Genomic DNA, 137,931 nt, shown 5'->3' on the forward strand with positions numbered 1-137,931 from the left:
ACAATAACTCCAGAACATCGTTAAGTTGTAACTAAAACAGAAAAATACTTTCTCATTCATCTTCCACAAATCCCCAAATAAAAAGTGGAGGAAGTAAGCGCCGTAATCCTTCCTGTTCTCTGATTGGTTCATCGTTGGCAGCGATAGGGACACCTGAAGTTAGTTTGAGGTTGGAACAACCTTTGATTATAATTGGACTCTGATATAGATTTGAAAATTGGGTTACGCTAAAAACCTAACGGTAGCTTGACATTTAATTACAGTAAGGTAACATTGACTAGATGTTGGACGAATTAGTTATCTACCGTTGTCTGACGTTGCAACCCGTAACCAACCAAGGACCGACTTTAATGTGTCAGCTGAGCGGTCCGACCATCACTCAAGCAGAGCAGCTTTGTTTCTTACCAAAGTGTAAAACTAAAACTGCACTATTTTGACCGCAGTGTACCACATAAAATTGGTTCGAGGTCAGAAAGCACAACAAAATTCGTACACAAGACAAGGATTGAAGGGCGCACTGCTGATTTTTGAGAAAATGTAAGGATTTTAAGTGCACCTTATAGTGCGGAAAATACGGTAAATAGAAAACATCTATTGTAAGTAGCCAAAGGCTATTAGAAAGTAGAAAGTGTAAGATAAAAAGGCATGGGAGGATTCCATGGAGACATTGGATTGTTATGTTAGTCGCTTAGTAACACCTGAGGTCAGGATGCAGAAATGCTCCTTCCCAGTGACATGTCCAAGTTAAACACATCTGTTGTTAACAAGCAATGCAGTCCCTCTTCATTTGAGTCTTGCTGCTCCATCTCGCCTCCATCTCGCTGTGTGAAAGCCAGGTAAAGAGATGTGGAAGTCTAGCAAATGCCCCCACAGCTGTGTTTTGGTGCAACAAATCGCGTTGACAGTCTTCAGCTTTGTCTTCATCAGAACTTAGCTTCTTCAAATTTATGTGCCTGTCATTTCACATTGTCTGTGACAATTGGGAGAAGACATAGTTTGAATTTCCTCCTCCGCTGGTCTCTATTTCACTTATGCCCTACTTCCTCGACATCTCCTCTTCAACTCATCTGGATTTGGAGACTTAATCTGGGCATGACTTAGGCTTCGGAAAGCTCAATCAGCTGCTACCCTATGTAAGTAAAGAAAAAAATCATGGTAGTTCATCATAACAGATGTGGGCGTAGATTTTTTTTTTTTCGAAATCATGTCTTAGAAAATAGTTCATCTCAAGAAGAGAGGGAACGCCTGCGTTTCCACCAATGCATGTTGAAGAAAAGCCAGCAGCTGTGATGTTATGGAGTTGCATTAATGCACATTTCATGGGCAATTGGCACATCCGCATTAGTGTTGAACTGCAGGTTTCAGAGCCAAATGTGCTGCCATCTAGACAGCGTGTCTTTCAGAAGAGCTTATTCGAGGACTAACCCAAGAAACCCAAACTAACCTGTTTGAAAAGTTTGATTTCTTAATGAAAAATATAACAAAAATGTTTTTTGTTTTTTTTATTTGATCTATTAGGAAGGTGGTGTCCCATACAAGCAAGACTCACATAACATTCGATTAGCAGTTAGTCAATATGTGAATTTGTGATTCCATCTTGCTGTTAAAAATCAAACAGTATAAATAAACCTTACCTCACTTTGTCCCAGATCAATCTCCAGGTTTTTTTTTTCATGTTGGTGCACTAAAGCAGACATATGATGTCAATCCCACTATTTATAATGCTTATTTTTCCTCTCTCTCTCTCTTCATAACAAGCTGAAAATGTCAGGCTTAGGTTTTGCAATGTGTCTCTTGGCTGGACATTAAAAGGCATGACAGCAAGGAGTCTATTTTTCTTGAGTGTGTGACTGTGTTTGCATGTGTTACTGACAGATTTTTCTTTACATTTCATGCTGACATTGACATTAGCCATTTAGATCTGTGTGTATTTGTGTTCCACCAAAATCACAAACCATGCTCACTTTGCTGCAGCTGATGAGTATTTGTTTGTGTATATATATATATATATATATATATATATACATTCAAAACTGTGTGTGTGTGTGTGTGTGTGTGTGTGTGTGTGTGTGTGTGTCTGCTGCAATATTTCCAAATCTCTAATGAGAAATTATTGAGGTGCAGCACCGTATTAATCAACTACAGTCAATTTATTTTTCCGAGCATTATGTACATATTATAAAAAAAAGCTATTGCTCGACAAATGAAATGAAATGAAATTTCATAGGAAATGAAAACTTGGCCTTCACTCCCATCATCCCTTCACTCATCCGCTGTTTAGACTTGTGTTTACAAGGTTTATTTTAAAATGGTTATGACCTGCGGGTGTTTATAAGGCAAGTTAAGCTCGTCACCATCTCAGAAGTCACTGAAACAAACCGCTTAGCAGGGAAGAAATGAGTTCCAGAGAGAAGAGAGGAGGATATGGAGGAAGGGAAATAACAGGGGATTGGGAGAGATGGGCGATGGAGAGATGAGGCGGGACAAAATGCTATTATGTTTGATTAACCTCCCATCCTATGAAAATACACGCACACGTACACACATAAAACGAGACAAAAATAAACAAAAATTTGTTTAGTATATCGTTTGGATGTCTGTTGTTGTGTTTTCAATCACACACTAAATGTGGTGACAAACAAAGAGAGGAAAAAAATGAGAAGTTGTTTCAGTGGGACATAAATACTCTTTACACACACTGGGAATATTTCATGTTTCAAGTGTTTCTTAAGGATGCACTTACCATTTGACATCAACCCAGAAAAACGCTAAAAAGAAGGATGAGAGATCATTTCAAATGAGTAAACGATAACTGCAATGAGCAATGTTTCTGTGTCTGATTTCAGCTGTTTGATATCTAATCTGCCTCTACAAGATGTAAGGTTGTCTGTATATGTTTCAGGCCAGGCTGTTTGGTCAGGATTAAGGCATCGCTGAGAAAAGATTGGATGGATTTGAAGTAGTTCATTTGAGCCAGGGTCACGTAAACACCGGCTGATAGAATGGATTTGATTACAATCAAACTCACCAGGGACAGATGCTGTTAACTTCAGCTGCAAACACAGCCAGCCGTGCACTTTAACTCACAAAATGCACCTGTAAAAGCCAAGTGTTAAAGAATAATGACTGTATTTTACGCAGAGAGCTGGGAAAAGAAAGAAAAAAGAACTGTAGACGCACACACACACACACACATACACACACACACACACACACACACACACACACACACACACACACACACGACTGTACAGTCATTGGTGAGACAGTTTTGTTCAACAGCTGCACTTCATCATGGCTCCAACTCAGCACATTTCCATCAACCACCAATGCCAGACCACAACACACTCCAACAACAAGCATGCTTCAACACACACACTCACAGCTGAGTGCATTAGCTGTGTAGATTAATGAAAATGTCTCTCTGTACAAGGAAGGGAATACCTTGCACTGTGGAATTACTTGCAGACTGGTGTGCGTCTGTGTGTGTGCATGTGCGTGTGCGTGTGCATGTGTGTGTGTGTGTGTGTGTGTGTGTGTGTGTGTGTGTGTGTGTGTGTGTGTGTGTGTGTGTGTGTGTGTGTGTGTGTGTGTGTGTGTGTGTGTGTGTGTGTGTGTGTGTGTGTGTGTGCATGTGTGTGTGCGTGTGTGTCACAGGCGAGAACAGCATGTTTCATCTCAAGCCTTGTTTCTCACTGTGCTACCACTACCACTCTTTTTCTCTTTCCTTGCCCCCTTGCACCCCTCCTCCCTTTCATGCTCCCTTGCCGGCCATTCATTTACACTTGTCAAGAGGTAGCCATTAAGCCCAAAAGCCCGTGCTGGAATTTTATTGCAAAACCATTTGTATCCCTGAAAGAAAAATAAATCCAGCATTCCCTCAGACTGCATTAGGGCCGTGGTTTGCTGATTTGTTTGGGCTGATAACACTCGTAGCACACGGGCCGCTCAAATGTTGATGTGACTGGAAAAATAACTTGGCCTTCTTTCTGTCTTCCTTGCTTGCTTTCTTTCTTAGGGGCCATAGCGGGCCCCTTATCCGAGCAGGCTGTAACATAAAGTCACGCTTTATTTGACTTCTATTAGGAGAACAAAATATCTATAATGAAGAGGGCTGTTTATAGTAAGTCTGAGGAATACGAATGGTCTCAATAAAGCAGTTGGATTTGTTCAGAGCCCTTGTAAAATTGAACGGACGCAATTAAAATAACCAGAAGACAAGAGGGTAATACAGCAGATCTTGCCTCAAAAGCTTTATACTGGCTATTTTTGTTCTGCATGAGGTTTTTCATGTTCACATATGTGCAAACGTCTCCGTCGTTCCAAGAAGAGAAGCTATCTGTACCGTTTCTCTATTTAACGTTTTGACCCAGATTTACACTTCTTTTTCATTTCTTTTTACATCCCCTGTTCAAATATGTGAGCTTGATTTCCAGACTATTTGTCTGGCTGTTTCATGGTCGCAGTGATTTCATGACAGTATCCATACGCAGACACAGGCAGTTTGGGGTTTTATCTTTCTAACATAGTAGCAATTGCACAATGTGATGGCCTTGGAAAAGTAATGGTTGTTCACATTAAGCTGCCAAAATGAAACTTAACTCTAGATGACTGGAAGAAGTTTCCCACATCTCTTGTTAAATTGTCTCTGCCTGGTCATTCATTTATACAGTTGTTCTTTTTTTCTCTCCTTCACTCCTTCCTTCTTTAACTCTTGTCTATTTCTCTTCTGGGCTTTGTTTGAAGTCTGCTTTGGGCTAGTAAAGGGACTCCCCCATCCTTCCCATGGCAATATAAATGACAGCTAGTGAAACGTGATACACTGACCCCACATTTAAAAAAAAAAAAAGCCCCCGATAGCCAAGCAGCTCGCTCTGTTAATCAAATTCTCCGTAATTGTCATCTGCAGATTTTCAGGGATTCAGAGGGGGAAACTGTAGGACCAACCTCTGAACTTGTAGCCCCACGGTCAGTTTTTGAGCGTGTCTTCAGGGACTGTCTGAGAGTTTGTATATGGTCATGCTCAGTTAAGGAGCTGTGTCTGAGATCTGAATGGAGTCTCCTCAGGGAGCCTATCGTCCACCCACTCTTTGTCTCTCTGTCTGGCGGTCTGTTTCTACATCTCCCCCTGTGAAATCCTCCCACCTATTGTGTCTGCTCCTACTGCTTTACTTTCTCATCCTCTCACTGGCCTCACTTTCAACTGCCACACTGAAGCACGTTTAAGATCTGTCCTTTGTTTACAATAAAATAAGGTGCAAGTGAAAATGAATTGGTAGAAATGTAGAGAATTAAACAATGTTGGATATTTTATTTAGAGGGTGTAATTTTAATCAGTTTCCCAGCATTACATTTCTGCCCCATCAATTTCTCTGTCTTATGAAGAAAGACAAAGTTTTTAAAAGAAATTATTAATTTTTTTTGTGATCAAATGTTTTTATATATTTTTCATGATTTTCTTATCAAAGAAGCATTAACACATTCTCAGCCCCTTCCAAACTCACCCCTTGGACCTAAAAATAAAAAATAAATAAATAAATTGGTAATGCAGAAAAACAGATACTACAAAGATAATAGAACAAAGAGCAAAATAAAACAAAGGCAAAACATAATAAAATCAAAAACTGGACAGATTTATCCGAAATAAATGCCATTCAATTTTCATCCAATTTGCTCCTGTTATGAGAGAGTAACAAGAAATTATTAATTTAATAATTTTTAATAATTATCAATTAATAATTAATAATTTTTTCATTGTCTACACTGAATTTTTTTAGTTTCTTAAAGTATTTTAGACAGTGATTTTAATGTATTTAGGCATTTCTAAGTGAGATCAAAATATAGTAAAATCAACAACAAAAAAGAAGTAGATATTGGTTTTAACTTTTCAGATGATTTTCAAAACAATGTTGTAACAAAACATTTACATTTTTGTGTCACCAGAATTTGATCTTAATAAATACATTGGTACAGCTTTATTTTTATTTTAAATATAAAACCTAAACAATTATGAGAATATTCAAAAATGAAAGATCACAGAAGAGTGATAATTCAACGTAGGTGGTTTTCTTTGGCAGCAGTAACAGCAATAGTGGCTGATCTGTTTTAGAGACATAATCCTCTATTGCTTCGTACTGCCCACAGCTGCTGTTGTGTCTTTGTAACATTGTACATAAGTATTCATCAAATCTCCCATGTTTATATCTGGACTTTTGGCAAGCCAAAGAAGTTCATTCTTGTTTGGTGCAAGATATTCCAGATTGCTTCAAGCTGTGTGTGGTGTTGTAAAGGGACACCTCGACACAAGTTGGAGAAACGGATAAGCAACTGGCTCAGGTGTTTCTTTGCAGAATAAATAATAACGAATATATAAATACTGCTTTGTTTAGGGTCACATGATAGTGGTGATAGAAACCCGTGTTTAATACCCTAATCTAGCGTGTCGCCTGTACTTTTCACATCAACTATCACGAGGTCACGTGTTGAGCTGGCCCTGCCTATAACTCGTCTCCAAGGGTACACTTGATCGCGGGTCAGGCCAAATGTAAACAGAATGACGTGGGGTAGCGCGTCCTGGGTGGGATTTGTTGATGATGTAAGCTGAGTGCAACCCAGATGGGACAGGAAACAGCTGATCACGGTAACAACAGGCAGTGGAGGCCAAAAGAGAGCTAATGTTGGTGTTGGGGAATATGTTTCATGGCATGCAAATGGACCTGCAGTCTCAATCTGCTCTCTTGTGGAACTTGATTAGATATACACATGCTCCAGCAGCAGAGCACTTCACACCACGGTCTACCTGTGGCACGGGAGTATTGTCCACCACCGCCATTCCCCAGCTTCCCCAGATGGAAATTTCACCTGTCTACACCTGTCGATGTAGAGATAACATGTCATTCTACACGCCACGTGTATTACGTTATGTTATGCAGATAACACCTCCTGACTCCTCTCTCCTCCCCTCGACCCTCCCTGGACAATCCCAGCGTGCGTTAAAGACGTATTCTGTGTCCTGGGAAAATAACGGGGTCTAATCTAAAAACACTAATGGAGAAGACCTACCACATGCTGGAAAGGGCTGGACTGAAGGACAGCGGAGAGGCATTAATCATAACAGCACAAGGACAGGCCTTGAGCACAAAGGCAATAGAAGCCAGGGACTGTAACACCAGACAAGACCCCAGCTGCTGACTGTGTAAAGATTCCCCAGAGATAGTCCAGCTCATAATGACGGGAGGCGAGATGCTGGAAGGTACAGCATCTCCAACAGCTCCCGGGAGCAACATCAGGGATCTCTGTCAAGAGGAGTGCAGTCCTAGGAACAGCAAGAAAAACAACTGTGCAGAACCCTCCAGCTCCCAGGCCTCTGGTAGAGAAGCCGAGCTTGAAGAGCTTGTGTTTCTTGTGCTCAGGCCAGCCCCAGCAGGTCAAATGTTTAGTTCTACTGTGGATCTATCAAATCTTGTTATCATGACTAGTTCAGTCCAGAATCTTACTATACATGTGGACCAGTAGGTAGTGACTTTCTGTGAGTACAGATTAGCTGTGTCAAGGAGAGGTGTGGACATTTCTGGATTCTAAGATGCATCACATTGAGAACATAATCAATTCAGCATTAATGTAATTACAGGGCATAATCAAAAATTGGCAGTGTATTACAATATTGTATTTGATTGTACCTGTAGCAGTGGAACAGGAACAATAACATCAAAGAATGATACTAAAGAATTAGGTCTGCAGTGGTGGATATCTTCTGCACACTTGTTCATAGTGGTCAAAGGCTTGTCAAGTTACACGAGAAGCACAATCAACTTTAAAAAATTTTGGAGGAATTGTATTTAATTACAGTTCTTTGACAATGCGCAATTGAAACATCATTCAATTGTTAACAACCGTTAGGATTATATATTTCAGTGACTTTCTTTTAAAAAAGAAAGAAAGAAAAAAGAAAGAAAAAAAAAGAAAACACATTCCTGATTTGATTCAGTCTACTGAGGCTGTGGTGATACATGTAAGTTTACAGAGGATGACTGAATGAATGATGTTTTGAAACATTTCCAGTATTTCAATCCTGCTTGTTTGATTCATTCAGACTGTGCAAAAGAAAATAAAATGCATCTGTGGTGTCTAGTCATGACCATGTGTAAGTTTTGTGGCACGCATACACACAGACATGTGCATACACACATCTTTGTTTGTTGTTTTCATGCAACACAGTGAAGAGTTTCTGGAACAGGGGTAGAGATAAAGATTACAATCAATATGTATTATTGCCAATTAGGGTCAAAGTGAAGACCTATTAGATATACACATGCTCAACGCATGCTAAACATGGGGTCCTTCTGTTTTTCCCAAACCTAAAAAACTCATAAATGAAGCTGAAATAGTAGACTCTCATTGAACAACCCACATGACTTCACATGAATCAGCGAGCGTTTCACAGTAACAGCACTTTATTAAGTACTTTATTGCCTATTCGGGTCTTTAATTTTTCTTTCTGCCGGATTGGCATAAATTGGCTTCGGTTGTTATCTTTGATTTCTGACTGCCTTTCTTTGTGTCCACATCAGTTAACACCCATGCACTAGTGGCCGCACGTTTAACAAGACGTGCCATTGATCCTGCAGGCAATCCTGCATGCAAGTGTTTACCCTGAGTCTTGACCTTCTTGCACTGACACTTTCACTGCTGATATAAATACCACTCAAGACTCACACAGAACAGCAAACATGCAGGTAACTTAATCCTCATTGTCCCCAATTCTCTCAATTGGCTGACACTTGTCACATGTCCTTGTTTTCAACCAATCAGCTTCCCCACCCTTTCTGATTCAAGGGATATTTTTATACCGCTTTTTTGTAGAGAGGCCCCATGTAAAAATGATTTGAGGGTGGGAAAGGGATCATATTGGTTTGCAATGCACGCATGTGTGCATTTGCATGAGTGCATGCATGTGTGTTTGTGGTTAGAAACCAGATAGGTCAGAGACGCCTGTGCTAATATGTCCAAAGGAATGCATGTGACGAGGTGCTAACTCTCAGTGACTGCAACCACTGGAAGCAGAGCAAGAGAGAGGGAACACTGCAGCTTTATTTGGGTGACTACGGAAAGGTCCCGTGGTGCTTCATGTTGACAGAGCATTTGTCAAACAGGAATGATGAAACAGCATAAGTCTCTGAAGTCACATGGCACAACTTCAGTCACCTGATACATGTCTTGCTATAAAAAATAAAAAAAAATGTGTTGACCATTTGGACAACATGAGTCACTTATGATTCAGGAAAAATACTTCAGGAACCTGTCACGAAAGAATCTCTTGAAGCTATACATTTTCTAAATGGTGTCTTTTTGCTTCAAAAATGAAATCAAGATTCTGTCCACAGTCTTAAATGCTTTCCTCATTTTCCCCCTTGTCTTCAGAAAATAGAGGATTTTGTGTCATATGTTAAAAAAAAGAGAGAAGCAGAATGCAAAATAAAGTCCTAAGTATATGTATTTAAGGTCGTATGAAAACAATGCTGCCAGGTGACTCACCGTAGTCTGTATCCATGATATTTGACAATTATATCAGGAATGATTATGAGTGTTTTAGCCCTCTTTGACAGAATCGGGGGTTCAGGGGTTAATAAAATATGCTAGACTGTCAAGAGAGCACTGGTGAGCACTGGTACGTATTCAAGTATTCAAGGATTCTTTGTCATACCAGCACACATTTACATAACATAACATATATGTGATATGTGTATCTATATGTGTGTGTCTTTAAGGTTTTGCAAAGTCTAGTATTAACCATGAATATACAGTATATGCAGAAAGTTGTAAAAAAAAAAAGAAAGAAAAAAGAGCAGTAATGAGTGGAGACTTTGGGATGAAAGAGCAACAGAGTACATCCAAACTAAATATCAACTAAAATATCATTTCCCATGACGAAGCACTAAGCGGCTCTGAAGCAGATGACAAAACTTCAGAGAACATGGTTGATAGCAATTTACCAAATAAGTAAGATACCAGTGAGAAGCGAAAGGATACTATGTGGAAGCTCATTCAGCTTTTCAGGTATGAAAGCGCTGTGATGCTCACGTCACAGACCAGTGTGATCTGGAAATATGTCCATTCTCACTAACCTCACCTGCAGGTTAATACCCTGTGAAAGGCTCGGAAACTTTGTAAAGCAACTTCCCTTAGCTGTGTTAACCGCAAGGATACATGTTTACAGTTTACAGTATGTCTATTTGGATTTGCGTCCATGTCTGTGTGTGTCCACAGACAGCTGACGTGAACACAGACCTGCTAATTAAAGCTGGAATTTATGCAAAAGCCGTCAGAGTCAGCTTTCATTTCTTCTCAATGTTCAACCTCACTGTTTCCGAGCACCAACTTCCAAACTACGGAGAGAAAAATGAAAGGAAAAAGAAGCAGAGGACTCCAAGAAAAACTAAAATATGGAATTTTTTCATGCAGTGGAAAATGCAAACATGGATCATAACCACACCTTTGGTCAGCTTATTCTCTTTCTTCTTAAAAGTTTTGAGATTATTGTTGGCTGTTCTTTTCATAGATATTAAACCCTACCATGCTTGCTTCATTAACCAATGGCAAACCAGCTGTATGCTTAGGCATGTCTCATTGGTAGATTTGACATATTTAGACTATGAAAACAAATTCACAATATTAATTGAAGTCTTACTGTTCAAGAAATAAGAGTGTTGCTGTGTTCACGTCAATGTTTATAGCCAGAGTTAATGACATTAAGTCAAAGTGCATGCATGTTTGCTAGTTTTACTTTTTAAAGCGTGTCCTTCTCATGTGTCTGCTGCTTACTTGTGTGCGTGCGCGCATTTGCATGTGTGTATGTAGGCAATCATGCGTGTGTCCTTGTTTATCGATATAGCTAATGGATTTTCTGCTGGGCCAAAGTTTGTTTGCTCAGTAACCCAATATGGCAGTCGGTTTATAAGGCAAGCCTTTAGAATAGAAGCATGACTCATGACTCTGTCTGACACAACCGTCGATGATCTGACACCCATATCAAGTAGCAGCCATCGCTGGGGCGGGGGGATGGGGGGATGGGGGCGCTGCAGGAGTGAGGCAGGAAGAGGAGGAATTAGACCATCAAGGCTGGATAACATTATAGCCATAGATTTTTTTCTTTTTTTTTTGGTGGGAGGGTAAAAGATGTACTCTCCTTCATGCTTAAGCTTGGATAAAAGCTTAAGCATGAAAAAAAAAATCTAATATTCTTCATCGAAGGATTGGTGAGTCTGTGGAGGTGACACTGAAAAAAAGACAGACTTCAAAATTCTCATTAAGTTTAGAGAAAGTATGGGAAAGAGTGAGCAGGATCACTTGACATAAAAAAAAGTAAAAAGAAAAAGCAGGGAAGCTGCAGACAGGCCATTTATAACACAAGGCAGAGGAAAGACGGACTGGCTCACAGACAGAGCTTACAGACAGCAGATGATTTCCACAGAGGGACAACATCTCTTTCTCTGTTCAGGTTGAGTCACACCATCAATTCTACCTCAAGGCCCTTCTCATCCCACTGAAGCTCTGCCCCTGCCACATGAAAGGAGGCTGGAAAGCATTTCTAACTCATGAAAGGTATTTGAATTGAGCCCTCTATAAAATGCTGCATGCGTGATGGTGACTGGGAGATTGAAAAGAGATCTTGTGACACCACAAAAAGTGACTGAGATGAAATCACGGCTGTAATAAAGCATCTGGATATGTGAGCTAAATTTGAGAAATAGCTTTGACATGAGATCTAAAAATGTACATCTAGCTTTTCGAGCATTTTCTGTTTATCTAAACCATGAAATAAAGAACACTTGGGAGGAAATAGAGAAATGTATAAAAATCATATAAATCATTAACCTCAAGTGCAAAACACATAAAAGTCTGTGGCCCCAAAAAAGGAGATACAGCTCATCGTTCATCTTTATTATGGTTAGCTGTGGTTGCTTTTTATTCCAGCATGGCTAATATGTAGTTTCAACACTTTCTCACTCCCAACTCGTCACATTCTGACACTCGGTCAGGAGCCTTTGGTGTCACTTTTCAACGCACATGGTGCCCCTTTAGTGTCATTTTTCAATGCACAGGAAACTGATCTACAGCTGCTTCTTGCAAGGTGTCCTTTTGCATTGGTAACTAACGCGCCGCCTGCACCAATAATAAACACCCACAGCAAATGCTGCAAATGTCATTCCACAGCATTCACTTATTAACAAGCGGCAAGCTCATCACGAGGAGGTCAGAGGGGTTGGAAGAGTCCTAGGCTCCACAACATTGGGACTTGAAGTCTAAGACCAAACTAAGGACAGCTATTTTTGACTTCCGTCTCTTTATTTATTTTCTCTTTACTTTTGCATTTAATTGCTGTTCAACTTATAAAATGCATAAAAAGCAATTTGATAAGTTCAAGCAGCAAAACCATGACAATGCATCCTTCAACGATGAGGACTACAGCAGCAATATATGCTACATGTTGAAAAAAGAAAAACAACTCTAAGGCTTAAGCATTGAAAAATGATGCCAGGGCTTCTGACCAGGCATCATGATTTTCACACATGCTCCACAGTCCTGAAATGTTCCACAGATGTTCTGTACGGGTGACACAACTTCTAGTAAAGATTTTCCAGCCAGCTCTCTAAAGTCTCTTGAAGGTTCTTTGGATGAGATAATGTGTCAGTGTAGCAGCTAATCTTCTTGAGCATTCATTGCAAGTGTGCGACTGATCGAGTGTTGGTAAAAGTCGCTGCTTCAAACTGCTTTCTGCTGACCTACATGCTACAGTATGCTGCTTTTGCAATGATAGGTCCGTAATGTGGACACATTCAAATAAATATGGCATCGATAGTAGTGCAAAAATAGTAATCAAGTGGCCTCATCACGTCCTCCCTGCTGGGTGCTGGAACTACATTTCTCCCAAGCCTCCTCCCTTGCATTTTTAGTTGTGAGAGCAAAGTTTACTTCTGAAGTAGAAATGTGTAACAACAACTCCAGAAAAAATCTAAACCAAGCTGCTCGTGCTCCTGAAAATATCATTGTGTGTGTTCATTTGTGGGAGCTGAAACTCTCCCATACGTTCTTGAGTGCAGCCACGATGTTCACTGATGTTCACTGATGTTCACATGATGGTCCCGGTGGCGCTGTGAGCTGAACTCATACGAAATACACAAAAAAACATTGTTTTTCTGTAGGACACTGTATTGTATAAAAACGTCAATTCAATCCATGTCCAACTATCAATGTCTTTAATGTTGGAGCTGATCTTTGTGTACTTATAACAGATTCATGAATTATATGAACAGGATGTGGTTAATTAGCAGGGAAATAAAAACAAAGTAAGTTAAGCAATAAAATCTTGAAATAAAGGAAGGTAATGAGGAATGAACTTCTGAGCTTAACAAGTAAATAAATCACATTTAAGAGAAACAAACATTTAAGAGTAACTAAATTTGAACAATGTACACAAAAACCTTCTGTGTCTTAGATCAAAACCTTATTTTCTGCAGCTGAGGTAGTTTAGAACATGCTTTTACATATCACACAATGCTCAACTTCATCTCCTCCTTCCAGTTTCTTTCCCTTTGCATTTCCACATCTCACTGTGTCCTCATCTGTTCTCTTGTCCTATGCCAGCTTAACATCCCCAGCATTGTTCAGAGAAAAACAGAGGATGGATCGTCTTACCTTTTCAGGAAGACGGAGAAAAACAGGCAGAACCTAAAACTCCCTGAAAACACAGGGGAAAATGGAAGGAAGTGATGGTGGTGGAGATGAGTATGTGGAAAAAGATATGGGAAGTTTCAAGGAGAGGAGAAGAAACATGTCATTTGAGATTGTAACAGATTTTGGATAAACAAACCACTGTAGCCACTTAGTTCATGTGAATATGTAGACAGTGGTGACAGAAGAATCAAGCATGTTTGCACCGTCCCGGAGGAGACAGTTCTTAAACAGCTACAAAGTTACTGGAAAAGATACTAGGATTAGTTCAGTTCGACACAAGTCGTCTTCAAAGTCCTGATCATATCGAGACAACAAAGATATGCATATTCATGTTTTCATATTCATAGACGTTTCATATTTCTAAAGAAAGGAACCCAAATGCGCTGACAAAAAAGAAAAAGAAATAATAATAATATAATAATAATAAGTGACTTAATATAACTTTTTCTTTTTTGAAACAAGTATGATAATGGTATCTTTGCAGGAAGGAGGAACCCCATGGAGATAATGTGACAAAATGAAAACAAAAAAAGATATATTTGCCATGTGCTGCAATATTATAGTTTCTGCAGAAACTATAATATTGCAGCGCAAATCTTCAGAATTTAGTCTCCCACCCAACACTTACCAAATCTCTTGGTTTCACATCTTTACACCAATCACATGTTCTGCTGAAGAGCAGTTGTTTTAAAAATTGGTGGCTCAAATTATGGACATTGAAGCGATTACAAAAAGTGTCCAATTTATTGCTGAGGTCATGGTTGAACTCACCATTAAGAGAAATTGGACCCGTCTTGGATCCCGGTCCCCCCATGGATTTGAGATTACAAGCTTCTTCCTTCTTTTTTCTTTCTTGACTTGTTTCTGTAGAAACAAATGTGCAGACTAGAACAAGACAAAATATGTCAAACCTTGTTCTTTGTTCAATTAAATGTTTAATACACTTCAATTCAGTACCAAAAGTAAATACATTTCTAGAGTAAAGCACACACAGACCTCCATTGTAGCATGCTGTGTCATGCGAAACTCATCTTGTCACATCATGACAGCAGCATGAATCATGACATCCACAGTTCACCTGATACTCGCCACTCTTAATGACTCCTTTGATTATATTTTCCTGTCACACTGGAATAACTCTGTCTACACCTTTCTGCAACACACTCTTTAATAGTTTCCACTAAGCTCTATTTGGTGTTTCACTGGCCTTAAGCTTCACATTATGTCAGCAGTTTGAAAGCCTTGGCTGAATGTCACCTCACTTGCTCTAGTGTTTCAGGTATGATAAATCCCAGATACATGTTCTTCTGATCAATGATTAGTGAGACTACACACATCGTGTGGTTTCAAACAAATGTTCAATGTTACAGAATCTTTTATTAGATTCATATCCCCAACATTTCTACTGATTGAAGCCACATACAGTAAGAAATATAACTTTTATAACTGTCATGTGATCCTAAATACAGTATATTACAAATCCAAGTCTTGCTGTGTAGGTGCACATTTCCCCTTTGCTATCCCACACCCATCCTTAAATTACTTGCTTTGATGTACAGTACACCCCCAGGACTTTATTACAAACATTATTTCATCAGATTTTTATCATCATCATTTTTCAAAAATAATGCTGTGTGTGCATGTGCATGACATCTTGATTTAAATCTTTATATTATTTATAGTCCATCATAATTCTTCAACATTTTGGGGTTAAGAAATGCCAAAATTAGACTTTTAATCCCTGTCTCACCCTGCCTGAGAGCCACAAAGCGTATCAGGGGACTTTACAGAAAGCTGAGACTTCTCCCAGACACACAGGGTGGGTGTTATCGTCATGATCAGGTATGTATGAGAAAACCGACACATACAGACTCACTTGCCCTCTAGATAAGGAGGTACAAGTTTCTAGCTTTCTACTGCTGCTATATCCTGTTACTAATACTTTGCTCTGGGCAGGCACACCTACGAATACATGTGCATGCACACACACACACACTCATGCAAACGTGCCGCCCTCGGGCACAGGAACATCAACTTCCACTGAGAGCCTCAGTTTCTCACCCTTTTTGCAGAGTTTCACCTCTCTGTCACCCGTTAGCTTACACTATGCCCTTTTCACACCAGCATAACTCAAAAGTCAAAAACACCAATAGCCTATAGGTGTGAGAATTGATTGCTCGTAAAACTTACGGATACATAAATACTTAGGATCAAATTACAAATAATAATGCTTTTATTTAATGACTTAATGGCTAAACAGTCTGAATTAAACCATTTAGAAAAATGACTGACTAAAAGCAAACATATCAAAGCACAACAGGAGCAGAGCCCTCACATTCTGATGCTAGATAGTGGACGCACCCAGGTGGCTTATATATGATATATATGATATATGAGCATAAATGTTATAAAATTAGTCCAATTAGGACAATGTATTGCATGAAGAAACTGCCATATAAATAGCAACCTGAACATGAATAAGGCCAGATTAGGAGAAATGCAGACTACCAGACAGCAATTGGTGAAACCAAACGTGTTAAGGACAATAAAAAGCTGTACTTGAAGGTTCTGTAAAATCTGAAACAAAACCCAACAATATATGGTGTCATAATGCCAACTGACTCATGTTCGGTATTGTTACATTAAATTCTGGAGAGAAAACCAAGCAGCAACCATCTAACGTCCAGGCTGAGGCTCATGCGGAACTAAGTTTCATTGCAGTTCCTCAACTGACTGCAGAATCGAGTCAATCTCCATTGACTCCAATGTTAAAACGTCCAACTTTAGAGCAGAAATAAACATATTTGCAGCCTGGTTCAAAAAGCCATATGGTCTCAATCATTTGATTTCGCACCCATGACAACTCTGAGGTGTATTCTTTTTTGTACCACACCAGGAGATTTTACATAAAGCAAGTACAGTAATTCTAATATGAGTGATTGATTGCCGGCTTAGCCAATGACTAGCCGTTATCACTTCCTGATCCATAATCGTCATGCTACCGCCCTTAGCGAAGCAAGAACCTGTTTAAATTAACCCGGCATCAGCTATACGCAACACTCATTTTTTATATTCGCTCTAAAAGTCTGACAGCAGCTCTGCAGATATTTTGGAGGGTTCGGCTGAAGGAGCTGGGAACAAAGTTAACTTTGATTGACATGCTGTGGGCGTGTTTCCACCAGCTTCCAGAGCGATGTGGCTGTGCTCCATTGAAAAATGAAAAATGGGATTAAAAACCGATCTTCAGAAGCCAATGGGTCACATCACTTAATGCCTCCATTGTCTAATGGCACTTTTCCACTAGTACCTACTCAGCTCTACTCATCTCAACTTGGCTCAACTCAATTGGGCTTAGTTTCTTTTCCATCACAATCCAGTACCCGGAGCAGAAGTAGGCGGAGTTGGAGCGAGGCTGCTGTGACATACTTGATTGTATGATACAAACGAAGAAGAAAACAACACTAAAGATGTAAAACATGGAGGAGATGGTATATGTGCTGGTCTGTGGCTTGTGCTCAATATCAAGTTAAATTGAAAGTGAAGGCTTTAAGCAGCAAGGTTTTTTAAATTTTTTTAGCTTGTCTCGGCGCTGCTGAAAAGTCCGTTGGTAGCCATGAGCAGCTATGGACTGAGAAAGCTCCTGGTAGATCTTTTCGTTCCTTATCGCCCATCTAGATCCCTTTGAATTCACTTCTCAGCCACCAGGTTTATGAACATCTGCACCTCAGATTTGGACCACAGAACAGACTTCTCTGCTGCCATTGGTGGTCGCATAAAATGAACAAGAAGCCGCCGTCGGAGTCACTCTTCAAACGATGTCCACATCCTGACTCAGACGTCTGAATGGCCAACCCCCCGACCAATTGGTGGCCTGTAGTGTGACAATGTCAGATACACACTTATCCCGCCTCATCCCGCCTCATCCCGCTTAGAACCGAGTAGTTACAGAAAACTCGGCACGGTGAGACCCCTAGTGGAAAAGTGCCAAAACAAAGTCGAGGCGAGCCAAGTCGAGCCGAATAGAAACTAGTGGAACTAGTAGAACTAGTGGAAAAGGGCCTATGTCTATGGAGAAAACCAGATGCAAGTCATAGGGATGTAACAGCCATGCCATTAATTAAATTGTGCGTTTTGAGATATTAAAGAAAGCTCATGTAAACACTTACAATCACTTACATAATTGTGATACTGTCTTGTTAAAAATAAGAAAGGTCCTGGTTCTCCCAGGAGGAATCTTTCTGTGTGGAGTTTGCATGTTGCATCAAAAGCGTTACCGTGGCGACGATAGACGCCAAAAAGCATGCCCCCCCCTTAATCTGAGGGGGGGGGCATGCATGGTCCATATTTGATAGTTACTACTTTCTGCCATAACTTTTGAATGGTTTTACATAAAGACTCGTGGGTGGTGTCATCGGACACGGTTTTGAGTCCTTGACCATAATTGGTGCAAATTAGCCCCGCCCCTTCTTGTGATTGGTCGATATTTGATAGATCCTATTTTCTGCCATAACTTTTGAATGGTATGACATACAGAGTCGTGGGTTGTGTCATCGGACTCGGTGTTGACTCCTTCACCTTAATTGGTGCAAAATAGCCACGCCCCTTCTTCTGATTGGTCGATAGTTGATAGTTCCTATTTTCTGCTATAACTTTAGAACAGATTGTGATACAGACATGTGGGTGGTGTCATTGGATTTGGTTTAAAGTCCTTAACCTTCATTGGTGTAAATTAGCTCTCCCCCTTCTTCTGATTGGTCGATATTTGATAGTTCCTATTTTCTGGCATAACTTTTGAATGGTTTGACATAGTCGTGGGTGGTGTCATCAGACTCGGTTTTGGGTCCTTGACCTTTATTGGTGAAAATTGCATGCGCGAGGGCCCGTTCATTGCTGCTTGCATCTTTAATCAATGATTGTAACTTGCCCATAGGAGTGATTGCGAGCATGTATGGTTGTTTGTCTTTATGTGGCCCTGTGATGAACTAGTAACCTTTCACTGCCTTTCACCGGTAGTGCCATTGGATACGCTCCAGAAGACCCCTGTGACTCTGCATTGGATTAAGCAGGTATAGAAAATGGATGGATGGCACTATACTATTATTCTACATGTAAGTCTTCTTCTAAAGTTCTGGTAAACATAATTTATAAAATATACATTTTACAAATGTTTAATTTTGATAAGCAGGTGGTTTGTTAAAAGAGCAATTCAGAGTTAAAACAACCCTAAAGGGGCGAATATACTTGCTGTTCAGAACACGTACGCGACCGCATCATGTCCTGCGTTCGTTTCACGCATCCACATGCATGTTCTCCAAAAACACTGAACGCGTACGCAACCTGTAGTTTTCACTTTGCCCGCGAGTGGCACTGCTGAGCGCCAGCGGACCACAAGTGACTTGACGTGGAGGTCGGAAACTTGCGGACTGTTTTGAAGAGAGGCTGCTGAGCAGGAGCTGTTATCCTCACATTTATGACCCACATCGCCACCACACAGTGAAAAACATGCATTTAAAAACAGCGGGCAGCAAATCAACACAGTCCTGGGTGCAGATATGGAGACATGCAGGGAAAACACAGCGGTGATGATGCTGGTGGGCTGTTTTGCCCACCGATCAAACGTGTGAGCTGGATAAAGAAGTTCTTCAGTCATCGGCCGACACGACTTTGCTCCAGATATTTCGGTAAATTAATCTCCTGACGACATGCGTGTGCATGCTGCAAGCTTGTAACTGGCTGCCACGTAGCGCAGGATGACAACCAGTTCTCTGCTGCGGTCTCGGACTCGCCATGTGTGGTTTTGAGCTGAATAAGCGGGACAATCCCATGTAACCAGTTGTCAAACGAAACGGAGGAAATGCAGAAATATCGCCGCTGTTTCTCCTCATCAATTACCTGCATCGGCAAGGTTGAACAGCCTGACAAACCATCTCCGATAGCACCGTTTTCTTTACCGAGATCACAAGCAAAGCAATGCAGTGATCTCCTCTTCATCCCGTGTTGCTGTCTTGTTTATTTATCCGTTGTTCTACCAGCTGGTTTATTATACTACTACCAAATATTTTATTACTTATAACTCTGTCTCTGCATATTGCCCCCAACCGGTTACCACGCACTCTCCTCGTGTGGTATTTGAGCGAGGTATGTTCACAACGCAGCCTCAAACAGCAAGTATATTCGCCCCCTAAGTCTATTATTAGATGGGAAGGCTTATAAACTTTTGTACGGGGCCAAAACAACATGAAATGAAGTATTTATTTAGAACAGAAAATGCATTGAGGACAAAATGGAAATGAATGTTAGTTCCTGGGAGTAAATGACCTACGTCAACATAAATGGCTCTTATAAGCCTCTGACAATACTCGTTCCACATTAGTGATTGTGTGAATAGGATCCCTCCAGACACACCGCAGTAATGTTATGTACAGTATACCAAAGTGTATAAAAAGTAGGGGTGTAACGATACACTAATGTCATGATACGGTACGATACACGATATTGAGGTCACGATAACGATACGATATTATAGCAGTATTTTTTAACAACCTTGCTAGAGGAATATATGACTGGAAAACATTTTCTTTTATTTGAAAGACACAAAATACAAAACAATGCTGTGCGTTTGCCCTATTGTTACAGTTTTCTAATGCTTTATAACTGTTTAGGTTTTAAAGAGAAAGCTAGGCCAACCATTTTCCACAAACTGAACTAAAAGTAAATGTCACGTTTGCATTATGCATCTTCAGTTTCATACAAGTACAAATATTTTGCCACAAACTGAATAGTTTCTCTCATGTATGATTTGACTTTTTTCTTTTCCAGAAATTTAACAACTGAAATTGAATAAATAAATACAAGTAAATAAATACATACAATTTTACATCATAAAAAAGATTGATTCATGCTCACCTTATAAGTGTAAGAGGAGATTTATTTTTGTTAAGAAGGTTATTTTGGTAATTCAGGGTTCATTATTTTATAAATATATTCTTTATATTCTGTAAATCAGGGACTATAATGACACTAGTCAGTATAGTATGTTTTAGATTGGGCGGAGTGATACAGCACTAGGTGTTGTGTTGATGTTCTGAAATCCTACGCTGTTCAGCGGACATTGAAGTACACGCAAACTCACGCAGAAGTTTTCCCGTGTTTATCCTACTCACGACCCCAAAAAGGTTTAATTTAATAAGGTAAGGCTTAACTCTACACCAGACTTAAATAAGTAAGGGTTCAGACTGAGCTCAAAACAGGACCGCAAAACGGGACTACTTTCTTCTGAGCGGAGTAAGATTTCGGTCCGCGCGGCCGCGGTCGCGGTCGGATGCGCGTTTCTAGTCGACAACACAATAGATTAATATTAATAACCAAATATCGCAATACAGGTTGTCACCTCCACGACACGTATCGTGACGTTTTTGTATCGCGAAATTTCGTGGCACGATATATTGTAAAAAGTACTGCTTAAACAGATATCTTTGTTCGGTCCGTGCCATTTTGTTACATACACACTTGCCTATTTTGTCATAAATATCCAAGTTCTCCTCCAGGTCTACAGAAACAGATACCATTAAATCTCCTTTTGTGTCAACAGACAGTCGGTTCCGCAACATCGGTAATCAAAATGCATGGACAAGATGGCAGCAAGCAGATGAGGGCTTTACTTAGATGTGGGCTTTTGACCTCAGCACCAACATTAATTGCCATTTTGCTGCAAAAACATAACCTGTTCCAACTCAGAACTGCTTCGACCGTTTAGGTCCCTCCTTACCATCTCAGGAAAGATCCAGGGCTGTTTTCACTACTCCATGTGGCCCATGATGGTGAATCAGACAGAGAAAACAGGCTATACCTTGAGTACAAATGAGACCACATGATTCTTTTAAACATTATTAGGTTTTATGTTTTATCATAGTTTCTGAGCCACATGAACAGACAAAGCTCTGTTTAATGTACTCTGCAACATATAACTACTTGTATAACATAATATGCTGAAAATGACAACAACTGACAGTAATGATGGTTCAGGTGACCACACATTGGATTACAAACTCCCGCTTGCTTCCTCTCTGAAACAGGTGCGGCTCACTTCCTTAAGGCCGCGTTCAAAGGTCTTGAACTAAAATGCAGTGTCATGGAACATGTGAATTTGACTTTGAAACCCTATATTTCCTTCATTTTAACCCAAATTCTGGTTATCTTCACTCTTTATTGTTGGTTCCATGTCAACCAAATACCAGCTGTTTCCCAGTCTGTCTGCTTGATTTATACCAGATAAGTCAATACACAAATATGAATGAATTTGTATTCTCACTGCAAAACTACTTCCCGTTTATATGTAATAGTTTAGCACTGCACTTTATCCTTGAATTCAGCTCAGATAAACAAAATTACCATTTGATAGGCTTCAGACCTTTGCCGTTGGTTTACCAACAGAAAAACTGACAAAACTTTTCTAAGCAGGTCACCTTTGAGTAAACGCTGAACCAAGAAGCAATTTCAGTGTTACAGTACTGCAACGATTGCATTGCAGCATAAACAGTTTCTCTTTCCTTTACATTTCCAAGTAAGAGCTTGTGGTTACCGATTTGCATCAACATTTCTGAAAAGCAGTCAGACCAGTGTTTTTTAGCCACAGTATAAAATTTCTACCTGTCAGTTTAGACACGTCGCTGTGTGTATTTAGAATGAAGCAGGTGAGAATTTGTATCATCACCAAAATGGAACATAAGAAAACGAAGACACTGATCAATCGGTAGATCAGAACACATAAAAAAAGGTACAAAACTGGCTTGCTTCCTTTAAAATTCCTATTTTCTTCTGTATTTAAAGCTACTATATGGGTCATTATTAGTAACGTCAACAGCGATCTTAGCAGAGGCACCTGGATAACATGACAACCTGTCACTCTGTGTCCAAACCTCCTTACCCTGAAACACACACACAAACACACAAGTGAGGAAGTTCTTGACAAGATCACTCAAAGCCTTAAGAGTCAGATTAGATGGTCTATTGACAGTTAACACACACACACACACACACACACACACACACACACACGGTCAACGTGAGTGGCTGGATGGACAGCTCCCACAGCACTAAATGGTAAACAGCAGGTTTTAGGTGACATGTCTGGAATGTAGAAAATGCCCTTTCATAATAAGCTGCTCTCCTACACTGCAGGGCATTTCATTCTCCCCGTTTCTGTGGAAGTGAGGGTCCACTGGTGCTGACCAAGCTCTCAGGGTGAGTGAACCCATCACAGCCAACCGTATCTTTGTTTAAGAGAACTTCATATAGTACGCATTTATTATCAAGAGCGTAAGTCTGCAATCCTCATGGGCTTCATTACAATATTTTCCAAATATTTTCAAAACGGTCTGGCCTAGCACAGGTTTGAAAATATGAAACAAATAAAAAAAGAAGAAAGAAGAATATAAACTCCATCACAGGAAGGAAAAACAGAATAACATCAAGGGCTGTTTTGTTTTTCAATATTGGTGACCAATCTATTCCTCATATATCATGCTGGAATGGGATTGTAAATATACTTGAACAAATCAACCAGTCTGAATATGATAGGGCTTACATGAAGTTACCGGACTGCAAAATCCGATACCTCAGTGGACGTCTCACAGACCCAATTGAACAACATGCTGATGATCTTTATATTACCAAATTTCTTCTTAACTGTCTTCTTCACAATTTATGGAAAGCACAAGCGCCTAAAATCCCATTTTAATTTAACACTAACCACATTAACTCTGCCAATTGATGAAAAGGCATGTAGTACATGAAGATTGGCAGGTGTATAAACAACAATAGTAAGTCAGAGTTTATAAGGATGTTTTTGCTCTTCACACACTGATGAACGTATTCACAAACTGACATTAACTCTTCCCGGCCATGATGGAACATATACATACTTTTATTGTTCAGTACGAGCATCTTATTATTTTACAGACACACATTTATTTATTTTTTAAACTGAGAAACATACAGACAAAAATCTGTAAAAGATGGGTTTTTTTGTGCTTTCTTTAAAGCCTGAGGACAAGAGTTTTAATGGATAGCTTTAAGTCTGCCAAGAAAATAACAAGGTCTCCTACTGTAAATGTAGCTAGTCTGAATGGGTTAACACGCCCAGCCTTCCTTTGTCACTTTACCTGAGAAAATCTTTATAAAAGAAAGGTGCAAAGCATGAATGTTAATTGGGGAAAAAAAACTGGTAAGACGGCATCTGTCATATTTCGATGGCTTACGACGCTTGGCTGGTTTCAGCTACAAACGCCCCAATGAGACTGACAACTTGTATGTTCACATGCAGACAATGAGGCTCTGTACTATCAAACTCCCCGCACACACACACACACGTGTATTTTACTGATCTACTTCCTGGCTGTTACCTGTTCTCAGCCAGGTTGTAATTGTGTGAATGTGGCTGCTACTCGAGTAGGTACATACTTAGCAGAGTCATGCAGAGTTCATCGGGAAATGGGAGGATCTGCCAGGACTGTCATGTCCCGACAACCAACAGTAATCTTCACACACACACACACACACACACACACACACACACACACACACACACACACACACACACACACTGAAACAATACCCTTTGTGTTCTACACTTTATTTAAAATGTGAGTAATTCTAAACGTTCAAACGATGAAAGAATATTTGTCACAGGAATAAAATCACACCTGTGACTGTAGTCAAATATGCATAAAGACCACATCTTACAATCCTGCTTTTAATACATACTTTTTTTCTGCGAATATTTCCTTGATTTGTGGTAAAAATGTGTATAAACTGGATTAAGTATTATTCAAAGGAAAGCGGGCAAATGATCACACATTTGGACAGCATATAAACCGATTTCCCACATGATCCTTGCGTCCTTGGAGTTTTCTGGAAGTTCCCCTGTGAAAGCTGAGAAGAGTTGGGTCTCTAACTCTGGTCAGGGCTTCATTCCCTTGGCCCATCCCCATCAAAGGCCTTCTGTTTGGGGGTAAAAGAGTCCAATTTCTGGGCCTCCCACAGCCAAACTCTGTAGAGGCCTGGAGAGAAGAGCCTGGATCAGGGAGGCGCTAAGTGAGCGGGGGCAAAGTGAGAGAGCCTCGGGGAGCAAGTAGAAAGATCTGCCCGACTAATGATTCCCTCGCTGGGGAGAACAGGAATGCCTTGCGAGGGAGCGGAGAGGAAAGAGAGCGCAGATGAGAAGGATATTTGTGCCTGAGTGTGTATTATTTGTTGGGAGAGATGAGTGTGTATGTGTGGACTTTATTTCCCCACAGTGCCTCCATTAGAAAAACCCTGGAGAGATGTGCATTCAGCACTTCATTCATTATACTCAGTCAGCTGTCGCCTGTGCACTCACATGTGTACACAAGTGCCCCAAGCACACAGTATAAAGTCACCCGTGTATGATCACAACTGTGTATATATAACAGATACACATTAATGCGATCCTTCACACTTTAAAACCTGAAGCATGTCACTGATACAGGCAGCGTGGGCTGCTGCTCCACTTTTCACTGGGACCACCTAAGCTTCAGCCGCTTTTACTCAAACAATAGCTGCTTCCCACTTAACCCAACAAGAATCCGTTCAAAAAAGGAAACAGGGTTGGTAAGAAGAAGAAGCAATGGTAAGGATCAATATCTATAAACACAGTAACATGTATTAAAAAAGGATTTTTCAGCTTTTTCTAAAAGAAAAGGGTCTTGATCTTTAATATTAAGCAACCCCAGTCCATAAATTCTATATTGTTGTGTCTGTGTCTGAATTTAAGGAGTTAAAAGATTAATTTTGATACAAATTTCTGACCAAGCCTTGAACGAAAAACAAACAAAAAAACAACTTCATGTAGCTGACCTGTTTGTTCTTCTTCATTAACCGTCATAATATCCCCTGACCCTCTAGAGAGATTTTACGACCTTTTGGTCGCTCCTAATCCCAAGTTGGAAAACATTCCCCTGAAGCAAGGCACTTCTCACAATGGAGCTACTCACCGGTCTGAGGAAGACAGTGAAATTCATTGTGTGGCCACTGTGGTGGGCAGCTACCAGGTGTATGAGCGTACGGATGACAGTAACGTACCACAAAAACACAGAGTAAAAGATAGACGTACATCAGAAGAGTGTTCACTTTTCTGTTCTTCCCGGTAGCTCAGTGTTACATACTTTGTGACGCGTTTCCCTGTTTGTCCCTAAATTTATACACGTAGTGAAATCTAGTCGTAAAATACACAAAGAGACACGAAATTCAGTTCCACTTGTCAGAAGAAGTATTTTACGTACATTTCATTGAACTGAAATTATGCTTATTTTTATTAAGAAAATACGGGAAGCACATTGAAAACAGCAGAAGTAGACGCATTCAGACTGCACTAGTGAAAGCAGCAGTATCACAATTTAAGACATTTTGAAAGAATACTCCTGTTTTTAAATTAAATGTTATTACACTTAAGTGCTGAAGGTAAAAGTACTGATGTGCATCAAACTACTGCTGCCAAAAGAAGAAAGAAAGAAAAATGTGCCAAGTAGCGGCAATCTAATTTTATTGTCTGATCATAGCATGTTTGGCCTCTTCCATGAAAGCAGTGTTTTGGTAATTTGTTGATGTAGAATATTAAATATCAAGGAAGAAATACATCAATCAGCCAGAATGTCATGCAATGACAGAAAAAGTGAGTAACTCTGCTCATCTTGCTACAATGCAATGTTCTGCCTTCAAAACTTGATTCTTAGCATTCAGATGGACTTTAACTTACAAGTTGCTAAATTCCTAAACGTTTTTACAGACCAGTCGCCCCACATATGGCTACAGTCTTCCTCTAGAAGCCTCTCTCCAAAGTTTTTGCATGGACATTACTGAACTCTGCAAAATATGCTTTCCCATGGAGGGTTCAAAGCCGCATGAAAAGAAGTCTGATGTTTTTCCGCAGGCTGCAAACTCCCCAGATATCAATCTGATGAGATCTAATGAAACCCGTAGGAGGCAACGGAGATAACACTCCACAACCCAAACGGAGCCCAAAGGTTGTAATGATGACGACACTCCGGGTCGGCTGCAAGTGTTTAACAGCATGAGGAGGAACTGTTGTTTCCCATCATTCTACAAAAATGCAAATGTTCAAGAAAAGTGTTTATCTTGCAAAATGTGGATGTCAAAGCAGCTTTATCCAAAGTTCAGTATAAGGTACCCCCAGTCCTGCTTCTCTTAAAAAAAAATAAGCAAGACTAGAGGTAATCCAAAAGCACACAATGTTCAGCACAAGCTAAAGTCAGTATTTAGTGTGAGCTCCCACAGAACCCTGCACAGATTTAACTATTTTAAAGGAGGCCATGCCATACAGATGTTTGCAATGATATTAATTAGAATTCCAGTCTATAAGAGAGCCGGGTTCCTGATATTCTGTTTGTGTCTTAAAGACACTGGTAAATACATATGCATTCCATTATAAATTGTATAAAACAACAACAGTGTAAGGGGTGCCTTACACTTTTGCACATTACATCTGAGGTTACAGCATGTCAAATATTAAAGTTTATGGCAATACAATTAGAAAAAGACTGCTGATTTAGCTTGTTTGGAAAAGTTAAAGCAAATGTTTCCTCCCTCTTAAGAAAAAAAAGCAGCTACATGAATGAAATGATTACATTGAACTGTAGCCACTAAAAGCTATTCTATTGGCTACAAAATAATGTGATGTATATATTGTTTTGCATTCACAGAAGCTTAGCTTTTATTTATTTAACTACATCCTGATATAACCTTATAAGTGAAATAGGGCATACTTTCTTTTTAACCATGGCTGTATTTCTAGAAGGACTGGAGTCTCTTTCTTAATGTGATGCAAAGACAGCCAAGAAAGATCTGGGGAAAGGAAATGGAAAAGGAAAAGAAAGATTAAATCGTTAATCATCTTTACGTTGCAGCTGGTAAATGGAGTGAATTTCAGATACTGCTGAGACACTTTGAATTTCCCCTGGGGATCAAATATCAGTCTTAATATCTTATATGACTTCTCCCCTGAACACAGTTTATTTGTTAACAATACTGTTAATAGGCTACTTATCCAACTCTGCAACGTGGCTCGTAATGCAAGTTTTCAGTTAAATTTAATAAGGGAAGAATACAATCATTTTCTATAAAATGAATGCTGAATTAAAGCAGAAAGTAGCAATGGAAATGAAATGCAAATGCACACATAATCAGCACCGGGCCAAGTAATTTGATCAGAAACAACCCTGGCATAACCTCCAACATGAACTGAAATGACTTAGTCAGCACAGTACTGGGAATCCCCTCATAAAACTACACACTAACACACATCCATGCGTCCAAGTACACCAGAATCTCCTTATTAATGCATGACCTTTCAGAACATGATAAAATGTGCACCAGTGGAACTCCACATGGCCTCGGCCAAATGTTATATATCACATGGACAACTCACATGAGTTTTTATACAAACTCTTGCCACAGAGATTTAAAAAAGAAAATAAAAGTGTGTGTGCTAGAACACCTAGTAAGATTTTACTGAAAGTACACAGTGAATGACCATACAGACGCCTAAGTAGAAAAGTGAAATAATAACTCTAGACATGACAGGGGCTCTAATATCAGATATCACGAAGCTATATTCACAAAAACATTACTCTGTTTCTCTTTCTATTTCCTTTTTGCTCTCGTCTAGTCAGTCTCACCTGAGTGAAAGAGCCTGGGAACTATATGCTCACTCGTGCTGTGAGTGACAGCTCCTGGCCTCCAGGCAGCCAGCTCCGCCTCCAGGTGAGGTCTGACTAGCTCAAATTTCTCACTCATTCATCTCCTGCCTTTGCCTCCTCACCCTCATTTATTTGTAAAGCACTTTAACACTTTCTCTGCCACGTGTCTTCACAGACAGATGACAGCATTTGCGAAGAATGGCAAAGAGTTTACCAATTAAAACTAAAGAAAAAAAAAAGTTGCACATAAATACAGAGATTCAGGCAATTATTCGAGTGTATATAATAAACACACATTTTCATACAAATAACTGTAATTCAAAATATGTTCTAAAATGAAACAACACTCACAATATTACATGTATATTCCATGTATAAGAGGGGTTGAGTATCTCTACGAGCATCTGCATGTGTGTATGAACAGAGCCTAAGGTAGTGGGGTTTAAATTACAGAGACGCTTCCTTTCCCAGGTGAAAAAGCCAAGCAGCGAAAAGCGGTATAAAATCTCTCAGCCTCCGGAGGCTGCAGCTCTGTGGTACAAATTTCCACATGCTCATGTGCAACTGCCATTAAATTTACACTCCCTCTTATAATTTGGAAGTGCTGCAGTTAACTCAACTATCATTTAGGGACCTTACCTCGGTTATCCTGCTCGTTTTAAAGTTGAAATGATATAACGAGAGACACGTCAGGTACTTTGACATACAGAGTGACAGAAACCTTGCCATTTCTTTCAAGAGTGGTCAGTATCTGTGTCAATATATTATATCAGCTCTGATCAAATAAAAAACCTGATTGACTGTCTGATTGGAAACTCTATGACTTAACTTACACCCCAAAGTGTAAGATAAGTACCTACAAAATAATGTTTTTTTTTGGCAAGGCATTGGTGTCGCTGTCATGTAATGTAAGACAGATTATGTGAAAAATACCAAAACATCAAAATTTGATTTCACAGGGACTTTAAAAAGGATGACGAATGCAACCTGCCGAGGCTCAAATAGCAGTGTGGGATTAGTTTTAAGAGCCATGTTCAGAACATAATTAATTCTTATCCTGATTTCTTCTTGCTTTCCTCACATCAAAGTAAACGAGAGGCCCAGAAGTAAAGCACCGTCTTTGAACATCAAGGGTTGGTTATCCCCAAATGGCATGCCACTGTAGGAAGATTACATATTTGCTGTGAATGCATATATACGCAAGAGACGGAAAAACAGTGCTTGTTAACCACAGTAATCCTAAACATCGATGGAGACATTGCAAAGCCTCCTATCTGCAAAATGCACTCTCCTGAGAGAACAAAATAACAATTTGCTTTCTCGCATAACTATATTTTTATGGATACCCCATAATACTCACCAGAGCCGCCGCAAGGGGTGTGCGAACCGTGCGACCGCACGGGGCCTCGCGCCCCAAGGGGCCTCGCGCTATGGGCCGTTTTTTTTTTTTTTTTTTTTTTTCAAATTTCTTTTTTTTTTTTAATTTTTTTTTTTTCGTTTTTTCCCTTATAAATATCAACAGTCACGTTCCATTACAGACCTAAATGTGTACTAGTCTGTGCATATCAATAAATATATGTGCAATGATGCGCGTGTCTGTTGTTCAATACAACTGATCAGACCAAGCGCAGACACAACTCTGATCCAGACGGGTGGAGTTGGAACAAACTGACACACAATGTCGAGAGAACGAGACAGAATCAGGAAATTTCCATCAGGGGATGAAAAAAGAAGAAAAACTAAAGAAAATGGAAGAGTTTAATGCCTTTCTGAAAGGCTTGTTTGATAAATTTGTTACAAAAATCACCGATCCGACCGGGTCTCAAGCAGCCGTGGGGGCCCGCGTCGAGGCAAAAACAGATGATGATGAGGCAGGAGAAGGTATCCAGTATTTTGCTAATTGGAGAGTTAAAATTGCGCATAAGACACCCGATCCGACCCGAAAACCCAAAAAATTTCGCGGGCCCCCCCCGGCCATTTCGCACAGGGCCTCGCAAATCTCCCAGGCGGCTCTGATACTCACTATACTATGTTTTAAGAATATGAGCAGGTATTAATACACATATTGTTACACATAATCTCGGAAGTGTAACATTGGAGATTAGAAGATTATCCCCACTTTTTGATCAGTCCAGCCATCGATACGTGTTGGTGAAGGAGCATCTCTGCAACCCGGATGTTGAATTGTTATGTAGTGAATTTCCATCACTGCTTTTTATCAGGAGTTACCTGAGATATGTGACATCATCAACTCAATTGCTGCCACATCGCAAAAAAACACTCAAATGTCTCTCTCTTCTACAATCTTTCATTTAGTTTTTGTCAACATTATTCCTTTTTTTCTATAATTCAGTAATTTCTCTTGCAAATGTATAATTACCATTTGGGGATTTAAGGTATGTACAAATGGGTGAGGAGGGATGTGTTTGTAGCGTTAGTGACTGCGTGTGTGTCACTCTGTCTAAAGCAGTCGTCTCTGGTGCAACTCTGGTGAAAGGGCATTCAGTGAAAGAGCAAAAGAGCCAAAGATAGACAGGAATGCTCTCACGCATTTAAATTAAAGTGCCAAAAAATTAGTTTGGAAAAATATGTAAACTGAAACGACCAACTTCAAACCATTTATTTCAAGCGGTATCTGGATAAACATTCTCAACCCTGGTCCAGACTACTGAGCATATCCATCATAACTAGCAGGGGCCAAGTTTGAGCTCACAGTTACTTCACTACCAACATAATGAGCTGGAGTATTATATTCTGTACTGGACAAGTGTCTGTGTTTATTTATATGATAATGTTGTGCTATTGCCAACTTCCAGCACAAAGGAACAGACCGCTTCATTCCCGGATACTGAGTTCGAACAACCTGCAACAGTGCTGCAGTCAGCCACGTTCACAAACACACAAACAAGCATACAGCTGCGTGTACTTTTACTGAGTGAATGTTGAGTGAAGCTTTCAGACTGACTGAAGCAATCATTTGTCGACCTACTTTATTTGCTTGACTTCACACCGGTGATTAATTCACAGGATAAAATTACACTCTTTCCTGATTCACCAATGCTTACTTAAATACAAACGTTTTCATGACAATTTTGTAACGGAGCAAAAAAAGATGTTTTGATGCTGACTCTCAGGAAATAAGTAATACTTATTACTTAAGTATTACAACCAACTAAAATAAACCATAACTCCATCAATGAAAACGGGGTTTACTAATTTATGGTTCCAGGGCATGACTTACACTGATAATAAAAACAGTTACTCACCAGGCCACTTGGGATATGAGCGCTTTGCAAAATTGCTTTAAGGTAAGTTAGTAAATAATGCAGCTGAACATCAATCTGGCTCTTTGTACTCATGGAGACTGAATGTACCAACATTTAGAGAATTAATCAAATTTCAGCAAGAGTTAAACAGTTTTCTGCACAATGAGGAGTTTTCATTAACACCAAAATGCACTCACACTGCTGTCGACGTGAATGTGAGAAAACCTTTAGTTGTTTATAGTATCTCTGGTTATCCCATCAGTTTTTGCAGCTAAAGTAAAGTTGCTGTATTAAATTCAACTCTGTTAAATTCAATAATACTTTATTAATCTCGAAAGGAAAATTACAATGTTTCCCTGGAAAGCCTGTGAGTCAGTCAGTCAGTCAGTCAGTCCGGATTATAAAGTCACCATAAAGAGTCACTGTAAAAGATTATAGCTGTTGGCAAGAATGAATATCCTGTTGTGGTCTACATTGCAGTCAACTTAAAGACGCCTCTGAATGAAGACACGCCATTGTTTATAGATCTGTTGAGTAGAGATTTGTTTTTTATTTTTATTTTTAAACCTCAGAACTCTTAGTATGTGCAATCTTGTTATAAGACCAAACAGAAAATTGTGAAATCTCCCCCTGCAGGGCCGAACACAGGGGAGATGAGGAGGGGTAATTGGATGAATTTCTCTCCTCGTTCTAAAGCCTCCAGCACAACCTGCCAGCTGGCCAGACAGAAACAACTTGTAGGGCAGATTTATGTAGTAGTGGGTCTAAACTGGTCCCACACAGGGATGGACTCTTACGAAAGTATTAATGATGATGCTAATGGGGTGCGTCTGGAGCATTCTGGCAGCCTTTTACACGTCTGGCTTTCCCCTTGTAGTTTGTTCTCCACAAGCAGCAACAAAAGCTCTTGCAAAGAGAAGCATGCTTTCAATACACAAGCAATTTGAAATAAAAGCGAAAAATGCTTACTTCCTCCATAGCCTCCCCAACTTTAGTGCAACTGCGTGCTGCATCTGACATCTTTGTTATTGTTCTTTTGCACATGCGGGTCAGATATAGGCATCGATGAACTGACCGCAACATGTAAAGAGGCTTATTAGGAAGACCATGTTAACAAAACTGTTTCTCTTTCATCACTCTCTTTCATCCCAATAGCTTATCTCATCACCAACCATCATAAATATGACCAGTAAGAAAATCCATTACCCCATGTCCTTCTAGAATGCTGCCACTGGCATCTGGAGGTAAGACTTTTGAAAGGGTTATCAATTTATTAATACGATTTAAAAAGATTAAGATTAAGATGATATTTTTATTAGTAGTTTTAGTATTATTAATATATATTTTTATCATGTAAAGTGGCATTAATTAAAGCTTCATTTGACTGCACATGCAGTTATGGAGAATATTTTACAGGGCATCAAATGGTCTGTGGCATATACAGATCATATGATGGTGTCTTTTAAGACATCGTTTTCTTGTGAAAAGGGACTGTTGTGTTGGGTTTGTTTGTTTGTTTGTTTATTGGTTTAAAATATACAATGCACATTAATAAACCTTTCTGTAAATATGCCAGTTTAGCCAAATTGGCTAATTTTCAACCGTAGTCCCTGGAGCAGGTAACATGAGCACAACAGTTAAAAAGCATTAAAAACAGTACTATACTTATTTATAAAATACATTGCATACAATAAATTATATAACACATACAATAAAATAAGAATACATGACATTGTGAGAGCAGATGGTCACACACTTGACTCTCTCTCAACCATCATTTCTTTTAAAAGGATAGGTGTCATGCTCCCCGAGCTGCACTGGGAGGATGTTCGAGCTGTGAGTTACTGTTACCAAAAAGGCTGCCTTACCAAAAGCAATCTTTCTGCTTACACAGTCCCCTATACTCATAGACCTAGTATGCCTGTCTTCTGTATGTATTCTGGTTTACAAAAACACCTAGGGGAGGGGGAGCCAAGCCATGCAAGATCTTATAAATCCGACAGGCATCTTTGAATTTAACAAACTTGTCCCATCTCAGTAGTTTCTGAATTGTAATGCTGTGACAATGATGATGCCTGTTTGTCTTCCTGTCCAGTACTTTAACAGCTTGATGGCTTGGAAAGGGAACACTTCAACAAAATAAAATAAAAAATCTAGTACTAGCATGGCAGACCAGCACTGATCCAGCTGGACCTGAACTATGTGATTTCTTGTTTGTGTTGTTCTCTCTGATGTAAGTCGCTTTGGATAAAAGCTTCTGCTAAGGGAGAAATTATGGACATAAGTCAAGGGAATGAACTAGAGAAAAGAACAAACCCCACTTCCACAAAAAGTTAGTCAATAGTCACAACTTCAACTAAAATGAACATAAGAAGGATAACATTTTATGTAAGTTTGGAAAGCGTTGCATTACACGCTTTTACTTACAAACTTTACTCATTTTTAAGAAGATTATCTGTTGTAGTTTTGTATTCTGAGTCCATTCTTGCTAAATACAGCACTTCAGACACTCAACTTCTGTTTGTTGTTGTCGGATTCTCCTCTTCATAATGTCACATGCATCTTCGAAAGGAGATAGATGTGGATTGCAGGCAGATCAGTCCAGCTTACACACATTCTGTGCCTATGAAGTCACAGTTTTGTAACTTATGTGGGATGAGGTCTGATATTGTCCTTAAAAAAACACATACTTCCTAGGAGAAGATCTTGCCTTGATGGTTGTATATGTATATGCAAAATTACAGTATAAGCTGTGGTATATTATACACTGGTATATTATAACATGTGCGAGTAAACCCTGTCTTGGGCACTGATCCATCCCTATATCATTACATTTGCTGATTTTGTTCTCCTTTTTTTATAATTTCTGGGACGTTTCTGTTGTTCGGCATGTAGAATTAAATGTTTGTTTATCCCAGGATAAAAGTTGAACTCATCAGTCACCAGAACATGAGTGCACGGTTCTTCTATACATCAGAGATATGCCCGTGCAGAGATTATATATCATTATACAATCCATCTTCAGACTGCAGTTCTGGATCCAGTGGTGGAGTTTTCTGAGGGACAATGGTTTTCCAAAGTACTCTTGAGTCCATACTGGTCACAAGTGTATCAATTTTTCATCCACTGCTGCATAAATGAGCATTCATGCTTTTTCCATAGACTCCCTAGATCTTTTTACAATACTCCAAACTGTAGATCTTAAAAGACCCATCTTCTCTGACGGTTCACATTTAGAAATATGTATATTTGTAACTGAGTAATGATTCCCTACAAGAGTTTGGCACAAAGCTCTGGGCCATGGCCCATCCTTGCTTGGAACGACTAAGCCCTTTAAATCCTGTCACAGAATGGTGTTCTTGAATATTCAATAAACTTTCCATTCTTTCTTTGCTTCAAACTACTTTTTCATTTGAGTATGCAAATATTACATTTTAGATGTATTTGAATGTATTAAATACAATAAAGAAAGAATTAAAGAAACATTTAATTTCTACTTGTTTCTGATAAACAACGTAAAATAACAGATAACAGATGTAGGCTTTTGTTAAATTTGAGGAGGGAGTTTGGTAACTTGTATTTAAAAAAAAAAAAATCTTCATAAATGTGTTGAAACGTCATGGAGGCCAATAGAAGTTGACTGAAAGGTCCTTTCCATAAAAGCGATCTTGGCGTTTGGGGTGGTGTCAGTCAAAACGTTTACATTAATCTCATTTTTGCAGTATCCACAGAATAAAAATCCTGACCCATTAAATCTTTTTTTTTTAAAGTACAATGGAGTGCCTGTTGTCAATCTTGCATTTAAAGTGAGTTATACGAATGACTATCTACATGTTTGGATTGGATCCCACTATCATCGCTGGATGATATAAACGTAAGGCGTGTTATTTGAAGCCGAGTTGAGGGGAGAGAAGTCGATTCGGGAGGCGACAAATTAAACCAAAAGTTTGTACACACTTCTCCATTTGTTTGAATGAGAAGGTGTGTCCAAACTTTTGGTCTGTACTGTACGGCGGTTTCTGGCGTCCTCAGCTCCGATGCTGAGTAGCTTGCAGATCTCCGTGTCCTTGTTACTCATCTTGCAGATAAAGGCCCTACCTGTGACGTTCTGCTGCTGCTGTTACTCTCATCAGCTCTTTAGGCATTTTATGAAATAATAATACAAATTTTATAAGAAAACCTCCCCTGGTGGATCGTACTCAGGTTACGTGATCAACAACTCCCTCCCGCCACCTCGCGTTAGACCGCATTCACACTGCAAATCTTAATCCTCAATATTTTCCTCAGATCTGTTTTTTTTGTTTGGCTGTTTACGTTTTCATTCTCACCTTTCAAAATATGGCCTATATCTGACCCGCATGCGCAAAAGAACAATAAAGTTGTCAGATGCAGCACACCGTTGCACTAAAGTTGAGGCGGTTATGGAGGAAGTAAGCATTTTCGCTTTTATTTCAAAATATTTGTGTAATGGCAGCCGAAACATTAATTTGCTTCTTTAAATTTAGCTTTAAGGCTCTTCACCTTCCTTTGCCACTGCAGCCACGTTCTCTTGTGTCCTCGTTCTTCCATTCCGTTGCTATATTTTTAAAAAACTGAGCGGTTACGGTACGATCCTTCTAGCCTTGCCTGAAATGAAGTATTTCCCCATATACTGATGAGCTCTAACACCTCACTCTCCATGCACAGACTTGCTCCATCACTGTTCTCCATTTCTTAGGCCTTGTCAAGTTTTTAAATTGTACTGTCTGTGCCTACTCGCCGGCGCATAATTGTGACAAATGTCGTTGTGGATTGACGTAAAAGTCACATCAAATCCGCCTTGGCTGCGGCCACATTGAAAAAAAAAGAAATAGAAATCAGACCTGGGTCTGATTCAGGATCACATATGGAAGTGGTCTAAATCTGATTTTAAAAAATCGGATCTGAGCCAGATTTGAGCATTCACACTATTGAAGAAATCTGACCTGGTCAGTACTGGTAATCCCTTCATAAAACTACACACTAGCACACATTGATGCGTCCAAGTACACCACAATCTCCATATTAATGCATGACCTTTCAGAACATGATAAAATGTGCACCAGTGGAACTGTACATGGCCAAAAATCAGATTTGGGCCACTTTGCAGTCTGAACAGGGTCTTAGTTCTGTTTACATCAGACCCGACCTGCGGTTAACACTGCCCTCTGAGGAGAGTTATTCAACACGCCACCCCACATCGGTCAATATAAAAAGGACAGGCCACACGCTAGATCTGCGCGTTAAACGCAGGGTATCCGCCAATGTAAAAGCAGCTAATGACAGATAATCTATGATAGCATTCATCACTCTTACCTCTTCTGTACCTAGACACCCTATTTTACCCAATTTATCATCCTCTTTGGCCCGAGCTCACTCTTATGTGTCCAATCAACTCCTCCCTACCACATTTGGTCTGCTATGTCCTGCTCCAACCCAACAGTTGAAAAGTTTTCAAGGTCTTGATTAAGGAGGTGCAAATCTGGAACCAACAATGTGCACAAGGGACAAGAAGAAAATTATAGTTGGCAGTAGTTCTCAGTGGACAGCCAACATGTTTATCAGTTATGGTCGAAATGCTAAAGTATAGCACTTTTACATACAAGCATATATACGTAGGGACAGTGATAACTGTTTAATGTTATTTCTGTTGACAACTGTATGCAAAATTAGAAGCCTCCTCGCTGGTGAAGTCAAATAATTAGGTTTCACATTACTGGAATATAACTACAAGCTGCAATCACAGATGTCCTTTTTAGTAATGCAGGCATATCTAACGTATGGTGCACCTTCAGAATACAGACACAAATGCAATGTGATCTAGTCTGTGTGAAAAAAAACATACACATATACATGCACAGCGCGCATACTGTGAATTGTCAGAGTATTAAAGCACAGTGAACACTCACTCCCACTTACACTCACACACAGAAACTCTAGTGGTTTCCACTGAAGCAGAAATACCATTATACAGTTAACTGTACGTTACAAATGGGCTGCCAACTGTCTCTGAAATATCACATGACCACCAATGGTTCCTACAATTGGCTGGCTGACTGAACGCATGAGTATCAGGTTAGCGATTGATTGGGTGATGTTGGTGGAACAGATGGAACGGAGAGGAAGTGTATTCCCAGGAAACCACACCAAACCATTGGGTTTTTCCACAGGCAGCAGAGGTGAACACACAGACACACAAATACACACAGAGTAACAAGCCAATTCCTAAATCTACCCCTCTCTGTCACTGACTGGATCAGGGTTTTCCTGACTCTCTTTCCAGCCCTCACAAGCCATTTAGTTCTACATAGATCTTCATTATGTTTAATTACCATCTCAGGTTTCACTGGAATAAATCCACATATAAGTGAGTTTGTACGCATTTGTTTCCGATCTCAATTCTCAAGTATTTTCTTTTTTTAATCTGAGAGGTACAATGGATGAATAAAATAGTCAAAAGGTAGAACTGGCTTGCTTTTCCATGCAAATATTTGCTTTGGAGGTAAACTGGAAAATTGTCTTGCAGGTGTGCATGGCCTCAGCTCAGCTCATGTTGTTACTGGATGACAATTGGAAAACATCAAACAAAGATGACATTGCTGTGTGGAAATCCATATTTTCAATAGACATTCAATATCCAATCTGTAGTTTTTAATGCTCTTGGAATTCTACATCTCACCATATATACTCTCATCATGAAATCCAAAAATGTATTTCTTTTTTCGTCGCAGGGAAAGAAATTGCAATGGTAAAAAACAGTATTTCAGTCAGTTGTCGAGAAAGAAAGTCATACACCCTGAACATGGATGAAATGATTTTAACTTTTGAAAAACCTTATGACTGTGCCAATATGTAGAAGAGAAAAATAAAATGACGTACATTCAGCTTTATAAAGTGTGAATACAGTAATTATAGTGCACTTGAGAAAATAAAAAGCTACATCAAAATCATGTTTAACTCAGATTTATGCCACTAATTTTAGAAGAGCGAAAACACGCCTAAACTACGCCCCCTGTCATTTACCTGCTCTACTGTTTCTCTACCATTTGTTGTTTGTTTTTTTCCAGAGATGCAACCCGCTGCTCATTCACCACTAGTTTACCAACAAACATCTGTGATGGTTTACAAAAAGCCATATGAAGTTCAGCTGCTGCTGGGACCACAATCATTCATCAGGTAACAATACTGACTGTTGGTACGCTGGTTTGTGTTTTGTGTGATGCAACAATTTAAAAGGAACTGTTTTGCAGTTGTCTGTAAAGTCACGTGCACTCAATGAAAAGGACCAATTTTAAGGTGCAGGTAACAATACACAAATCAGTGGTAAACTAATAAAAATAATCAAATGAAATTTGCTTCAGTTCTCAGAAAGTCCATGGGAAGTTTGAATTGAACAGTTGGCCAAATGTCCAATGATTTCCTTAACGGGGGAAAGAAAATACTACCTGAGCAGCTTCTTGGTGAGAGTGCTGCACTATATCATGTGCGTGAAAGAGGAGAGTTTTAAGCATCATTTGAGAAACTCCAGTGTTTTCTTACAGTTCCTTTGGAGTGCAAGACCATATGGACAGCATTATGAGCTTAACCCCCAGGGGGGCTGTTTACTTTTTCTACGACACAAGTTCAGTAAATGTTAATATCTACTGCCCTACATCTGCTATCAAAACAGATTCTGATTTATTTATGGACATTTTGTGCATATAAATGTAATACATTGTGTATATAATAGGAACATATATTTGATAAAATTTGGGTTGTGATAAACCGGTAACAGGTATGAAACATCCTTAAAACCTTGCAGGCAATAATTAGAAAACAGGTGCATCAAAATATAGCTACTAAGTGATATGACTTTCACTTGATTTATGATCTGTTTTCTAAAAGGTGCCCCACACTGTTAAGATATTAACCCTGGGTGAAGTCCATGTCCAGGAAGCATTACTCTGGTAGCCTAAATCCATGTGTAATCTCTGTTAAGGAAATTGTTTCCATCTGTGTTGTAGCTTCTGACAGTACTATTAGGTCCCAGTATTAATGGTACGCTAAAACACACAGCTAAACAAACATCTGCCACATCCAGCTAACCCTCTGTTTGCCCTGAGGCGTGTGCATGGGCTGGAGATGTTACTAAAACCTTTCTACAAAAGCAGCTGGGCTGCACCAGCACAAATGGTACGGCCCAGCTGCCACGTCAACATCCATCTAATTAACATCTGTGTTCCTCAACATGTTAAGTACACTAAATACTGTGATATTTCCTCCTTAATACACGGCGTCTTCATGCAGCTTGTAGTTGACAATGTATTACTGAGGTTATATTCCAAAAAGGAACTCTCTTGTGAGTATACTCAAACACAGTATAGTATATAGTGTGAATTTTGTGTTCTTACATGCAGGATTTGTGCTGTCGTGTCTTACCATAAGTGACGAGGGGTACGCTTTCATCCGGCACGATAAGATTTGACTTTTTATCAATTCCAAACAAACTGAATCCAATTTTCCCCGTGTGTCTGATCTCCTTCCTCTTTTATGAGATGGTACCCGCCCGCTTATAAACTAAATAATTGTAACACACACGCCTCCCACCATTTTCACCGGGTCAACCAGATGGCAACTGTTTTTCTTTTTGTTTTGTTTTGTTTTGCATCAGTATGTGGACCATCAACTACCTCTCCAACAGACCACATTATGTGAGGCTTCATTACTGTGTCGGATATGGTGGTCTGCAGCACAGGGGCCCCTCAGGGAACACTTCTCTCCCCTTTCCTTTTCTAACTCTTCATCTCAGACTTCAAACACAACTCAGACTATTGCCACGTTCAGAAGCCATCACATTTCTGATGCGGGTCTATAAATCTCTGAATGGTCCAGGACCAAAATACATCAGTGACCTTCTGACCCAGTATGAACCTTCCAGACCCCTCAAGTCATCTGGATCCAGTATTTTATCAGTTCCCAGACTCAGAACCGGACATGGAGAAGCTGCGTTCAGCTTTTATGCTCCATATGTCTGGAACAAACTCCCAGAAAGCCTCAGATCAGCTGAAACACTCATTTTATTTAAGTCTAAGTTGAAGACTCAGCTATTTTCAGTTGCTTTTGAGTAAAGCTCCAAACCTGCAGTCCCAAAACTTAATCATATTTTAACTACTGATTTTATCTGATTTTGATCTATTGTTCTTATTTCTTTCTTTTTGGTTTAAATTTTAAATCATACTATTTATTTATGTTTTTTTTAATGTCTTTGTAAAGCACTTTGAATCACCTTGTTTTTAAATTGTGCTATAGAAATAAACTTGCCTATGTACCTGAGGGGAACGACCTAGCCTAGAGGGAGGTCACCAACAACTTTCCCCTCGGATGAGATGCTTACAAGCTTCACATCATCACCACCGAGATCAAGGAGATGGTGATTGACTTCTGCAGGAAGTCCACATCAACATCACCAGTGAACATCCAGGAATTGCACATTGTGTCTGTGGAGGATTATAAGTACCTGGGTGTTCAGCTCAACCATAAACTGGACAGGTCCACGAACACAAAGAAGGATCAAAGTCGCCTCCATCTTCGGGGGAGGCTGAGGTCCTTCGGAGTATGCAAGACTGTTAAAAACCTTTTTATGACACTGTAGTGGCATCTGCAGTGTTGTATGCTGTTGTCTGCTGGGGGATGTGGCAATACCGGGCACCATGATGCGAGCCATCTCTGTGGCGGACCAGGCTCTTGACCTCACGAGGAGGTGGCTGAGAGGAGTATGTTGGCTAAACTGAAATCCATCATGGAAAACATCTCTGACCCCCTCCGTGACACAGGAGGAGGGGGTCGCACTCAGTCTCACACCCACAGTGTAAGACTGAGTGCTTCCGGAGGTCTGTCATCCCCTCTGCCATCAGACTATTCAATAATCATGTGCAATAAACCACACGTGCCTTTCAGCCCACTGCATGTGAGCTGGGTAATACTGTCCTCACTGCATTAGAGTTTGTGCAATACTGTTCATTGAATGTAATTTCCCCCCATATCTCCATGCAATTATCTGTCCGTTCTGTGCAATATCTATCTAATCTTCTATAGACAACACGTCTAGTTCCATCTATTCACATATAATCTTGTATAAAGAAGATTTTTCCATACATACTTCTGAGAACTTAAAATGCCCCAGTTTTTCTGACCTTTATTTTACAGGTATATTTTTCCTCTATTTTTATATTCACACGGGTGTATATTGTTACCGTGCTGCCACGACAAGTACATTTCCCCCCTGCTGGATTAATAAAGGACTATTCTATTCAATGTAACCTGGATCACAGTTCAACTTTGCAGTGAATAGGAAAAGACTTGATTTTAAATCAAACTTCTGAGACAATGAAGATGGCAAACTGACATATTCCTCAGCTCGATCTTCCAAATACAGGTCTCCAACAACTACCCCCGTTGCAAACTTTGTACAGTGGAAGGCTTGGGCATGCTCTACTATTGGTGTGTACTAATTTTGTGATAAATGTAGAACATAGTATTTTGTTTTTAATCACATAATATCATACATTTTCACTGATATAGTAAGAAGAAGAAGAAGTTTTCGGGAATATTACATGCCTTAATATGAAATGAATTTCCTCCGTAACTCCCACTTCTTTCCTCCCTTTTCCCTCGGGATGAACATGTCACTGATAAACTCATACATTTTCTGTACAGATTCATGTGCGTGAGAGGGGAGGATAGAGGGGGCAGACCTGGACCCCATGGCCCTATAGGATTATGTAAATGTGTAAGATTTGTCAGTGCAAGTTCCTGTATGAGAATCATATTTGGTGTCCTATAATGGAGAAGTACAAAGGCTTTTCCTATTGTAAATCCCCAGAGGTGTCAACCTCACCCAAATATTCAACTGTCAATCATTTTAAGTGCTAACTGTGGTCCTAAGCCAGAAACAGGAAGAGGCGTTGTTGTCTCTGAACAAAATCGCACTGTGTTACTCTGGAGGAAGCGACGATATAGAGATGTATCTGTCTTTGATTTACTATTCAGATTAGTGTACGTTCATGTGTGGTGAGAGTTCAGCCAAAGTGTTTTGTACGTATTGCATCTGACTTCAAGATCGAGCATAAGAATGAGAATAATATGGTTTATGCTCTACTGATATGTTAAAAGTGGCTAAGTTTCTGGGAAACAGAATGTGTCAAAAGCCAAAGTCTAAAATAACAACAAAATCAGTCAAGTAACACAAAATCCAAGCTTCCCATAATTCGGTTCAATTCTATACCGCCAAATCCTGACAAATGTCATCTCAAGGCACTTCAACAATACAGATAAACTCATTACAAAGTAGTCTAATTAATACAAAGCCAATAAAAAGCAATAATGATTACTGCTTCGCCAAGGAAAACAACAGATTGCATCAAAACATGTCATCGATACAATTCCCCGTCCTGAGCAAGCACCAGGTGACTGTGGAAGGAAAAGCTCTTCTTTAACAAGAAAAAACCTCTTGCAGAACCAGACTCAGGAAGGGTGGCCATCTGCTTTGACTGTTTTGAAGTTGACAAGACAGGAAGGAGGAAAAAAAGCAACAACAGATCAGGAGCACCTGCTGGGAAGAAGGAACACAGGTTATTAACAATATTAATGATGTCATTAATAGAGTTGGAGTAGAAGAGAACAGACTTAGGAGAGGTGTATCCAGAGGTGGACAGAGTACTCGACCCCAGTACTTGAGTAAGAGTACAAATACTACTGGTCAAAATTTACTCCGTTACAAGTAAAAGTAGCTCAGTCAAAATATTACTCGAGTAAGAGTAGAAAAGTACTTGCTTTTAAAGGTACTTAAGTATCCAAAAGTAAAGGCTTTTAAATTTACTTTAAGTAAAAGTAAGAGTAAGAGTAAATTTCTTATTTTCCACATCAGTAAATTAATATATTTTTTCTAAATTAATTTAAGGATCTTTTAACTCTTGTTTCTGAGAATTAACTCTTTAACTCTTCAACTCTTTAACTTTTTAACTCGTAGCCATTGCTCTGTCTTGACTTGTTGCGGCTCTGTCTTGACAAACGCAGGCTACTTTGGCGGTATCGTTTTGAGGAGGCTTGACGTATTTCCGCTTTACGTACATCCCAGTGGAGAGCGTGCACTGTGATAGGTCTCCTCCTTTGACAAAAACAGCTTGTGTCCAATAGGATTTTAGGGAAGAAGAAAAAAGAGCAGACATGAAAGTAACAAGTACTTTTCAGCCTTCCTAGAAATTTACTCGAGTAAAAGTAAAAATATTTGTCTTGGAAATGTATTCAAGTAAGAGTAATAAGTACCAAAGAAATCTAATACTCAAGTAAAGTACAAATCCTCTGGATATGTACTTAAGTACAGTACTCAAGTACATTTACTCCGTTACTGTCCACCACTGGGTGTATCAGGGGAGGTGAGCCATCCCTAACTACAAGCCTTATTAAAAAGGAAGGTTTCAAGCTTTGTCTTAAAAGACAGAGAGGGTGTTTCCTTCCCAAATGCAAACTGGCAGCTGGTTCAGAAGAGAAGGACGTGATAACTGAGAGCTCTACCTCCCATTTAGGATCACTAGTGCCTATCCCAGTTACTGAACCAGTGGAAAAGATGAAGGGTACTATATACTATTTAAGTTGAAGACATAGGTGGATAATCCAGGTGCCATAAAGTAAAAATCCTGTACAGCAGTTGTTCCAACCAATCACTAAATGAGGTCCTCTGCAAGTAGAAGGTAGATCGTTGGTGAAAACACCGGCTCTAAATGGAGAGGCTCATCCAGAGACATGACAGGGTTTTTACTCTATGGCACCTGGATTATCCCCCTCTGGTTGAAAACACACACAGTAGTAAGGAGGGAGCAGGCCGAGGCCTTTGGTAGAGACACCGAGGTCTGTACCAGTGTGTGCACCGACGGGTTTCCACATCATCCAGCCCAGGAATAAAGCTTGGCTAAAATGAAGGCAGGCATGGTAAACTGAATCAAGCTTATGCAATACATGGGCAGGGGCGTGCATATATAAAAAACAGATTTGCAAACAAAACCGTCAGTGAGGCATAGGTTGGTTGAACTGGTCATAGTACGAGTTTTGTTACTCTTCTAGGCACAAAATCCAAAATCCATGTGTGAGTCCCGTTGGAACAACAAATAAAACATTTTAATTCAAGTTAAAATGTATTCAACACTATACTTTATTCAGAGGTAACTGATTAAAGTCGCAAAAGATATAAGGAGTTGTTGACCGTGAACCACAAAAAAGAGAAAATAGATAATTTTCAGACTGTAAAGCTTTGTAGAAGCACACTGGGGAAAGAGTATCGTGCCTTCGTGGGATCACTGTGAATGCACAGCTGGAGATCTGTGCAAAGGTGGCTGTAGAGATTTTGATATTTATGAAAAAGTAAGCATGAAACTTAAAATTTACATCAATCCAATTCAATTCTATTTATAAACCAGGGGAAATTATACTTGGCATTAAAATTCAGCATTTCACTCTCTGAAGCATAGTGGTTAAGTGTACGGCTCTTCAATAGTAATTTTCTCTTATATGCAATAGTTTTGATGAGGGAATTGCATAGCAGCCCAGAGAGTGCTCTCTACTGCTCCACTCCATTAAACTTCATTCAGTGGCCATTGTTGTAACTACAAGTTCATTAACGGAATCCATAATCGCTGACAGGCAGCCACACTTGTTGACCACTCCTTCAATTATTTTTTGTTTTTATCACGATGCAATATTTGTTGCATCTACCAAAGAAGTACAGCCTGCGCTGTCCCTTTTTGTAGACAGCATCAGTGTTGTGTCTGTCGCCCAGGTGAACGCCAAGGTATTCAAACTGCTCCACCCCCACTTACTCTCTCATGATGGAAATTATGTTCAACTTATTCCTGCTCCTCACTTACATCATTATCATCTGTTTTGTCTTGTTCATGTTCAAGACATGATTGTTTCCACAGCATACGCCTCCTCATTTTGCACTTACTGATAGTATACCTGTCATTCTCTAGTAGTCAACTGGTATGAATTCAAGATGGCAGCAACCTCAAGGCAATGTTTAGTAAGTACAAAAAGTCCTATTTTATACACTTTCTGTACATTCACAAAGTTAAAATTACCTTTGTTAATCTGTAGGGACCCTATCTTCTTAAACACTTCAGCAGAATTACATTTTTGAGTGTTGTCAGAGGTTTATATATAAAAAAAATAAAAAGCAATTTATTCTGACATCAATACTTGCTCTCTGGGTCTTGCCATCATGATGTAAATAAAATTTAAATAAAAACTAAATTTGGAACAACACTTGATGCCCGATTAAGGTTTATGGTTAACATGGACAAAATTATCAGATAATGCAAAATATGCACTGTACACGTTAAACTTAATGTTATTGAGACAAAGTGTTAATTTTACAGAGAGAAAAAAGATATATGAATATTAAAAGTCTATTGTCAATATTTACTACAAAATAAAATTAATTGAAAAAGGCTAAAAATTGGCAAAAAAAAAATCTGCATAGGAAAATGGACAAAACTTAAACCTAGAGTGTGCTCCACCTCTTCATAAATGAGCTTATGGTTCTGTAGTACCAGAACTCAGGTCGTTAACACCAATGAATACCTGGCACCTATAAAAATATTTACACAGGTTGGAAACTGCTCTGTGCATGCCCAATGGACTGCTTCCCTTTCATTTCCACTCCAAAAAGACGTAAAACTGATTAAAGCAAATATACAATCTAATGCGTCACTCACTTTGAGCCTGTAGGTCTCTGTCTTTTGTTTTGTTGTTGTGAGTTTGTTAATTATTAGATACTTGGTAAAAAGGAAAGCTGAAAGGAGAGCAGATACACATTTGCACCGGAGATGCTTTGCATGAAAGAATTTTTATTTGTTCCTAATGGAATTTCACCATCTGTAAACTACTAAACAGATGCTCGGTCATTCATCTTTCAGCCCACTCGGGAAGCCTTAAGCTCTGTTGGTGGAATGAAATCCAAAAAGTCACGTAAACCTCCTTCAGGAACTCCTATACTTCTTTGTGTGCTTAGAGAAGTTACATTGTGAATTATGTAAATGATGCATTTCACTGCAATAAGCTTCAACTTTTCCTGTAAATGATCATGCAATCAGTAATAAATACATTTCATTCTCTTCATAAACATTTGTGTGTTAGTAAGTAACATGTCTGCTCATTTGGGAGATCCTTGTGTGTTATGAAGTATATTGCGGTTAATTGAAAGAGTGAGAAAAAAAAACAGATAAATACACACGTACCACAAGTGTCTCTATGTCAGAGAATGAAATATCGATTCTGAAGTGTGTGGGACTTTGTGTGTGTGTTCTGGCACGTGTGAGGTGGTGTGTGGGCGTCGAAAGGGAAAGCTCATAAAACCCATGATCACACTGATGAGGTCACAGGGAGTGAAACTGGAGAAAGCCTTTCATTTCCTGTCTCATTCCATCCCTCCTTCTCCTACTTCCATTCATCCGTTGCTCGTCTACACTCTATGCTTTTGCAGTCTATGCTTTTGCACTGTTTTTCGCTGGTGATATTAAAACCTAAAGTCTTTCTTCTCTGTCTGGCAATCTGGAATTTTGGAGTATCTTTCACCTACCACTGTAAAACAAGACTTTCAGTGAGTTTTGTTTTTTACAAATTTGATTGAGATTTGCATTTAGCTTTTTGAAAAAAAAAAAAAAAATAGACAAGAATATCCATGTTTTGGTTTTCCTCATAAAACCTTCCCTCTCTTGTGCATTAGTTTTTACCACCAATGTACTGACACTTGCAATGTTCGTAAGTGTTGCTCTTTAAATAGCTTTAAAGTGCTTAAACAGAACAGAAGCTTGAAAACGACTGGACTCAAGTTATGTTTGCCAAATACTGGCCACTTTATTCAATCGTGACTGATTTGACAGTCTGAGCTTCTTCCATGAGTTATTGTCCAGTCAGCAAAAAGCCGTGCCCCTGGTCATCCTGCCTTTCATGGGGCAATTTCAGCCAGGTTCCAAATTGCAAAATATCTCTCCAACAGACTCATCTATCAGCTCTTTTTATTCCACATTTCAGGCACTTCTCTACGGTTTCTGGGAGGGCTCTCACATACGTGCTGATGTCATGCATAAAGTTGGACCAGCAATGCATTGACGTCTGAGTCAATATGGCTACTGTTGCCAGAAACCAGCAACCTGGCAGCAACTGACATTCATTTCAGTTGGCATACGTTGGGTCCCAAGACCAAATTTAACAAGATTCTGTAAAGGTTGGGAAATTTTGTGCAATTCTTGATTTTCAAGCAGACGATATGGACGCAAAAAGTGAATGAGGATTTCTTATCAATTCTAACGGAACTGTTATTCCACTGGTGGCACCATAATGACTGACATTTTGGGTAACTATCGTCTTCCAATAGTAAAGAATTTGTTCATGGGATTTTGATCCTGTTGGCTTCATCGAACCCGGGACCTTCAGCATTTGCTGGGGCGGTTTGAGGCCGAGTGCGACGCGGCAGGGATGAGAATCAGCACCTCCAAAACCGAGGCCATGGTTCTCCACCGGGAAAGGGTGGCGTGCCTTCTCCGGGTGGGTGGAGAAGTCCTGCCTCAGGTGGAGGAGTGCAAGTATCTCGGGGTCTTGTTCACGAGTCATGGAACGATGGAGCGGGAGATTGACAGACGGATCGGTGCAGCGTCCGCAGTTATGCGGTCGATGTACCGGACCGTCGTGGTGAAGAGGGAGCTGAGTCGAAAGGCGAAGATCTCGATTTACCGGTCAATCTACGCTCCTACCCTCACCTATGGTCATGAACTTTGGGTAGTGACCGAAAGGACAAGATCGCGCATACAAGCGGCCGAGATGAGTTTCCTCCGCAGGGTGGCTGGACGCTCCCTTAGAGATAGGGTGAGGAGTTCGGTCACCCGGGAGGAGCTCGGAGTCGAGCCGCTGCTCCTTCACATTGAGAGGAGTCAGCTGAGGTGGCTTGGGCATCTGTACCGGATCCTCCTGGACGCCTCCCAAGGGAGGTGTTCCAGGCATGTCCCACCGGGATGAGACCCCGGGGAAGACCCAGGACACGCTGGAGAGACAATGTCTCTCGGCTGATCTGGGAACGTTTCGGACTCCCCTCGGAAGAGCTGGAGGAAGTTTCTGGGGTGAAGGAAGTCTGGGCATCTCTGTTGAGGCTGCTGCCCCCGCGACCCGGGAACGGATAAGCGGAAGAAGATGGATGGATGGATTTTGATAATTTTATTGGTAATTTTGTAATATCATTTTAACTAATTAATTCAATTAATTAATTCTTAATGTTAGTATGTAAATGTAAGTACATGGGAATTCTTCAAGTATATGGCAAATATGTGGAGTCTTCAAGGAAGTCTGCCGCAACCAAGTACCCAAGGAGGATCCTGAAGAGCTAGCTGAATGGGAAGAACCAGGTCCGGGCCATCAACACATAAGCTGGTACCCCGCTGATATAGTAAACTGGCCACAGGAAGAGATGCAAGCCACTGATATCAAGGCAAGGAAGCTCCTGATTATGCACACAACGCATTTCATCCAACACCGTGAGACTACACAAAGTGGGAGTAAGGATGCTGCGGATTAGAGAGGGTCAAAGCCACCATGCAGGAAGACAAGAAGATGGCGTCTATGGATAAGTTGGTAAGTGAATGTCTCAGACACCAGAAATCCAGTGAGGGAGAAGATGCAGAGGAGGAACCATCATTGAAAGAGAAACTAATGCACTGTACCATCCACAGATTGAAGACATGGCTGACATTAAGGAATCCTACCAGTGGCTGGAAGAGGCTGGGCTGAAGAACAGCAGGGAGGGAGTAATAATAGCAGCACAAGAACATGCCTTGAGCACAAGAGCAATAAAGGCCTGGGTCTACCATGCCAGACAAGATTCCAGCTGCAAACTATGCTAGGATGCCCCAGAAACAATCCAACACATTATAGCGGGTTGGAAAATGCTGGTACAGGCTAGGTAAAACACATTGAGATACACAACTTGTGGCGTGACTTCATCGGTCTTCCAGGTCTTCATACCTCACTCTGCAGCCCCAACAAAATCCACCAACTGTTGGTTTTTCTTCCCACAGGTATATAATCCCATTCACCATAAAATGTCCTCTTAATCTCTCCTTGATTTTCTGAAGGTCGTGTTGATTGGAAAACTTGCCTCCCATCCTTCCATTTTTGGAGTAAGACCGAAAATGCCAAAGTCAGCTGTGCCGACCCTGTGCCGTCGGTGCCTCACGTGATTTTTGTGGTTCTCTGGTTGCCTGTATTGTCGGAAACGTCATCTTTTCGCAACAAAAACCACGTCATGCGAGCGTACAGACATTTTTGCATATGGGAATTTCTGAAAAACTGAATTTCTTATAAGGCACCTCTTTTTTTTATTATCAATTCCAATTTGTTTGATTTCAAGGGTAATAGAAACGGACCTAGTGTTGGCTTAACATGATGTGTTCACTACCTTTGAGAGTTCTTCTCTCTGCTCCCATTTGGTGAAAAAAGGTAAGTTGATATTTAACTACCGGTACTTGTGTCTTCATTGGTGTATTTTGTTCAGATCACATCAACAAGAAGCCACACATCAAGAGCTTTGCTTTTGCCATTCCTTTAATTTGACTTTTCATAGCCTTGGACTTGTGAACAACCAAATAGCTAACCTCTTTTATGATTCACTGTGGCTTTTGTTTCACAGGTTAGGGCCTACTTATCATAAATGTTCCTCAAATTTCAACAAAACAAGGCACACCTGAGCTCCCTCCATAACAAAACAGCCATGGTACAGAGCAGCGGATGATACCGGGCTATTAAGTGCTCCTGCAGTTACTCTTGCAGTTTCTTATCACAAACTCATTACTGGACAGTCTTTGACACAATCTCCAAGAGACAGCAGTAGCTGGCTGTCAGATTGCCTGTCTTATCTGTGGACTCACGTTTAGCAGAGGGAGGAAAATTAAAGGCGGGAAAAGCAGGAGGGGGGGAAGCTGTGGGAAGCTGTGTTTGACGAGCGTACACGTCCCCACAATAAAAACATTGGAAACATTGAATCAAGAGGGTCCGCCAAACTTATCAAAACAAACAAAATATGCCAAACTGACAAAGGGAGTTATAAAAAAAATATAATAATGCTCTTTGATGAGAAAAATTGATTATTTAGAAAAAAAAAAGGTAATGTATTAAGGACTATGAAGAAGTAAAATGACAATCTAGACTGGATGTGGGTGCATATTTCTTTTAGATCATCACTAAGCAAACTGCCACCACTGATTAATCTTGATCAAACATCTGTGCTTGCGCATCCAGAATATATTCCATTTGTTGGCCTAAAGGGAGATGGTGGAGCACCGGCACTAACAGTGATTAGGTAATCTGCATTCAGTGTAATGTTTAGTGAATGGGACCTCGGGCTTTCCCACAACCATATTTTATGTATTTCTTATTTATTCCAATTTCATAAAAACAAACAAATTAGATAATGTGGATGGGGAGTCTGGGATTAATTTTGAGGGATCTGATTAGTGCGTGTGTGTGTGTGTGTGTGTGTCATGGGATAATTGTGTCTGGGACTATGCCTAAAAAGCCTTCGGGCTTAACTGCTGTCTGGGAGACAAAAAAAAAAAAACCTTCCTACCTTCTTCTGCACCCCCACATTTTCACATTTTCCTATTGTCTGGAAACTATAGTTAGTATGCACCTAGGATCTTTTTCCTCTGTCCATCACATATCCGCTCCTCCATTTCTTCCACGTTGTTTTGTGTTCTCACTGCCATCCCCATGTGTGCCCCTTTTCTCCAAAGTGAAACAGATCACACTTCTCAGTGAGTGCTTTCCTTAAGCTTCCATTTGAGAAAACATACATCAAAAGAGCAACATGAGTGGAAACTTTTAATTTTGAATACTTCCCAGCAGATGAAATGGCATTTCAAACCAGTATAAAACAATACAGTGAGTAATTAAGGAACAAAGAAAACAGAGAATACAAATATGTGTCTTGACAAACTGTTCAGAGAAGCACAAAAGAAAACAAGGCACAGAATAAATAGTCAGTTGTTGTCATAATAATAAACAAAAGCAGCTTAACTATGAAGCTATTTGCATTATACCCAAAGTGTAAGAAATAAATGGTTCCATCTACAAGGTAAAATGTCAAGCTTTATGTTCAAATTAGGTAGAAGGTTTTTATTTCCAAGTAAAGTACTATAATATTGTTTGAATTTTTTTAAACATGTCAATTAGATAGGGCAGTTTTTCATAACCAGTTTAAAAACTGCACCACATATCAAATAATCCTCACTGTATTTACTGTATTTACTGTGTGTAATTATAATTGTGAAATGAGGCATCATTCCTATAAATATACCTTACAGGATTTCCGCTAAAATTAATGTGTTTACTCTTCTCGAAAGAAACATATCAGTTCCCATCCCAAACCACTGTAAACATCAGGAAGCAATTAGGTCGAATTGTTTTGTGTGTAATATCCTGGGGCAACTACAGTCCAATTACAGAACAGTAATTCCAGTGGCTCTATTGCAGGACTCTGATCAGGTCCAGCCCAATCCGTCCCCTCTGAACGTCGACATTGAGGACCCGAACCTCCACCCGTTCCCCGGGTCCGAGGACCAGGCTGCGACGACGCTGGCTGGCCGGCAGCTTGTTTAGGGTGATGTTGCTCTTATGGATCAGGCCCGAGCGGCCAACGCCAATATCTACAAAAGCTCCGAACAAGGCTGTGTTGTCCACGCGGCCTGTCAGCACCGCACCCACCCGGAGATCATTCATCGACACAATTCCCCGCTTAAAGTCCTCCTGCCCAAAATCTGGAGATGGCAAAGAAAGAAATCAGGAGAGGAAACATGAACATTTAAGGTGTGAATAAGGAAACTCTTGGGCAGAATTCAGAGCCAGATTAAATCAGGTGCAAGTGACAGCTATAAAAAAAAAAAAAAAATAAATAAAAAAAGGTTTGAGTGGAAGGGCGAGATGAGGAGCAGGAGCAGAAATGACAACAGATACTGCAGAACAAGGAGTAGCAGAAACACGTGTCTACAAACAGCACTTCCACATTCCTCGGTATTCTATTCAGTCCCTCTGTTCATGGGATCTTTTTATTTCCCTTTCTGTGCCATTAACACAAACAAGAAAGGCTAGCACTGCAGGAAATAGTCTGGTCCAATTATCCTCCCCACAGCACTGATTTCATGTGGTAGCTTCAGCCCATCTGTTTACTCAGCTGAGCACGAGCTAGGAGGCCAAGCAAAGTGTACTGCAACCGAATAGGGTCAACCTGAGAGTGAACTTTGAAGCTGCATTCCTTAATTCTAAGAAGAGTTAGTCAGCACTAAGTGGCTATACCGCCTTAAGTTTCCTGGCTTGCATTAAATTATATGAAAAATGAGATCGTAATCAAAAGCGACTGGAACAACTCTGATTCAACTGACCAGAATAAGGAAAAGAAATCTTCAAACCACGTTTATTAGCTTAGATCTCCCCTTTTGTATTTGTTATTTCTATATTTGCCAAAATGGTCATTAGACTAAAAATGGCAATATTATGTATCAAGAATTAATGAGGATTTGATTGTGTCCCTCTTACTTGTAAGTAGTTCTGGATAAAAAGCATCGGCTGAATAAAATGTAATGTAATCCGGATGGTGTTGAACATATATAGTTATATCTGGGATCAAAAATGTTTCATACTTTCGTTCAATTTCAAGATGTTATGCTCTGCTGATGTTATGATCTGCTGAATTCAAAGCGTCAGTGCATATGTTGCCAACATAACAGTATGACATAAACTAGTCAATTCTCATCAGGATTTAAGAGATTTTTTTTTCTAATCATTAAATCAGCTTTTAAATTAAACACACACTACATCTACCTACAACAAATGCCTTTTAATGAACTGCTCTTGTGATTGATTCATCCAAAATATAGATGCGAGAGAAGATCAGGGGACAAATGTGACTCTGCTTTGCTGAGAACATTTGAGATGTCGTAAGACAATATCTCAGAGCTTGTTTACATGAAATCAAGTGCTTGAGATTAAGGGGGAAAAACAGTTCTTTGTGTATTTGTGTTGGTTGGATGCTCTGTCCTCAAACACAGTCTGTTGGACTCATCAAACCCTGTCAGAAACATAATGCCTGTATTGTTGGGCTACAAGGAGAAGCCACAGTACTGTCAGAACCGATCAGGTTACACTGCCAAGACATGGCTATTACAGTAAAGGCAAAAAAGTCTGTGTGTGTTGTAACTGGCAAGACAGTCAAAGGGCAGGACAAACACATTTTTTTCTTTCTTTCTTTTTTTTTTTTGTTAGTCAGTAGGGACCCATGAAGAAAATTATGAGGGAAAGATGAGACATTAAGTGAGGTTACTCTGACTGCTAGATTGCCGATAAGTACAGTCTATCAGCTATTATATGATTCAAAATACTGAGTTTTGTGTTTATTGACAAGATTTTTGCATGGCAATATGTGTTCAAATCAAAGTATAACTGCAGAGTTCAACTTCTATTTTATTATAGTTAAGATCAACTAAATGTGTGATGTTTATTGAACCAAAATGTATGCAAACATTAATTCTTCTCATTCTTTTCACTGTACGTAAATGGGTTAACTCAAACTTGAGTTGGTACATTTGTGCACACTGCCACGTTCTAATTAACGTTTCTGCAATTTGCTTTCATAGTTAAAAAACTACTATTAATCATCTGTTTCTCAATTATAAATTTGAATCTTGACTTTACAGGCTCCCATTTTTATCACAAAATGGCCTGACTGAGTTATACAGTTCTGAGCAGAAAGAATCTTACTTTGTCGAATGTCAAACCCCGGAGGCTGCGTGAGGCCGTCTATGATGAGTTTGAGGGTTTCTGGTGTCGTTTCCACAGCCTGGGCCAGTTCCTCAATAGAGCTTGAATTAATCTTGCTCTCAACACAGTGTTTCAGACTTGGACTCCCAATCTGGTCCACTCTCCCACCAATGTAGGACAAAAATCTGGGAAGGTGGAAGATGGACAACAACAACAACAACAACGAAAAAACATTAAATACAGCACAACATAGCTGCCAGTTTTAGGATTATTTAAAATTTAGCTTTCCTGTCATGGATAGAGGGACAGAAAAGGATAAATTAATGGGCCAAAAAATGAAAAATGCAAGGATTCTGGGAAGGTAAAGTTTTTTGTTTTTTTTATATATATTATTTTTCCTGGAAAGTACAAGACAAACAATCCTAACTATTTAAATCATGCAGAAAATATTTTAATCCCGCGAGAGACACTTTTACAATTCATTAAATATACAAATACTCATTTCATATTCATCTAATTCCCATCATTCAGTTAGTCCCAATTAAAAAAAAGACCTCAGGACACTTTACAGAGAAGGTAAACATGCTTGATACAAATCAAATTAAATACAAGAATCATAATATGTCATTTAACAATACAACATAATAAAAATAAAATGACAACAACTTTACATTTATTTTTTGACAAGGATTTTAATTCATGTACAATGTTCACTTTTAAGATAAGTTGTGAGATACAGGGCAGGTTATATTATATTTACTCATTAAAAAAAAGCCTTTTGAGTGAGATTTTTGAGATTTGAGATTTTCTTAGTTTATGACTTTAAATAAAGCATTAATAAATTGTGATTTTTTTGGTTTATTGTGATTATTACTTATATACATCAATGTTATTTTTCTGCGTATTCAATAAATATATTTATCGTCCTCTGGGTTTTTTTCTTATCATAAACATGCTAAATCAGACATGCTTATGGGGTTTGGGTCTTGAAAATGTTGGTTAGAAAGTAAAAGATCAAACTTCAGCTGGAGGTCATCGATCATTTCTGAACAACAGATTTTTAAACTTTTTTAAATGTAATTATCTATTTGAACCCATGAACTTGATTCATAATATAAGCAAAAATCTGTCAGATAAATATGCATTTACTTATATACCTATGTTCCTCCACTTTAAAAACGTGAAAAAAGGGTATCCGCTTAAAGCGTGTAAAGTGAGTGAGGGCTGGGAAAAAGCAGGCCAGCATTAGTGGTCAGCTGCCAAGGTGGATCTTTCCATTTTGAAAAACACGTATCTTTACACCTCGGTAAATCGTGTACATCCACAATAGGCTGTAAACACCCTGACACCTTGTCTAGGGACAGAGCCTCTACTGTGTTACAGCCGCGAGGCCTCCATTGGACACATCTGCCAACCCCACTTGTATAACTTCATTCTAGCACGCATAGTCTCACCCCACAACGTCTAGACACTCAGTTAGATTGCACCATTACACATTTACTGAACTTGAAATATAAATCCAGACTAATTAGCCTTTCTGAAATCTAAATAGACATGGTAACAAATCCAACAGCCAAAGTAGAAAACCAGAGTAATGGAAGAATGAGATGTGTGTCCCTGTGTATGTGAGTGTATACTGTGCATACTGTATATATTATTTACAGCAGACGCTACACACAGCTGGTGATAGATGTGAATGCATTTTCCTCCATGCATGTGTCCATGTGTGGACCAGTGTCCATGATGGATGTCGCTCACTGGTAGCCTGACGCCAAACAGACGCTGCAGCTGTCCAAGCCATGATGGACAGAACAGGTGGACACACACACGGACACACACACGGACACACACACACGCACACACGCGCACATACACACACGCACAAAGTTGACTAACTTTCCTCAGATATGCTCTTTTGGCAGGAGTAAGGACTGTGCCGATGTTACACAAAACAGCTTGTGTACAAACTTTTGTATAAGACAGTAGTACACTGTCCCCCCAATAGAAATCACTTTCCAGCAAGATGAGCAGAATCAATCTCTCAACACCGGTAAGTTAGATAAGGTAAGTAGAAGCCGAGTATGTGGCAGAAATGTAAGGAAACAACACCTATGGATGTTTTTGGACGTCTATCTCATGCTATGGTCTTCCCCCTTGTGTCTCCCTAGAGTCCCCCTCTTTTCAATCAGTATTAATGCAAAAGGAAAATAAATTAATCTTCTTAATTGTCTAAGACCTACACCTCCTGTTTGGAATCCAGTCAGGAATAGGAAGTAGACGAATATTGTTCAAAGCAGCAGTGAGGACTTTGGACGTGTCATTTTGATTCATCTTACAAAGCAATCAAGCATGAAAAAGTGTCTCCAACCATCGCACAAGCACCAAAATTATATGTTGTTGGAAGACTAATTTATGAAAGACTAATTATTTAGAAGTTTCCCTCAACTGACACTTAAAATAATTCAAATTAAAAACTAATGAGCACACAGATTCAAGACAGAAAGAGAGAAGAGATCAGTTTACAACTTAAATGTAGGGTCATCACTTAAAGTTGACAGGCAACAAATACTCAAGATATGAGTGGAGAAAAGAGGAGCGCAGGGGAGTAATGTGTGTGTGTGTGTGTGTGCGTGTGTGTGTGTGTGTGTGTGTGTGTGTGTGTGTGTGTGTGCAAGTGTGTGTGTGTGTGTGCAAGTGTGTGTGTGTGTGTGTGCGTGCGTGTGCGTGTGCGTGTATGCGAGTGTGTGTGTGTGTGTGTGTGTGTGTGTGTGTGTGTGTGTGCGTGCGCTAGTGTGTGTGTGTGTGTGTGTGTGTGTGTGTGTGTGCAAGTGTGTGTGTGTGTGTGCAAGTGTGTGTGTGTGTGTGTGCGTGCGTGTGCGTGTGCGTGTATGCGAGTGTGTGTGTGTGTGTGTGTGTATGCGAGTGTGTGTGTACACGCTCTGGCCATCTCATTTTTCAGTGGAGTATGTTTGTATTTAAGGGCTACCAGGAGTCCAGAGGCCTCCAGCTCGGTTGGGTTCATACGTACAGATTTACTGCCACCACTGTACACTCGTATGTGGTGTGTGTATCTGTAACTGTGGGGCTGGGTGGGCTGTGACTAAGATTTTATCCAGGCCCACAGAAAGGACCCACTCTATCTTATGCTGTAGAAATATTTGGCCCAGACTGTTTCTTATTTGAGAAATATCCACCAGAGTGCAGACCCTTTGCCTCCGACCACGTCACTAATAATACTTCTGGAATAACAAATATCTTTATTGATATTTTGGTAGTAAACATTAATCTCCTGTAGCTGAAAATCAAGATTCTAGTCAGATTTGCTCTTTTTTCTACTTTTTGTCAATAAAAAAGAAAAAGGGGGTAAATATCTAAGACTTTTTGAAATAAAGGGAGACAAACTGTGTCTGTACAGTGGTGTTTCTGCTTTTTGCATGTGTGCGTATATGGTTTCAAAATGGGGGTTGATGTGTGGGCTGTGAGCAGTAATGGAGGATCCAGTTCCACTAATGTGATGAACATGATATTCTTTATACACCATAAAGACACAATACACATGCATGCTCTCTCACACACACTGACACACACATGTATTCCTTCACATTCCTCCCTCCAAACCTTCTGTATTCATCAGTCCGAGGTGAAGATGTGAATATTTCACTGATACATCTCATCAATGGCCTCACATCTAATAATTCATCCAATTTAAGCCTTTTAATATAAGAAGAATAATGCATACTTGAAATCCAGTAAGTTCCCTTTCAAAAGAAAAAAGAGAAACTAAATAGTGGAATGAAGCTGAAGCTAAAGGTAAGCAATTATCCATTCATTGATCCATCCATCCAGGCCACGGTGTGTGTGTGTGTGTGTGTGTGTGTGTGTGTGTGTGTGTGTGTGTGTGTGTGTGTGTGTGTGTGTGTGTCCATCCCAGCTCTCCTCGGGCTGGGCTGGCATCGCGTAAAAGTCCATATGTAGATCATCTATTTTGCTTTGCAGAAAGAAGCAGTAACTTGCATAACGTTTCCTGCTCTGTGCCATCAACTCTGACTCCTCTGTTCACCTTTGGGAAAGTTTCTAAAATCCTGTAAGACCTTGTGCAAATTATGCTGTCATGAGAAATATTCGTTTCACATGTGAAGTTAATCTGCACTGCACATTGAGTCAACCCCCTGGGATGGGTTATAATCTAATCATAATAGAAGATACAACTTTTTCCAACACAGAATTAAGAATTCTGAAGGGCAGGGAAAATGGGAAAAAGCACTAGTAAGACTTCTAGTGAGAGAAAAGAATAATCTAATAATGATCTAATTTTATTTTAATTTCACTATTTTTTTGTGGTTGACTGCACATTAAAATGTACGTATTTTGCTTATTTATTTTTAAACTGTCAGAGTGAAGAACAGAAGACTTTTACAGACTACAGATTCAATTTATACTATTAAATATTTGGCCTTTATTCATATTTTCAGATTTTAAAATGACTAACTTCATACATTTGTAAATTAAGGCTTTTTGTGTGGAGTGTGTTTTAGTACATTTAGTACATTCACTTTTCTCATGTACCTACGTCAGCGGCTCAGTTTTCAATTATGAGAAAACAACATTACCGGTAAAACTCTAAACTGCTAATTAGGGCCCGAGCACTTACAGTGCGAAGGCCCTATTGTATCTGTAGGAGTTTTGTTTTTATTTTTCTTCTGACGAAATGAGAGCCTTTTTTCCCCCCTAAACGTGCCCCAAAAGTCACCAAATTTTGCACGCAAGCCAGACCTGGTGAAAGATTTGGTATTTCATGGTTTGCATTAATGGGCGTGGCCTAATGGCTCAACAGCGCCCCCTAGAAAACTTTGTGCCTCAAGCGCCATGGCTGAAACCGAACAGGAAGTCGGCCATTTTTAATTACCGGTAATCGTGTAATTTTGGCGCAATTTATGCCATGTCTTCGGCCGCTTCTTCGCCCGACCCCCTTCATCTGATTGGTCCATATTTGATAGTTCCTACTTTCTGCCATAACTTTTGAATGGTTTGACATAAAGACTCGTGGGTGTTGTCATCGGACTTCGTTTTGAGTCCTTGACCTTTATTGGTGAAAATTGCACGCCCGAGGGCCCGTTCATCGCTGCTTGCAGCTTTAATTTTTATAGTTATTTTTTGTGTGTGTGTATGGGGTTGGAAATGGAGGTGTGTATATGAAACGTGTAAAAAAAAAAAAAAAGCAAAATAATGTGTATCAAGGATGTTGTATATTGTGGTACAATATCTTATTGATGAATAGTATATCAAACATTAAAAAAAACAACCTACAAGACACATAGCCACTTGACTAAAATATAGAAGATGCAACATCAGTCCAACATCAGTCTGCATCATGTGTGCAAATGGATATATTAACCCCCCCCCCCCACATACACACACACACACACACACACACACACACACACACACACACACACACACACACACACACACACACACACACACACGCAGGCTATTAAGGGCGCATCAGCATATGGGGAGCAATGCTTAAAGCCACTAATGTCAGAATGTATGTAGACTAAACAAAGTTGAGTGACTACAGCTGCAGGACAGAAGACTTACCCACACATGCACACATGGGCATGCACACGCACACAAAGTTCTGGGGCAGATGTTCAATATGCTTTTGATATCAGCATTAGCCATGCTAACAATCATCTCTCACACAAGGACGGGCACACAGGCACACACCCTCTACTATGCACACATACAGAGTCAACGCCTCCTCTCCTGTATCCCATGTCTGCTTAAATCAAATCAGTATCCTCCACCACCATAACCAGCTCCATATGAGATGGTGTCGAAATCAACTCCATCTTAGCCTGAACATGCTTTGGCCAGTGGGTTGGACTGCTGTTTAAGTGTGTGCGTTTGTATGTTTGTGTACTCCCCACCTTTGTGCCACATGGTAGGACTCTGGGTGTATGCAGGTCTGGTCCAAGGGGTCTAATGAAGTCGGTACGTTGACACCGGCCTTTCCTTTGCCCTTCTTCGCCACTACTTTCCCTGGCTCTGATGGTGCAGGCTGAAGTGAGGATTTGACACTGAAAAACACAAACAGGATAACATTGAAATTCGGAATTATGGATGCATCAGGCAATCCATCCAATTCGATGGAAACTAGCTGGGTAAGAGGAATGCATTTTAATCTGACCAAATACACTAACTCTTGATAGATAGATATTTTTCACCACTCAAAACATCGGTCAGTTTTTGTTATAAAAGATATACACTTTTGAACATCATTGCATTATTCATTATATTTAAAATATTATATTTTAATTATTTAAAAGCTACAATTCCCTCCAAAAAAGTCCTTGAGTGAATAAATAAATTAGTTTTTTTATTAAGAAATAAAACAGAAATACGTATCTCCTACGGCCTGTTAACATTAGCTCTAAATAAAAGTAAAAACACACACTCACACGAGTACACACTCCAGTTTTCAACAAGGATGCCTCACTTGGGACTACAACAGTGGACACTTTATCTTTAAACATAACACGGGGGTCTGAAACTGACAGTAACAAGACAAAAATAGATTGCTCAGTTGTTCCTGTCTACAAAACAATTTGCGCACTACCCACTTTTAGTCTCATGTATGAATTCCACAGTCCAGTCAAAAATAATAAACTCGCCCAATTATCTCAGAAAGTCATGCTCATCAGAAACTGTGGTTCACCACAGCCTGCAGGACACATTGTAACGCAATCTCGCTTCATGATGCAGTCTCTACAAGCAATGATGTCATGAGCCACTTTCTCCCAGACGGAGGGCAGGAGCCACTAATAGCACTAAGGTGGTCTGTCTGAATGGGGCCAAAATTCTGAAGCTTGCACATCTCCCAGCGCACAGTAACCCTCGTAGTATGATTATGATAATCCTTTAAAACAGTGGTTCCCAAAGTGGGGGCGCGCTCCCTGGGGGGTGCAGAGCCATTGCAAGGGCAGGCACGATGTGAATGCTTGGACACTGCTAGCATGATCAGACATGCTGCTTGCCAACAGGCATACCAGGCAAATGCTTGGGGCCCCTGAGGGCCAAACAACTTAGAATCGCAACAGAGCAGTGACGATGAGGAGAATTTTGCAATGACAGTGGTCGGCCAGAGCAGAACTCCCTATAGGGACCCCGCCTCTACCTCTGCTCTTGATGCGTCTTATGTAAACAAACCTCATGAGAGCGGGTCCATCAAAATGAAGAGAAGCTACCCATCTGGCAGCAAGAAACGAAAGAAAAAAAAACTGGAGGAGCAAAAAAGCATTGAGCATAAGCTAATTTAGCTCAGAGCAGCTCAGTCTGTCCTGCTAATGTTGACTGTCACAGCAAAGACATCTGCAATCAGCTTGTTTACTCAGCTAGCAGGCTGAAAATAAAAGCTATCTCGGACAAAACTCCTTCAGCTATCAAATCAAAGCTGTGTCCAATTAAACTTTCAAGATGCCAAGTTATGGAAATCATTGGCAAGAAATGTAGAAAATGTGCTACTAATGTGCATGGATGAAAATAATTGTGTGTTGTGCCAGTGGTGTTTATATTTTATTTTTGAAAAAATGTAAATGTGCACTATTTAAAAAAAAATAGTTTTACATTTTTCTTTAGTGTCAGATGATTTACTATATAAGGTTGATTAATTAGTTGCAGGGGCCCCCTGTCCATTTTTGCATATAAGGCCCCAAGAGACTCTGGAATCGCCTCTGAGCATAATGGACAGGTTTTTGACGGGGCTTGTTGAGTTTTTCATGTTTTTAGACACATTTGCACAGAAAGGACTTTTTGGATAAAAATGTATTCATAAGATATCAATGTATCATTGATTATAAGAAAACAACGCGATTTTAAGGGCATGTCAGCGATAATACCTGCTTAAAGTAGCAGAAAGAAACTTTAGTCATTTTCAGAGTAACAGGCCTCCCCTGGAGGGCAGAGGTTAAGTGGCTTTTCTAATGATGTAGAGGATTACTCTTGTTTGGTCTCTTATTGACGCACCCTCTCATTTTCTTTTCCATCATTTCTTAACATCATCATTACTCTCGATCACCTCTGCCACGATGATCACTGTCGCTCTGTGAGCTAAGTTCATAGTCGTTACTGCGTGGCAAAGTGCTGTGGGTGATACATAGTTGTCGCCAGCAATAAAAGAACGGGATCCAAAGTTACTTTAACTGGTTTTTCCTGGTAGCAGAAACGGAAGACCACGATAACTAGAAGAAGCTTCCGAAAATTAAGCAAATATTCCTTCATATGAAACAGAACCTGATATTTTAACATGAAAGAAGCCTTTTGTGCCACTTTGAAATAGAACACTTTCACAACAAGGAATTTGTCCTCTATTAAATTAAAACATTCATTCAAGAAAAAAAACATCAATACTTAAAAAAATTGAATAAAACAACAAAAAATAGACAAAGTGCAATAAAGCCAAATTATATCTGCTTTGCTTACCATTAAGCCTATTTAAAAAACCAAATACATAAAAGTAAAAAGAAAAAAAAGAACATGTAAAAAAATAAATATATACTGGATGTCATCATCATTGTAGGAGCCACCGGCTGGGTTCTGTCTCAGCCTGGCTTGATTCAGAGGCGGGGTAGCTGTGGGTGAGAGAGCTACATATTTTAATACTGTATGTTCTGTTCCATAAGGGGCAGCAGCTGGCTGGCAGGTCCTGCAGCACTGTCAGCAGTTTGGACGTAGAATCATGAATGAAGGGACAGGTGGCAGGTGGAGCCAGTCTGCTTCAGAATGAAGAAGAGTCTTTGCGGTTCTGAAGTATCCAGTTTAATGCAAATGAATGTTGGCAAGCGTTATCTAAATGATATTTAAAGGGTTGTCTGAAAGGTCAAATGTGTTGCAAGCTATTAAATACATGGCTTTTGTGTCTGAAAGCAGTGAAAGATTCCAGTATAACGATGGATGGGAGAGCTGATCTTTACACCACCTCTTTACGCTAAAGCACAATATTGCCTCCCCAGTGTGTTTTCCCAAAGTATTATAGTACTTTGCAGTCTGTAGACAGTCCCGTTCCTCATCCATGGTCATTTGCTGGTCCTGTTTCCCTCTGATTCCTTGGTCTTGTTCCCACTGCTGCAGCAGGGGCCTCCATCATCTGCTAAAGCTGGATTCAGCACACTCCAGGTTGCAACAGGGTTAACAAAATTCTATACTGATGGCTGTTCGACCGGCTTCTGCCTCTCTAACTCTAACCTTTGTGGTTGCAAATTTGGTGATATTTTCTTTCCATAGTGTATTTGTCAATTTTCTCAATTTTGGTGGATTATTTTCATTTGCTAGGCGTTCTAACAATGGGCCATCTTTCATCATCCTAAATATGTGTTGATCGGTTTCATCCTCTGTGTTGAGGTTGTGGTCTTCTTCACGCTCCAATTCCAACCTGCTGAATTTCCATTTCCCAGGGCATTCCCAGTGAGGCTGAATAAAGGCACCACAGACGTAGAACAGCCCGGCTGTGTGAACGCCTACAGCTTCACAGGCTCATCCCTGGGAAGGTAAAGGTTCTGAGGTCCAATGCAACCTCGACATACCCAGATTAAACTTGTTTAACTAGCAGTTTTTAACACGTAGAGCTGTGTTTAAAAAAATAAACATGTTTCTTTTTGTGTAAAAAGGGATCTGTTTGGTTGTAGTATTTGTACATACAGCGTGCATGCGAGCGTGTACCTGTGAAGGGTTTGAGGGTTGATTCTGATGAAGCCAGCACACTGCTGGTAGGACTTGGGCCCCATGCCTTTGACCAGCTTGAGTTGCTCCCTGTTGCTGAAGGGACCGTTCTGTTCTCTCCACTCAGCAATACTCTTGGCCCTGCCTGCGTTTAGGCCTGCTACGTGCCTAGCGGAGGAAACAGCAGAGGATAAGGAAAACTGCCTCTGAATACCTTTCAACTGAAAAAAATACAATTAAAAAAAAGGTTTTATTACGATGGATGCCAGTACAAGAAAACGATGTGATAAAAATAACCCTACTGTGCTAGTGGTACATAAGTAATTAAGTAAGTAAGTAAGTACAAGTCTTTATTAACAATGCAGACAACTGCAGCAGATTCTCTGCCAGGCTTTTAAACAAGGATTGGGAACAAAAACACACTCACACAGATCCAGACTGATATTTAGTTAGTATATTTAACTACTCCTGGCCAAGCTAAGAGGAGGGGTGATTTGAAACTGAATTAGGTCGAGCTTGTTAATGCCCACAGTGACTCACTCAAACTAAAACACACTTCTATGTCAACACTCCACATAATACCTCAGTCATCAACACGTCTGTGTGTGCTTAAAGCGTGTATGTGAGTGTAGCGTAGCTGGTGGCAGGGATGGAAAAAGCTCAGTGGCAGTGCAGACAGGTAAACAGATGACCCGATGCCTGCCCACAGCCCATTCCAACTCATTTCATGCTATTTGCGTCAAGTGCAAATGTGCAAATCTGAAGCAAATGTATGTGCAATTCAATGTTTTACTGGTGATTTCTGATCATTTATCATGCACGTAGAAATATTTCATCAACTGAAGGTAGGAATTGTGTGTGGGTGTGTATAACGTCTAGTCTTCTGTGTTGGTTCCAGTCAATTCAGTGGGGCCAGGGTGTGAAGCATTAGTCTAAACAGAAAACTGGCAGGGTAAGTGTGTGTGTGTCAATCACATTTCTGTTCACTGTGAGTGAACATTTGCCATGTTGTGACTGCAAAGGGAAAGTATGTCAGAGTTCTGAGCCCTACCTCTTTTCAGCATTTGAGCATGACTGTGTGTGTGTTTGGATGTGCAGGACAGAAAATCGGTGTGTAATTAAACACCTGCTTAACAGTGAAAAGCAAAGGTTTTGGGTCATTTCTAAAGTTGCGATTCTCATCTGTTGTCTTCTGCTGACAAGACAAGAAGGAAGTCTTGCAAGAGTCAGGAATTCATGCCAGCTCAAAGTAATACTATGAAGGAAACTATAAAAGACAACTGAGAGGGGCAGAAAAACCACAGCAAGTTCTCAAATCTGCCCAAAACTACCACCATCACCCTGAAAAACAGGAAATTCTGTCATTATCAAATAAGTGAATATTCTGAAACTCCTCACTTCTTTCAGCACTTTAAGTTCTCACATAGTACAGGACTTAAAGTGTCTTTATGTGATGTCTACCTCATCAGCATCTCAGAGCAGATGTTGATGTCCACACCCACAAAGCTCACACACTCCTGCACCACTCCATCCAGCGCTGCCTTCAGTGCTCCAGCTGACACATCATGCTGTTAAAACACATTTAAGAAACACACACACATTTTTGTTTAAAGACATACTTATACATTAGATGGCAGAAATATCAGTTTAAAAAGACTTTTTAAAGGATGAAATAACGGTAAAACTGAGAGCAGCAACACCTCCCAACTACCAGACAATGACCTTTTAGTAAGACAAACCCACTTGGTTAAAAGATAAATAAATAAAGTATGTTAGTTTCAAGTCTAAGCTTTTAAACATAAAGGAATCAGGTTATTTTCAGGGTTCAAAATGAAATAAAACCCAATTCAGATGAGCAGCAACACATAACATGTGACACCACCTCATTATAAGAAAGGCAACATACAGAAATAATGTGAAAGATTTAAAACACACCACAGTTCAGACAAGTGTAGAACAACCTTTATCAGCACCAGTCACCTGTGTCTAACATTGTACAGTCATTTCATGAAGTTACTTCTGCAGGCATTCATCTATACACAGCTCTCTTCAGCGATTCATAGGTGCAGTCCTTTAGTAGGCCACTGCATGACCATGATGCTTTCATTGCAGTAGATTTGCAGTGTACTTGGGATCAGTGTGCCATTGTGTATTACGGCCCCCCAAAAAAACCCTCTACTTCGGTCAACCGGTGGACATCGTTATTCCTCCATGGCATCGTGTTAGCAGAGACAAAGGAAAACCCCAAACTAGAAAAATGTCAAAACATCTCAACACTTTTATATGGGTGATGTCCCTTTTTAACAGTCTAGTTGATTAGCATTACCTGATTTCAATAAAGGTGCACTTAGTTTACAACATGCTCGTTATGTATTTTGGATTAGTTATAACATAGTAGAACATGTCATGCTGGTGTGTTTATCTGGGATTGTATTTACCTAATTCTAAGACTTGGATAAGGACCTTTCTTTTTTTTTTTTTTACTTTAGAAGTGAAAGAGGGAGTTCTTTCTTAACGATTATATGTCCCGGAAGAACCCATATCTTTTCCTTAATGTGGTGCACGGAGGACAGCAAACAGACGGAGAATAAGAGGACAGGGAAGAGGAAAGGAAGGGACGCAAAGGAACGGAAAAAAGAGAAACATATTTTAACTGATAAAAAAAATAAAATGATAAGAAACTATGTGTGTGGTGCAACAGTTCAAGTGAGACAAAAAAGATGTCCTTGGGCGTGGGGCACTGTCAACATTCAAGAAGTTCCGCTGAAGATTGATGCCTCGGCAACTGCTCGAGGATTAGCTGACACTTTATACTGCACTACTGTTAGGCTGTTGTATCTCTCGATCAGTGTGAGTGTGTATGTTCATGCAAGAGTTTTTGTGTCATGTGCATGAACATGACTTAGACTAGCATTAGTCACTCTTTAAGATGATCAAGCTCTGAACAAACACTGACTTGTAAACAGATAACAAGAGCACCAGCCAGCAAACACTCTTCTTTGCAGACAACAAGACTGTTAGTTTTTATATTTGGCATTGCAGCATTCTGAAGAACATTAGAGTGTCTGTTAATATATTTAATCAATAATCGACCTAATGAGCTAAGTGAGAATTATAGGATTACTTATACAGTATGTTGTAATTTTTCAGCAGTTAAATAGTATCAACTTGGTTATATTTCTTTTACAGTCTTGGAACTCTTAAAGGAAACATCTCTGAACTCTGATGACACAAATAAGATTATTTCAGGTTCAAAGAAATTTAATATAAAATGTATCTTTCTTTTAATTTGTGAACATGTTTTCCATTTACAGCACCAATAAACTTCTATGAGACCAGGGTTTATTATAACAGTATAATGACTCCTCTTTCAGTAAAGACATCACAATAGAGACAGTTTATACAAAATGCTTCATTAGGATGTGATAGTTTGCTGCGTTTATGTATTAGTGTTTTTCCCTTTAAAACAGCATGTATGCATGTACCGCTGCATCCAACTTTCATTAATTTGAAAAAAAATTTTCGTATATTTTTTGCAAAAGTGTGTAATAGTTTCGTAATCAATTTTTGTAAAATCACACATGTAAAAGCTACAAGACAACATGTTGGATCACAAACATTTGATTTGCTAGAGGAGGAAAGACTGAAAATAACGAGAGCTGAAGAAGCACAACAACCTAAATGATTCTTTGTGCTATCTGGTCCTTAATGAAAATGCTGATGCTATCGCCAGAGGTGTTCTGGAGGTAACCCAAATAAAAGATAAAAAAAACCTTTTCAAACAAGAGCAACACCTTGGACTGAAGGATTTATGATTTTGGCTGAGTGGCTCTAGGAAGTGAGTCAGAGACAGTAAGAGAAGAAGAAGAGGAAATCACCTGTAATGTCACACCACAAAAAAATGTTTTCACATGAGAAAGGCAGAGGTTTGTGTGGTAGTGTGAGTTTCGACCTGCAGTAAAACCCCAATTAATGTGCTCTCACATTCTTATTGTAACATTATAGAGGTGGGAGCATCTGAGGTACTCAAACTGCACACAATACATGAGCCTCTGTACATTACTGCGCTCAGTTAGGGACAGGAAGCAAGAACTCATTGAAGCTCGCAGCTGAAAGTGTTCACTCTGTTACAGTGGGAAAGTCATAGGAAAATATAATACATGATCTGAAAAGAAATAACTTTCAGATCAAAGCACATTCAGAAACATTGTCTTTTATGCAAAGTCTACAAATGTCAAATGACAAGTGTTTTAGGTGTTCACTTGACCAACACCACAATTTATTTAATTTCCTAGTTAACAATTGCTTATGCAAATGATCTTGCCCAAGAAATACAGCACTAACCTTTACTTCTCAAACGCATAACTCATTATTTTCTATAAATTCTGCTTCCCAGGAAGAATGTGCATGCAAATAGTACACCATACTGCCCATACAAGACAAAAAAGGCAGCTCACAGATCTATAAACACACACGTCAAGAATTTAAGTAGGAAAAACAAGCCTAAGGACAGCTCCATACGAGCTGTATGGGATGTGCATTGCATGAGCCGAATATCATGATTTTAATTTCAGCTTTCATGTCAATGGATAAAAGCATCCACAAAGCTGCGTGACACGAGCATCTCAGGTGGGCTTCAAATCAGGCTATGAAACGTGCCATGTAGAGATCTTGTGGTGGTCCATTTCTGGTTCTATTTTAAACGTTTCTAAGCAAAAGTACATAATATCTGTCACTCATCATATACAGTAGGCATCATATCAGCAACCATGCATGTTCCTTGAAGTTTAAGTGTCTGGGATTTTTTTTCCTAAAACAAACAGTAAGAATATAATATTTCCTGCTCTCAACTTCAGTAATCCTCAAGTTACTACTGTAACTTGTTACTACTCATTAGAAGAGATGCATCAGTTGCAGTTTTCTTTACTAATTCTAATGTCTAGTTTGGTTGAGGATCTGATCTGCTGATACAGATTTTAGCCAGTTCTGATTTTCTTTCTTGGAAGTTGTTATTACTTCCATGCGCCACCTTTTTTTTTTTTTTTTTTTTTTTTTATTAGTATCAGCCAATTTCATCAACCATTGTTACCCAATACCGATCGGAGCCAGTTAGGACAAAAATTCCAGTCACCGGCTCAGAGTAAGGTGTTGCTGGAACAACAATAATCTCACGGTGACTTAACACCAAAACTGGAGTTATTCCAACCTCAGTGTCTTCGCCTCAACTATATCTGAAGGGTCTTCGGAGTGAAACTTTTAAAGATGTTGCTGTTTCTTGTCCAGTTATGTTTTAACTTACATTTTTATCACTTTCCTACAGTCTTTCCCCCAAAGTTTATCCTTTTCTCTGACTATGTTATTCAATATAATTTCACGATGTTTAGATTAGAATTTAATGGTAGTTGTTAGGACACGGGACGAGATGTTAAATGGTCAAGTTAAGATAGATATGATAGTCACTATTTTCAAACCCTTTCTACTTCTTTATTTATTAGCCCCAACTGTCAGACCCCAAACCTCAAACTCATCCAGAACCAATGAACTGGATCCCTACGTGTGAAGGTCATGTTTGGATTGGCTTTAAACCAGCTAAAGTCAGCCAACCAAAATGCAGGAACAAAGTGCTTCTGTCTGCACTAGCAATACTTAAATGCTGCTGAGTTACCACATGTCGATCACAAAAAGAGGGGAAAGACAGTGGCAAAAAAAGCAGAAAAGATATACACCCACAAAAAAAAAAAAATCAAAGCAAGCGTTCTGCTTTTTCTGAACTTTTTCATGGAAAAATTTAAAAACATTGAAGTGCTTTTAAGAGATATAAGTATTCCCTAACACGAGGCGTAGAAATAACCCACAGCCATCAATTACCAGGGAGAAAAGAGCGAGAGGGACCAGAGGGGGAAAAGAGGCAAAGTAACTGCTAAAAGTTGAGGTGCTGACTGACATTCACAGCAAAAGCCTCAAGTCTGACAGTGAACTGTAAAACTATGAATCTCGTCAGTAAAAGCTCAAAATACTGAACCATGTTGGCAGCAAAGGGGAGTAAATGATGATGGGTTATCTGTGAGATGATTTCAAACACTGGGATTAAATATCATTTAGACTTTTTCCACTCCATTAAACCTAAAGTAACATGAAGAACTAATTTTCTTCCTTCCAAAATTAGGAGGGATTGGCTATGACTTGGATTAAATATCTTGGATAAATGTATAGGTTTCACAAAGCTGTGCAGTTCGTCACCATCTTAAAGAACAAATATATTAATCTGCAATGATTCTTTGATGAATAAAATGTGTGTTTTCTCTGAGAGTTTGAGTGACAATAACCATTTATGAGAAAAGTTGTGTAAAACAATGAAAATGTGAAAAAGAAATAAGAAAATTGCAACCAATACTGTCAAACCCATTGATGGAGAGAATTTTAACAACCACAGCAATGATAACAACAACATAAAAAAAACAAGCACTAACGAAAAAAAGAGGAAGAAACTCAGAAAACGGGAAAAACTGAAAATAAAACACTTACTGTAAGTAATCTTGATTGAGTGGATTACTCTTTGAAGGTTAAGCTTTGGGAGAGGACTCATAATTGCGACTGTTCTCACTGTCAATTATTGGGTAAGTATTTGGGTTTCACCTCTGGGATTTTTTGTAAATGGCAAGGTCTTAAAAATATATACATCTTGTCTGTGCATGTGCACCTACCAACCCCATATGAGAATGTCACACTTTGGTCATTTGTTCTTAAAACCCCCCACACACACACACTGCAGCCTCCAGTGACTCCTTCAAGTCACAATGTGCAATTACACAGGATGTTGCAGTGCATAATTGTTTGTTTTATGCATTCATGCCACAGATAAACTATTTTCTCCTGAATTATCATTTGCATGTTAATGTAGCAGAAATCACAGTCATGACAGCCCAACAATAAACTGAAGCTGTCGGGGTTTAATGCAATATGTAACTGTCCTAAAACCATGGTTGATGAGCCTTTAGATTAGGAGTGTCACTATCATTTACAACTGGAATTAATTTATGAGGAAAGACCAATTTACTTGACCGTCTTCCCTGATGAAAACACATCACAGATCTTTTAAAAATGGAATGTATGTACTTGCTGGAGAAGGGTTTACCACATTAGTTCAATTAAGCCAGTAACGCAAGTGTTTATTTTAAATCATGGAGGAGGGAATCAGTAGACAGCACGTGAAGAGCAACCAACATGTGTTGTGTTATTGTTTCTGCTTGAACCATGACCATTTCTAAAATTTGTACACTTCTAAAAAGGTTTGTGACTCAAGGGACTAAACATATTTGAAGCATGTGTATGTTAAGTCTGCTAACAATACTCTGTGCGTGCGCGTGTGTGTGTGTGTGTGTGTGTGTGTGTGTGTGTGTGTGTGTGTGTGTCTGGTAAAATGCAGTGCAAGTACAATCTAATCTCTTTCATTCTCAGAAAATCAGTGGAAAGTGTTCAAGTGAACCAGGTCTCCGAGGTTAACTGACGGTCATGCTCTCCTTGACTGACAGCTGGTTTAGGGCCTCTGTGAACTCCCCACTAAAAGTATAATTCTTTAGGCATGTAAGTTTGGCTCTGTGTGTGCGTCTGCGGGTGTGCGCAAGTCATTGTTTTGCAGGAAGCTGAAGCATTGCCATTAGGCATTCATGACAGGTGTTGGAAAAATATAAAACCATCTCCCTGCTGTCATCTCACTTTCAGCTGTTGATTTATGACTAGTATTAAACTATTTAACTATGTACTTAATAGTGTGTGCATACACACAAAATACCCGGGGCAGTGCAGAAGAGAACAGAATCAAGAGAGGCACAAAACAGCCAAAATGACTGGAAATTTTACTGGATTTAAAGTGTTTGAGAATATTTGGATGAAACTGCAGTTTAAACAATTTATAATTTATTTGTAGTTAAAAAGGTTGGTGAATCATTTACTGTGTCAAAACATCCTTTAACACAGTTTTGAATCATAATTTTGTACATCCAAAAGTGTATAGTGTATAGTGAGAGTGCGTGTGCGTGTGCGTGTGCGTGTGTGTAAAACTGTCCTTCCTTTCTGACTAAGCTTGAAGTTTCTAATGTCAATGTACATGGCCACTGGTTTAATTTCCTCCTAAATATTTCCAGCTTGACCAACTTGAAGTTAAGGCTAGAAATATAAAGGTTGACGCAATTACAAATTGTAACCCAGAAACATAAACTATTTCGAACAGTATAAACTGTCGGGCGGTACGAAACATAGCCTGCCAGAACATCACTGAGGAAATTATAATTGCTTATAATTTTTATTGCTTGGTGTTGAATTGGCACACAAATGTATCAAAAAAAAGTAAAAGATAACATGATTCACTCATTTTACAACCTCATTAAATTGAGGTCTGAAAAACATGCTTTGACAGATCTCAAGGAAATAATTAAATAGTACCAGTTTAGGTCAGGCTACTTTCACCACGGATCAGGTCTATAAGGCTGCTTTTCCCACGCCTCTGTAAGTCAAAGCAGGCGCTATCAGTCAATGTCAAACCTCCATCTCTAACTTTTTTTTTTGCCTTTGTGCTCTGTCTTCTCCTGTCTCCCCTCGAGGCACTGCCATTCAAGACTGAACGATAACATACACAAATGAAGGATATAACCGCTGATCTCAGTGTGAAAGCAGCATCATTTGCTCTAGCTGAAGGCAAAAACCTCCTTTTCAGTCACTTCCAAATCAGTGCAAACCTGCCTGAAGACGGTGTTTTTCTATCGGCCTGGTTAGACAGAAATAATCCCATAAATGTCAGTTGGAAAGCAAAATCTCAACTCCATCAAAAGTCAAGGCTTGCAGTTTGTGGTCAAATTATGAGTTGTTCAAACCGGATTTATAATCCTTTATAAGTATTATATGCTGGTGCATAGTCTGCGTCGCTAATTGTTTTGTTTTGGATTTTATGTTCTTTTATGTTTGTTTGTATAATGAATTCAACTATGAGCTCACAATAAAACATTGCATATATTTTCTCCATAACTGCACCAGGTAAAGGCTTCTTTTCACTTTATCAGTTGACATTTGAAAATATATTACTCCAGGTTCAATGTTACCGTTATCCCAAACCAAAAAATGGCTAATTATCTTGTACCAAGAGCTTCAAGAATTTCCAAATTAATGACTTTATGTTTAAAATGTTTTATGTCAAACACCAAATGCTACATAGCAGAGGCGGCTGCTCTCTGACTTAGTAGCTTTGAATTTAGTTTAGTTAAAGAGGACAATAAAGTGATGGATTAAGTTTTAAGCCTAAAACATTTTGATGATTGATCCTGCGAGACTTGTTTTTGTCTAAAACATTTTAAAAACACCAAGTTTTGGGTGTTTTTGTGTTGCAGTGAAAAACTCCAATGCTAAAGACCTAAATAGATACTTCCTTGAACCAGATCTTCCAACCAAGCAATTGGTTTGCTCCTATTGATATTGTATCTAAATTAATTTCTAACAAATACTTATAAGTTAACTTAAATAAAGAAGAATACCTGTACTGAACATAAGTCAGACACCTAGACAGCAGCAGGAAAATTGTAGCAAAAAGCTGGAGTGAGGGAAGGAAAACGGCTGAAGGAGGTAAGGGGAAGAGTGACAGTTTCTTTAATATCCGGCTGGCAGGCAATGTTGTCTTACACAGCAGTGTGTGTCTGCGTGTGTATTTTCCAGTAGCAGTCAATCTCACTACTGGGGGATTACCCAGCTGTTAACAGACCATAGCAACCTAAAGAGCAGACTAACTTGAGCTTGCTTAAAAGGCCATCCTGCTAAGTGTCTAATTATTGAAACACACAAGACCAAATTTAAGAGCAAACAAGGCTATTTTACACTGCTTCCTGAAGTGAAACAATGTAAAATGAGCCTTTTGAAGATACGATTTTGTATTACCTAATATTTAGGTATATGATAGCATCAGCTCTGCATTCAGAGGCACATCTTACAAAATCAGTATCCAGTGAAACCAGCCAGAGGTGCTGTTGTGAAAACAGTGCTCCCACACCGATATTTTATGTCCAATCTGATTTTAATGGGCCTCACTTTTTTAGCCGTCAGCTCATTTCCGCCTTTCTCTCAGAGCTGTCACTCAATAGGTCAGCAGTGGGAGAGAGAAAAAGAGAGCCTGCTGTGCCAGCTGTCTAGAGTTACATCTGCCCTCATGCTTTTTTGGATCTAATAGCAATAAACCTTCAGAAGGCTCCAAATGTCAGTGAGTCTCACAAGAGCACACATGTGTATGAGCGCACTCTTCTCACACACACACACACACACACACACACACACACACACACACACACACACACACACACACACACACACACACACACACACACACACACACACACACACACACACACACACACACACACACACACACACACACACACACACACACACACACACACACACACACACACACACATTCATGCAAACACTATTGCCAATGTACAGACACATGTATTCAGGCGTAACAGCTAGATATTAACTCTAAGAAGGGACAGAGGGGAAAGTCTGCATGAGTGTGTGTGAGCTCACACAGAGGTTTAAATAATGTCCATCTCATATCTGTCAGCACCCAAAGTTTATTTACTCTGTTATAATATCGTTTGTTGACGTAGTCACATGATCTGAGAGCAAGAGGTGCAGAACCCTGGGCACACCAGAGAGCCCTGCAGAAAGTGACGAGAGACAAGGGCCTATGACCTAACACACTTAGAGACACACACACATACACAAAAGAGTCTTGCACAATATGACTGACTGCTTTCACTCTCAAAAGTAAGTTTTTCCCCTGACGCCTAAATCCTCCGTTCCTCCCTTTTCCTTTGAATTTTGTCACCATCTGCTGTCCTTTTTAACCTTTCTTCCTTCTCCCCTACCTCTCACTGATAACACGATATCAAGTGACACTGTTCTTTAAACATTTTCAAATATTGTCCAGCACCAACACATGGGAGACAGCTAAATATCAACTGCTTTATCTTATTCCTACAGTACAAGCTGAACGATGTTTGGGTAACTTGATGAAGCTGCTTCTCAGTAGTTTCCCCATCAGTCCCGAATGAACAGAAGACTTCATTAGAGCTGAAACTATTTGCCAATCTACTAATAGATCAAAGAAAAAAAAAAAAAAAGGAAACGATAACTGTGTCATAACCGTATAGGCTCAAATCAGGCAAAAAGTGTAACATTTAACTGGATAATTTTCTATCGTCTTGTTTCAGTCACACTGTCACTAAGCCTTGCACTGCATCAGCCCCTTTCCTGCATCATCGCTCAATGATTAAATGAGCTTCACATCCTCAGGAAAAGGAATTACACCAATTTAACACTAGCTGAGAACTAGTCCTGTGACACATGCTCTGCGCTTTACACCCTCACCTCTACCCACTTAGCTGACACCACTTATCACTGATTAATACGGCTTCCATCACAAACAACTGGCAGACTATTCGTTTCACACTGTATTTTCACTTGTCATTCTGATTCTTCGCATTTCCAGTAACTAATTCTAGTTTTTCTTGAACCAACCATTGGAGGGAAAACAGAAATGAATTATAAATTGTAGGCGCCGTGTCCTGACACTGATCTTATCTTGCCTTTCTTTCACAATGAAAACAGACGAATACAGAGCAGCGATCCCACAAGGAAAAACAAATATCCAAACATACGTCATCTCCATTGTCTACTAATTAAATTGGTCATACTTGGCATCATCCGTTGACACAGTCCTTAGCCAAGTTTATCTTCTTCCTTGTTCCTCTCTCCCTGCAACGGTTACCTTTTTATGTTTTTAGTTCTTTTGTCTTGTCATATCATCCATATCCTTATTTGGATGCTCTCATAACTAAACATTTGTGTGTTTCACATCTAAAGTCTTCAGTTTATTTTTTCCATATTGTTTGAAAAAATTTGTATTATTTTAATCAAATTTTAATTGAGTGCTGAAAAAGACTCCTAAATTACAGAAGCAAAACGAAGAGCAAAACATGCTACATCATTGCCTGATCCAACTTTCATGTCATATCAATAGTTACAGCAGTCAAAAGGCAGAAGAAACAAACCTACCTGATATGTTCCAATGCCTATGTGTTTGGGATCGATCTTCACAAGTTCGCACAGTGGATCTTGAACACGTCTTCCAATGGACACTATTAACACAATTGTACGCAAACACACACAGACAATGACAAAACAACCATGAGATTTCACGTGTCATGAGAGTCAATGATTTGTGTATTTCATAAACTCATAAATGGCTCAGTTATTGAATATTCAAGTCCATATAATTTATAATTACAGAATATGCAGATTGTCTGCATATCATAGCGCTGGCCTGAGGGCAGGCCAAACCTAATTGTCTTTCCTCCAACCAAAAATAATATTAATCAAATCTGCCATTTAACTTGAGTCTCTGCACCTGTCATCTAGCTTTCTGATAGATGCTGGAGACATGAATTTAAAACCACTAATTTATCCATTCCTGTGCCCACTGGCACACAGTGAAATATAGCACACAAATAAACACAAGGCCTGTATCAAAGCAGGGTAAAAGAGCTTTTGAGGCATCAGCTTACAACTGCAAATGAAAAAAAAAAGGATTTTCCGTGATTATGCTGGCAGTGAGGAGGGGGGAAATTATAAACAACACAATATGCGCGCATATGATATCATCTCAAACATGCACAGAAAGGGAAAGGGCAAGACACGCGTATAACTGTTCCCTTATACTCTCATTAAAAAGCTGAACTGATTAAAAAACCAAACATCTATATTGAGGTAACTGATTTCTGTTATTGTTGAAGTTCTATCAAAGCACGGAGATGAACAAAGTGCTGCACGCCCACAATGTGAACTCTGAAAATACGAAATCAATCAAACAGTACAGGGTATGCACTAGCCAGTCTTTTGACTTTTCTGTCCCACTGATTATTTTACTTTTTCTTGAATATCAGAGAATACTTTGGATGCAGTATTTTGCATGAAATGATTTATATCTTTGAGGGAGAAAAGTGAAAGAGAAAGAAAGGGATGGGATGTAATAGAGGGGGGAATGTCTGGAATCAATGCTTCTTCTCTCTCCTCTGGCTGCGGCAGGAGGCTGCTGCCTGAGATAATATTTAGAAAGGGATGATGTTTCAACCCTAGCCTTGTTCAGTACACCAACAAAACTCTCCAATACTCTCTCCGTCTATCTTGTGTCTCTGACACTCTGCCAGTTCTCTGTGTGAGGAGATGATTTGTAAATGGAGTCCAGAATAACTCTCCTGCATTCATTAAAAGTTTATGAGCCAAATATAGTTCTACATAAATGGGAAATAATGCAAAAAGCAGGAAGAGATGAATACACTGTTTGAAAGAGATGAAGATTTTTTTTTCCTTTCTTATCTTCTTCTAAGTTTAAACAAAACATAAAAACAATAGAACCAGTTCACATTTTTAAAAGACCCTGCTTATTTTAAGCCAGACAGAAAACCTGTTTGATGGTCTGTAGTCAAAAAAGAAGATGGCACACAAATAAGCTCACACACACACACACACATGCACAAGCACACGTGCAAGCACGCACACACACGGAGTAAAAAAGGTTGGAGTACTGCCTATCACCACTAGGTGTCCCTGATGTCTCAACAATAATGTCAGGTGCCTATAACAAAATCTCCTACATATGGTATTACATTGCCAATGAAATAGGCAGAAGCATAAAAAAGATACAACTTCAAAGACCCCTTCTTCTTTTTTTATCTATCCAAATCTAAATGCAGCAGATTTCATATTGCAATAGTTAAGATTATAATGTGGCTCCCAAGGTTGCCGATCACAGAAACCCAGCGAGGAGTAATCTTAGCTTGCTTGATTTATTCCCCATGAAGAGGAAGACACATTCATTCCCCAAAACTCAAGCTGTTAACTGTTTTAATTAATCTATGATTTCAGTGATGTATTGTGTGAGGGATTCAGGGAGTAAGGGAAAGAATGAGGAGAGGCAAAGGAAAGTTGGCCAGATGTAAGAGAACCCAGTGAGCATGCCAAGTATGAACTTATAATTTGACAGCACAATATGATTTTGGATGAATTTTCTACAGCCTGAATTATGGGCACATTTTCTGATTGCTCACGTTTTTTAATAAATTGTAACGACTGTTTTTGCTCCAAGTAGCTTCAGACAATCTAATTTGGCTTGAATTGATATACCCATAATAACAATAATTCATGATGTAAACCCTTTTCTTCTGAGTCGTATATTTCTGTTTAAATGTAAAATAAGATCCATAATCTTTACATTTCAAAAGTGTATGAATGAGCTTGCATCTCTTTTTTAGTAGATGAAAAATCTACAAATAAAGCTGGAACAGATAGCCATTTAGTCTCTCCATTAACTGCTTTCCTTTCATTTGGATGGGTTATGTTTTTTGTTTTGTTTCAATAGTAGGAAAAGAAGACCATGAGAGCAATTGGATCCTTTCTAAAGATCCTCAAATATTCTTTAAAATTACACTGACAGTGATATGAACATGGAAAAAGTACTTTAAGTTGCTTAAAGTTAGAAACAACATTATATTCTTTGGTAGAATATTAGAATATTGATGGATTTGGTACATGGACATCATATACAATGTGATAGGTCATCATCTCAATATTCTCAGTGTTTAAACTTTATTAGAAAAGTCAAAAGTCAAGCAACACCTTATATTATTAAGTATATTAACATTGGCCAAAAATCCTGTAACTGTCTCCATTGATAAAATGAGCAATATCAGCAGACAGCAACACAGCATCCAGTCTGGCTGCTGGACATACCTGCACTCCTAAGGTTAGGGTCCAAGTCTGGCATCTCCTTGACCGCCTCAGGGCTTACGCTGTAAATGGATGCCCCTGCCTCATTGGTTATACTGTGAAAAGAATTGCAAAGAAACGTCAGAGTAGAAGAGGAGAGGGAGATGATGGCCGAGGGACATATGGAAACAGGAAATAACAGAAAAGTTGGCCAGTGCAGGAGAAAGTGATGAAGAGAAGGTTGCTCAAGGAGCAGAGTTGAGAGAGTTTAGAATGAATTTAGTAGACTGTTTATTTTAGTTTTACAGGCAAATTAGTGGAAATGTAAAAGACAATTGTCAACTAATAACCTCTCAAAAGATCCCCTTGTTTGATGTAAGCTTATATTACTGACATTATATCAAGCAGCATCATGGTGGATACATTCAAAGCAAAGCAAAGCTCTAGGTCTAATGTCTCTAGGATTCTGACATTAAACAAGTGTCAAGAACTGAGTGCACAAGAAAAGCTTAAACATATGGCAGAATGCAGTTATGAAATATCTCAGAATAATTGGTTTGATACTGTTTTGGTACGTTTGATCACAACATTGTTCTCACATTTGATGAATATTACATTCACAGTCATAAATTCTGCTTATAGGGTTTTGCAATAGTAACCTTCTAATGATAAAATGGCTGAAACTGATAAAAAACTGTAATATGTATTTGTGTGTTGTTGTAGCCCGCCACAGACATGGCATTAAATCCATTTATATGACACCACTGCCATCTAGAGGCCAAGGACGTGCACTGCTATGAGTTTCTGAATATGAATATTCTACACAAATATACATAAATGTAACTGGATCGCAGTGGTATTACAGTATAATTCTCTTAAAATCTCAAAGCATTTAACAATATGTTGAAATCTGTTAAGAACAATATAGATGACCAGGTGATCCGCTAAGTTGATCTAAGGACTTCCTCCACAAAATTTTGAGGTAACTTAACAAGAACACCTTCGTATGTTTGTTACATAAATGAATGATAAATAAACTTGCAAACATGCATCAAACTTAGATTATAAATTACATTTCCATGCTATTGATATGTTTAACATACAGATATCGGACCAAAAATAAATAGATTAATTAAATGAAAAATAAAAGACTGTCTACAACAAAAATATGATCCCTTTCCCGTGTTAACGTATTCTGTATAAAGTGGACCCAAACACAGCAAAGCCACTGATAGTTGCGGAGTTAGAGTAATTTTGCAGGTCGGCAGAAAAACGGAGGGTTGAACACATAAAAAAAAAAAGTTATGTTTCCACAGGGCTAATCAATATTGGAAGATGATCAACAACACTTCCCGTATGTCCAAAAGTATAAGCTTCTGCAAGTGTCCAATTAAACACACACACACACACACACACACACACACACACACACACACACACACACACACACACACACACACACACACACACACACACACACACACACACACACACACACACACACACACACACACACACACACACACACACACACACACACACACACACACACACACCTAGAGGCTTGACCATGCCACAACAACCTTGCCAAGTGTAAGTGTCTCGTTAATGCAGAGTGGCAGAGGCCTTCTGATGAGAATCACATCTAAATGAACTCGTCTCCTCTCCCTCTCATCCTTCCCCTGCACCATCTTCGCCATTCATCCCGTCATCCGCCCCCACTGTTCTTTTTGTCATCTTTCTATCCATCGTGCTGACAGCTGACATATCGCCATGGCGACGCCACTAACGAGCACTGGCACATGACCTTCAAGGAGGTGAAAGCAAAGCTGGTCATTAACCTGACACTGGATGTCTCACACACTTCAACGTAGAAGAGACACACAAACCCAAAACGTACAAGATAGACTCATCTCCCGGGTGGTTTACACAAACGTTCACGTCACCTGACTCTCAAAAATGTCTCTGCTCCCGAAGCATGCACATGCATTAAAAAAAAGATTTCAATTTTAATGTATGTGAAGACAAAACAAAGACGATATGACACTGGAGGTTAAATAGAAATATTGACAGCACCTCAGTGTTCAAAAAAGACAGAATGGCAAACAAAAAAAAAACAAAAAATTAAAATTAAATGAAACTTTATTATAAGGAACTCGGAACGGGGGCAGCAATATCAAAGGAAGGGTGGCACCAACTCCTATCACGTCTAAATTAATTAAGGCTGTTGCCGGGGCATCTCGGTAACAGCACTGTCATGGATACAGCTCTGAGCCCTCATCGCCATAGCGTCCATGACTGTCACTGTTGTGCGGGCATCACCCTGGCAGACACCAGAAGGTCGTCTGTGGTTGGATGGTCAGTATGTGGACAGATATGCAAACACACGCATACTATAAGACGACACAAAGTCAGTAGTGGCCTCTTGGTGTAATGCGATGACTTCTTGTCCTGTAGGGTTATCATTTATTCACACTTCCTTTTGCTCTCTTAATTACATGTACACACATAAACACGGGCCTGCCTCCAGCCCCGTCCCATCCTAGGGGAAAGTCACAAACTGGCTCCCCTATCTGTCCCCCTACCAGTTGTGTTTAAAGACACACCCTTGGGCTTGACACACGCATGACGACTGGTTCCCCGCTACCCCGCCAGAAACCCAACAGTGAAGGAGATGGATACACACTTTGATACTTCATTACAGCCTTTAGGCTCACACAGCCTCAATCGAAATTAAAAACAGCTCAGAAAATAGGGACAATATTACCAGTGACTAATTAAATAAGTGGGAAGAAGTAAAAATGGTGGAAACTAGAGAAAATGAATGAGGAAAGACAAAATTGACAGAAGACTTAAAAACTTCCAAGTCGTACAAAGGCCCATATATTAATATGCCACTTGCGGCAAATGACAACTAAGTTACTGACTCAATAGTAGCAATCAAGTACTACTTCATTTGTTTTTATGAGGTTCAAATATACAGATGTGTATAACTAACTGTGTGCTCCTCTTATAAAACTAGGAACATCCATCTACCATGTATTCATAAATGTTAGGCTCTTCATGTAGATGTAAAGAGTCCATTTAAAGTGACATTAATAGCTACAGCATCAAAAGCTCAAGATTTGGTAGAAATTATAATTAGTCCATTGCATCTATTTTTTTCACCTAACATTAACTGTAGGGTATATTTATAATTTAAAGGAAAAACACTCTTTTTGATTGAAAATCTACTTTTAAAGCTGAGAGAAGCCTTAAGGGGAACTTGTAACTTAACTGAAGAACAAAACAAGAAAGGGAAAAAGGGAGAAAATGTGAAGAGACATGTCTACATTTTCAGCAGACAACTATCCTACACACAAGGACTAATGATACTTTGGGGACAACGTCACACACTATACTTGCAAAAGACCAGACTAATAAACAGAAAGATGGTACAAAAGCCTTCATCCTGCAGTGATGAATGGTGGAACATCTTCAGAGAGGATACCCCACCTGTTTGTGTCTATCAGACATCAGGCAGCCTCTGACAGCATGCAGTTATCTTAAAATTATACCTGTGTCCATTTAAACCTACCCAAGTTAAAGTTTGGAACTGAATTTCAAAAGAAAGGAGCCTAAAAAGAGAGGGTTCATCCATCTTGGCCGGTATATTTTATAATACCTTAATTTGTCCCTCTATTCTGTTTGTGTTGACGATGCTTGGATCGACCTCCTCATTTACTGTAACTGGCTTAGAGGGAGCTGTAACCACCTTAAATGTTATTTTTATAAACTAAATAAATGAACAAACATCCCACAAGCGCACAAACACACAGACACACTCTTGCCAAGTTTCTCTGTCCCGGCTGCTCAAACAGCTTGGGTCCATTGTTCAGTCAGCTGTAAATCTTGACCTCAGGGAGAAAATTTGAGGGATGTGCCATATCTCTCCCTCTCACACACGCATACAAACACGCACACGCACGTCGGGTCCAAAGACGATGACATTTTTCACAGAGAAAAGCGTCCAAATGGCAGGTGTCAGGGGCCGTCAGTCTCTATCGAGGCGCTAGAAGGCAGGCGGGCACACGCACACACACACAAGCTCCAACTGCCCGTGTGAGGCATGTCTGAAAAGAGCAAAGCCTCACAGACATTCACGTCAATCTGGCCTGTACTCGCGCTACACACAAAGCTATACACAACAACATCCAGATGCACACCCTAAAAAGATGAATACACACTCACTGCATGTCACACAGATTCATCACACATGTTTGTCAAATACAAGACTATTGCAGGGAACACTGTAACCCTGAGGGAAGACGGTAACTGAAAGGAGGGGAAGAAGAAGGGACAAGGCGCTTCCCACCAGTGAGGCATGGTATGGAGTGAGAGGGGGCCGTGTGTGATAGGGATAAGACTGGCAGATATTCACCGTCTACCACCTGCGAATGCCAAGTACCAAACCCAACACCCCGTCTTTGACCGTGCCAAGCTACGGAGAGAAAGGCAGATTCACAAGACATTGCAGTGATGATGTCCAATCTCATTAATGAGGCGGCATTTGAGCCATCTATGTCAATTTATCTTAATGTACAGTAGAAGAAAGCAAAGATGCAATGGATCCTGGTCTACATTCTAAAGAAAGTGGAATCACCATAAAAACCAAGCAAAAATAAGGAAGCAAAGGAGACGAAAATTACACCCAAATTATTCTAATTCCTACTTTCGCAGCTAAAAGAGAGGCAGACACCAAACATCACACTCTGACCCTTTTCCCTTTTATCCAGCAGCATTTCACAACATTTGTCATCAATATATAATACTGTACAAATCTCTCAGGCAGGTGATGTTGACGTCAGGGCTCTGTGGGGGCCATACCATCACTTCCTCTTTTTTGTATACTGAAAATTGTTGCTTTATAGGGGGATAATAGTTATAACATAACATTGGGTGCATGTTTTCTGTCATTGTCCTGCTGCAGATTTTATTTGAGGCCAAAGTGCATCATGGATAAGGGTCTGCCTGTATTTCTCAGCACTGGGGACACTATTAATCCTGATCAAATCCCAAACTTTATCTGCAGAACTAGAGCTCCAGACTTACAAGGAGCCACTTCCACTTTAATAATGTTGTTTGTATTTTCATTTGTTCTACACAGTAATATGGTAATTTGTTTTTTTTGTTTTTTTTTTGAGGGGGGTTAATCCATCCACGAGTTCATTTTTCCTTTGAAATGAAGATGCACCCCACAGCCAGACTTAGGCCTTTCCATGCCTCTAAATCAATCTGTCTCTTCTTCTGTCCAACCTTCCAACCTTCAGAGAAGCCCAAGTGCCTGGATCTCGTTCAGTCATCACCAGCCCTGCCACTGTATGTTTATCAGTCTCTCAGTTTGGCCCTGGGAGACTGCCTGGACACAGGACATGACAGGGGATACACATACCCGGACCACATAGGGTCATAAATACAGTCTCCACCACTGTCCTCCAGGTCCATCAGCTAGCCGGTAATAATGATCTCATCCCAGCAGGGAGGAGTTAGAGGGCAAGGCAGTCAAGGACTTATTCTAAGCATGGCTGTATATCAGCGAGGGCAGACACAACTATCTAATTATGGTTTCTGCAGCAAATGCTTGGACACCTTGTAGTTATGAGCCAATAAAAAGGAAAATAAAAATAATAATCAACAATTGACTAATATGGGGAGAAAGAGATGATGTTGTGTTCATTTGAGCAGAGCACAACATAAGACATGGCTTCATGTCGGAAAAAAAAAAGCCAACTTCACACGGACAGGAAATGTTTAAGTGGAACATAAATAAACGGTAAAAAATAATGGATACAGCCCAGGAAGTAAGGACGTTGTCTCTGAATGGAAAAGTTGCTGGATGAGTCCAAACTTCAGTTCACCTCTCTACAGGCTTTATATTGAAGCTTTTGAGGTTTTTTGAACATATAAAAACATTTTTTGGTCTAATTTTAATTACACTAACATTTATACAAATAAGCTCTGATTAACTGAAGCATTGGTGGTTTGATTGATGACTTCAAGGTCCTCGAGGGTCTGTATTGTGTGTTCAAGACAGAGAAAGAGGGTCAGTCATTTCATTGCCCTCAGGAGTGACGGAGCAAGTGGTCACGAAATTGGATGTCATTTCTGTTTGCCTCAAGCTGTGGTCAAAGTGTGTGTGTATCATCACCATGGCCCAAAGATCCTCCTAACCTTACCCCACATATTCTTGCCCTCTGATCTCATTTCCATCAGCCATTACAGCCAACCACTGTCAACTTGTCACCTGTCGTGCACATAGCCCAAAACACAAATCTATATATGACAGTTCATTCACAACAATATGAAAGCAAATGCCATTTAAGTTTAGTTAAACAACCCTAAATAGCCAGTGAGCATACCGTAATAATCCCTTTACTTTTTTTTTTTCTTCAACACTCCATGCTTCAACTGCTATGCAAATGTCCCAGCCCAACCCAACTCTAAGTATGTTAACATAACATTAAGTTAAAGACAGGACGAGTCCTGTTTGCTGCCTGAATTTCAAAAGAAACTATAAAAAAAAAAAAAAAAGGAGCTCCAACTTGCATGTCACCAGATCAAGACTCATAGTGTGCTCCCTACCAATAAGCTTCCCACACAGAATATTTAGAGCCACCACCTGGAAAGGGTGACACATACTGTACCACTGTGTGTCAAAAAGCAAAAAATAAATAAATAAAATTCCACTGCATAGCACCAACACACACAGACATAATCACATCCACGCACACTTGCTCAGAAGCATTTATCTGACCGGTGCTGAGCACTCTCATGAGCTTTGACAAAGCCTGCATGCTCTGTCAGTGTTAACCCACGATGACAGCCAAGGTCATACTGCACTGGCCTGTCAAGGAACCAAAAAGAAAGACACGCACGTACACACCAGCAGGCCGTGAACTCATCACGAGGAGGTGTTGATGCCAGGACCAAGGCAATAATAACTGATGATATTTGCTTCATGTTCAACTTGTCCATATATATTCTATACAGGCTTAAAGTACCTACAATCTACAGTTTTTTTTTTCTTTTTCATGAGCTAATATGTCACAAATTGAAATGCAGCAGGAGGTCTTTAAATTACCGGGGCACAGCTGTATGGCAAATAACCTAAGGTGCAGCCAGTGAGGGACATTGCAGTCACAGACAAACCTTGTCAGCTTGATAATACCTCATGCTGTATAATGTCCTGCAGGATGTTTGGCTATCCATTGTTCAGGTTTAATCACGGAATATTATCATGTGGTTAATCTAATAAGGGAGGAAGAGTCAAACCATTTACTTACTTACTTAAGACAGCCCAAAACGAAATGGAAAAAAAAATGTCCTACTTTCTGCTGTGGTACCTCTAGTAACACTCACTGATGTAAGATCCTGATAATCTGTATTTTATATTGTTTATCATTCTATAAGATACATACTGTAGCTTTAATAGCGGCAGTGCTTATTTATGATAACACAATCACAATTAGAACATGAACTAATGATGACAACACTTTTACATTTGTAAAGTCGCTGTTATAAATAGAAATAACTTGAAATTAACCAGTTAACTGATAAGTGAATGCAGCTAAATGTATTTTATACTAAGAAATACAATCAGCAGCAGGAAAGCAGCAAAAAGACCTTTAAGCATCATGAGGAAAAAACTAAAATGTTACTTTAAATTCAGAAAATTCACATTCATCATAAATCAGTTCTGTTTAAAACACTCACAAGTAATGAATGCAATCTATATTTTAATAAATTTTAGCCTGCAATTACACCTGCAGCTTTAAACAGCAGTATGGACGTCATAGTTTATTAATTACGGGAAACACAAATCAATCCTGAAGCATAGAAAAGATCAGCCACCATCTCACTAATTAAATGAGTACTTCTCCTTTTATACAGATGAGCTATCAGGCAGAATGAAGGTAATTAAAAAAGTGGGCCTGAGTGATATGACCACAAATCAATATCACATTTAATTGAACATTAAACTTTGAATACATGAAATTAGTTAGTTTAGTCTTTTTGTTGTTGTTTTTTTGCCCCATTTGTCACTGACCCGTTTTTTTCTGTAAATAACCACAAATGAAAAATATCCCAACTGAATACAGTTTGTTTTTAAGGAAAGATTACATGAACACAAGGTTAAAGGAAGACTTTTCAAAAACTGACATGGGCAAGATTAGCTCAGTTATAAGTTCCAAATGGCAATTTTGATCAATCTTCGATTAATTGCCCAGCCCTGATTTACAGCACAGTTAAAGGTGTAATGTGGGTTCTTAGAGAAACTACCGGGTTTCACACCAGAGTAGCAAACCAACTGCAGAACAAATGAAGCCAAAATCAGAATCATATTTCCTTGTTGTTGTTGTTTTTCTTCTCCTTTGCTTAACTGAAGAGATTAGTTTTATATTCAGATTCAGTTTCCATGGAGTAAAAGCTAGCCTAGAACTTTGATTGCTCTGTAATTCATTGCACGCAGGCACGCACAGCTACCCCAGACTTTGAAGAGGAAAGAGTTTAAGAATATCAAATATAGGCATGCAAAGGACATCAATACACTGCTAAATCTTCACATAGAAACCAGTTGTTTGCTGCTGTATTAAGGTTTAGAATTGTTGATGGGCTCCAAATGTGAACATTGTCAGAGTGAAAAGGAAAAATAAATAAATAAAAAAAAACACAATGCTTTCAAAGTTGATTTTTGTCTGCTTTGTATATCCTTGATATGCAGTCCTTAATTTCAGTTGCTACTTTTGACTTATTGCGCTGTCTGATGAAATACAGAAAAATATGGGACTATGGTTTTTATCAGCAATCCAGTTTTGTTCAAATATAGCATATTAGAGAAATGGAGAGTAAGGGAGAAGGAAACAGATTTTAATAGCAGGACGCTAAGGATATAGAATGCAAACACCACAAATACTAATATTAAAAGTTATTATAGACTTAATTTGCCGAAAATATTCAGTACACATCACGTATAGTATTCAGTGGGAATATATTGATGTTTTTGGCCACATCTTATGTAGCTTACATTAGTCATGTCTGACATCTTCCTAAAATCTCACTCCAACTGATAGCTGAAAATCACGCACACGTACAGAAACACTGTCGCTGAGTTGTACAAGTGTAAACAGTCACATATTGGTACACAAGTGGAATTTAAATTAAATAATAACACAAGAATATGTACGTGCATTATCACCCCCCCCCCCCAATCACACAAACACACACACAAGGAGACAAGTAGGGATGTCCTGCAGGCTGCCATTTCTGGCTGTCATTCCAGCTGAGCGCTGAGGCAAAAGGACGGAAAGAAAAAGGCAGGAGGGTAGAGAAGAAGGGGTGGCAAAGGGTGGGGGTGGAGACACAATGAAGGCTCACAGTGAGACAAGAAGCAGACGGCGTAAATGAGGCTGACGGCTTTAATGAACTACTGCACGGACAAAGCTGACAGAGAAGGAGAAATGAAGAGAGGAGGAAAGTCTTAATTAACTATACTAGCACCTACGTTAGTGTATGTACAGACACAGATACCAGATATACGGTAGCTATATTAAACCTTGAACTACAAAGTTTTGCCAAATATTAAAAATTAAAGGATGCTTTTCAGACTAAAATAGCTGGCTTTAGTAGAGGTGAATGAGTAAAACAGAAGCCTAAGGAGCGTGGATTGTAACCTTGAGATATAAAGTGCCAACTGCTTTGTGGACACACTAAAACAAGTAAAACAGTATTCCACTTAGAAATTATTTGTCTGTGCAGTTTATAATATATTTAGCTCTGATGGTTTTCTACTGCCTTGTGTGGTTCAGCTGAAAGTCTTAAAACTTGTCCATCAAAACCTAATTGAGCGCATCAACCAATAAGTGGCCATGCATCAATACAGAGTTGTGGAGAATCTGTGTACGGTTTTCTGTGGGTGCTTATGTATGCCAATCCTGGAGATCAGCCATTCAGCCTGCACTAAAATCATCACCGTCCTTCAAAATGAAAACAGAGGCCAACACCATATAGCAGCAGAGCAGTCATGAGCCTTTACAAAAACTTAACGGGATTATTTCTAAACTAACAAATCTTTTGCTATAAAAGGGGAAAAGTAAGAACATATGAACGAACATACAAAACATATTTGTGTCTGCTGAAATTAATGTGAATTAGTCTGGAAAACATTGGTGCATATCATTGGATACCTGTCTACCTGAATCCATGACATAATTTTGCTTTGTTTATTTAAATCTTAAATGCACATCTTAAATACTGTAAGTCATTTACACAGTTGCAATTTACTCTTTAAGTAAATCCTCAATTTTAATAATTTATCCAACAAAGTGATATTTCTTAAAACAGAAAAAACACTTGCTAGGAGTATTTTTTTTACCTTTAGATATAGAGTATCAAATTTTCTTTATTTTAAAGAACTGTTGGACTCAAGATGAGGATGGAAAAGAAGAATGAAGTGAAGCACAAAAGATATAAAAGGGAATGACAACAAAAAGACAAAAGGGCAAAACAGAGTAAAGCACAAAAACATCAATGATGTGTTTATTTCTTCCTGGGACACATTGAGATGTGAAATTCCGCTCCTCTGGAAATCATCACAAAGGTTCAAAAGAAAGGATATCTGCAGACTTGGACTGCTAAAAAAATAATCAAGTAGACATTAACTTAATAAGTGCCTCACTTTGACTAGTTCTGTTCCTGAAGAGGAAAAAATGAAACAAAGAAAAAAAAATATAGACTGCTACACGAAAAGCGTGGGCTCTTAAGTGTACATATGTGGGTGAACTAAACGATATAGATGGAAGCAAAATAAACTCTGACATTCACGTATACATGTAGCTCAGAATGATTTTAGGCTGTGGTCCCACTGGTAACCTCACGTCAACAAACGCACATGGAATTCGGCCGAGAGTGAAGGAGATGGTGCAAAGAAAGGCCACTGGTTATTTTGCTTGGACCGAGGCTCCATGCTGTTGTATTCTAAAGTTTGCACTGGCTCTGGTTACAGACACAACGTGGACCAAAAAACGCTCTCTTTAATTGGACTAAACTGAAATGAAGTCCAGATGGCTTTAAAAGACCTTCACTTGAAGACACATTCCTCCAATTATGCACTCTCGATCTTGCCCGGCGTTTTTACTCTCACACACATTTCTTGCCAGCTGCCTACACTTTCATACTACTCCTCATTCTTTCACCATCTTCTCTAAACCTTCTGTTCTTGTATCATTTTTCATTCATTATCAATCATCTCACTAATACTTTTTTCATCCCTGTCTATTCCATATGTTTAAGTGGGGAGAAAAAAAAAAATTGAACTATGAAATAGTCATTAACATAAAGACATAATACATAATATATCCCATTTTGTGCAATGAAAATCACAAACAGCATTTTGATGGTTGGAAAGCCAGTTGTTCTTGTTGTGCTTAAACCTTTCATGTCTGTTTCTACTTTGAAACATGTAGATTAATTGGCTGCCAAAGGGTCACCAGTGTTGTTGCTAATATCTCCATTTTTATTTAAGTGTAAAAGTAACAGTTTATATTTTCAATTCATTATAAAAAGCGGTGACATTATCATGTAACATTTTATAGTATCACAACAGTAAAGACACAACATATAATGTAAGATAGGGGCAGTAAATCTGAAACTATAATTATACTATAGAATTTTAATTTCCCTTGGGATTAATAAAGTCTATCCATCTATTTAGAAGTGACCCATTCATTCTCCATATGTACTTCCTGCATGTATATTCTGCTGCTTGAGTAACTGCGGCTTATTCTGTGTGAAATGGATAAAAACCTTACCAGTAGGATACATCCAGGGGGTGAAAATAACGTCTGGATATTAGGTCAGCAAAGAAGGTCTCAGTTTCACGACAAGCGGTCCCATTTCCAATGACAACATTGGTACAGCTGGTGGGGACATTGAAGAGGAGAACAGTAAGGGTTAAGACAGCAACCATGAATCTCTAAAACCATAATTAGATTCATAGTACTCCATATTAAAAAGGTTTGGCGAGTACATTCTGTTCCATAAGGCTGGACACAAATAATTTGTTCTTTCTACAGTATAAAAAGTCTACCCAAAATAAGTATTCAATAGTAGTACCTGTATCTGATCATAAGGTGGCGCAATTTCTCTGCTTCTCTTTGCTGTCCTGAATTATGCAGGTATACAACATCTGTGTGGAGAATTTGGCCTGAGAGCACAGATTTGAGGAGAGGGAGAGACCACATAAATAAAATGTTGACTGTAAAGTTTTGCAACAACAGAAAAAGCTTTGTAGTTTTAGGTTATTCTCACTGATGATACATGATCTAATGGGGTAGTGAAACTAGGGCTGGGCGATATATCGAGGATAGCCGATGTATCTCGGCTTCTACTCTGTGCGATGTACAAAATGACTCTATCGTGCATATTCGAGTATAAATTTTCAGGCATTTTGCATTTAGCCGCGGGCGTTAAATGACAGACTTTTCTCACTCTCTCGTCTCGTCTCTCCTTCTCTGAGACATAAAACAAGCGCACCCTGTTACACATGTCAGTCACGTGCTGTCGTGTGTGCATTATCATTGGCCCCCGACCAGCTGCAGGTCTCGGCGCTGCGGTCCGGGACCGGCGCTCACTTTAACTTTTTAGCTTTAACTTTAACTTTCCCAAACTCGGCCTGTTTGCGCCGTGGGCTCATCTGCGCGGTTGCTACGCGCGGCGGACTCTTTACAAAGCTAACCGGCTTAGTAAAGACGGGAGGGGATGTTTTCTCCTCGCACGACGCGAACGGCTCTGTGGGGAGCGCGACACGCGCAGCCGAGCCTTTAGGCTGATTTATGGTCCCGCGTTACACCAACGCAGAGCCTACAGCGTAAGTGCGCATCGACGCGTACTCTACGCCGTAGGTTCTGCGTTGATTTAACGCGGAACCATAATTCAGGCTTTTCTCTTTCAGAACTGAGAAACGTCACCTAGTGTTGCTTAAATGTGGCCACATGAAATCAATCACTATCATTGAAACAAAGTCAAACAAGACTATATGACGTCATATTTCTAACAATAAGTGAAAGTGATGCAAAGTAAAGGAGGAGAGGATGAAACATTGCAGTCCCTGCACCTACAATTTAATATAAAGGTGCTCTAATGGCCCTCCTGCTCAGAGCAGCTCATCCTGGTAAAACCAGGTAAAACCAGGTAAAACCTGGTCATCCAGGTAAAACCAGGACCAGAACATGTTCTTAGCAGATGTTCTTTGACCGGGAATCAGAGAGATGCAACGTGCACTTTCTATTTTGAAATGACACTTTTTAAGTTTGTGCCACTCACTGCTTAGTAACTGTTTAATAAATACAGTTTTGGTAAATTTGACTTATTCCCCCTTTTTGCATGAAAGTTTAAAATGAGCATATATTAATGCAGTATGAACGAGAATGTTTTAATGTAGATATAGAATTATCATTGTGGTGTGATTGTAGCATCAAAGTGTTAATTCAAGGCTAAGGCAAAATATCGAGATATATATCGTGTATCGTGACCTGGCCTAAAAATATCGAGATATTAATAAAAGGCCATATCGCCCAGCCCTAAGTGAAACCTACAGATGATTCAACAATTTTCTATCCGACTGCCTTCACCAACTCTAGCAGCACAAACTACAGCCACTCTCCACTGCATCCTTAGTGGAGGAGAGCACATCTGAATCGGCACCAAAAACCTGCGACAACGCCACGCTGGGACTGACACCTGATATATGGCCCCATCTATCTGTTGTAAAGGTGTCAGCATGACTCTTGGCAGCACAACTGGTCACGCAGAGGGTGGGACATCCTTCTGCACAGTATGAGGCCACACCCACTGAGAGACATGTCAAGACATACAGTAAAGTAGACATTTAAAACACCCACACATGCACATGCACACACATAAACCACTCACCAGGGGCTTGCCAAGTGGAACGCAATCTCTGACATGTTGGCACACCTTGGTGGCAATAACAGATGTAGTCCTCCCTTTTTACAATGCGTTCTTTAAGCAAAAATACTAAGCTTCTTAAATCATTCAAGGGACAATCTGATACACATACATATATACACACACACACACACACACACATATACATTGTGTGTTTTTTCGTAGGTCCCAATTATTCATACAATAGTGCATGAGGAAAGAGTGTGGTTTTGTTAATATGGTTATCATGATCATCAAATTTTAGTTGATGAATTATTGCAAAGCTACAAAACAAAAACATGCAATTAATGGTTTAATTATCTTCTTTAATTCTATGCCACCTTTACTACACAGTAGAAGCACATTAATACATTTGAGTCCCTACTCATTATTATGAGAGGATTAAGATGAGGTTAAGATACATTGTGTGTAAGATGTAGTGTTTTAGGTAGAATGATTGGGAGTTTCTTACACTGCTGCATGCTATATGTTCAAAGTCTTTAAATGTTTTTTTTTCTTTGGAAAAAAAAAAATCATCGGACCATTGTAGATCTTAGTATTAGGCAAATAAAGCCACAGACTAACAACAACAAAAATTTTTTTTAGCATGGTATTATTTTCTTTTGACGAAAATTATGCCAAAAAAGATCCTGTCAGCAAAACTTCAGCACCTCTACTGCTTTTGTAGGATATAAGCAGGTAGGTTCCAGCCAGGTGCTGCTTACCATCAGCACCTTGAGGATTCATAACAGTTGCCAATCTTGCTAGGAGTGAACATCCCAGTAAAATTACATCAAGATAAGACCATACAATGCTTAGAGAAAATAATAATTAAAAAAAAATGGTATAAATAAAGTAACATCTCAGGCCCTACAGGCTTCTCTGACCACGTTTAGTTCCTGAGGACGATTAGAAGATAGCTGAACGAGTTTGTTTCGAATGGACACCAGAAGAAAGCCTCTTCTGTCTATAAAGAACATGGAAACATGTCTGAAGTTCACAAGTCTTAAAAAAAAAAGGAAGAAAGTCTTCTGGAGAATTTGGGCCATCAAAGTGGAGTTGTTCAGCCTCGATGCCCAGGACCATGTATGGCAAACATCTAACATAGCGTTTCAGAAGAAAAAAGTCATCCTTCATGTCTAGCATGAACGTGAGGGGTTTGTGATTTGGGGTTCTTTTGTAGTCACAGAACCTGGATACCCTGAAATCATTAAGTTGACCCCAAACCCCGAACCGAATGCTATATTGAAACATAAAGAGATCTGTCCATAAGAGAAAGGCCAAAAACCTCAATGAACTGAAGCAACCTTTTAAAGAAAGGGTCCTAGATTTGTCCACAATGTGAAAGATTGTTTCTTATGTCTGTTAAAAGGTGGGTTCAAGGCACGTTAATGTTTATTTTCCAGTAAACTATTTGTGAAGCAAATGCAACTATGAGGGACGTTGACTGTCCACAGGGAATTTTGTGTTACTTACTCGTGGGGGAGAGGATTGCCACCTTACATCCGTGCCTGAATCCAGGATCCACCCCCATAATGACACAGCCCCTGACTGGACCCAACAACAGGCGCTGGCGGAGGTTCCGCACGAACATGGCGATCGACTCCTTCTCTGCTCCACTTGTCAGCTTAGTCCTAATAAGAGGCATCAAGAGAGAGAGAGAACATCATATGGGGATGGACGCCACTGAAGATATCAAGAAAAAACTCATTAAGGGCAGTAGATGGAGGATACATAGGAAGATGCAAGTGGTGGGGTAAAGGAGCAAGTAAAGAAAGAAACTTATAACTTATAATTTACATTTACAGACGGAAGAAAATAATTGCAGATTGTGACAATGGATGAATATTTAAAAAAAATCCAAACAAAAACATACCTGTAATTCCTGGTTAGGAAAGGCAGGATAAGCCTTTTATAAGTGTCCTCTACTGCATTCTTAATTATACTTTGAAGTTCTTGATTTGCAAATGTTTTTGGCCTCCACCTGATGAAAAAAACAAATGTGCCTTCACCAATCTGAAATCCATCTCCCTCATACTCTTTTTTTAGTTTATGCAAGAAAAGTTGACTTTGAATGCAATAAAAAAAAACCATTTCAAATCAACATCCCAATTTACGAACTAAAGGATCAAATAAACATGTCTTAGTTTGATAAGAACTTAGTGAACCAGTTGAAAATGTTCTTTAATTAAATCAAGGCAATCAATTTAATCAATAATGCTTATTATTTATCAAGGTACAATCACATCTAAACAAACAACAAAAATATGACTAATAAATGAGAAAATGAGAAGCCTGTTATTTTGTTACCACATAATTGACAGTACTCGGCATGGCAACAGACAGAAGTACTTTTATTTCATGTTTTTCTATTTTAAAAAGGAGAATGTACTAAGCAATGACAATCTTATCAGGACGTGTGAGCAGCTGCTTGTGTATTACTGTGCTGTTGACCTGCAGTTGATGCACCATCTAATGAATTCACTCTTCACTCTGTCGGGAATGTTCACCTTCACTGTCAAAATCTTCAGACTCTCCCCTCGGTTAATGGCCAGTACCTGCACACAAAGACATGCGTCGATGAAACGCACACACTCCCAACGAGCACAGACGGGTAAGCAAGAGCCATGGAAATCCCAAAACTTGCAGCCTTCACAGAAAACACAGCTAAAGTTAAATTATTGGGAGAAACAAAAGCTGAAATGTACCGGTATACAGCAGACCAAATTGTGATGATAGTTAATTAATTTTTAAATAATGAAGCAAGACATATCTCTATATGGTAGCAATGCGTTTTAGGCTGAAACCAGCAGTAAAGGAGTGTTTTATATTCAATATTTGCAACATACATCCACATTATATATATATATATATATATATATATATATATATATATATATATACACACACACACACCCACAGTACACACACACACACATACATATATAAAAAAATATGGCTTGTTTGTTAAAGGGACAATATATACATATATATACATACATAGATATATAAATTAAATAGTGTAATTTTGATATCTTTATATGCAAGGAAATATATAACCCAATTAAAAACTTTACTTGTAATTTTGATCATTTTTAGGATATACCTCATTGGCCCCCAACACTTTTTACCCCAAATCTTGGGTGAGAAAAAACTATTACATGCTGTTTGTAAAAACAAAACTAAAAAGTCTCTACTTACAGGCAAACAAACAAAAAAGAAAAAAAAAACACTTTAAACTCCACACATCTGCATGAAGGAGCCTAGGAGTATGTCCTGTGGCCAGACCTGTTGTGATGTGTGTGCTGGTTCCCCCTCAGAGGAACTGTTACATGCTGTTAAGCAAACAGTAGTAAGTGTCTGACCTTTTCAGTGGGGAACCTTTAGCCCGCCACAGAACAGGGCCAAGAAGTAAGACGTCAATCTGGAGCCCAAGCGGAAGACGCAAGCTGACAAATGCCACCACTATGCCACCATCAGCACTGAGACCGCAAGGCCTTCCCCCACCCACTCCCACACATGGTGCCACAACCATTACGACTCAGTAGCACCCTCGGATGTGGTGCACCCATATGCAACACACAAAAATACAAATTTAAAAGCATAGCTAATGACATGGCAGAGGCCAGGAATAATGCAGCAAGTTAGCTTGAATAATGATGAAAGTTTCTCTTTGGTTGGCATGTTTCCGCCCCAGGCTCCCTAACTGACGGTGATGAGATTTCTGAAACAATCTTCATCAAAGCGCCGAAGTTTACGCGTTGTCAAAAAAGCAAGATAAACACTTCGTTTTGATTTATCTGAACATCTGTGAAAGCCCATGAGTGAAATTAAAGTAGTAAACAGAAAACTGTCTTGTTAAATGTGTTTTGAGGGTTTAAGTTTTTTTCAAATCACTTTTATAATGAAGAATGACTTATCATCTTACATGGTAGCAGTGCATTTTAGACTGAAGGCAAGGGTGAAGAAGCATTTTAGCGTCAATATTTGCATCATCATATACATAAAAAGATAAACCATAAAGTTATTTATAGTCAACAAAAATGGCACTGCACAGTAACTACATAAACAGTCTCAACACGCCACAAAAATGTGATTTTTTTATACAAACACCAAAATGCATAGATGAAATATTTCCATTATTTTTTGCTTTTTGAAAATAATCATGTAATCTTTGATACAGACATTGAATATATATATATATTTAATGCAATATATGTTTTTTTTGCCAAGTCCATTGTTGAAGAAAAGGTTACAAAAGAGTAGCGCTATGACTTACTGACAACTAGCCAACTGTTGCTTTTAAGCATCAATTCATTTCACTACAAAACTAATAATAAAAAGAAATAAAATACTCCTCCTGCCTTATTGCAACACCCTCACATGTTATGATCCCCAACGGTAGTGCAAACTCTGCTCATGCTCAGTTTCTCTCCATAGCAGGCGACTGCCCTTATAAATGATAAATAGCTCAAAGTCAGTACATCTGTCAGTTTTTTCCATGTTGGGTAATCAGAAACAGAACTGTGTGTGTGTGTTTCTGTGTTAAACACATCAGCGGTGACAGGTAACCAAGTACAAGCCAAACCCTGACAGAACCAGACAGATAGTCTTTCCACGATGTCCCCTTGATCTGTTCAAAAGCCCAAAAGGGAGGGCAGCCAGCCAACGTCTGTGCTCCGTCTGTGTCCTCCTCGCCTTCACCACTTCAGGAGAGGTATACAGTCATCAACACGTCTATCCATCCAACATATCAAAGATAAACAAACATATACACCCACAGCGGCAGCCATATTCACAGCAAACTTGGACGGTTCTTGACCTCACTGACAGTATTACACCATTTAATGTGGTCAGACATGAGTTTAAACCGAGCTTTCTGCAAGCTGACTGGATTACATTCCTAAATTAACGTTACAGCTTTGTTGCCCTAGAGCTGGGGGGTGGACTATGAAGCGGGATTAATTGGTTTGCATGTTGGGTTGAGCTGAGAGCCAGAGTTTTAGATATCAAAAGTGCATCTCCTTGAATCTGGCTAGGCCCCCCGTGGTAACTCACACTGTAAACACATTCACGTTCAGAAATGCCACTTTTGCAAGATTCTTTTATTAATTAAATCAAATGTGCAGTTCAGTTTAATTGAGTTCAGTTCACTTCAATTTGATTGAATACTTGAAAGTCGAACTGAAATCGTCATGTTTGCACACTTGTTGATCTGTCCATTACTATTGGTAGAAAACAAAGATTAGTAGTTCAATTTTTTCCACATGATAAAAAAAATCTGTTTTATCTGATCAGTCATAGCTGTTTTTAGTATTTATTATTTTATGTAAAAATACCAAGAAAGATTAAGACTTAAGCTCTTGAGATAGAAAGAATATATTATTATGCTATGCAAAACATGACCCATTTTGTCCAGAACTCATCATCCGATGAGTATCTTCACACCAATACAGAACAAAAGTGCACACAAAGTTTCAAACGCGGGTGTTCGTTAAGTAAAACTCGTGTTCCCCCACGTCCATCAAACAGGATTGTTTAATTGATGAAGCAGTTCCGTTTACTCAAGCTTCTCTGCAGGCAAGCCCCGGTCTGCAACACTAAACTCCCATTTGATCACAAAACAAACTGCATTAAAAACAACCCCCTGCCCGATTCGACAAATCAATTCTAGCATACTCAAATGTGTTCCCGGCTTCAAGTAGCTACAAGGTAATTGTGCTGCCTTCAAAGGAGGACTCAAATCAAATCTGATTGAATTAAAACTGAACTGAGATTTATGCTTTTCGGCATGGGGGAGGGTTCCATGCACCGAGTTAAGATACATTTATAAAACTGTTACGTAATTTTGTGAAAGGCACACATTGATAAACTTAATCCTCGTTTGTTTACATTCTTAACACCTCAAAAAGAAAATACTGAAATAATTGACTGATCAATGAAAATTAATCAGCAATTAGTTGTGTTAAGTACTTGGTCTTTTCAGTGATACAGTTTACATTAACAGAATGTGAATTGTTTTTTCAATTTTTAGTAACTTTAAAACTCTCCAGATAAAATTTTCAAAACTAGCTTTTATGCATTTTGAGTATTTTTATCAATCACGTGATTCATCAATTGTGAAAATACTATAGACAAAAAAAAACTTAAAGCACATTTTTATTTTTATTTCTGAACTTCAAATTAGTAAACCAAAACTTTAAAAAATAAATAAATAAATAAATAAATAAATAACTCTTTATTGTATTTTCTCATTTTCAAAGAATATTCAAAGGAAATGTTCCACTTTTCTTCCACTATAAGGCCTTATTTCGTTTCTTCCACCATGCCCTGTCCTTTCCCTTTAAGAAAACACCAGGACAGAAGCTTGATCAAATGTGCTAAAGCATACAGGCAAGTGTGTGCTAACACACATGCCTCCTGTCAAAACACATCTCCCACCTGCTCCCTCCCCCTAACAACTCCGTGGCTAGAAAAGGTTCACTTTAGCCGGAATCTGACAGCTAACAGGGTCACGGCAGCCTGTGGGTTAACGCTGCGTGACAAAGGCGAGTCATCATATTAAATGCCTCGCCTACACCGAAGAGGAGAAGGGAAAACAGGAGGTGAGGAGAAGATTGGAGGGATGAGGTTTAGTCAGAAGAAGAGGGATGGAGGCAGGTCAGAGCAGAGCAAGAGAGATAAGTGACGGACGCACCTCAATGCCACTCATCTGTTCATGCTCTCCTTCCCTCACTGCCCCCTCTCCCTCTCCCCATCCTTTTGTCCGCCTGTGGGCCCAGCAGCAGTAGCTGTCACTACAGGAGAGCGCCTGTCAATCAAAGCTTCCTAATCCAATGGCATGTCGGCAGGGGACATGTCACATATGTTAAGAAGAGAGAACGAGGGGACTTGCAGGGTGTGCTTGTGTGTCAGCAAGTGTGTGCATGGCTGTGTGTATGTGATTAAATGACTGTAGGGCAGAGCAGGGTTGCCAGAGAGTGTGGCGTGGCAGAAACAGCGGGTGATGGAAGCTGTGGTGACACATGAGGCCTGGGACCAACTCTGAGTAACCCACCAGTCACTAGAGGGACAGAGGGGGAGCAGTGGAGGCAGAGCAGGGCACAGGAGGGGTAAATATGAAGGCACAGACAAGGCTAACTGCGACTGACATGGGTAGCATTCAGTCGGCACACATGAAGCAGACAAAAATGACACAAACACAAACAGATGGACTCCTTTTGTTTGTGTGTGTGTGTGGTTTATGCATCAGATAAGTCAGAAAACACTTTACAGGTGTATCAAACAGCCACAGTACACCATTTTTTAAGGTTGTATTAAAACCTGGCTCTTTAATTTTAGGATAAAGGCTGGTGATTTACTCACTAATGCCACTTAGAGGTAAGAGAAGTTATAGAATCGCAGGACTAGTGCCGGCACAGTTAAAGTTACAGTTAAAGTCTCTCAGGTCCTCTTCCTCCGTCCACTTCATCCTCCAACAAGCTCGTTACCATGGGGTCAAGAGCAGTCAGTCGCTCAGCCCCCCACCTTCGGAATTCCCTTCCAAGTGACATCCAGCACGCCACTTCTACTGCCATTTTTAAATCACGATTTAAAAAACACATCTTTTCAGACAGGCCTTCTTCCTGTTAACTTGTTGCATCACTGGTATCAGTATTACACATTGTTTTATCGTTGCTGTTCTTTTGTTAATACTGTATTTTATTGGTGCTTTTTTTTTTTTGAGTGTTTGATGGACTGGTTCCTCTTTTAACTTTGTACGGTGACCTTGAGTGTTTCGAAAGCCACCCATAATAAAATGAATTATTATTAATTATTATTATTTCAATTAAGCAAAGTCTGATTCATGTCTGCCATAGATAATGCAGTAGTATTTAATTTCACAGAATATCCTGAATTGAATTCGAAATTGTAATAAAAAACTGTTTAAAATGATCATTTACAATATGTATAATTCTAATATTTGAAGACGTTCAGAAGGTTTACAACAAAATCTTAATAGTTCACGATAGAGATAAAGACTGTGAGGCCTTGGTCCTCTTGTGTGAGTGCAAAAGGACGATAATATTTTCTTAAAAATAAGTGCAGCATGCTCATATTGTTTGTTGCTAGGGGTTCCACAACAATATCAAAACACTGAACAAAACAGTTAAGTATTTGTGAATAGACTATTATCCAAGTTTGGGTCGCTGGCCAGCAGCTTACGCCCACAACCCCCTTTCCCTGGCCACATCCTCTAGCTCATCCGGGTAAATAAATAGATGTGCAAACCACCTCAATCGGCTCATTTTGATGTGGTGGAGTAGCAATTCCACTCCAAGTCCTTCCTAAATGGCAGAACTCCTCACCCCATCTCTGAGGGAAGGTCCAGCCACCTTATGGAGGAAGGTTATATCAGCCACATGTAACTGCAATCTCAGTCTTTTGGTCATTATACACAGTCCGTGATCATAGGTGAGCGCTGGAGTGTATATCAACCAGTAAACAGAGAGACTTCCCTTATGGCTCATCTCTCTTTTCCACACAACAGACCAAGCCCGCATTACTGCAGACTCCTCACTGTACATCTCCCCCTCTCCTCCTTGAATCAACACCTTCTGTCAGGGTTTACATGCCTAAACGGTGCTAAAACTTTGGGACGAATTCCTTCGACAGGGTCTTCAAGGCAAACTGGTCCAGGGCCAGGACCAAACTAAGAGTTAAAATAAGTAGCACAGTGTCCTTTGTGCAGGTGTGTGGTATCAGGGCCGCTCCACAGAGCTGGGCCTGGGAGGGACTTGCTTGGGAGAACCTGGTAACCAACTGTGGGACCTGGTCAGGGCCACCCTGAGTGGATATAACATGGGTCCGCCTTCCTGGGAGCCTAAAAGTCTATTATCCCTTTCAGAGAGAGGGCAGAACACACTCATTTAGTTTTGAGCTATCTGAATGTCCTGAACACAATGCCCTGAAGAGAGCACAGCTCTCTAACCATTAGCCCAGTATGAAAAATGGTAATCTTTTTGAACATCTGAATTACAGCAGATGATTCAGAAGTTGTGGGAGCATGGTGCAGAAACTTAAATTAAAAAAAATAAAATAAAGGATTTGCTATGATACCTTTAAATGATCACATTTCTCAGAGCTTTCACTAAACAAATCTGAAATGACAACAACCAACTGCCTGTGCTGAGGCAGAAAGATAAGTCATGATGCAGTCTATGAAAGGGCTGAAAGACTTCCACTAGGCATCTACAGAAGCAGAAGGTACAAAGGGAAATCACTTTGAGAAAAGAAATCAGTGATCATCATCACAATAGCAGCGTCGGGTGAGCTGGTTTCAATGGCACTGCTGCTGTGGAGAGAGCTGCTGATCGATGAAATGTGCACCACGGGAGTGGGTCAGTCAGTCAACACTTCTGATTTTACATGCAATTCAACTGGTTGGCATCAGAGAAAGGAGATTATGTCTGGACACACCAAAATATGTGCCGTTCTATATCAACCAGGACTAATCAGGCACTAATCTAAACTTCCCACAGTCCTGCAGCTCTGTGAGCAGGTTGGATCAAGAATCAGAGTTGAACAGACAGTCAACTTCAGAATGAATATGAGGCTAGATGGTCTGAAGGAAAATCCAATTTAACATAAATTAGTCTGAATGCTGGGTTGCGTTAATCTAATAGTATATAAAGATCACATCTCTCCGGCCAGCTATATTGCGGAGAGTTAAATTAACAGGCTTTGTGTCAGAAAGTAATGTTTATTACACTAAAAATATTACTGACTGCTACAAGGAAACTATAAGGCTGTCTTTCTTGCTATTCTCATAATAATTCATTCGTTTTATTACCTGATGAGGCTGAATGCGCTGGATGTTGCAGGTGAACTCAAAGTAGAGATGAAACTTGTCGATGTCCTTGTTTTTACCATGCTCGGGCCCTGGTTTTTTGTGGTCTTGGGCAGATTTCTTTTGTTCCTTTTCTTTTACTGCTGACTTAGACACAGAGGAATGAAGGGCCACAAAGCTGTTCTCACATCTGACAAAAACAGAAGGGATACATATTGAGCAAGAGATCTTCGACTTAAGTAAAAAATAAAAGACAAACAAACATAGAAAAATATGCAATTTCAAAGAAAAAAGCCATGTTGCGGGTATAAAAACTCTTACAATGTCTTCACATATGTGAGTGTCTCAGGGTCTTTAGCAATTATATCTGCCAGAATGTGCTCCACACCTGTGGCCACTTCTTCCACGGATGAAAGTCCTACAACAAAGAACCAAATGTTATCCACTACATGAAAGAAAATATGTGCTAATACACTTTTTTTTTTGGTATTATCACTAATAATATTGGTATTATTGTTACACAAATATGTGCATTTCTCACTTTCTATATTTTCTCTACCAAAAGGACTCATCAAAATGATTTGGAAGAAAATGTAGGTATTATACAGTCTGATGATTTGCATCACTGTCTAATTTAATCTCAGATTACATACGCTTCTGTTTATCTCTTACCTTCGGTGCCAGACTTTACCCATGCCCTTAAATCCAGAGTGTTCGGTTTCTCTATCAATGCAGAGGCAGCCTCTTCAAGACCAAGTGCCTTCGCCCTGCGAGCTTTTGTCATTTTGTTGCCTTTCTTATAGGGAGAATACTGTGGGATAACACAAAGGCACAGGACCTTTCAGAGCTACTATAAAATTTCCATCTCAAAATTCCAAGACCCAAGTTTCCAAACTTTCTTCTAGACTGTAGTAAAGTGGCTAAGTTTAACATGTTACATTCTGCAATTGTATTTCAATGTAGACAAATCATGTTCATTTTAGCTTTTCGTGCCATCTTAATCTATCTCCTGCATGATTTAAACTGATATAGTTATACCTTGATCTTTCCTAATATAACTTCTTGATTCAGGCACTGCAAAAACATGTCTTGCATAATCATTTTTTTAAATTAATTGTAATGTTTTTATATGTAACAATTGGGTAACACTGAACCCCATTTTACACCAGGTACATTCAATCATCAGTGTGCGATTGTGGAGACAAAGTACTGTAAACTGTATTTAGAGTGTATGCATACAGTATATTAAGAAGCCCTTGTGTGAAGTGTATAACTGTGTGGGAATTGGTAAGATTAAAGCAAATGTAGAACACAAAGCAAACCCTAAAACAAAATAAAAACTTGACCCATTTAAGATTCATGTAACAGCCACTGAGGTGCATATAAATAACACTTCAACCAATAAAAATGTTTTTCTGACCACATGGTCCAGTTCATCAAATGATCGGCAGCTCCTCAGGCTTTGCTCCAACTCAGCTGTCAAAACTCCATCCTTCTTTAAAGTCTGAATTGAAGACTGAGTTTTCTTTGCCAGACCACTAAAATAAGAAAGACACAATAATACAACACACACAAGAAAGAATACACAGATCATAAATTAAAATGCACAAACTCAGAAGCTATATATTAAACCTGTCGCAAGTGACACTCTGCCTCAAAGCTTGACCACTAGCACCATCTAGAGGCCAATGACCATACATTTAAAAGGGCATTAAAGGGGTTCTGAGAGTGGCTGGCAAGATGTAATAGATGTTGTTCTTTTTTTTTCAAAATATTTTTTTCCCCATTTTATCACCCAGTGCTCCTACCTAAGTGACAGTCCTGGGCATTGCCATCCTCTACCAACCCTGGGAGCTCAGATCTCCTGACCCTGACCAGGGCATGTATAGCCCAGGACTATGTGCACGGGGAGAACATGCAAACTCCACACAGAAAGGCCTTTTCTCCAACCCCACCCAGGGTGTGGGCGCTGAAGTCATGGGGAAACTTAACACGCATTCAGCGTCTACAGCGTCCCCGGCAGGAATTGAACCCAGGACCTTCTTGCTGTGAGACGGCTGCACTACCAGCTGCGCCACCGCGCCCCCTAGATGTTGTTCTTGATGTTCCTGTGTTGGCATGCTGATTTTTGGTAAACTTAATACATGACTTTTTCCTACCATAAGTCCTCATACACCATCTGGACATCTCGGACAGCATCTGCATCCATGTGGTTGATCTTCTCTTTGCGGTAACGCACCATGAACGGCACCGTGTTCTCCTCACGAAGCAGAGAAATAATATTTGCGCAAACCCATTGCTCCACACATGTCTGAGTAGAGAGCACCTGAGTGTAACAAGAGAAACAAAAATAAACTTTACAAATCTGTCTGAGACCATAATTATGGTTCAGATAGACTGAGAGTGGGAGACAGAGAAGCAAAGCAGTAAGACACAATTATAAGCTATTAACCTTTAAATAGAAACTGTCTTTTTTTGTTTGTTTGTTAGTTTTTTTTCCACTATTAACATCTTGAAGGTTGGATCTTTGGACAAACGAGAATCTCAGTAGAGATTTTAGACACTAGTATCGCTGCCCATTGGTTGGTCAGACATACTTATTTCTGCTTGGCAAAACAATAAAAACACATAAAGCTGAAAGAAGAAAAATAATGAGTGACGAATGTTAGGTCCTCCTCTTCTAGGTAGTTATAATTTGTTAAATGCCTTTAGAAATGACTTTAGAAAGACTTTATTATTGTTTTGTAGTAGATTATGAAACTGGATCAAGTTTCCAAGTTTTCACTTTTTTACTTTTTATTTATTTCTACTACCCTTTGTGAAATACCTGTAATTTAAATGCTTATGTTTTGAGGTTTCATCTGATGGATATACATACAGTAGACTGCAGCCAAGAACATTATGAGAGGTAGTGAATAGGCCAGCAAAGCTACACAGCATAGAGTGAATGTTCATAAAACAATTTTAAGCAACAAACATATTAGTTAGAGAACGTCCATAGTGAAGTATGATGTTTACAGAATCTTCTAGTGCCTACCTGTTCTTCTATTGGCAGCAGGGCTCCATAAACTGATGATATTTGATGGAATAATAGATTATGCTAAATGCAGAACATTTATTGAATAAAAGCCGTAACAGTCTTGAATTGAGAGCAGGAAACTAAAAAAAGGCTCTGTAAACTACTCAGATATTACTCTATATCGACCAACTTTTGGTGAAAATGTTATGATATTCACAGTGGGTCACTATCTGCAAACATCTCGGCACATTTTGTTTCTGTAAGTTAGTGAAAGATAAGCATATTTGCTGCACTGCTTTTACCTGATTTATTTTAAACAACAACAGTTCTTCCCACATACCATACCTGAATTAAGTCCCAGTTCATATTGAGATCATTCCTCAGCGAGTGTGCTAGCGATGGTGGTAAAGCAGTAGGTTGTCCCTGACAGGAACCGCTGGTCTTCAGTTTCTTCAGACAAGGCTCATCAAAAGTAAAATCTTCGTCAGGCCCTTCCTCCTTCTTTACTCTATATTCAGCTTGTGATGAGCCTTCACCTGCCCATGTGTCTATCTGATGGGCGTCTGGCACAATAAATGATACCCTCTACAGAAAAAATAAATAAAAATGCAGATCAGAAAGAAATAACTGCAGAAATCATAAACATATTAGTAATAAAATATGTGGTTGGTTGGATGATGTAATAAGATCAAACAAAAATAAATAAAGTTTTACAAGGACATATTTCATACTATTGTAGATGTTAGCATGCAGAGTTCACCAAACCGTACTGAAAAACCTGTACAATTGATAAGAGCGATAAATCTGTTTTAATGTATCTAAACTAAAAGTATGTGTATATACATCCAACTGACATAAATATTTAACTTACCTCTTCTTTAACTCTTTTACTTGTTCCAGTCTCATCAGCCCTCCCATCATTTGGAGAGTCAGTCTGTATATTTAATTTGTCATCTCCATATTTATCACACATACTTTCCCTTTTTGCTCCAGCCAAGCGAGATACAGTTGAATCTTTTGGACCTTTAGGAACCTTAGCTTTTTTCTCTGCTGCTGGTTTTCGTGGTGCTTTTGGTTTAGGCACCTTAGGGACTTTTGGTTTAGGCACCTTAGGGACTTTTGGTTTAGGCACCTTAGGGACTTTTGGTTCTTTTGGTTTAACATTTCTCTTGACAGGTGCTTTCTTCTCTCCAGTTGCAGTGGTTTTGGCAGTTTTGCTGGTAACTTTTGATTTCGCCTCTGGTGGCCTCCACTCGTCCTCATCACTACTCACAATGTGAATAGCTGACCTGATGGTAGAGCAGGAATAAAACAATTTAAATAGTAATAAGCAGTACTCGAGTTGTAAAAAAAAAAATCAGGGGGGATGGTGGATTTTATCATATGGGGACAGATCATTTGTGCTGATTACAAATAATATTATATATTACAAATAATTGCACTGAACAAAACACCTGCAGAAATACTGCAGGAATGACAGCAGTTAAATGCAGCCTTCTGTAAGCTTTAAATATCCACTGGGCTTACATCTAATACATCAAAACACAACAATAAAAAACAGTTTTCTGAACTTATCAATATGACTCTGTCCTTCACAGGATAAGTAACATGGATCACTGCAAAAACTCAAACTCTTAACAAGAATATTTGTCTTATTTCTAGTTAAAATGTCTCCTTTTAGTAAAAAAAAAATCTCATTACACTTAAAACAAGACTCATCACTGGAAAAAACCACAATTTTCACCTGTTTCAAGTAGATTTTCACTTGAAATAAATAGAAAAATCTGCCAGTGGAACAAGATTTTTTTGCTTGTGATAAGAAGATAAATATTGTCCCACTGGCAGATTTTCCTACTTATTTCAAGTGAAAATTTACCTGAAACAGGTGAAAATTGTCACATTTTTCTGGTGTTATTTTTCTGGTTATGACTTAATGTTGAAATAGCAGTAAAACCACATTCAGTGATGAAATGACATAAGGGATGGAAAGGAGGGATGGCAGTTTTACAGGGGGGATGATTTGGACCGTTTTTATTTCAGGGGGGATGTCATCCCCCCTCAACTCCAGTACTGGTAATAAGTCAGCAAATGATGATCCTAGATTAGACCAACTATTCCTTCTAAATCATTCATGTTTTCTTCAAACGTATAACATAAAAATGTTTCAGTTTTTAAGCTTAGTGCAGCGTGTGTGTTCCTGGCAATATGGTGTAGTTAATTACATTCCCAAAAAATAAGTGACAGATTGAAAACTATCCTCTTTATCATGAAATGTAGAAAATATTGGATAAAAAATTACAAACGTTACTTACAAGTCTGAATCATTGTCAGTGTACTTTGCACATTTGGCAGTGGTTGCTCTGGGTCTTCGCATCATCTGTTGAAAAGGGGATTGTTTGACTTTTGGTCAACAACTGTAGCAATAAAAGCCCTGAATTCAGGACATTTTCTCAACAATGATGTGTTGTTGATGACTCCACATTACGTGCTCAAGATAGGAAGATATCCATTAGCAGTACTTACTTTGAAAGCGAGCTGGCTTGAGGTCAAACTTCACCTTTGAGTAAGATTGGGATGTTGTGGTTTTTTGTGGTGTGTGTTAGAGACAGCTGGGTATCAGCTTAGCTAGCGTTTCAAATTTGGCGGTTCATGACGACGTTAACAGATTTACAACCACAACGAGCCATTTCCAGCTATCACAACATCTCCACACGAGGTATAAAGTCTAACATGATAGCTGTATTCATACCGGAGGATAAGCTATGATGAATATTTGTTGCATTTGTGTTGCAATCGGGAGTAAAGACGAATAACTACTTCCTGCAACAAAGGTTTTTAACCAATCATAACATTAAACAATAGAACTATTTCTTCTTCGTTGTGTTAAAAATTACAACTCGCAAAGTGAATACTGCCATCTACTGTATGAGAGGAGAACTGCGAGTACAGAGATAGATAGATAGATAGATAGATAGATAGATAGATAGATAGATAGATAGATAGATAGATAGATAGATAGATAGATAGATAGATAGATAGATAGATAGATAGATAGATAGATAGATAGATAGATAGATAGATAGATAGATAGATAGATAGATAGATAGATAGATAGATAGATAGATAGATAGATAGATAGATAGATAGCAAGTTGTTTCATATCTCAACTTCATTTCATTTCTTTTTTTTGTGATCACACTTTGTCTCTTAATAGTCGATTTCAGACCCATTTTACCCTATATATATATATATATATATATATATATATATATATATATATATATATATATATATATATATATATATATATATATATATATATATATATATATATATATATAATATTACATCGTTCATCGTTCATTTGCATTGTTTTGTGTCTGTCTGTTTCTGCCTCTCTCACTCTGGGATACATTATTTTTGAGATATAACCAAGGAGTCCAATCAATAAACTATGTTATTGTTGTCCTTGTCAGAGCTTTTTACCAGAAAAAGTGCTCTTTGAGTGTGGTGATGATTTTATAATTTCATACATACATTGCTTTCCACTTTGCCTGTCATCTATCTATTAAGTCCTGTTTTGCAAGAGATATTCTTTGGACTCATAGACAACAGTCTGATGAAATTTGACCAGGATGTCTATAACCACCATTAATATGCTCTTGTTTACAATAACCACCTATCCATCCGTCCGTCCGTCTGTCCATCCATCCATCCATCCATCCATCCATCCATCCATCCATCCATCCATCCATCCATCCATCCATCCATCCATCCAGCCATCTTCTTCCACTTATCCAGAACCGGGTTGCGGGGGCAGCAGTCTAAGCAGAGATGGCCTGACTTCCCTCACCCCAGAGTGTCCAGCCACCATGCGGAGGAAACTCATCTCCGGCGCTTGTATCCGCGATCTTGTCCTTTCGGTCATTACCCAAAGTTCATGACCATAGGTGAGAGTGGGAGCATAGATTGACCGGTAAATGGAGAGCTTTGCCTTTCAACTCAGCTCCTTCTTCACCACAATGGTCTGGTACACCGACCGCATAACTGCCTTGCGCCAATCTGTCTGTCAATCTCGCACTCCATCTTTACCTCACTCGTGAAAGAGACCCCAGCAAAGCTCTCTATTTACAGGGTCCCTTTCCTCCATGTAATGTTGCAGAATGCAGAGGTGTGTCAACCAAAACAGCCCTACAACATCCAGAGACTTGAGATACTCAGGGTGGATCTCATCCACCCCTGGTGCCTTGCCACTGAGGAGGTTACGAACTACCGCAGTGACTTCAGCTTGGATGATGGAAGAGTACACCCCAAATCCGCAGTCTAAGCTTCAATGGATGTCAGTGGGATTGAGGAGATCCTCGAAGTATTTCTTCCACCTTTTGACAATGTACCCAGTCGGGGTCAACAGTTACCCACTTGCACTGTAAACAGTGTTCGCAGAGTACTGCTTCCCAGCTCTGAGGTGCCGGCTGGTTTGCCATCATTTCTTTGAAGCCAACCAATAGTCCTCCTCCATGGCCTCACCGAACTCCTTCCAGACCAAAGTTTTTACCTCCAGGACTGCCTGAGCAGCGGCATCCTTGGCCTCAGGGTACCCATCAACTGCATCAGGAGTCCCACAGTCCAACATGGCCTGATAGTACTTCGTTCCCAAGATACCTTCACAATCCATTTGGGTCTGCCCGGTCTGTGCAACTACCTCTTCCACCAGCGTATCCAACTCACCAGCAAGTGGTGATCAGTTGACAGCTCAGCCCCCTCTCTTTACCGCACCAGCCTCTCATGGACACCAAGCGCTAGCCTTCAAGCCCCAACCCAAGGCCTGGCCCGAGGGTGGTGCCCCGGTGACACCAACCAGACATAACTTTCATTTTTTTATATCCGTGTTTGGCTTATGAACTGCTCTTAGTCTGGCCCGTTACCTAGGAAATGCTTGCCACTGGAGAACCTACCAGGGGCGTAATGCTCCCAACAACATAGCTCTTAGGATCATTCGGGCAACACATACCCCTCCAAACCAATTTAAAAATGTTTCTCTCTTTAATACTTGCCACAGCAATATACACACCAAAATTCTACACATCTTCCGGTGTATTTCAGTGGTAAAAAAAAGAATTTAAAGATGTTACAAATACAGAGATTAAAATGCACATGGAAGGACCAAGTTGTAACTAGTTCCTGTTTAGAGGGTTCATCTAGCACAAGAACTACGCCACCTGAACTGTAAATGAGCAGTAAAATTCAGCATCCAGCACCATTTTTTTCTAAAAGATTTAACACATTTAAGAGAAATAGGAAACAAAAACTTCTGATAAACCTTAGTTATGACTGAGCTTTTATATTTAAGTCTGTTTATCTGACAAATTGTTAATTTACTGTAATTGTTAAATTACCTTACCAAAACCTTCTGTGGTTTTAATTTCTTCCATAAATTCAGTGTTGTTTTAATCATCATCAGGTCGTTGCAAAAGATCAGAGCTAAGCTAAATATTCTATGTTGATACCCAAAAATAAAATGAGAACTGGAATAACTAAACACATATTGTGATACCAAATCATACTGGATACATAATGAGTATATAAGATATTCGGTATTTCTATATGCTGCATTTCCACAAACACAGATTTTTTCAATGATCTCATTATCAGTGTATTAGCTACTGAGACAAATGTCCTTAATAATGGTTATACAGTACAAGACAATATGTTAATCTTTACAGGAAGTATAAAGATATAAATCAACGGCTGCGTGGTTGCAACATATGACTGTGCTTGACTGTGCTCCCTGGTAACAGGTGAGTCATCACCAGCAACCAATGAAAAATTCAGCTTGACAAAAAGCGAAAACAAATCCAGACTCTTTTTTTTGGAATTGCAGCTGGGGTTTCCAAACAGATGCTTTCAGTTCCCTCTGACTCAGCCCAGTCAAGTAGGTGAAACCTCACTTACTCACTCATAACTCACTGATCCTTTGAAACACCTTGCAACCTGTTCGAGAGAAGGTATTTTTCTATGTCTCATATGTTTGTGTTATCTGTTTTTCTTCAGTTCAGACAGTTTTATGATTATGTCCTGTGCCTGTTTCCAGGTCTGAGTTGAAAATGACTGACCCCAATAACCCACACCAGCCTCTTCTTGGAGCCGCCGTCCAGCAGACAGCAGTCGATGTTGGAGCACCAGCCCAGGGGTGAGGAGGGAGTGTATAGCTACTGTATGGGGGTTCAAGTATTCTGCAGTAATTCACCTCAAATAGATTATCTTAAATTACATTGAAGACAGGGTTTATAGAAAATAAGGTATTTTTGGTGAGGAAATTAATTTAAGTTAATATAATTTGATAGAAAAGTTGCGTCACAGAGAGGGAAAACCAGTCTTCTGGGATTTTGTTTGAATTTATTAAAGTTGGGATAATGAGACAAAGTAGTGTTCATTTTTAAATTCATGTACTTCAGCTAGTCAGATCAATTTATCCATTTTGTAGACTCGTTATGAGTAATCTATCACACCGATTAACAAGTTACGGTACGCAGACTTTTTAAAATATTTACATATATGTGACCACACAGCATTGGGAATCTGAATAGATGGACCTCAGATAGTTATAAATCAATCATAATTGATATATAGCTAATTCTTTCATCTGTTAATTTGAAGGAGTTTCTATTTTTATTGAATAAAGAGAAATTCAGTCTTGGCAATAAATTAAGCTAAAATAAAAAACAACAACATTTTTACTAATGTGTTGGTTTGGCAACAAGTGATGTCATTACTGACATGAGGGTTGACGTATGAAGATGTTATCTGCAGGTAGTTTTAGCTTCAAAAATCCCCCAGTCCTGAGATAATCTTAGCTCTTTGCGTGGTTCCTCATACTTATAATTCTCTTCTCACATCCTCAGTCCCCGCTCCTCTCGGGCCTATAAGGTGGCAGGATTTACTTTTTTGGCCTGCGTCCTGATTGTGAGTCAGGCAGCGATTGCCTACTTCCTCCTGAGCCAGGGGAGTGACATCAAAAGTTTGGAGGAGCAGAACCACAAATTCAACGTGGAGATGACGCAGGGACGATCAGGTGAGGGGACCAGTTCCCAGGAGGAGGGACACACTGGACTTTACTCTGCTGCTATTTCACCAAATTCCTTACTCAGCAGGGATAAAATTATCTTGATGATGATAAGATGATCTGCTGTTAAACTTCTGAGCAGCTACATTATGACATTAATTCTAAAAACAAGATAAATACACCAAACATGTAAAACTTTTAGCTCTAAGTGTAAACATAATGTTTGTGTCCCGCAAAGAAATCATGACTTTTAGCTGTAGTGGTCCTCTGACAAAATCACACCAAATTTCTATATATACTGTAGCTCTGCAAACTCTGAAGGGCTGAAAAAGGTGACACCCACCCACCCAAAAAAGGGGCTGGGGAACACCCTGGATAGGTCGCCAGTCCATCCCAGGACAACCAGCATTTTATTAACACTATTTGCCCAATCCTTTTTTTTTATTTCACAAAATTACTCCAAAACCACCTACCAACAGTGTACTGCCTCAATATGGGCATAAAGTTTCAATTTATATAGCGTCTGTTACAACAGAAGTTGTCTCTAGGTGCTTTCCAGAGATCCAGAACATGACCCCGAGCAATTACTACATAAACATAAACAATGGCAGGTAAAAACTCCCCTGGTGGGAGAAAAACCTCAAGCCAAACAGTGTCAAGGAAAAACTCCCCTTTAGGAGGAAAGAAACCTTGAACAGGACCTGGATCATAAAGGGGGAACAGACAGAGAGACTGAGGAACAGAGATAGGAGACACGCAGACACAATGGTTAGTTGACAGCAGACACTGAGGTGGTCAGGGGGTGTGACTGCAGGTCAGAATGTCAGTAGGCATCTAACAGACATCTATACAGACAGGTGGAAGCAGCAGTGGGATGGTCGGAGGGGGGACTGCAGGTCGGCATGCAGCTCCTGAAGCTCTGGCCTGCAAACATTCAGAGAAGAGAAAATGAGGGGGCAGACCAGCACAACAAACTACAAGAACAATTCACTGTAATTATGGTTATGAGGCATTTCTAATTAATAACTGAAGCTTGATCTGAGGAAAGGAAAGAGAATAAGAGGAGAGAAGGAGGGGCACCGGGCACCGCTCAGTGGATCATGTTGGTGTCCCTCTGCAGCGTAGGCCCATAGCAGCATATCTACAACGAAGCTATGTTTAAGAACTGTTTTAGTCTCGTCCTATAGCTGCAACTACTGCACTTACTAGAGGCTGAACTAAACACAAACTAAACAGTATAAATATAAAATTACTGGCAAAGCAATTAAGGGTATATAAAACTGAAAAATAAATAAATAAATAAAATTCTGTTTTACAAAAATAGACCAGGAAAAGGTCAGTGAAGAGGCCCTAATTTATGTTTTCACAAATGGAGTAAAGGTTTCACAAATCACAAACTGTGTTTTAGATATTCTTTACTATATAAAAATTTGAGCACTCTGAGTAAGGCCTTGTTGCTTGTTCATTGTGTTGTTTACCTGCTAACGTTAATCACATCACATAAAAGAGATAACAACATAGTTGAGCAAATTCTGAGTTACTTGGTAACTTAACAAAAAAAAGACAACATATTATATCATTGGAGGCTTACCTTAAAACTCTCTCTGGTGTCCCTTGAAGTCGGGCTGAAGTAATGTTACGTAGAATAAAAAAATATCGTTCATTCCACCTTGTAATGGGAAAAGCTACAGTATGACCTTGATTGTGACTATTCATGCTTGTTTGAAGTTCTTTATGACTTTAAACTTTTGAATCGTCCCGTTTTCACAGTCCCTTTGCTAGTTCCTTTAGAGTTTAATTAAAGTTCTCTATAAACTTGCCTTCAGTGGTTTGGATTTGTTTTTTCCACATGCAAATAATAACAATTCAATTCAATTCAATTTTATTTATATAGTGTCTATTACAACAGAAGTTGTCTCTAGGCGCTTCCCGGAGACCCAGAACATCATATAGCAATCTCAAGTGACAGCAGCATCAATAAGAAGGAAAGCTGGAAAAGTATCAAGGATTGAAAGAGGAAGTAGGAAAGATGTGGAAAGTGAAGGTAGCATTGGTGCTGCTAGTAGTTGCTACAGAGTTGTGACCTACAAATGAGCTTAACTGTGGAAGAGCAACATCAACCATCACGTCTTCAGTCTTTTACATGCCCGGTTTCTCTTGTTGTGTGCAGTGTCCATGCCTGGCCGGAAGCACATGGCCATGAATGCCTTGGCCCCAATGATGGATGTCTCTATGGATGAGGTAAGTCGGTGTTTCAAATGACTCATCAAGATTAGATTTTTTTTTTTACCTACATTCCAAAACAAAATTAAAATCCCTTCCTAATGCAATACTTTGGATCTGTCATTGTCTTTAATTGTTAGTCAATGAATAAAACAAGTTTTACAATAGGAGAATAGGCATGTTATTTGAATGTAATTATATTGTAGGTAAAATGAATCTCAGCTACCGGTATTTTGTCAGATTTTTAGTTTTTATTTATTTGTTTTTTGTTTTTTTTATTTTGCAGGAGGCCTCAACTGCAGGTCAAGGAAAAACTGGTATGTTTAGCTTATTTTTAATGTTTGTATACAGCTATACATTGATTCTCTTTGTCTATATACATTAGAAAATACATTTTGGGATTACACCCATGCCCTTTATTCATTTCTTGTACTTTCCCTTGGTGACAGGATCATGATTCTTATGCTTTCTTTTTTTTTTGCATTCTCTCTGCAACCCTTCTGCTCTTCCAGCTGGCCCCCTCACCATTTGCCAGATGGAGGCGAAAGGTCTGAAGCCCATGAAGGTCCCAGGTTTCCGCCCCACCTGTGACAAGCGTGGCCTCTACAAGGCCCAGCAGTGCTACATGGGTCACTGCTGGTGCGTGGACCCCACCACCGGCCAGATGATTTCTGAAGGGGCCAAATGCGCCGCACCCATCTTCAGTGGTGAGACACAATAACTGGTTACAAGTTCAGGTTTAGAAAAAGAAGTGCATGTATGCAAACACTCTTTTGTATATCTAAAAAAATGTATTAAGCATTACTTTAGAGCCCAGACGTAAGATGCATCGCTGACTTTGACCCGTTTCTTGTTTTAGGTGGCCTTATCGCCATGACTGATGTTGAAACTGATGCTGATGCCAAAGTAAGTAAATGAATCCAGGCCTTATACACATGCCAGTGTGTGCTAGATTCAGCTTGTTTCATTTTATCCATATGAGAGAAAGCACATATTACATTCTTCATATATTTCTACATACTTAAAAAGATTTATACTGTCAATGTGAATGATCAACAATTCTTAATCTGTTTTTTTGTTCCTCAGGTCACTGAAGCTGATTGAAACCAACATCACTCCAGCTCCTAAAAGGATTACAGCTTTGCCAAACAATAATCACCATCATATTTGCATATTGATTAATATTCTAAAAATCATTTAATTGGTTTTCTATCATCTTCCTATTTACAATTCTTCTGTACCCCATATTACATGGACAGCAGAGCATTTTAACTCTGATTAATTTTCAAATGCTATTAAAGGTTAAGTCCTGCGTGTGCTATAGAAGATTTGTGTTATTCAAATTGTCATGTAGAGTTTTGTCACTATTTATCTTAGGTGAAAGTGGGAAATGCTTTTTTCAAGCAAAATGACTCATATTTTGGTACAATATTACACACAGACTCTTGAAACAAATAAACTGCATTTTTTCCCATTTATTGGAATAACCCAAATAAAAACTATCAGAGGATTTTGATGGTTTTCTTTCATATCCCAGTGGAGAAAAAAAACAGTTGAGTTGAATATTTCTGCACAGACATCAAGGAACAAAAACACAACAAAAGCAGCTATTAAAAAGAAAGCACTGTCAACTGTCACAGCGTAATCAATATTCCAGACAAGGTTATTGCTTAAAAAACGTGCAAACGTTTATAGGCACAAAAAAAAAAAGGTAAAAACATGAATATAAGGTAGATCACAATGATTGTCTATAGGCACAATTTCTTTGTCTCGGTTCCAGTTTGCCAGTTATACAGTACAACGAGTCTTTGTTAGTAAAAACTAACAAGACCAGCAGCTCAAATACCTTAGACATGTCTCATGGATTATTTATCTAACACTTGAATGATTAATATCCCCAAATTAATAATCAATACGTACTGGACTAGAATATTTAATTAATCAAATGTGCAATTTTTCTTTGGCTAGTCACTAAATCAAAAAATCAGCCAAGGAAAATTAATGTTAGGTTTGTTTTAGGTTCGGTTTAGAGATTGCACGACTAGTACGGCATCAATTTTAACTTAAAAGTCCTCTGAAAAGAGCACCTTAACGATGTACAACAATAAAAGACAAAAAAGACAAAGGTCTGAAAAAATATAATATCCCAGGCAAAATACCTTCAACTTCTCTTCCTTAAATAACCACCAGAGGGAGCCATTCTGGTTGAGAAAAATAACTGAAAAATGTTTTTGTGAGAATTCTCACTTGAATTACTATGCAAGTAAAAATGCTAATAAAAACATTACAAAACATATATATACTATCAATTCCTAGTTTAACATATTTAAAACAGCATTATGTTTCATAACTTTCTAAATAATACCCTTTGTGCGTAGGTTCTTAGATCAATGTTTTGTTCAATGAGCTTAAATACCCAGATGTAAACAGCCAAATTACAAATTCAATAGGTTATGTTGCTTGATCTACCTTTTATATACAGATTATAGATAAAACTCCACAACACAGGCTGAAAACACCAAATTTCAAGTAATTCTAACTTCTTTAAAAAAAAAAAAAAAGATGACATATTGAGTGCAAAAAAAAAGAATTGCTTGGGGTGAATTAAAGTAAGAGCTTGTGAACGTGAAAAAGATCAACAAGTTTCCAGCATTTGATAGACAAATATTTCCTCAAAAAGGGTACTGCACGCATGGCATGAGAGAATAAGATCAAGTTCAACCCACAGTAGGCACTCTTAATATACATGTTACTGTACATAAAGCAAACATTTCCCTGTTGTGGTCAAAGGAAAATTAAAAACATATATTTATGAAAAAAGTTCTGCTTTGAAACACACTTGAAAATCAGGATGACTTTTTCCAGTGATGAGTAGAACATAAACAAAAATGAAATGGTTTTATAGAAATACCTCTTCTCACTATGTCACTTTAATATAATTATAGAATTGACACGCCTCTTTAACCTTAAAGGAAAATGGCGGGATTTTGTTCTTGGAGAGACATAATACTCTACTGCATAAATTATTATCTGGCACTTATAACCAAAGTGCAAACAGGGGAACCATGATAGGATTTGACAGGTTTAACAAAAATAAATACCATGACAGGTGAAGCGAGGCCAGTTGACCTCTGTTCAAAAAAGTGCAAGTTAATTAAGGCTGCTATAGTTGCTTTCTGACTCCTGTAGAGGTATACGATTCCAAAGACGAGCATAAGTCTCCAAAATAAGATTCATACTAGTCCACTTAGTCTCAGTATTAATCGGTTTTGACACTCAAACATGATTACGGTATGTTGAAAATGTAAACCCGATATGCTCACTTTAAGAAATGTAATTCGGTTGCCTCACTGACATGAATGATGCTGAACATGATTTGACTGCACTAAAAGTTATGAAACAAAGAAAGAATCAATGTTTCAACTAACAAGCTTGACCCTTTTAAAAGATTTAAATTCACTGATCAATGTGGGAGGTGATAAAAATTGTTTTTAACCTGAAATATGCATTTGACCCAAAGTATATCTGTACAGACACAGTTTCGTCTTCGCACCTTTCTTTCTATTTTCCTCCTTTCAGGTTGCGTATGTAGTCCTTGATGGTGCTTTCAATGTTGGGAACTGCATAATTTTGTGCTGCATACATTCCTGTACACGCTCCTATTGCAACACCCATCAATGCTGAAGAGCGTAGCTTAGCAACGACGTAGCCGGCCAGAAAACCCTTCAAGAAAGGAGAAGCCAGCAGACTCCCGCCCTAGAAAAGAGAGAAGATATGACGGTATAGCTGTTGGTCCGATAATAATATCATTATTATTAGTAATATTATTATTATTCATATTGTTATTAATCTACATCTTGACATTCACAATGCTGCAAACATTGCGTCTTTTAAATCAAATGTGAAACACATTTTTTTAGAATGGCATTTAATACATAGCAACATTTTCATGGATCATTTTTTGTTGTATGCTATGTTTATCCTTTCTTTGATTTATATAAAGCACTTTGGACAAATGTTGGTTACTATAAAGGACTATACAAATACATTTCAATTGACTGATTATTCATATGATTTATAACTGCTTCATCTGTACACAGAATTTGAGGGGGTGTAACTTGACAAACTGCATACATAACTAGGCCTGGTGTACACATACTGTTCGTGGTGGACATCACGTTTATTTTGTCTATACGTTATAATATTTAATTTCTTCAGGGGGGGGTTCAAAGCAAGAAGAAGAAAATGTCAGCATCTTGTTGAATCTTACAGGAGGAATCCCGGCGTGTATCTCATCCTCCACCCGTTTCTGGATGTCCTCCAGCTGGTCCTTCAGCTCCACCAGGTCCTTGAGCTGGTCCAGAGGATTCTAGCTCACACACACAAACACACACACAGGTCAGGAAGCTCCCCAAAACAGCTGGAACACTCAATTATCTAAATTGACGGATCGTTTTTTTCCAAGTGAAAACAGAAGTGGAAATGGTTGCACATTAAACCTTTTACTGAAGCCTTACAGCACAGAAAAGGTTGCCTTTTCTTAAGGCTGATGTATGGTTCCGCGTTACACCAACGTAGAGCGTACGGCGTAGGTTACGCGGCGACGCGCACTGTACGGTGCGCGTCGCCGCGTAACCTACGCCGTTGGCTACGCCGTCGATTTAACGCAGAACCATAATTCCGGCTTTAGTGGGATACACAATGCAAAAATTTGATTTTTGTTTTTAGAAAAAGGGTAAGATTATAATTATTTTCATTATTATATAATCCTTCCAATATTACAACATTTTATTAGCAACAAACCCACCGGCCACAAGTGTATGTCGGTGTATTTTAAAGTGGATGTGTTGTTGTGCTAGATATCTTTCTAGAAGCTAAAAACTATCCCAACCTGAATGAACAATTATGTACCAAATTATACGTTTTTTTCCATTTCTACGGCTAACTAAGATAACACAACCTGTTTTTCAGTCTAAGTTTTTATGTTGTGTTATGGTTTGAACACGCAGAGCTTAATAAATAAAACTTTTATCTTGTCTCATTCACAAACTAGCTGCCTAAGCTTGAGGGTAAACACTGGTTAAAATGTTAATTTACACCGTTAACGACACTTAGCACACACAGTCAGCTACTTTGATCACTTTACAGCTCGTTAACGAGTAGTTTGACAATATGACACGATTTCAGAACGTGTAATAGATCCAGAAATGGTGTTATTAATGTGGCAGACTGGAGATGATAGTAAAGGAGCTAGCGAGCTGGATCGGTGATGCTGCTGGAAACAGCTCACCACGATGATCTCTGGACTTTGTAAGACACAGTAAAGATAAACATTTAAGCCTGACTTCTTTACTAAAGTGACTGGACATCAGAAATGAGGCACCGACCTTGTCGCCTGCCATGGCTTTACTTGAAGCGGTTTGTTGAGGTTTGATCTCTTCTTCTGTGCAAACCAAAACAGGAAAATAACTTACTGCCCTCTATTGGTTTGACTTTGATTTGATTTGATTTATTTTATTTTTGTACATGTAAAAAAAAAAAACACTTCAAGAGAAGTTTAAGAAAACAAAACAAAACAAAGAATTTCATCCTTTTACACTTGATATCTTAATTTACATGTGCAAAAAAAGGAGTAGGAAGAAGTGTAAACTAATCCTACCCCCATTCACTAATCATTTAACCTTAAATAAATACTCACACACTGTACTCACACTGCTAAATAACAGTATTATTATTATTATTAGTAGTAGTAGTAGTAGTATTATTATTATTATTATATACTGTAATTAAACTCACACACATGCCTATACATACATACACATAGTTGAATATTTCTATATATTTGTACACACATGCCCATATAAATATTTATATAAATATACTTATTGTGCAAATTGGGTAAGTATATTATAAATTCCATAGTAAATATATTCTAAATCACTGTAGGTATGAGTATATTATAATGGATAAGTATATTATGATATATAGTATGTTTATACTACTATAAGTAGAGGTATGGGTAAATTATAAATTATAGACTCGTTGCAAACAATTTTTGCTCAAAGTGGATACAGATCTGGTGATAGTAACAAATATTGTTACTTAAGATGTGGATAGTTTTGCTTGGTTACTTAATCTTTTATTTTTTGTTTCAATTCATTATTTTCAATCTTTGTATGTCTATGTGTGGACCCCAGGAAGAAAGAATAGTCTTCCCATATCCCTTGGTGAAGACTAATGGGGGATCCTTTTTAAATAAACAAATATAAATAAACACACACACACACACATATATATATATATATATATATATATATATATATATATATATATATATATATATATATATATATATATATATATATATATATATATATATATATATACATACATATATAAATATAAACAAATCTACCCCTTCACCCAATAGTGTTATCTGCAGGCCCCTAAAAGCCGCTAAACCTCTTCCTCTTTGTACCTCGTGAAAATCATGTTTTTACGAGGTACAATTGGTACATTGGTAGGAAAGCTTCCAAGAGTTTTAATTAAAAACAAAACAAACAAACAAAAAAACGTATTTACGTATAGAAAGTATAGAAAGTATGCTAACTGCAAAATGGTAGGCATTAACAAGGTTTTACTCATCTACTGAAAATGAGAACAAACTAACTGGACCAGTGAATTGATTCCGTGCTGCTCTGTAGGTAATGGATGATGAATAAATGAAAAGAAAATATGCCCGGTCAAATATTTAGAGAAAAATAGGGATGAAGGATCCCGAATCAGTGCAATACTCATCAATATAAGCTTTATTCTATATCCTTTATTCGGATCCCCATTAGCTTCCACTGCAGCGGTTGCTAATCTTCCTGGGGTCCACATAAAATCATACAGCACTAAGACAATACAAGCATACATAAAACATACAAACATCAACTGACACCTTGTCAGCCAAACAAATTTACATAAAAAATGTGATCATTGTTTCACCTAGCTTAAACGGTACAGAGGCTCAGACAAGAGTAAGGATTTTAGTCCTAAATAAACACGCAAGTGGCGTTAGTCCTGTCGTGTGGTCTCTCTCATTAGTTTCTGTTTGAGTGTTTTTTTAAATAGGTATTTGGTTCCGATTTGTTTAATACATGTAGATAATAAATTCCACTGGCTGGAAGCCCTGTAGATGACTGAGTTGATTTGATTTAGTCTTGGGAAGTTCAAGATGACCCATGCTGACCTGTCTAGTTTGGTAACTGGGTTGAACCTGTCCGCACAGGACAGTAAGCTGTTGTGTTAGTTACTTTTCATTCACCGAGAGCCTGTATAATGATGGTGAAAACTATGATCATGCAGAGACTGTGAAAGTGTAAGTGAATGGCAGAGCCTGAATTCACAGGAGGCGAGAAGGAGATTGAGAAATATGAGGCAAGGAAGTATTAGAGACTTAATACACAACACACGTTATCCCCATCTGACAGAGAGATAGAAAGAGACAGAGAGACTAAAACTGCAAGAGAAACACAGTCCAAATGCATCTGCTTTAAGTAAATTCAGAAAGATTAAACTTCTCACAACATAAATCAATCACTGTAGACACTTCATGGTAGTTTAATTCTGTAAGTTTTCTCAAAGTTTTTAATCCTTACAGCGCATAAGAGAGAGTCTATTAACCTTTCCTCGTACAGGGTTATCAAAGGAACAGGCAGATAAGGACGACAGAATTTAATGGTCAATCCAAGCTGCAGTGACAAAGTCTGCACACCTCTGCATGAGATGAAGCACTTTCTAGCTGCACTCCTCAGGACTGCAGGTGCTGGACGAAGTGATGGAGGTAAGGTGTCTCTGATCTTCAGTGCTGCTCAGGATTTAGGGGAGTTATTGATTTTGGCTGAGGTATGTTTGGCTGACTAATCTTTGGATGACTCTTTAACAGAAAGGTCATGCAAGCTTATGGTGCAGTTTTACAGAGGGATGTGTTTTAGGGAATCTATTTTTATGATCCACAAGCATCAGCGGCAGAAGGATTTACATTTTAATTGTAGATGAGTTGAGAATGGTAATAGCAGTATGTCGTAGATTACAAAGGGTAGAATGACTAAAATATGCTGTGAAAATAATGATGAACTTGTTGGTATTCAGCAAATAATAAATAACTTTTGACATTTATAGCTTTGGAATAAAAAATGTATATTAACAAGCCTTGTTAGATCTTAATCTTACACTTTTATTAATACCCATTTTAATGAGTTCTTATGTTCAAACTGTGATGGATTGAGGTTTTCATTTGTTTTTCAAATGCAATATCACAATCTTTTTTTACATCACCTTCAGATGTCCTTATATTTCCTTATATTAATTACTTATAAGATCCAAAGTGTACACAAAAAATGGAGCATGAAAAAAAGGTGATTGCACTTCTACATTTCTATCCTAAATGTTATAGGTAAGATATCTGCCAAAATTGTCTTTACTAAGGCTTTTGTTTGATTAAATTGGGCGCAAGATCTTGAAAAACCTCAAATGGGTGCAGCAGTGGCTCAGGTGTGAGCCGAGTGTCCTAGGAAGGCGCAACATAAATCTAATCCGTTATTACTTGGGGGGGCACATTCTTCACTCTGGTCTCACAGCAATCTGTGAAACAGGCTCTAAACAAAAAAGCTTCTATTCTAGTGGACATAAATTTAAGTGCACTTAACATTTTTTTTCAAAGTCATGTCCAGGGAGAGGTTTCTTTTGCACCTTGTGAAATCATCGGAGATCAACCTGCACCACATTTTGTCTTCTTTAAATGCACCTGTCATTGATAAGCTAGAAAAAGGAGATTTCTAACGTGTGGGAGATCAGATAGTCTATTTAAAAAAAAGCAAAAACCAATGAAGCGTAAATACACTTGTGTCAGGAATACGACCAACCGGGGTCTCTGTGAGATTAATTTGTGCTGCCAGATCCCACAGCCTCTAAATCACAACTTATTTTATAGCTATTTTTTCTGTAATTCCATTTGTAACATTGTTCTTGTCCATATACACAAGAAACAATCTGATACCATTGTTGAATTAGCTGCTGCATAACTCACTATGTGGGAAAGACTAAAAGCATCAGGACTGATTCCAACCTTTTTTATCAAACTCAACTATTATTTCCAAATACAAAAATGCAACAAAATAACACAGATATAAATCCAATAAACTGTTAATTTAAAACAAAATATTAAACAGTTGTGCCACCACAAGGCATTAATGAATGATTTATTATTTTTTAAAGATGGGACAACATCCCAGATAGTAAAATATGAGTTTCAATATGGTTAGGCAGAAATATTGAATTCACGCTGAAGCCTGAATAATTATACAAAATGTGGTCAACAACAAAGCATACGTTGGTTCAACATTGATTAGATGGGGGATTGAAAATTGACCACAAAACAACATTGATTCTATGACATCTTTTCAGCATTGGATGATTGTTTGATGGCAGATCCACCACCAATCATCGATCTTAACCAAAAATCAACCTTTTTGACCAGAATTCAACATCGAATTAACATCTTCTGCTGGGATACATTCATGGAAATTTAAATGTAAATATATGAGATTGTGGTTCATTTGCATTGCTAGGCCTTTTGGCAGGTTGATGTCGATCAATAAAAGCAATAGAAACAACAAATATAAAAGACTGTGGAAAGTACAAAGAACAATAAACAGCATGGAGCAGGCCACACATCAGTATATTATAATAACTAACTCGACCAGTGTTCCAATTTCAAATAATGATAATGAATTAAATGATATGTAGCAGCTCAAACTGAGCATACATGAAACAAAATCTATGTTTACACCATTTGTCAGCAACAAATTTAAAGTGAACACTTCAGTTCATGAAACATTTTAATTTCACCACAGTAATTTTGTCAGTATTGGGACTGATATTTTATCCTAATATCTTATAGTTACATTCTTAGTTCTTTCTTTTTCTAATTTTTCGTAACTTTATTATGTCTGCCTCGCAGTTTTTACACGTTCCTGACAAACAAATAAATGGGAATGATCCCATACTGACAGTATGATATAACTTCAACACCGTTAAATTGATCAGATCAGATCAGATCAGATCAGATCATCTTCTCCCGCTTTATCCGTTTCCGGGTCGCGGGGGCAGCAGCCTCAGCAGGGATGCCCAGACTTCCCTCACCCCAGACACTTCCTCCAGCTCTTCCGGGGGGAGTCCGAGGCGTTCCCAGGCCAGCCGAGAGACATAGTCTCTCCAGCGTGTCCTGGGTCTTCCCCGGGGTCTCCTCCCGGTGGGACATGCCTGGAACACCTCCCTAGGGAGGCGTCCAGGAGGCATCCGGTACAGATGCCCAAGCCACCTCAGCTGACTCCTCTCAATGTGGAGGAGTAGCGGCTCGACTCCGAGCTCCTCCCGGGTGACCGAACTCCTCACCCTATCTCTAAGGGAGCGTCCAGCCACCCTGCGGAGGAAACTCATCTCGGCCGCTTGTATCCGCGATCTTGTCCTTTCGGTCACTACCCAAAGTTCATGACCATAGGTGAGGGTAGGGGCGTAGATTGACCGGTAAATCGAGAGCTTCGCCTTTCGACTCAGCTCCCTCTTTACCACGACGGTCCAGTACATCGACCGCATTACTGCGGACGCTGCACCGATCCGCCTGTCAATCTCACGCTCCATTGTTCCCTCACTCGTGAACAAGATCCCGAGATACTTGAACTCCTCCACCTGAGGCAGGACTTCTCCACCCACCCGGAGAAGGCATGCCACCCTTTTCCGGTCGAGAACCATGGCCTCGGTCTTGGAGGTGCTGATTCTCATCCCTGCCGCGTCGCACTCGGCCGCAAACCGCCCCAGCACATGCTGGAGGTCCCGGTCTGATGAAGCCAACAGGACAACATCATCTGCAAAAAGCAGAGATGAAATCCTGAGGTTCCCAAACCGGATCCCCTCCGGCCCCTGGCTGCGCCTAGAAATCCTGTCCATAAAAATTATGAACAGGACCGGTGACAAAGGGCAGCCCTGCCGGAGTCCAACATGCACTGGGAACAAGTCTGACTTACTGCCGGCAATGCGAACCAGACTCCTGCTTCGATCATACAGAGACCGGACAGCCCTTAGTAGAGGGCCCCGGACTCCATACTCACTCAGCACCCCCCACAGAATGGCACGAGGGACACGGTCAAATGCCTTCTCCAGATCCACAAAGCACATGTAGACTGGTTGGGCAAATTCCCATGAACCCTCGAGCACCCTGCGGAGGGTATAGAGCTGGTCCAGTGTTCCACGACCGGGACGAAAACCGCATTGTTCCTCCTGAATCCGAGGTTCGACTATCGGCCGTAATCTCCTCTCCAGTACCCTGGCGTAGACTTTCCCCGGGAGGCTGAGAAGTGTGATCCCCCTGTAGTTGGAACACACTCTCCGGTCCCCCTTTTTAAACAGAGGGACCACCACCCCGGTTTGCCACCCCAGCGGTACTGTCCCCTTCCTCCATGCAATGTCGCAGAGGCGTGTCAGCCAAGACAGCCCTACGACATCCAGAGACTTGAGGTACTCAGGGCGAATCTCATCCACCCCCGGTGCCCGGCCACCGAGGAGCTTACGAACCACCTCGGTGACCTCGGCTTGGGTGATGGATGAGCACGCCTCCGGGCCCCAACCCTCTGCTTCCTCAGTGGAAGGCATGTCAGTCGGGTTAAGGAGATCCTCAAAGTATTCCTTCCACCGTCCGACAATGTCCCCAGTCGAGGTCAACAGCTCCCCACCAGCACCATAAATGGTGCCGGCAGAGTACTGCTTCCCCCTTCTGAGGCGCCGAACGGTCCTCCAGAATTTCCTCGAGGCCGACCGAAAGTCCTCCTCCATGGCCTCCCCGAACTCCTCCCAGACCCGAGTTTTTGCCTCCAAGACTGCCCGAGCCGCGGCCCGCTTGGCCTGCCGGTACCTATCTACTGCGTCAGGAGTCCCACCGGCCAACATAGCCCGGTAGGACTCCTTCTTCAGTCTGACGGCATCCTGTACTTCCGGTGTCCACCACCGGGTTCTAGGATTGCCGCCACGACAGGCACCGGAGACCTTGCGTCCACAGCTTCGAGCCGCCGCGCCGACAATGGAGGCAGAGAACATGGTCCACTCGGACTCAATGTCCCCCGCCTCCCCCGGGATCCGAGAGAAGCTCTCCCGGAGGTGGGAGTTGAAGATGTCCCTGACAGAGGGCTCAGCCAGACGTTCCCAACAGACCCTCACAATCCGTTTGGGTCTGCCCGGTCTGTCCAACCTCCTCCTCCGCCAGCGCATCCAACTCACCACCAGGTGGTGATCAGTTGACAGCTCAGCCCCTCTCTTCACCCGAGTGTCCAAGACATGCGGCCGAAGATCAGATGAAACGACAACAAAGTCGATCATTGACCTCCGGCCTAGGGTGTCCTGGTGCCACGTGCACTGATGGACACCCTTATGCCTGAACATGGTGTTCGTGATGGACAAACTGCGACTCGCACAGAAGTCCAACAACAAAACACCGCTCGGGTTCAGATCGGGGAGGCCGTTCCTCCCAATCACGCCTCTCCAGGTATCACTGTCATTGCCCACGTGAGCGTTGAAGTCCCCCAGTAGAACAATGGAGTCCCCAGTTGGAGCACCATCAAGTACTCCTCCCAGGGACTCCAAGAAGGCCGGGTACTCCCCACTGCTGTTCGGCCCGTAGGCACAAACAACAGTGAGAGACCTATCCCCGACCCGAAGGCGCAGGGAAGCGACCCTCTCGTTCACCGGGGTGAACTCCAACACATGGCGGCTGAGCTGGGGGGCTATAACCAAGCCCACACCAGCCCGCCGCCTCTCACCCTGGGCAACTCCAGAGTAGTGGAGGGTCCAGCCCCCTTCAAGGAGCTGGGTTCCAGAGCCCAAGCTATGTGTGGAGGTGAGCCCGACTATCTCTAGCCGGTATCTCTCAACCTCACGCACAAGCTCCGGCTCCTTCCCCCCCAGCGAGGTGACATTCCATGTCCCCACTGTGAGGGTTGATGTCCAGGGATTGGGTCGTCGAGGCACCCCGCCACGACTGCTACCCAGCCCACAATGCACCGGCCTGCCATGGTCCTTCCTGCGGGTGGTGGGCCTACTGGAAGGCGGACCCGCGTCGCCGTTTCGGGCTGAGCCCGGCCGGGTCCCACGGGCAAAGACCCGGCCACCAGGCGCTCGCCTACGAGCCCCGACCCCAGGCCTGGCTCCAGGGCGGGGCCCCGGTGACGCCGATCCGGGCGACGTAGCGGTCCTTGATTTCTTTTTCATCATGGTAGGCGTTGTGAACCGCTCTTCGTCTGGCCCGTCACCCAGGACCTGTTTGCCATGGGAGTCCCTACCAGGGGCGAAAGTGCCCCCGACAACATAGCTCCTAGGATCACTCGGGCACACAAACCCCTCCACCACAGTAAGGTGGCGGTTCAAGGAGGGGACCGTTAAATTGATAAGTGCATAAAAAAAGTGCTGCCTTTTACCCCTTGTGTCAAAAGCTCAGATCTATGGCTCCATAACTCCACCGTAGGAGTGTTGTGGTTTAACTGAAGTGCTGATGACAGTGTTGTGCACTGCTGCATTTGGCATCCGTGCACTTTGTTGAATGTTTAATTATTTTGTTACTGGTTAAATAATCGCTGTGTAAAAATTGTAGACCCTTGCGTTGCGCTGCATTGCACTACATAAAGAGCAATGATGAACAGAGCAAGCGGGGCTTTCAGCAGGTATTCAAAGTGTCTGCGTTATTGTTTTATTTTTCAGTTCGGTTCCACCTGGTGATTACTTTTGAGCAGGGTAATGAAATGAAAGCACTTAATCAATCAGACACTTCTGTTGTGCGCCAGACAATGTTATAAATTTTGTCATGGCTTAAAGCTCAAAGCCCTTCAGCAATGTGTAGTGATTATGTGGGCATAGTTGGCTTGATTTCAGTAAAGTCCCCTCGTTAACCTCAGTGATCAGTATGCAGCGTGTGTTTCCAGTGATGGCCACCGCTAAGGCTGCTGGCAGAGGAATGTAATTGGAAAACTGCAGAAGTGGATGAAATGGAATAGGACTGTAAGTGGACCGCTTGAGATTCACTCTTGCTTAAAAATGTGCATGACTCTGCATTTTTTAAAAGAAGTACACTGGCATCAAAATTAAACTACTACTTGCAACTTGGTCTGAAGGTCCAACATAAAATTCAAAAAAGTATATTTATTTCATTGAGCAGGCAAATGAAAGACTTGAAATACTTAATTTGATCATGGATTTAAATAGGTCTTTTTTAAAAGTAAGAGATAAAAGTTTATTGTTTATGATTTTGAGCAAAACATTCAATGCACACCATTTCTTTATGATTGAATGTACTGTGGTCCAGGATCAATAATATTGACAGCTCAAGCTCAGTGTTGTAGTATCTTACAAGAACAGCCACACAATCACGTCTTGTATTAAAACCCTTTGACCAAAGATTCTGAAATGATAACACCATCCAAGCTTTTTTTTTATTTTAGCTGAAAAGTTGTTTCAACAAAAGGTGCCTAACATAAAAGGTGCTCAGAATTTGTTCAGAAGCTACTGATTTTTCACCCCAAAATATGTCTGGCGTATCTTACTGGGATTCCCTCCAGTGCCTGGGCTTTAGTTCAGGATCTTTCCCTCACCCTCATCCCTTCCCCTTAAGGATAGATGGTGTGGTGTGGTGTTTCCCACTGTTGTCTCACAGCAAGAAGACTCTGAAAGTGTGAAATATAACACGTACATATTCAGCTCATGTTGAATATCTTTGTGTTGCTATTCATTGATCCCTGTTTTACTGACAGCATGTGGAAGTCAAGGCACGCAATTATAATTGATTGTATCCATTTCAGTGGCAGGTATACAGACTGTGTGCCACTAATGATTTTACTGTGAGTGGTTTCATCACCTATGTTTCGGAAATATACTGTAAATCTCCGAATGCAAACCATTAAAGGGTCAGGTTTGTAATGATGGTTGTGCTAAGACACCGGGGAATGTTTTTAAGTCAGATTGTGTTGCCCTCTACATGGGAATGAAAATGAGTGTGGATGGGTACAGTATGTCTCTGTCCGTGTGCACACACTCACACACACACAATCACACACACACACACTCACACTCACACACACACTCACACACACGCACACACACACACACACACACACACACACACGCAAACACACACACACACACACACAAACACACACTCTCACACACACACACACACACACACACACACACACAAACACACGCTATGAGTTTGCCCAGGTGCCAGTTATAAACCAATTAAAGGTTTTAAGCTCTGTTGCTTCTCTGGCACAATGAAGCGAGGTAAGAAAAGAGAGTTGCTGCAGTTCCACTGCACCACTCTGCTGTGATATGCCAACGTGTGTGCGTGTTTTTATGTGTATATGTGTGTATGTGTGTACAGGTGGTGAAATGCACTTGTGCTCAGAAAGCTCTGAAAACATGGTCATTACTTAGCTGTGTATGACATACGTAAGCGACGATAAGACAGGCCATTACTGAACGCTTAGACATGAAAGACTGTGGAAGAGGGAGAGAGCTGGCATCCTATAGGAAAGAAAGTTATATAAAGAAAGAGAAATGTCAAAAAGTTTGAAAGGGTATAAAAAAAAAATCGGTTTGACATAAAAAAAAGAGTGGGAAGATAACATGAAGACGAAGTGAGATACATTGATACGGATGAATCCATATATTATGTCATAAGGTTCCAATAGTTTTCACACATGGGTCTTCCCTTCATCTATGATGCTGCATCAGTATCGCACGGACTCCGTCTGCCTCCCCTCTCTTTGTATCTCTTCCTCAGTTTTTTTCTACCCCTCCCCTCTCCTACACATCCACACTAAGGATCCTTGGTTCAGTGGGAGTCCCGATCAGTGTTGTCAGAGCTCCTGTTCTGCTGAGAGCTGAGCTTAACAGGTCGGTGCTTCCCTAAATCCAGTCCTGCCAAGCTCAGCAAATACTGAGGACCTCTGCAATATCATAAGATGGAGCTCTGTTTTCTGGAGGCACTACTGAGGGAGGATTTCTTACAGCCTGTCGACATTATGCCAGTAGGGTTGAAGACAGGGATGCTCTCACCTTTTGAACACTGGGCTGTAATGAGGATCAAAACTATATGTTGATGGAATTGAGGACTGACAAATAGAAAAGTCTTGTATGTATAGCCAATTTATTAGATTTATTTTGTCTTGTTTTATTTCATTCTCCTGCAAAAAATGCAATTTGTATATGAAATTAAATTGCTTTATTGATTTTTCTGTTTGCTTTGATTTAATGAAATGCACATGATGCATCCAAAAAAGGAGTTTTCTGAAGCCTTCAACAGGAGATCTGGAAGCTAATGAATTATTTTACCAAAAGAGAAGCCATTGCACAGTTTACCGAACTCTCCAGCCATGGATCAACGAGGGATGCGCGTGCCAATAGTTGGGCTTGAAATGAGGAGTCAGGGCTTAGGTTTTAGTTACCCGACCACAGGACTTCCTGCCAGCTCTGTAATAACTGCAGTCCAGCAGCAAGACTACTCAGCCGGTGTTTGGCTTCGCAGGAAGGATAAACTTGAACACGTAAGTTCTGAATATTCAGCATCATTTAAGTATCTCATAAAACTCTATGGGGTTAAAAAGGCGTAGACGTGCTGGATTGAGCCACACCGATCATTGCTGTGTTAGAACATACAGAGTATTGGAAGTAAAAAAAGTATGTTGGTAATACATTTTTGGCTTGATAATATGTCAAACTGGCATCAGACTGGTAGTCCCGGTGTCAAGGAATGACGATGTTAGAGAGGAAATTGGTTGTGGTTATCTCACATTTTGTAACTGGGAAAACTGATTTGGAAGTACTGGACAAAAGGGACAGTTTGGTGCCAAATGATGAGGCTGGTGACTATTTGCTGGCTGTTATACTGAATTCCTGATTATACCATTGTGTAGAGTTGCAGCACACTTGAGAACTTGATTCCCTTTACTGAGAGAAATCAAAGCTTTAGCTTTGGTAAATGTTTTATGTATCTGCTCTGGATAAAAATATTTGATCCAGCACATCTATTGTGGAGGATTTGCTGCTTATTTTTGTTTTATGTCACTGTGAATTCAAATTATCTAGGGGCTGTTTCTTTGGGAGAAAAAAAAATCAATCAAAGGAACTCATGAAGCTAAATAGTTATTGTGTCATCATCATATTCATTGGCATGTCATTCATTCTTTCATTGTCCCGACCTGCTGCAGTCTTACCCAGCTGTCAATGGGTGCGATACATTTTGGACAGGTTTCCTGTCCATTACAGAGCTACACAGAAAAAAAAGAAAACAAACAAACACAACAAATAAAACAAACAATCATGTATGGTCACAATCACCAATCAGCCTAATATGCATGGCGAGAACATCCAAACATTATCACATCATTAGCTGAAAACCCCATGCTTTTATGAAAGTGGTTGAGCTATAGCCTATCAGACATACTTGTCCTTCACTATTCACAATCATATTGAAGATCTTTTTCTTAAAACCCTTGTTTGTTATTACATCCAAACATTTTTACTAGATTTTGAATTGTAGGAGAGTTCTCATGTTGTTCTTGTCTTCATGTTTTCTACTATGTAGAGTTGTGAGGTCTTCAGGGGACCTTCTGCTTGAAGGTAACTCACTCTACAAGGAGCTACCTGGTCTGGGGAGTTGTTGTCGGTTGAAGTGGTGGAAATGATGTGTTTTAATATTTGATGTTTGAAAGAAACAGCGCCACTTCCAGAGAGCTGTTAGCCAGTCTGTCTGCATAACCAGCTAGGATGATGAGGCAGCTGTCCCCTCTCTACAGACACACACACACACACACACACCTCCTCCTCGGCGGTCCATCGTAGTCGAAGATGACGTAGCTTCCTTCTGGTGTGGTGTGTTGGGCAGTGGCTATCGGTGCTGGCGACGATGCCACTGTAGGTGACTATGAAGCCCAATTCTGGAGCCACAGATCCTGCCACAGTCAGGACATGTGAGGCCTGGGTCAGGAGGCTGAAGTGGTACTGGGACAGTATGTTGGTGTCGTCGTTGGCGCCGCACCGTCCGCTGCTGAGTGCGTCTCTCCTCAAGCTGTGAGACCCCTTCGTGGCATAAGGAACGCCAAAATGGCCGATCAGCTGCAGCTGACTCCAGATCACTGGGTTTGATGTTGCATCTCTTCAGGGTCTGTTTCAGCTGGTCTTTGTACCGCAGCTTTGGGCCACCGGGCTTCCTGTTTGCTGATAAAATCTGTCCATAAAGCACCTGACGAGGCAAGCGGCATCCAGGCATCCGGATGACATGACCAACCCATCGAAGTTGCCTCAGGGCTAGTGCTGCCTCTATACTGATGGACTCCGTGCGGTGGAGGATGTCAGTGTGCGGGACACGGTCCTGCCAAGTGATGCCAAGGATGCGCTGTAAGCATCTGATGTTGAATGCATCAAGGCGCCTGACGTGGCGTCGATAAACAGTCCAAGCTTCTGACCCATATAGCAGTGTAGACACGCACACTGCCCTGTAGACAGCAACTTTCGTCTGTGTTCGTAGATGGTTATTTTCAAAGACGCGAGAGCGCAGTCTGCCAAAGGAGTTGGAGGCTTGGTTGATGCGTGCTTGGATGTCATCATCTATTTGGCAGGAAGGGGTCAGCATGCTTCCGAGGTAGCAGAACTGCTGGACAGTCTTGAGGGGTGTGCCGCAGATGTTAAATACGGGGGGTGGAGGTCGCTCTTGTGTCATGATCTCTGTTTTGTGGATGTTAATCACAAGGCCGAGTGAGCCGTAAACAGAGGACATGGTGTCCAGGGCTTGTTGCATAGCAGCAACACACACACACACACACACACACACACACACACACACACACACACACACACACACACACACACACACACTCGCAGCAGATTACAAGAAGAACTTACACACATAAAAGCTGTTTCCTCTTCACCACAGATCAGATACACACATTCAAATGATTTTTCAGACAAGCCCTGCAGGAATACTTGAAAGATTTTTATTTTTATTTTTTCTCAGTTTAACAGCAACCACACAGACCACATGCACACACTAATACTCATTCACTTCATGCATTATTTAATAGAAGCTATAATGGACAAATGGAAACTTTACTGCCCAGAGTTATTTTGGTAACATAGTTGCCATTAAGTCTGATTTGTTTCTTATAAGCTCTATACTTCAAAATACATTTAACAAAATAGAGTTTACTTGAGAGCAATGAGTAAAGAGTGATTTGTGATTTATGCTTATGCAAAACAGCAAGCTGTCATAGTTTTTCTGTAATTACACTGACAGATCTTTGATGGGGCTTCATTTGTCCAGCACTGAAACTTGTGGTGCTGAGCGTCTTTTTGTGTAATTCTTTCATGTACTTTAATAAAGGCTACTAAAATGGAGCAGCTCATCTATGCAGTTTGAAAATATAGGAGAAAAAGCTGTAACCAGAAATCAATAAGTAGTTGACTAATCACAATTGTTGTGGTTTGCAAAAAACACACACATTACATTTCTGCTACGATGCACATCGCGCTTCAGCACAGGATACCACGTCTGATCCCCAGCTACTGCATACCTATGCTGTTGCTATGGCATCGATTTGACATAGATGCATAAACTGCCTGCGAGGAGAAGGAGATAAGAGAGTGGGATAGAAAGTGCTTCAAGCATAATGTGTTTTACTATCACAGCGGCATCACTCAGAGAGCAACCAGACAAACTGAGTCTCAGGCATTCAGGGAGCAGCGCAGCACAAAACTGAACACCACATCTAACCTTTTATTGTTGAATTTGAGTATCGTCTTTGTAGATTTATAAATTGATAAAGTGCATATTAGGACATAATCTTTGAAAAAGAGATCATGTGCGCTCAAGCTTCTAGCTCTCTTTATATGTTAGTCAGGGAAGCTGTGGCTTCACAATGTCCTGTGGTGACTTCATAAATCTCTCCACAACCTTATTGTTTTTTCTGCTGTGCAGCTGTTGAGGCACACCAGGATATTGTGGGTGATGATTCATTGACTGAACATTTATTGAGAGATAACAGCCATTTCTAAGACATACAGGTACTTGCTCTTCTCAGTGCCTTTTAAAAGTACAGTTCCTACTCTGCTGTTTTCTCAAGAGCAGTGGTGTCAATGGCACATGAAAGGTCCAGAGAGATGGATGTCTGAAGACATTTAGAGTAAGTGATCCTCTCCACCAACTTCTGTAATGCAAAGGGACAGATATTATTCCTCAAGTGTACCACCAGTTCCTTTGTTTTTTAAGGGGTTGAATGCCAACTTGTTGATTTTTTTTAAGCACCGTACAGTTATATGCTCAAATTATGCAATTACTCGTCCAAGTGGGTAAATTTCTCATCAGGTTCAGATGTCTCATCAAGAGCAAAAAGTGCGGTTCTAGCTTTTCTTCCGCTAAATGATACACTTCATTTGGTTAAAAAGAGACCCATAGCCTAAGTAACAATATCTATTCCCAAATCTGCCTGGTTTTCACCTGGTTTAATACATAATAATAATAATAATAATAATACCTTTATTTATAGAGCACTTTTCCAAAACAAGTCACAAAGTGCTTTACATGCAATTAAAAACAGGAAACAAACAATTAGTACAATTAAGACACAATTGAGAGATAAAAACAGACAAATAATACAATCAGTTAAACGCAAGTCTAAAAAAGTGAGTTTTTAAAAATGACTTAAAAGAAGACAATGTGTTAGCTACCCTGATCTCCTCCGGCAGGTCATTCCATAAGCGAGGGGCTAAAACAGAAAAGGCCCGGTCACCCTTGGTCTTTAAGTTGGACCAAGGAATGGCCAGGAATGACCCACCAGAGGATCTCAGGGTGCGTTCAGGCTCGTATGGGGTCAGGAGGTCAGCTATGTAATCAGGAGCTAGCCCCATACGAGCCTTAAAAGTAATAATTAAAATTTTAAAATCCACTCTAAAACGGACTGGGAGCCAGTGAAGGGACTTTAAAATTGGTGTGATATGTTCTCTCCTGTTGGACCGGGTAATGAGTCTGGCTGCTGCATTTTGAATTAACTGTAGTTTATTTAGATTTTGCTGAGTGAGGCATGAAAAAAGTGAATTGCAGTAATCTAACCGGGATGAAATAAATGCATGTATAACTGTCTCTAAGTTTTTAGATGAAAGAAATGACCTGATTTTGGATATTTTTCTAAGATGGAAGAAGCATGATTGGACAACGGAATTTATATGCTGGTCAAAATTGAGGTGTTTGTCAAAAATAATACCGAGGTTTCTACAAGAAATGGTGATGTTGGATGAAAGGGGACCAAGATGGGAAGAAATATGATTTTGTGATGAGTCTGGGCCTATGATGAGGATTTCTGTCTTCTCTGAGTTAAATTGTAAAAAGTTTGATGCCATCCAGTTATAGATATCTGCAATGCACATGTGGAGGTTATTTAGTTGATTGGAGTTGCTATTATCAAAGGAAAGGTATAATTGTGTATCATCGGCATAGAAATGGTATTTAATATTGTGTTTTGTAATAATATGACCTAGAGGAAGCATGTAAATGGAGAACAGTAATGGACCGAGAACAGAACCTTGAGGAACTCCATAATCTAATGGTGATGAAGATGACTGAAAATGACCAATTTCTACACAGAAAGACCTTTCGGACAGATAAGAACAGAACCAATCTAAAACCAACCCTGAAATGCCCACCCAATTTTTAAGACGCTCAATTAAAATATTATGATCAACAGTGTCAAAAGCCGCAGATAGATCCAACAGGAGTAGAACAGAGTGTTGACCACGATCAGCTGCTAAAAGAAGATCATTTAAAACCTTAAGAAGTGCCGTTTCTGTGCTAAAACCTGCTCTAAAACCCGACTGAAATCTCTCGAAGAGGTCATTACCGTTCATAAAAGAAATAATTTGATCTGCCACTACTTTTTCTAAAACTTTAGCGATAAATGGTAGTTTTGAGATTGGCCGGAAGTTATTGAGGATATCTGGGTCTAGTGAGGGTTTTTTAAGGAGAGGATGTATGACTGCCATTTTGAAATAATCAGGAACAAGACCAGATGAGAGCGATGAGTTGAATAGTTCCATCAGAATTGGACAGGTTATGGCAAGGGTTTCTTTTAGGAAGTGGGTAGGAATGACATCGAGAGAGCAAGTTGAGTTTTTCATTTTGGAAATTTTTTCAGTGATATTTTCTATTGTAATAAGGTCAAAGGAATTTAAGGTACGATTGATGCTAGGAGGAGAGGGTTCAGAGACAGGCAGGACAGTAAGTGAGATATTGTTTCGGATGTTTTTGATTTTATCTACAAAGAAAGAATGAAACTGTTCACATTTGTCAGTTGACGGTTCAATAATGGCAGGAGGTGGGCTTGAAGTACAGTTTACTACATTGAAAAGGAGTCTGGGATTAATACATCACACTGTGATAGACTGGCGACCTGCCCAGGGTGTTCCCCTCTCGCCTGTAATTAGCTGGAATACGCTCCAGCAGACCCCCGTGGCCCTGCAAAGGATAAAGCGGGTATAGAAAATAGATGGATGGATGGATGGATGGATAATACATCAGAAAAATACTTTCTTTCATATTAAATCAATTTCAATTTTTATTTGAAGGAATATTT

The 137,931-nt window shown here is 39.7% G+C and overlaps 3 protein-coding genes across 3 annotated transcripts; 1 reads left to right on the plus strand and 2 right to left on the minus strand.

Moving 5' to 3' along the window:
- Window positions 1–51,673: 51,673 nt before the first annotated feature.
- On the minus strand, window positions 51,674–108,757 carry srbd1 (S1 RNA binding domain 1). Its single transcript, XM_061744801.1, has 21 exons — window positions 108,466–108,757; window positions 108,255–108,319; window positions 106,814–107,231; window positions 106,288–106,527; window positions 105,083–105,249; window positions 104,344–104,461; window positions 103,596–103,734; window positions 103,245–103,341; window positions 102,927–103,113; window positions 95,549–95,652; window positions 94,971–95,078; window positions 94,571–94,728; window positions 91,262–91,352; window positions 90,958–91,065; window positions 79,136–79,227; window positions 76,403–76,485; window positions 65,765–65,871; window positions 64,304–64,471; window positions 60,517–60,666; window positions 54,584–54,768; window positions 51,674–52,587 (listed from the first exon to the last, which is right to left on the minus strand). Exons 2-21 carry the CDS (start codon window positions 108,317–108,319, stop codon window positions 52,295–52,297), a joined length of 3,078 nt encoding a protein of 1,025 aa, XP_061600785.1. The 5' UTR covers window positions 108,466–108,757; the 3' UTR covers window positions 51,674–52,294.
- Window positions 108,758–111,822: 3,065 nt separating this feature from the next.
- Window positions 111,823–116,738, plus strand: LOC133463444 (uncharacterized). Its single transcript, XM_061744988.1, has 8 exons — window positions 111,823–111,947; window positions 112,034–112,132; window positions 112,845–113,014; window positions 115,176–115,246; window positions 115,515–115,545; window positions 115,741–115,935; window positions 116,088–116,134; window positions 116,315–116,738. Exons 2-8 carry the CDS (start codon window positions 112,047–112,049, stop codon window positions 116,330–116,332), a joined length of 618 nt encoding a protein of 205 aa, XP_061600972.1. The 5' UTR covers window positions 111,823–111,947; window positions 112,034–112,046; the 3' UTR covers window positions 116,333–116,738.
- Window positions 116,739–118,599: 1,861 nt separating this feature from the next.
- Window positions 118,600–120,691, minus strand: LOC133463445 (SLC35A4 upstream open reading frame protein-like). Its single transcript, XM_061744989.1, has 3 exons — window positions 120,616–120,691; window positions 119,499–119,597; window positions 118,600–118,984 (listed from the first exon to the last, which is right to left on the minus strand). The coding sequence occupies exons 1-3, from the start codon at window positions 120,628–120,630 to the stop codon at window positions 118,790–118,792; spliced, it is 309 nt and encodes a 102-aa protein (XP_061600973.1). The 5' UTR covers window positions 120,631–120,691; the 3' UTR covers window positions 118,600–118,789.
- Window positions 120,692–137,931: the final 17,240 nt, after the last annotated feature.

The sequence above is a fragment of the Cololabis saira genome, chromosome 17 (genome assembly GCF_033807715.1).
Source record: "Cololabis saira isolate AMF1-May2022 chromosome 17, fColSai1.1, whole genome shotgun sequence".
In the NCBI taxonomy this organism is placed as follows: Eukaryota; Metazoa; Chordata; class Actinopteri; order Beloniformes; family Belonidae; genus Cololabis; species Cololabis saira.

Excerpts from the sequence above, each read along its gene's own strand:
- srbd1 (XM_061744801.1), bottom strand. The coding sequence starts at position 108,319 with ATGATGCGAAGACCCAGAGCAACCACTGCCAAATGTGCAAAGTACACT. Across the intron at positions 103,114-103,244 it reads CTCACATATGTGAAGACATT|ATGTGAGAACAGCTTTGTGG; the intron begins GTAAGAGTTTTT and ends TGTTTTTGTCAG. Across the intron at positions 65,872-76,402 it reads TAGGCATTGGAACATATCAG|CATGATGTGTCAGCTGGAGC; the intron begins GTAGGTTTGTTT and ends GTGTTTTAACAG.
- LOC133463444 (XM_061744988.1), top strand. The coding sequence starts at position 112,047 with ATGACTGACCCCAATAACCCACACCAGCCTCTTCTTGGAGCCGCCGTC. Across the intron at positions 115,546-115,740 it reads TGCAGGTCAAGGAAAAACTG|CTGGCCCCCTCACCATTTGC; the intron begins GTATGTTTAGCT and ends CTGCTCTTCCAG. Across the intron at positions 115,936-116,087 it reads CGCCGCACCCATCTTCAGTG|GTGGCCTTATCGCCATGACT; the intron begins GTGAGACACAAT and ends TTCTTGTTTTAG.
- LOC133463445 (XM_061744989.1), bottom strand. Across the intron at positions 118,985-119,498 it reads TACACGCCGGGATTCCTCCT|GGCGGGAGTCTGCTGGCTTC; the intron begins GTAAGATTCAAC and ends TCTCTTTTCTAG.